At 42.0% G+C, this 144,179-nt stretch overlaps 3 protein-coding genes and 2 pseudogenes across 8 annotated transcripts; 2 read left to right on the forward strand and 3 right to left on the reverse strand.

Moving 5' to 3' along the window:
• The first annotated feature begins 8,930 nt into the window (after positions 1–8,930).
• Positions 8,931–60,226, forward strand: TXLNG (taxilin gamma). 2 transcript variants are annotated; one of them, XM_080653005.1, is made up of 10 exons: positions 8,931–9,120; positions 33,420–33,723; positions 35,712–35,803; positions 38,781–38,951; positions 40,549–40,743; positions 43,436–43,555; positions 45,042–45,116; positions 53,655–53,747; positions 55,779–55,874; positions 57,286–60,226. In XM_080653005.1, exons 1-10 carry the CDS (start codon positions 9,019–9,021, stop codon positions 57,616–57,618), a joined length of 1,581 nt encoding a protein of 526 aa, XP_080509131.1. In that variant the 5' UTR covers positions 8,931–9,018; the 3' UTR covers positions 57,619–60,226. The 2 variants fall into 2 exon arrangements, with proteins under 2 accessions (XP_080509131.1, XP_080509132.1); XM_080653006.1 differs by lacking the exon at positions 45,042–45,116 and having other exon boundaries at positions 8,951–9,120.
• Positions 60,227–60,970: 744 nt separating this feature from the next.
• Positions 60,971–80,680, reverse strand: RBBP7 (RB binding protein 7, chromatin remodeling factor; the record flags this gene model as incomplete). Of its 3 annotated transcripts, none has more annotated exons than XM_080653007.1 (12): positions 60,971–61,454; positions 62,438–62,548; positions 63,403–63,460; positions 65,128–65,204; positions 65,726–65,803; positions 65,915–66,041; positions 66,655–66,815; positions 70,514–70,629; positions 71,623–71,796; positions 75,606–75,751; positions 78,987–79,131; positions 79,967–80,680. In XM_080653007.1, 12 exons carry the CDS (start codon positions 79,980–79,982, stop codon positions 61,386–61,388), a joined length of 1,278 nt encoding a protein of 425 aa, XP_080509133.1. In that variant the 3' UTR covers positions 60,971–61,385. The 3 variants fall into 3 exon arrangements, with proteins under 3 accessions (XP_080509133.1, XP_080509134.1, XP_080509135.1); XM_080653008.1 differs by having other exon boundaries at positions 71,623–71,769; positions 79,967–80,281; XM_080653009.1 differs by lacking the exon at positions 79,967–80,680 and adding an exon at positions 79,410–79,557.
• A 19,169-nt stretch (positions 80,681–99,849) lies between these two features.
• LOC308239369 (reactive oxygen species modulator 1-like) lies at positions 99,850–100,089 on the reverse strand (the record flags this gene model as incomplete). The annotated part of the gene is made up of 1 exon (XM_080652188.1): positions 99,850–100,089. One exon carries the CDS (start codon positions 100,087–100,089, stop codon positions 99,850–99,852), a length of 240 nt encoding a protein of 79 aa, XP_080508314.1.
• A 10,605-nt stretch (positions 100,090–110,694) lies between these two features.
• LOC308239604 (small ribosomal subunit protein eS12-like) lies at positions 110,695–111,081 on the forward strand (annotated as a pseudogene). Its single transcript has one exon. The product of its transcript is annotated as a small ribosomal subunit protein eS12-like (transcript).
• Positions 111,082–115,229: 4,148 nt separating this feature from the next.
• Positions 115,230–115,673, reverse strand: LOC308239696 (small ribosomal subunit protein uS9-like; annotated as a pseudogene). The gene has a single exon. The product of its transcript is annotated as a small ribosomal subunit protein uS9-like (transcript).
• Positions 115,674–144,179: the final 28,506 nt, after the last annotated feature.

The following is a 144,179-nucleotide window of genomic DNA, read 5'->3' on the forward strand; positions in this document are numbered from 1 at the left end:
GATTCTTTTTTCTTTTTGTTTTTCTGTTTGGGTGTTTTTTGTTTCCTCATGTTTCACATCTTTGGTTTGATTCTTGGGGTACATTGATCTACAGTTGAGTTTCTGTATATTCTTTATTTCAGACAGTGTATGCTTAATTTCTGACTGGTCCTTTTCCAATTTTTTGGCATTCTCATTAAGATCCTTAAAGGTCTCACTAAGTTCCTCAGCAGTTTTTAGAAGATTCTTGAGTAACCTTATAAATGTGGTTCTGAACTCTATGTCATCCAGTAGTTTGCTTTCCTCCATTTCTTTCATTCGTGACATGTTTCTTTGCCTCCGCATTTTGCTGCTTCCCTGTGGTGATGGAGTGGCTTTGCGTGGTAGGTGACCTATAGGGGCCAGTAGCTCAGCCTCCCCAATCACCTGAGGTGGACGCCTTTGGTACACCCCTTTGTGGGCTGAGTGCAAAGTCTTGGTGTAGTTAAGCCTTGATTGCTGTTGGTACACTGGGAGGAATTGACCTCCAGGCCAATTGGCTGTGAGGACCCGATGTGTCTATAATGGAAGAACTGCTGCGCTGGAGACACGCTTATGGTGCAGGACTTGTTTCAGTGGGGCTTTGGTGCTCACTGAGTCTGCCTCTTGAATGTGTCACTTATGGATGTGAGGTGTTGAAATCTGGTGTCTCACACTGACCACTAGGTACATTGGCTTCTGGATCTCCAATGGGGTGCAGGTCAGCTACTGTCTGAGGCCACCCAGCAGGAGCTACAGCGCGAACTACCGTTTTGTCCTCTTTGCTTGGGGTTTGGAGGTTTTGGAGCTGTCTGACCAGGGCTGCAAGGTTGCTAGGTTAAGCTGTGATAAGGCAGGTCATTCATATGCTAAAGCCGCTGCTTGGAGCTTGGGTGGGTTTGTAGGTTGTGCAGGGTGGGGTCTCAGGGCGTGACTAGGCTAGGGCGTGGCAAACAGCAATGGCTGCCAGTTAGCCGGCTCTGCATCTAGGGCCGAGTCCCAGCGTCCCGGGCCCCAGTGCAATAAACAGTTATTCCTGCGCGCAGCCCTGCAAGCAAGCCTCCCTCACTTTCCGACCCCACGGCAAACAGTCCAGCTTCTCCCTGTAGGAGTTTGGGTCCCCCGCGTCTCCCCAGATACTGGAGTTCGGAGTAATTGGGAGCTTATCTCCCTTCGGGCTGAAAAAGCAGCGCTCCCAGTCGCCCATCCTTAGCCCGATTCGCGCGCCTGCGTACCTCAGCTTTTCAGCGCTTGTGCACCTCTCAATGCTGTTTGCTCTTTCCTTCTAGTTGTAGAACTTCCACTCAGCCAGCTTTCCCGTGGTTCTGGTGATAGACGTTTTGTCTTTTAGTTGTAGTTTTGAAATTGTTGTTCGAGGCAGCAGTTTAGGTGTTTACCTACGCCGCCATCTTGGATTCTTCACCTTAGTAGTTTTAGATAGCTTCATTACTTTGTGGCACGCACACACACACACACACACACAATACACATTTTCTGCCCCAGACCTGGAATCAGGTATTTCTCCAAGGAGCCCAGGTTCCTTTTAATGGGAAAAGGTATTTATTTTTCAAGAATTGTCTTGACCCTTCTTAGCTCTTTGCTTACTATATTCAAGATATAAAGGGACGGACCCCGTGTGCAAAAAAAAAAAATAAATAAAAATAAAAGGAGTTTTGAAGTGTTGATGACACAGAGTTCTTATAAATGAAGTCCAGCTAATCAATACAAAATGTCGCTCCACAACTAAATACAAAGCATAATCATTTTCTAAACCTTTCCGTGTCTGCCAGAAATGTGGAAGTGTATAGTAAAGGCTGAAATTGGCCCAATTCCTATAAGGACTAAAGTCAGGGTTAGCTCAGAAGAATGGTATTGGGTAATCGAATTAAACAATAAGCTCTTTGTTCTATGAAAAGGCAAATACTCCTTTTCACTACCTACAACCCCAATAGTATGCAACAAACATGAAATTCACCTCTTTTGATGAAATAATACTCTTGGCTACTTTAAAGGTTAATAGGAGCTTTTCTTTCTCTGAAAATACTGAGTTGGACAAGTCAAACTAGCGTGGTTAATTTTTTTTTAAATATATATTTTATTGATTTTTTATAGAGAGGAAGGGAGAGGGATAGAGAGTTAGAAACATCGATGAGAGAGAAACATCGATCAGCTGCCTCCTGCACACCCCCTATTGGGGATGTGCCCGCAACCAAGGTACATGCCCTTGACTGGAATCGAACCTGGGACCCTTCAGTCTGCAGGCCGACGCTCTGTCCACTGAGCCAAACCAGTTAGGGCTAGCGTGGTTAATTTAACTCCTGTTGACCCTTCAAGATTCGGCTCAGATATCACCTTAAACCTTCCTTAAACCCCATCACCACCAGTAGAAAATAATCCTCGAGGTTACTTTGCAAGACCTCTGATTTATGAATTATATTATTGTTTGTTGTGCACGTCACCCTTATTTTAAATCATGGTACACTCAGTGTCTAATAAAGTGCTCCGAAGGTAGTAGGTGTTCAGTAAATATTTAATCAGTGAATGAAAACTTTCTATTGCTACCAAGTTTATCCTGGGATGATCTCGGCGCTGTGGCTGCCTGAGGTCTCAGTGTTGTAGAGGGACATTTTCACCAGGAGACCCTCTAAGAGGTCACATGAAGAGATATTACCTTGGGGAATTGAGGGTTTGGCCCTCATCTGTACAGACACAGGAAACTGAGTGATCAGTGCATTTTATCTACTCAGAGGTTCTTTTTCTTAATAAGTATGTATTGAGAGCTTCCTCTGAGCCTGGCATTCTGCTGGGCACTGGGAATCAAGGAGTTTCATAGGCACAGTTGCTGCCCTCATTTCCTTTACCATCTGGCTCAGGGAAAGAGTCAATTAAGCTCTTACCCTGAGGAGTGGGACTGGCCTGGTATGAGGAGTATGGCGTGATAGGGATGCATAATAGGCACACCTAAAATACGCTGGGTGCCAGTGGACTTCTGAACATACTTCCAGAATACACTCTCTCCAGAATACAGCTCTCAGATATGATCTACAAAGTCAGAATGGCCCTTTATTAACAATGAGCAATGGAAGTGTTGTTGGCGGCAGGAATAGCACTGAGTGTTAGACTGGTGGGGTCGGACTGGGCCTGGGTTCAGCAACCTCGGTATTTGCGTTTTGGGTAGGAAAGAATTCAGAGCCCAAACCCAAACTATAAGAGAACATTTATTTATAAAATCACAGAGGTAGAAGAAGTCATTCCTAGAAGAAATGGGCTTAGGAAACTAGTTATAGAGGTAAAGGAAGGGTCCTAGGAGCTTGGGACTGAGGAAGGCAATGGTAATACGCCTGGGGGGATAGGAAGGGAGAGGGGAAAGGGAAAGATGCGGGCATGTTCCTAGGAGGGAGAGGCCAATGCGTCCTCTGTCCTAAGGGTTTTTTTTTTTGTTTGTTTGTTTGTTTTTTTTGTTTTGTTTTGTTTTAAGGATCAAGGGAGTCACCTTTTCCCTTTTTTTTTTTTAAAAAATATATTCTGCCGAAACCGGTTTGGCTCAGTGGATAGAGCGTCGGCCTGCGGACTGAAAGGTCCCGGGTTCGATTCCGGTCAAGGGCATGTACCTTGGTTGCGGGCACATCCTCAGTGGGAGGTGTGCAGGAGGCAGCTGATCGATGTTTCTCTCTCATCGATGTTTCTAGCTCTCTATCCCTCTCCCTTCCTCTCTGTGAAATATCAATAAAATATATAAAAAAATAAATAAAAAAATAAAAAATATATATATTCTATTGATTCCCTACAGAGAGGAAGGGAGAGGGACAGAGAGTTAGAAACATCGATGAGAGAGAAATATCAATCAGCTGCCTCCTGCACACCTCCCACTGGGGATGTGCCCGCAACCAAGGCACATGCCCCCAACGGGAATCGAACCCGGGACCCTTCAGTCCGCAGGCCGACGCTCTATCCACTGAGCCAAACCGGCCAGGGCTGTCCTAAGGGTTTTAAGGATGGAGATTTTAGGGGAGGTTCCGGGGGAAGATCTCAGAAGAATATTTAGCAGTTTTCCAGGTGTGTCCTTTTAAGGCAGGGGTGGGCAAACTTTTTGACTCGAGGGCCACAATGGGTTCTTAAACTGGACCGGAGGGCTGGAACAAAAGCATGGATGGAGTGTTTGTGTGAACTAATATAAATTCAAAGTAAAGGAGTGGAGGGGAGAGCAAGAGAACCGGATAGAACAGCCGGATCTGGCCCTCGGGCCATAGTTTGCCCAAGGCTGTTTTAGGGTCTGGGTCTCCATTGATTGATTGGTTAGTGCCAGGGCAGGGGGTCATTATCCAATGCAGCTGATCCTGAGGTCAGCCATGAGGTCACTGGTCTGGTTTTGATGCTTTTGGGGGCCTGGAGCTGAAATACAATGGAGACCTAGAGGTTATCTCTAGGGAGGAAAGGTTAGGGGAGTCCAAACTGCATGACCAGTGATATGCTAGGGGAGGAAAGGTCACCCTGGGGATGAAGTCACACCCTACAATTGTCCTTTTCTAGACACCAGGAGCCCCTGGTGAACTTCTGTGCCTGGCCCGTCGTCCTTGCTCTGCTCATGTCTAACTGCCTACCACAAGTGTCTCAACAAATGGAAACGTATATATATCTACATCCTCTACGCTGCCCTCCTACCCCCCTCCATAGTCAGACCCACCTGGGAGACAGATGATAATGGCAAGGTTGTTTGGTGAGTAAGAAATTAAAACAGCCTGGCCAGCGTGGCTCAGTGGTTGAGCATCAACCTATGAACTAGGAGGTCATAGTTCAATTCCTGGTCAGGGCATGTGCCTGGGTTGCAGGCTCAATCCCCAGTGTGGAGTCTGCAGGAGGCAGCCCATCAATGATTCTCCTCATTGATGTTTCTCACTCTCTCCCTCTCCCTTCCTCTCTGAAATCAATAAAAATATATTTAGAAAAAGAAATTAAAACAATTCTCCCTGTTCAAAGGCATTAGGTTAGATAAGGACAAGGCCTCCACCTCCACATTAGGGATAGCCTTGTGAATTGGGCCATCATATTTGAATTTCTGTTTTTTGACCACGATCCTCTCTCCACCAAACATTGCTTGGATGGGCTCTGCCAGCCTCGCCTCCTTGACTTTCCCTTTTCTAGAGTTCTACTCTTCTGATAAGATACATTACTTCTTTGATTTATCAATGAATACCTGTGATCATATTATAGAGTATGACAAGGTCTGTCAGCAGTCAGTGTAGTAGCTTCTGTGTGTGTGTGTGTGTTAAGTTAAGGGCTGGCAATGACCCTGCTCAGAACTTCACATGCCAGGGGTGGTCAGCTGTATTAATCAGAGAGTCCATATTCCAGCTACTATAAATGCTTCTGTTAGCCATAGCTCAATCAACACCAGACACTTGGCTAAGTAGCAAAATGAAGTTTAGAAATGAGTTTTCATTGGTGAAATGAGGAGCTTGTTAGAAATGGGCTCATATTGGTGAAATCGGTGATATTCATCATATGTGTATTGTTTAAAATCTGTGAGACTCTCCTCACTCTTGTACTGACAGGGTATAAGAACCTAAAACCAAACCAAAACAAAACAGAAGAACCTAGCGGGTCTGAAGCCTCTTCCTTAAGGAATAACATTATAGGCTAAACTTCTAAACGGTCCTGTGTCCAGCTATGAACTCTGAGGTTCCAAGTTTCCTGATATGGGCTATAAGGCCAACAGAATCTTGCTTCTGTAATAGTGGTGAGTCCACCTGCCAAAATGATAGAGTTGGGGACATCACTGAGTTTACTGTTCAGAACTGTTTTGTGCAGAAACCGGTTTGGCTCAGTGGATAGAGCGTCGGCCTGCGGACTGAAGGGTCCCGGGTTCGATTCCGGTCAAGGGCATATACCTTGGTTGCGGGCACATCCCCAGTGGGAGGTGTGCAGGAGGCAGCTGATCGATGTTTCTAACTCTCTATCCCTCTCCCTTCCTCTCTGTAAAAAATATTTAAAAAAAAAGAACTGTTTTGTGCCTCAGGCTCATGGCTGTTTAATAAACATCTGAATAAATGGGCCCATATTCAGGCTCTATTCATAGCCCTCAGGGAGCCTGGGGAGACTACTTCTACCCAAAGTGGAGCTGCTTTCTCTGTGACCTTCACTTTCCTTTCAGGCACAGTTGTTAACGGAGTCAATAATTCCTTGAGCAAAAGTGAGAATAATTAATGCAAAGAGAATGTGTCCTCTTAAGACTTGATAGCCCTTGAAAACCTAAAATATTACCCTGACAATGAATTCCAGCAGAGATAAGCGAAGTGCTTTAGGTGTGTGCGTGGGTGTGTGCGTGTGTGTGTGTGTGTGTGTGTGTGTGTGTGTGTGGCGGGGGAGATGTTGGGCAAAGCCTTGACAGTAACCTCTTTGAGGTATTTAAGATAAAAATCTAAACAAAGAATGGGTTTATCAAAAATCAGGTTAGTCTGACCCAAGGAAGAAGAGAGTAACCCAAGACGGAGAGAGCTAGGCAGAATCTATTCTTTCTCTTACCAGTGTTGGAAGCTACACAGCACTTCTGCTATGTATTCCTTAGTAGCCAGTCACTAAGCCCGGCCCACCCACATTCAAGACTCCAGCTTTTGAAGGGAGGTGCATCAAAGAACTTGCGGGCAGAGTTTAAAAGCACCATCCTCTCCATTGAAGATTTTATAAGAAACAAATCTCTAAAATTCGTATTTCTTGCACGAGCAGTAACAGCTATGTTTCTCTTGAGCAACCAGACCAGTTTGTTTTTATTTTGTGATGTTGTGAATCATCTTGAAAATAGTGTTTTCCTCTTTTCTCAGCTGTCGAGAAGCTCAAAATAAAAATTTGGTTCACCTCCAGCTGTGTACAAGACCTCAAGGCATGTGCTTTATACATTCAATTCACCCATGACTTCATCTTATTTTCCCTATTCTACTTTCACTTCCACTTTCTTCTCTCTCTTCCCACGCCCCCTCCCGCTCTCTGAATGAATGACATGCTCTCTATATATCTATATATGTACACACCACACACATAGGTAATGGCATATTGTGTATATATTTAAGAGCCACTCAAACCCCTTTTGAAATAGAAATGTGTATAAATAAATATAATTAAATATTTTTCATTTATCATAAGACTTGAGGTCACTTGCAGAGTTCTTTTGTTTTCTTAATAAAGATAACTATTGGGTTTTTTTTTGTTCCATACATAGTTATACTCAAACAATAGAGAAAATCATGAAGTAAAAATACTCCCAAATTTCACCACCCTGGGGAAAACACTGTTAACATTTTGGTCAATATACTTCTAAACATCTCTTTATACCCACACAGGCAATTCTATATAAAAGGGATTTTTTTAAAGCTCATTACGCTATACATATTTTCTAGGTCAATTTAAAATGTATTTATCATTTTTAGTAGCTGTATAGTGTTCTATTGTATCACAATTTAACTACAGTGCATTTTGACACTCAAGACACGTTAGAAGCTGCATTGCTGATAGATTCTGCATCTTACTGGGACTTTTGCCTTTAAGATGAAGCATGGTGCCCTAACCGGTTTGGCTCAGTGGATAGAGCGTCGGCCTGCGGAATGAAGGGTCCCGGGTTTGATTCCGGTCAAGGGCATGTACCTTGGTTGCGGGCACATCCCCAGTGGGAGGTGTGCAGGAGGCAGCTGATCGATGTCTCTCTCATCGATGTTTCTAACTCTCTATCCCTCTCCCTTCCTCTCTGTAAAAAAATCAATAAAAATATATATTAAAAAAAAAAAAAAGATGAAGCATGGTGCCCGAAGCCATCAGCTTTAGAGTCAGGTATGGGTTCATTATCTATTGCTTTAGTCTTGACATCCAAAACTGGATTGAGGTATTCTGCCCATTAAATAAAATAATGCTACTTCCCTCAGATTAACAGAAATAATTAAAATTAATAGCTGGAGTTTCCCCAATATTGAAATTTATTCTAATGCATGTTATTAAATTTTTGGCGTCTGCTACCACTGTTTTGTATTCAACTCTAATAAAAAATGGTATGGTATTTACACAAATTTTAATGAATTATTTGACACTGTCAGGATTTTATGACGGTCCGTGACTTTCAGAAGCTCCGTTATTGAAGATCTGGTTCCATCAGATGGAAATACGTAGTATTCCTGAAGAAAACTCCACTCCGCCCCAATCGTGTAAAAAAAAAAAAAAATCGATTCAGCAACCCGAGTTTGTTTAAAAAATTCAGTAACAGAAAAAGGATACATTCAACATGTACTAAATGCCAACTAAGTGCGGAGAACAATGCTAAAAGCCAGGGCTGGTTAGCCAAGGTGACTAGGACGCAGTCCCCACCCCGCAGGAGCTCAGGACAGGTACTCGGTTCTGAGAGCTCTGGTGGAGCAGCCAGACTTGGGCAGGTGTCCCAGCCAGAAACCTCATTACATCTCTCCTGCCTTGAAAGTCACGAAGTATTTCCCCTTAACCTAACATCAGTCGGGCTCAATTCCGAAGAAGAGCAACAAAAACAAAAACACAACATTTCGTCCCCGCTCCCGCTCCCTCCCAAACCCTAGGATATTTCTAAACTTTTCCTGCAGGATAATAAAAGACAACTTTCCGGTACGGGTACATCGCCCCCCAGAAAACTACAATTCCCAGTAGGCTGCACGCGCAGCACGGTGGCTACTTCCTTGTCTTAGGACGCCGCATTACGACCCAATCCCGATCCGGGCTTGCGAACTGTAGCTGCGTAGCCTGCTGGGTCTTGTAGTCCGCTTCAGAGTCCTTTACTGCGTCCGCGCAGACTCACAAGGCCTGCGTTCGCCCTTCGGCCCTGCAGAAGCCCAGCCCCTGCCTCAATGCTCCCCACCCCCATCCCGCTCCGTCCCCTCGGGGGCCAACCCCCTCCGGTCACGTGGGGAGCACAACACACGGCGATTGGCCCTGGAGGTTCAGGGGCGGAGTGCGAGGCCCTACGAGGTTCCGTGTCCCTTGTCGAGCCGCTAGTTTCGCTGCTGCCGTCACCTCATGGCGACGCGGGTAGAAGAGGCAGCGCGGGGAAGAGGCGGCGGCGCTGAGGAGGCGACTGAGGCCGGTCGGGGCGGACGGCGACGCAGCCCGAGGCAGAAGGTCAGTCTGGGGGCGCCCGCGTTGTTCTGGGCTGGGGGAATGCTCGGGCTAGCTTTTTCGGGTTCCACCTCTTCACGCTCCCCAGTTACGTTTAGCCACGGGACGGACATCCGGCTCTCTTCCCTCGCGGGGGTGACGACTGTGGAAGCAGGTGTGTGTGGGGGCAATGCCACCGAGATGGATGGGATGGGAGGGGGCGAAGATTGAAATTTGGGGGCACACGGCGGAGGTGACGAGGGAGGGCAGGGGGTGCAGCCTGGTGGGAAGGGTCCGGGATAGGAGGCGGGGGCGCGCCAGGTGTGACAGCCACGTGCGGTCGGCGCCTCTGGGCCGCGGGCGCCAGGTGTGCTCTCTCGCAGTCCCCTCCGCGTGTTCCCCTCGCTCCCTGCACTGGGTGCCGCCCTCAGGGGGGCTGCTTGGGGCCACAGTTCGCTCCCCTCTTGCGAGGCAGGTGCGCAGGGAGCGCTGCGGGGTGCGTCGGGGAGGCGCGGACGAGGCTGTTGCGCAGTAAGATAACCGCGCGGGAGCCGGGTCTGCGCTGCGCCCCCAATCCCCGCCCCTCTGCGCTCCCCGACACAACGCGGGCGGGCGTTGCGGGTACAGAGGGGGCTGTTCGGTGGTCTCGGGACCCAGGTTCCGGGGTCGTCTCTGGGCACCACGGGCATGGGTGCACGTGGGCCCGGCGATAGGGAGGCGATGCTGGAGAACCTGGGTCCCGCAGAGTTGGGAGCATCATTGCGTGATAGCTGGTCTTCCTAATCCAGCCCCCCCCCTTTGCTATATTTTTTCTTTTGCCCTCTTTCCTTTATTTTTAAAATGTATTTTCTTTTTGGTGAACGTAAACTTGAGTGCCTTCTGGCCCCTGTCCTTTGGTCTCTTAATCTGGGAAACAGGCTGGATCGTTCCTCTTGCCTTACTTAACTCACGTCAAGGAGTTTTCAGTGTCTCCCTGGATACAGGAAAATTGAGACCTTCGGAGTGGGAGAATTCCACTTGTTCTGGAGTCAGTGGGTGGAGTTCGAAAATGATTGCACAACGAATGGCAAACAGAGCTTTCAGGGCCCAGGAATGGAGAACTGCAGGGAAAGGGGCTGGAAAGGTGGAAACCCCCTCTCTATTTTCTTGCAGTTAAAAACATCTTGACATTGGAAGTCCGGCTTGGTCACTCAGGACTATTTAATACTACAGTTGAACCTTAAACAATGTGGGGGTGGGGTTAGGGGCACCTTCCTCTGCATAACTTTTGACTACCCCAACACTTAACTACACAGTTGTCCCTCGGTATCGAGGGGGCTTGATTCCAGGACCCCGCAGATACCAAAATCCTGCGGATGCTCAAGTCCCCTATATAAAATGGCGAAGATCAATGCATACAGTCGGCCCTCCGCATCCATGGACTCCCAACCCGGGATGGAAAACAGTACAGGTATTTATTGAAAAAAATCCGTGTATAAGTGGACCTGCACAGTTGAAACCCGTGTTGTTCAAGAGTTAGCTGTGCTTAATTATACATTTGAGTATTCTTAAAAATCCCTCCTGTGTGAAATTATGAAACAATGTTTTTCTAGTGTGATTCATGAACTTGAAGAAGGAGAAAAAAAGGTTTGGTGTGTCAAGAATTAGCTTTTGGAGACCTTTTTCTAAAGTCAGGTATTTTCACGTCTCTGCATGAGGGTTTTACTACTTCTCAATTACCTCTCTTTCTCTCCCTCTCTTTGTACTCTAAAAGAAAGATCCAGTACTTGCAGGACTGAAAAAGAAGCTGTGAACCGAATGTACTCCAGGGATTGAACACTGTCACTTTGGACACTTCACTTTTTCCCTGAGGGTGGAGAGCCAATCTCAGTGTTTGATTTCATAGGTCTCCCAGGGGAGGACTCTGATAAAAAGCCACTGCAATTGAGTACATAAGTTCCCTTTTATGCCACTGGGGTAAGGACAGAAAGTCTGGATTAGGAACTGAGGTTTAATCAACTAGCATTTTAAGCCACCAGGGTAAGAGGTAATGACTCTTTGAGACAGCCCTCAGGTTAACAGCTGGATATGAGTAGTCATTTGTGTCTGTACTGTCTCATTTTTGTTTACTTATTTCATGTACCTTTCTTCTTTGCTCCTGCTTTTCTTTTTTCTTTTTTTTTTAATACTTTTTTTTGATTTCAGAAAGGAAGAGAGAGAATCATTGATCAGCTGCCTCCTGTAAGCCTCTTACTGGGGATCGAGCCTGCAACCCAGGCATGTGCCCTTGGTCGGAATTGAACCTGGGACCCTTCAGTCTGCAGGCCAACGCTCTATCCACTGAGCCAAACCGGCTAGGGCTACTCATGTTTTTCTGGGCATCTTTTTTCCTTTTTATTTCTAATTGACTATGAAATGAAATTGAAATACATGGTTAAATATTAGTTTTTGAATTTTAATTAAAAAAATCAGTGACTATCTTAGGTCTTCAAAAGTCACTCTTAAGTTAATTCCTTATGACCCTTAATTTTTTATTTTCTCAGGTTACTGACTTGAAAAATATTTGTAATTCTAACTTGACCTCTGCCCTATTTTTCAAGAAGCAGAAGTGATATGTAACTAATTGGGTTATTTTGAAAATATTGAAGGAATTAAAAGAAAGGTGACCCATATATACCATTTTAATTTTTTGGGCCATTATCCTATACCCCTTATTGCTGCCAAAACCACATAGGCTAGGGGCCAGGGCTGGATGGAAGACACTTCCCCCTACTCATACCCCTCCTGTGTGTGGTTGGGGAAAAAATTTTTTTTCTGAATTAAAAAAAAAAAATTATTAACAAACCAAAATAGAAAAGTGACCTGCTTTGATTACATTATGGGACTTAAAGTGAGAAAGAATTGGAGATGGGCTTTATTGGTTCCTGGTGTTTTAACCACCTATGTAGTGACTCTTGATCTGCTAGGTTAATTGTGGCTTTTCAAAACTACATCCATTTGATGAATGGTCTCTTGCAGTAACTATTTTCTTCTAAAGTTAATATTATAGTACATTTCAAGTTCTACTGGACAACATTGGTCTGAAAAGATGGGATGTACATTGTCAAGTGTTTCAGGCATGTTTCAGAACACCAAGCTCATTCATATTACTTCCTAAATCCTTAGGTAGAATTTTTTTGTATGTTTTTATTAATTTTGGAGAGGAAGGGAGAGGGAGAGAGATAGAAACATCAGTGATGAGAGGGAATCATCTATCGGCTGCCTCCAGCACACCGCCCACTGGAGATCGTGCCCACAACTTGGGCATGTGCCCTTGACTGGAATAGAACCTGTGACCCCCCAGTCCACAGGCTGAAGCTCTATCCACTGAGCCAAACCAGGTAGGGCAGAATTTTTTTTATAAGGATGAATTCCTAAAAAATTAATTTTTTTTAACAATTTTAGGTTTACAGAAAAATTGAGCATTAGTTGGTGGTGTACATCCTGAGTTTTGACACATGTATCCACCATTACAGTATCATACAGAATAGTTTCATTGTCCTCTGTTTGTCCCCCCTCTCTTCTTCCAAATCACTGGCAACCACTAATATTTCTACTGTCTATAGTTTGGCCTTTCCAGAATGTCTAAGGTTGATTTTTTTTTTTTTTACTAGATTTTTGCTTGGGAATATTAAAAATGATTTAACTATCGTTAAACTTACTTTTCAATCAGTAAACCACTTGGAACGATAAAGATAATGTGGAACCGAGGCTCAAATTAACAAAATCTTTTACATAGTGCCCTACAGTTTTTAAGGCATATTTGCACACACATTAACTCTTTCAGCATCACTTCGATGCTTTAGAGAAGGCTGGGCATCTGTCATTGTTCTCATTTGCAGATGACAAACTGCTCAGCAAGGTTAAGTGATTTGCCCAAGGGGTGAAGCTGAGTCTGGAACCCAATAAATACCCTTTCATCTATACTGCAGTAATAAGTAGTGTAGTGGTGGGTAAATAGTATGGATTTTGGAATCAGGACTCTTGGCTCTCTGCCACTTACTAGCTGTGTAACCTTGGGGAAGTTTCTCAATCTTTCCAAGCCTTAGTTGCATCATCTGTGAAGGGGGGGTGATGCCAATACCTACCACATTGGATTGTTGTGAAGAATAAGAGTTGATGTGATGCATTCAGCACAGAGCCAGACAGGTAGAGTTTTACTTGGTTTGAAAGGGAGAACATATGAAAGATTCATTTCTCTTGCTGTTATTCATTTCTCATCTCTTGCTGTTATTCATTTCTCATCTTCCAACCTTTGTATTCTTCCTTCCCAGACTCTCTGTGATAGATTCGAGGAGAAATCAGTTCAGGGTGGGGCAAGAGTATGGGTGGGGTAGGAAGCAACCATTTTATTATTATGTTTTTCTTCCCATTTGTGGTCTTGATGAATTTCCACTCTTTTGGCAGGAGAGGAAATAATAAGATTCAAAGTGATCTTTTATTTACAGCATTGTTGTCTAATTCTGTCATCCAGCTGTGGTAAATTTCATTTTCACGTGAATCTAATAGGCAAAGCAGTAATGAGAACAGACCAGCTACAGCACACTCCTGTATCACCATGGTTTTAGACAAGAATATGCCACTTTTACTTACCATGTGACTTGAAGGTGTTTTATATGTTATTCTGTGTGTCATTTATATTGATTTTGACTGGAGAAGTCTCATTTAGGGATGCATAAATCAAATCTAGATGCCATAACACAGGGTGGTGCGTGTGATTGTTTAAGGAAGGATCCATTATAATACATTTCTTTTCAATAGATATGCTGTTCAGATTTTACACTTTCAGAGATTTGTGTTTCAAAGGGAAGAAATTCGAGACCTCACTGTTTTCCTGCACTGTGCTAGGCACTTTAAAAGTGTGTGCATTCTAATATCTCCTCACTGCTGCAGAGTAGGTGTTTTCCCCAGGTATTTAGATAAGCTCAGGGGTGGGGGACCCACAAAAAATTTGCTTAAATAACATAGCTCAGAGTTGGTGATGTTGGCCTAGAGGTGGTATGTATGATGTAATTGATAGTGTGACTCATGCATTGTACTGTATGGACAGTTGCTGCTTTCCTAGTAAGTTTTCTTTCTTTTGTTTTTTTAAATTTTTTTATTGATTTCAGAGAGGAAGGGAGAGGGAGAGGGATAGAAATATCATTGATGAGAGAGAATCATGGATCAGCCGCCTCCTGCATGCCCCCTAGTGGGGATCGAACCTGTGACCCAGGCATGTGTCCTTGACCGGAATCAAACCCGGGACCCTTCAGTCCGCAGGCCGGCACTCTATCCACTGAGCCAAACCGGTCAGGGCTTTCCTAGTAAGTTTTTTGTTTTTTTTTAAAAATATATTTTATTGATTTTTTTTACAGAGAGGAAGGGAGAGGGATAGAGAGTTAGAAACATCGATGGAAGAGAAACATCAATCAGCTGCCTCCTGCACACCTCCTACTGGGGATGTGCCCACAACCAAGGTACATGCCCTTGACCAGAATCGAACCCGGGACCCTTCAGTCCGCAGGCCGACGCTCTATCCACTGAGCCAAACCAGTCAGGGCTTTCCTAGTAAGTTTTAACCTCATATTCCAAAGAAATCCCTTTGCCTCTTCCTGCCCCTGTTCCCGCCCCCTCCCCATTCCTTCTTATTTGGTTCTAACGTGATTATTAGTAACTTCTTAGTACGTGACAGTACTTAAAATGTGTAAAGTAGTATACGAATTTAATATAGTATTCATCAGCATTGAGAATTAGCGATGTTTAATTTTTTCCCAAGCATTTTCAGAGAAACATAAAAATAGGTCAGGTGATCCTTTAAGGGTTTGAACCCTGAGAGAGAGAGAGAGAGAGAGAGAGAGAATTTTTTTGTTTAAATCTCTATTGTTGAAAGGATTATGTATGTCCGTTCCCCCCCCCCCCCCGCCCCCCATTGACCTCTTCTAGCCTCCTGCACGCCCTACACTGCTCCAGGCCTTCACCCTATTGAGAGTATATTTTTATGATTGAGTTTATTTCTTAGTTGAAATTCTCTTGGTACTATAACTACTTAAATTTATTACTTGAGTGAAAAAGATACATAAAATGATGAGTGTTGTCCTCCTGTGCTATCATTAGCATTTATTGCTTGGGGTGTTGATTTGCACTCTATGTTACATTTCTAAAATGTCCCCAAAATGACCCCCATTATCTCCCACTTTCCACTGTGTAGTCTGCCATGAGTAATCATCATCATATATAATAATCATCATATATAATAAAAGGCTAATATGTAAATCGACCGAACGGTGGAACGACTGGTTACTATGACGCGCACTGACCCCTGGGGGGGCAGATGCTCAACGCAGGAGCTGCCCTCTGGTGGTCAGTTCACTCCCACAGGGGGAGGGCCGCTCACGGCTGGTGAGGGCAACCGCGGTGGTGGGAGCCTCTCCCGCCTTTGTGGCAGCGATAAGGATGTCCGACTGCAGCGCTAAGGATGTCCAACTGCCGTGGGGAGTGGGCCTAAGCTGTCAGTTGGACATTGCCCAAGGGGTCCTGGACTGCGAGAGGTCGCAGGCTGGGTTCAGGGGACCCTCCCCCCGCCCAGTGCAGGAATTTTGTGCACCGTGCCTAGTGTATATACACTGGCCAGATTATTATGATCTCTGAATGCATAATAATCTGGCCACTCAGTGTTTAACCTCCTATATAATAAAAGGCTAATGTGCAAATTGTCCCCTCGACCAGGAGTTCGACCAGCAGGCAGGCTGGCCAACCGCCCATGTCCCCTCCCCCTGGCCAAACCCCATCCATGCATGAATTCATGCACTGGGCCTCTAAAAAATGTGTGTGTGTGTGTGTGTGTGTGTGTGTGTGTGTGTGTGTGTGTGTACACACACACACACTCTTGAGTGGCCAGATTATATGTGTTCAGAGATCATAATAATCTGGCCACTCAGTGTATATACACATATATATATATTTTTCATTGATTTCAGAGAGGAAGGGAGAGGGAGAGAGATAGAAACATCAATGATGAGAGAATCATCGATCCGCTGCCTTCTGCACGCCCCCTACTGGGGATGGAGCTCACAACCCAGGCATGTGCCCTTGACCGGAATCGAACCCAGTACCCTTCAGTCCGAAGGCTGATGCTCTGTCCACTGAACCAAACCAGCTAGGGTTATGAGTAATATTTTTAAACCACCACTTTTTCGTTTTTCTTTTTTTTTAAAATATATTTTTATTGATTTCAGAGAGGAAGGGGGAGAGAGAGAGAGAGAGAGAGAGAGAGAGAGAGAGAAACACTAAGAGAATTATTGATCGGCTGCTTCTTGCAAGCCCCATACTGGGGATCAAGCCCACAACCCGGGCATGTGCCCTTGACCAGAATCGAACTTGGGACCATTCAGTCCTTAGGCTGAAGCTCTATCCACTGAGCCAAACCAGCTAGGGCTCGTTTTTCTTCTTTCCCTACTCTCAGAAAGGTCAAGGTAGAATGGTTTGGCAAGGAAGATGTGCCAGTAGCTTAGAAGCATTTTCTTGAAGGATTTTTTGGATTGACATATTTGCCATAATAAAAGTGAGAATGTAGGCATTTTGCATAGTTTGCAAATGCATCCTTATTCAGATGTTATTATAACAGTTCTGCTGCACTCTAGCAGTTTATATTAATTATGTCTAATCTTACAACTCTAGAAAGTAGATACTGTATACCCCTAGTTTAGAGATAAGGAAATTGAGAGGTTGATCTCCCCGTGGCCACACAGGAGGTAGTGAGTGATATATTCAGTGGCAGCTTTTACCCATATTGCATGTGGCCTGTGCTCTCATAACACATTTCTTTTTTTAAAAACAGATTCCTGCCCTGGCCTGCTTGGCTCAGTGGATAGAACATTGGCCTGAGGACTGAAGGGTCCCAGGTTCGATTCCGGCACATGCCTGAGTTGAGGGCTTAATCCCCAGTGGGGGGTGTGCAGGAGGCAGCCCATCAATGATTCTCTCTCATCATTGATGTTTCTATCTCTCTCCTCCTCCCTTCCTCTCTGAAATCAATAAAGAAATATATAAAAATAAAATAAAAACAGATTCCTCTATTTGATTATGATTTATTTTTATTTATTTTTTTAGAGTGAGTGGAAAGGAGAGGGAGAGAGAAATATCAATGAGAAAGAACCATTCATCGGCTGCCTCCTGCATGCCCCCTACTGGGGATCAAGCCTGCAACCTGGGCATGTGTCCTGACTGGGAATGGAATCTGCAACTTCTCTGTGCACTGGACATTGCCCAACCAACTGAGCCACAACAGCCAGGGCTTAACACATTTCTTGAGGATAGCAAATAAAAATGTGTTCCTTGTTGAATGGGAGCAAAAATTGATGGTAGGTAAAAGGAGTACTAATTTTTGTTAAATGAAAACAAATTATTGATGTATACCAATTCTCCCTCACTACCCAAGGTGAATTATACTGGTTGGTACACTAATCACTTAACCAAAAGGGGGAAAGATGCCAAATTGTTAGGTATAGTTGAGCAAGAAGGAAATGGCACTCTTTTTTAAAAAATTTTTTTTAAAGATATATTTTTATTGATTTCATAGAGGGAGAGGGGGAGAGAGAGGAAACATCAATGATGGGAATCATTGCTTGGTTGCCTCCTGCACACCCCACACTGGGGATCGAGCCCACAACCTGGGCATGTCCCTTGACCGGGGATCGAACCATGATTTCCTGGATCATAGGTCGACACTCAACCACTGAGCCATGCCGGCGGCACTCTTCTTGTTCTCTCACTTGGTCCCAGGGCATATTCCATAAAGATGGATCTGCTTGGTTATGGACCCCTTAACTTTTGACTGAGCTGATCTCATCTCTTTTTATCCCTGTTCCACCGCAACCAGGGCAGCAATTTTGTTTGTTTGTATTTTAAATGGATTTCAGAGAGAAAGGGAGAGGGAGAGAGATAGAAACATTAATGATGAGAGAGAATCATTGATCAACTGCCTCCTGCACACCTCACACTGGGGATTGAGCCAACAACCTGGGCATGTGCCCTGACCAGGAGGGAGTTGAACTGTGACCTCCTGGTTCAGAGGTTGACGCTCAACCACTGAGCCATGCCTGCCAGGCAGGGCAGCAGTTCTTAAACTTTTTGGTTTCAAGATCTTTTTGCATACTTAAAAATGATTGAGAACCCCAAGAAGCTTTTGTTTATGTGGGTTATATCTAATAATATTTTCCATATTAGAAATTAAAACAATTTTAGTGATTTTTAAAAAACTGATGTAATAATCTATTGTTGTATAACACATCACCCCAAGACGTAGTGCTTGAAACATTATGACCTCATAGTTTCTGTAGGTTAGGAATCTGGGTGTGGCCTAGTTGGGTCTTCTGCTTCAGGGTCTAATGGGCTGCAGTGATCTGAACGCTTCCCTGGGAAGGCCTAGCTCACTCATGTAGTAGTTGGCAGCATTCAATTCTTCATGAACTGTTGGCTGGAGGCCCCTTGATTCTTGGCCACATGGGCTTTTCCATAGGCATCTCACAACATGGCTGCTGGCTTTATCAGAACGAGTAAGAGAATGTCAGTACAAGAGAGAAGAATCAGTCTTCATTACTTAATCATAGAAGTGACATCCCTCATTTTTGCCAATTTTTTTTTTTTTTTTTAGTTAAATTGATTGGGGGTGACATTGGTCAACATGAACATACAGGTTTCAGGTGTGGGTTTCTATGTTACACGATCTGTATATTGCACTGTGTGCCCACCACCCAAAGTCAGATTTTCTCCTGTCACCTCATATTAGGAACCCTTTTCTCCCCCCACCCCCTCCCTCTGGCCACCACCACACTGGTTTGTGTTCATAAGTTTCACTTTTATATCCTACATGTGAGTGAAATCATATGTTTTTTAGCTGTTTCTGACTGACTTAATTCACTTAGCATAATGTTCTCAAGGTCCATCCATGTTGCAAATGGCAGTATTTCATTCTTTCTTACGGCTGAGTAGTATTCCATTGTGTATATGTACCATATCTTTATCCAGTCCTCTATTGCGGCACACTGTGGTTGTTTCCATGTCTTGGCCACTGTGAATAATGCAATAAACATAGGAGTGCATGTATCTTTGAGAATACATGATTTTGAGTTTTCTGGGTATATACCCAGGAGTGGGATTGCTGGGTCGTATGGTAGCTCTATTCTTAATTTTTTGAAGACTCACCAGACTGCTTTCCATAGTGGTTGTACCAGTCTACATTCCCACCATCAGTGAATGAGGGTTCCCTTTTTGCCACAATCTCTCCCAACACTTACTATTGCTTGTCTTGTTGTAATGGCCACTCTAACAGGTCAAATTCTCTCTTTTTAAAAAAAAAAAAAAATTTTTTTTTTATTTCAGAGAAGAAGGGAAAGGGAGAGAGAGATAGAAACATCAGTGATGAGAAAGAATCATTGATTGGCTGCCTCCCCCATGCCCCACACTGGGGATCGAGCCTGCAACCTGGGTAGGTGCCCTTGGCTGGAATTGAACCTGGGACCCTTCTGTCAGCAGGCTGACACTCTATCCACTGAGCCAAACAGGCTAGGGCAGTGGTCGGCAAACTGTGGCTTGTGAGCCACATGCGGCTCTTTGGCCCCTTGAGTGTGGCTCTTCCACAAAATACCACGGCCTGGGCGAGTCTATTTTGAAGAAGTGGCGTTAGAAGAAGTTTAAGTTTAAAAAATTTGGCTCTGAAAATAAATTTCAATTGTCATACTGTTGATATTTGGCTCTGTTGACTAATGAGTTTGCCGACCACTGGCTAGGGCAAGTTCTTCTTTAAAAGCCAGTTATGCCGAAACTGGTTTGGCTCAGTGGATAGAGCATTGGCCTGCGGACTGGAGGGTCCCGGGTTCGATTCCGGTCAAAGGCATGTACCTTGGTTGCGGGCACATTCCCAGTGGGGGGTGTGCAGGAGGCAGCTGGTCGATGTTTCTAGCTCTCTGTCCCTCTCCCTTCCTCTCTGTAAAATATCAATAAAATATATTTAAAAAAAAAAGCCAGTTATTAGGTCCAGCCCACAGGCAAGGGAGGGGATCATGCAATGCCGTGAACCCGAGGAGGATCAGTGGAATCTTTTAGGAGCTATGTCAGAGCTGCCTTCCACACATTAACGTAAGAAATGGCTTTTTAAAATTGAAAGTAACTGATTTTCTGAAATAAAAGTTGGTGAGAAGAGTGGCATTGTTTTAAGTTTTTACAGATTTCTTTAATGAATGATTTAATAGGAGACAGCTGAATTATCACATCTACTTCTGCATTCAATTTATGGCAATATGCCATTTTAGTTGAAGTACATCAAGACAGTCTGGCCTCACACATATTTGTAGTTGGAACAGGGAAGAGTATTTTTAATAGTCTTTTTAGGTAATTGTGGAAATTCTTTGATACTACCCTGTAACTCAGCAAGTAGTAGTTTTTTTTTCTTTTTCTAAGTAGTAGTTCTTGAAGGTTAGTTGCCAGTGTTGGATCTGAAACCGTATGGAACTTTTTGTACTGTTATATTGAAATCTATTGGTCTGTTTTGCATTTTGATTGGGTGTTTTTTCTCATGCACCATTTTGTAACATCATCCTGTAGTCATTTGGGAAATACTGGTTTATGGAATTGTGTTGATCTTCCAAATATTGGCACACTTTGTTCTAAATAACAAAATCACATTAGTTACTATCAACATGATCTCATCAGAAAAGTGTTTTGAAGTATTGGAAAGGGTGGTGGCAGATAGTTTTTTTTTTTTTAATATATTTTTATTGTTTTCAGAGATGAAGGAAGAGGGAGAAAGAGATGGAAACATCCATGATGAGAGGGAACCATGGATCAGCTGCCTCCTGCACGCCCCCCACTGGGGGTGGAGTCCGAAACCTGGGCATGTGCCCTTGGCTGGAATCAAACCCGGGACCCTTCAGTCCACAGGCTGATGCTCTATCCACTAAGCCAAACCAGCTAGGGCATGGCAGATAGTTTTTGGAGGAAATTAGGGCCAAATGGGCAAGTATGAATAAACAACCACAGTTTGTCCAAAAAAAAAAAAAGACACAGAAGGTAATCCATGTAAAAAGCTGCCAGTTGGGCTCATAATTCAGAAGCTGCATTAGTGCTTTTCCTTGAGATTTCCTCATTCTTTGGTGTGTGGTACAAGTGCCTTCTGTGTACTTTCTGTATCTTGACACATAATTAGAAAGATGTGTATGCAAGGGCTGAGATTTAATACAAACTGATAATTTTTATTTTATTTTTTATTATTTATTTTTTAAAAATATATTTTATTGATTTTTACAGAGAGGAAGGGAGAAGGATAGAGAATCAGAAACACTGATCAGCTGCCTCCTGCACACCCCCAACTGGGGATGTGCCTGCAACCAAGGTACATGCCCCTGACCGGAATCGAACCTGCGACCCTTCAGTCCGCAGGCTGACACTCTATCCACTGAGCCAAACCGGCCAGGGCCTGACAATTTTTATTGCTTCCTCGGTGGCATTTTAAATTAAAACTTGCTTTTTCCACATGACTTTTAGTATAGATTGGTGCCACTGCTTTGATTTGTGCCAAGGAGCCAACAATGTTACTTCTGCTTTTGCATCACCAGTGCAATTGTCAACACCAAAAAGACAGATAACATCTCAGTACTGTTAGGAACATAATTTTTGAGCTTGCAGACCACCTGGAAGGGTCCACAGACCATAGCTTGAGAATCAGTGCCTCCAGGTTTTATCAGTAGTGGGGTTTGCTTTTCCTTGTTTCATCTTTCCCAAGACCATGCTGTCAGAAGAGAATAGGCTTATTTTTTCCTGTTCCTAAGACTTGTTCTTAGCAATGTGGCATCCCAATTATTATTGACTCAACTGCTTTATCTTGCTTATGGAATAATTCAGTAATCCTAGCAATCAAAATATTTTCGTCGCTCAGGGTCTGCTGGTCAGCCCCGGCAGATGACCAGAATAAAGGTAGGCTTTATTTGCTAAAGGGTTGAAGAACATTCTAAACCAAAATATATTCATCATTATTCTTTTATTATGTGTGGTAAAATACACATACCATAAAATTTACCATTTTAGGCATACAGTTGAGTAGCATTAAGCACATTAACAGTGTTGTGCAACCATCAGAACCATCCATCTCCAGAACTTTTTCAACTTTCCAAACTGAAACTCCATTCACCCTGCCCCAGCCCCTGGCAACCACCATTCTATTTTTTCTCTGTATGAATTTCACTACTCTAGGTATTTCATGGAACTGGAATCATACAGTGTTGGTTCTTTTTTTGTGTCTGGCTTTTTTCACTTAACACCATGGTTTCCAGGTTAATATATGTTGCAGCATGTGACAGCATTTTTTCTGTTTAAGACTGAATAATCTAACGTATGTATATACCACATTTTGTTTATCCATTCATCCGTTGATATTTTGGCATTGATCATGATTCTTTTTAACTTTTTTTTTTTTTAAACTTTTTTTTTTTAAATATATTTTATTGATTTTTTACAGCGAGGAAGGGAGAGGGATAGAGAGTGAGAAACATCGATGAGAGAGAAACATCCATCAGCTGCCTCCTGCGCACCTCCCACTGGGGATGCGCCCGCAACCAACGTACATGCCCTTGACCGGAATCGAACCTGGGACCCTTTATCCGCAGGCCGACGCTCTATCCAGTGAGCCAAACCGGTTTCGGCTTAACTTTTTTTTTTTTTTAAATACATTTTTATTATTGATTTCAGAGAGGAAGGGAGAGGGAGAGAGGGATAGAAACATAAATGATGAGAGAGAATCATTGATTGGCTGCCTCCTGCACGCCCCCCACTGGGGATTGAGCCCACAACCTGGACATGTGCCCTGATCAGGAATCGAACCAATGACTTCTTGGTGCATGGGGCAGTGCTCAACCAACTGAGCCACACCAGCCAGGGCATGAATGAATTTTTTATTTTATTTATTTTTTAATATATTTTATTGATTTTTTAGAGAGGAAGGGAGAGAGAGAGAGAGAGTTAGAAACATTGATGAGAGAGAAACGTCGATCAGCTGTGTCCTGCACACCCCCTACTGGGGATGTGCCCACAACCAAGGTACATGCCCTTGACCGGAATCGAACCTGGGACCCTTCAGTCCTCAGGCCGATGCTCTATCCACTGAGCCAAACCGGTTTTGGCATGAATGAATTTTTTATAAAACTCATAGTGGTTTGGCAGATATCCTAGCCATAATTATAAATTGAGGCCAAGTTTAAGTGAGATATTTCAGTTTTCAGAATTTTTCTAAGAAGGAAATAAATGAGAAGTGCTACAAAACTTCACTGTGAATAGATCCCACTTCTGTAATCCAGTAGAAGACGTGAATGTAAAGATTTGGGGGTGCCCTAGCTGGTTTGGCTCACTGGACTAAAAGGTCCCAGGTTAGATTCCGCCTAGGGGCACATGCCTGGGTTGCGGGCTCAATCCCCCCGTAGTAGGGGGCGTGCAGGAGGCAGCCAGTCGATGATTCGATGATTCTCTCTCATCATTGATGTTTCTATCTCTCTCCCTTCCTCTCTGAAATCAGTTAAAAAAAATAAAAAGGATTTTGGGTGGGAGAAGACCCAGAGGTCTGCGGAGCAGGGTGAATGGAAAAGATGACATGAAATGAGACAAACTCCTGCTGTCTTCTGACTCTGAACTTGGGGTAGTGGTGGGAAAATGAACAAGTTAATACTGTGATATCAACCCTAAATTAACTTCATTAAAGTTTAATCAATATATAAAGGTCTTTTTTAATAAATGAAAGTCATACATTCACATGACAACAAAACATAGAACCAAAAAGTACAAAATGAAAAAGATAAGTCTTCATTTCTCCAGATGTAATCATGGCGAGCAGTTTTGGGGATATCCTTATAGAAAAGTTTTATCCATGTACTGGCTTACATATGAATATATTTATTTTTTAAAATATATTTTTTATTGATTTCAGAGGGGAAGGGGGAGAGAGAAACATCAATGATGAGAGAAAATCATTGATTGGCTGCCTCCTGTACTCGCCACACTGGGGATCGAGCCTGCAACCCGGGCATGTGACCTCCTGGTTTATGAGCCAACACCCAACCATTGAGCCACACTGGCTGGACGACACCATTTTAAATATAGTAAATTCTTTAATTTTATTTAATTCCTTTGTTCTAACACAGTAAAACAGGCTACTATTGCCCTAGCAGGTTTGGCTCAGTGGATAGAGCGTGGGCCTGTGGACTGAAGGGTCCTGCGTTTGATCCCGGTCAAGGGCACATGCCTGGGTTGCGGGTTCGAACACCAGTAGGGGGCATGCAGGAGGCAGCTGATCAATGATTCTCTCTCATCATTGATGTTTCTATCTCTCGTTCCCTCTCCCTCTCTAAAATCAATAAAGATAGATTTAAAAACAACAACAAAAAGCCAGGCTACTATTTAAAGAGGCATTGAGTTATATAATATATATTTGAACGACTTTGGTCCAAAATGGTTAAAACAGAATTTTGAAATGAATGATTGATAAAGTGTTAGCGGTGTGGAAAACTTTGCTATCCAGACTAATTCTTTAGTATATAAACTCTTAGATGACTCATAAAACTAGTCACTTTTCTAATTTAAAAAGCACATGAACCCAACTCCCTCCACCTATTTAAAAAATAAAAAAGCCCATGAAAATGTAATTTTTATAACAGGTTTGTTTGTAAAATTTATATTTGGAAATGTAAAAGCCCCTTAAAATACTGGAAATGTTTAAGAGGGAGGTTCATATTTATAAAACTAAATAAGGCTGGTGTCCTAAAGAGGTATCGTGTGTCTTTGGTATCATCAGTATTTCCCTGTGCCTTCTGCTCACATTAGGCCAGCAAGCATGCATGCACTCTTGTCCTCACATTCCTGTTTGGTAGTTGACAACTCTTAGGGTAAATTATTAGAGAGATTTTTAGAGATAATTTAGGGCACAAATAAGTTGTTATTTTTTCTTTTTTTAAAAAAAAAACAACAATACCACCTCAGTGCCTTAAATGATCACTTAAACTTATTTAAAGGTATCTGTACCCCCGAATTAATTCTGCTTCACCTAACCTCTAAATCTGAGTTAATCACTGCTAAAAATTATAGAGCTTTTTCCCATTGTTTTCCTAAGTTCATACTGGTATATCATGCTATGTATTTTTAGATGTTCTGTAACTGCATGAGAGATCTTTTTTACTTAGACCTTTCATTTTCCAAGGCTGATGTATGAAGTGAGGAGAGCAGTGCAATGTAGAGAACATAGGCTCTTGAGTTTGACAGCCCTGGCTTTGAATTTTATTGGCTCCTTTTACTGACTTTAATATGATCTTGGGCAAGTTACCTCACCTTACTACGTCTCATTTTCCTTATCTGGAAACAATAAGATCTCCCTCTCAGCGGGCTGGGAAAGGTTAAATGGGGTAACAGGGCCCTAGCCAGTTTGGCTCAGTGGATAGAGCATCGGCCTGCAGACAAGCGTTTCGGGTTCAATTCCGATCAAGGGCACAAACCTCAGTTGCAGGCTAGATCCCTGGCTCTGGTCTGGGCGCGTGCAGAGGCAACCAATTAATGTGTCTCTCACATTGATGTTTCTCTCACTCTGTGTCTCCCCCTCCCACTCTCTAAAAATCAATGGAAAAATACCCTCAGGTGAGGATTAACAACAACAAAAGATGGGGTAACAGGGCTAGCAAGTTCTGAAGAATCTGGGAACCTTATCTGCTTGATAGGTTTCTTTGGGAACCCAAGGCAAACTAAGGATCTCTCCCCAGGAAAATGCATAAATGTATACAAGCTTCCCACCAGCTCCCTCCGAAGAACCACCCCAGCCCTCAGCGGCAAGGATTGAGTGATTTCTGCTCTCAGTGTGCCTGGCACTGGTTGAAGGCATTCTAGCTCATTTAAGCAGATGGTAGTTGAAATAATTAGGAAGTGAATGTGGGTGTTAGCTTTTGTTTTTTATTTACACAAGTCTTAGAAAAGAACAATCATTACTAATATTTAAGCTCTTTAAGCAAAATTACCCAAAGAAATATGGTTCTTTAGCTTTAACACTTACTTGAAAGAGCATAACTGAAAGTTTTTTTAAAAATATATTTTATTGATTTTTTACTGAGAGGAAGGGAGAGGGATAGAGAGAAACATCGATGAGAGAAACATCCATCAGCTACCTCCTGCACACCCCCTACTGGGGATATGTCTGCAACCAAGGTACATGCCCTTGACTGGAATCAACCTGGGACCCTTCAGTGCACAGGCCAGCGCTCTATCCAATGAGCCAAACCGGTTAGGGCATAACTGAAAGTTTTAAACTTTAGAATTATTCATCTTTCTCTTTATTCACAGAGTAGACGGGAAAGAAACTTAGTTAAATTTTTTCTTTTAAGCTTTTAAATCCCATGCAGGCTCAGTTTCAAACGTGTTGATCCAAAAAGCTATTACAGGTAGTAGATGAATACAGAGTATTCATGTTCATTTGTTAAAATTTCTGTAATACTTATTCTTTGCTTCTACAGTTAATTGTAGATAAACGGGTGACTGTCCATTTTGAAAGACTCTCTTCTTCAGGTAAGGAGACATCTTAGGCCCAGCCTGCGTGGCTCAGTTGTTGAGCATCGACTTATGAACCAGGAGGCCATGGTTCGATTCCCGGTCAGGGCACATGCCCAGGTTGCGGGCTGGATCCCCAGTAGGGGGTATGCAGGGGGCAGCTGATCAATGATTCTCTCCCATCATTGATGTTTCTATCTCTCCCTCTCCCTTCTTCTCTGAAATAAATAAAAAATACTATTTTTTTTAAAAGGAGACATCTTAGCTCCAAGTATTGAGACAGAGGAAGGAAGATGGAGAAATGCATCCTTTGACACGTGGGTAGTGTCTGGGGTGGGGAGTTTGTTGGGGTTTAGGGTTCTAGTAAACTTGGTTGGGGCTGAATGGTGTGCTCTCTATCTTTTAAGCTATAAGAGCTAAATACGCTGCTTATTACTGGACTGATCAACATAGTGAAAGTGTTTTATACTTTTGTTTCATGATTTTGCTTAGGAAAAGATTCACATAGAAATTTAATCTTGAAAGTACTTATTGTTGGTTTCATTTTTATTTTAGATTGGGATTTAAATAAACATTTTCTCCTTGTTTTTCCTGATAATAGGTACTATATTAGAGAACTCTGTTCATCTTGGTATAGTATTTAAAAAACAAGAACAAACTGTTATGAAGGTAACTTCTGGTCCCTAACTTGAAAGGTAAAAGCAGGCATGCCGTGAAGCCCAGTGGACTTCTGCTCTGGCTCCACTCACCCAGTTCCTCTCCATTAATATATTTCTTTCTTTTTTAAAAATACATTTTTATTAATTTTTTTACAGAGAGGAAGGGAGAGGGATAGAGAGTTAGAAACATCGATGAGAGAGAAACACCGATCATTGCCTCCTCCATGCCCCCTACTGGGGATCACGCCTGCAACCAAGGTACGTGCCTTTGACTGGAATTGAACCTGAGACCCTCTAGTCCGAGGGTTGATGCTCTAGCCACTGAGCCAAACCGGCTAGGGCAGGATTAGGGTTTTATAGCATAAGTACTGAGTTCCTTTTTGAGGTGACAAAGGTGATTTAAAATCGATTGTGGTGATAGTTCACAGCTCTAAACACTAAAAGCCAGTGAATTGTACACTTTCAGTAGGGTGTACAATTATATCTCAGTAAAAGTGTTATGAAAAATCACTAAGAGAACTGAAAAACTACAAATTGCCCTAGCTCCGTGGTCAGCAAACTGCGGCTCGCGAGCTACATGTGGCTCTTTGGCCCCTTGAGTGTGGCTCTTCCACAAAATACCACGGCCTGGGCGAGTCTATTTTGAAGAAGTGGCGTTAGAAGAAGTTTAAGTTTAAAAAATTTGGCTCTCAAAAGAAATTTCAATTGTTGTACTGTTGATATTTGGCTCTGTTGACTAATGAGTTTGCCGACCACTGCCCTAGCTGGTTTGGCTCAGTGGATAGAGCGTCGGCCTGTGGACTGAGGGGTCCCGGGTTCGATTCCGGTCAAGGGCACATGCCTGGGTTGTGGGCTCAATCCCCAGTAAGGGGTGTGCAGGAGGCAGCCGAACAGTGATTCTCTCTCATCATTGATGTTGAGAGAATTCTGTCTCTCCTGCTCCCTTCCTCTCTCAAATCAATAAAACAGAAACTATAAATTAAAAAGTTTCATTCCTCAGGTAGCTGTCTTATTAAAATTGATCTTAGGATAGGCCTCAGGTTTTCCTTGGTGAAAATTATTTATGCTCCTCATCTTCCACATTGCTTGCTCATTATATTTGGATATGGCTTTACACCATGCTTTTTGCTATTATGTGGGATTTATTATGATTATGCTTCTGAGAAATTCTATTATGTGTTACAGTTAAAATAATCATTTTAATTATCTTTGAATAGACTTTCATCAATATTTAAAGCCAATATTGTTGTTTTGTAGCCCTATTCTTTTTTTAAAAAAATATATTTTATTGATTTTTTACATAGAGGAAGGGAAAGGAATAGAGAGTTAGAAACATCGATCAGCTGCCTCCTGCACACCTCCCACCGGAGATGTGCCCACAACCAAGGTACATGCCCTTGACTGGAATCGAACCTGGGACCCCTCAGTCCGCAGGCCAACGCTCTGTCCACTGAGCCAAACCGGTTAGGGCGCCCTATTCTTAATATTAATGGTTTTTAAGGAATAGGTTTGAAAATTATTTTTTTTAAATTGAGGAAGATGATATTAATAGTACTCATTTTTTCACTCTCTGTATTACTTTTGTGTAAAGGGTCTGTGTTAATATTATGTGCCCACCTAGTATATGACAGTTTATTATCTCATATAAAGTAGAGGTAGGAACTAGTAGTTAAATGTATAATGTAGTGTTAAAATGATCACTTTGCATTTGGTTTGAGATCACTACTTCTGAAGTATGTTATTGGGGCATATTAATGGCTTTAAGAAGTTTCTGCTGCCGAAACCGGTTTAGCTCAGTGGATGGAGCGTCGGCCTGTGGACTGAGGGGTCCCGGGTTCGATTCCGGTCAAGGGCATGTGCCTTGGTTGCGGGCACATCCCCAGTGGGAGGTGTGCGGGAGGCAGCTGATCGATGTTTCTCTCTCATCGAAACATCGATGTTTCTAGCTCTCTATCCCTCTCCCTTCCTCTCTGTAAAATATCAATAAAATATATTTTTTTAAAAAAAGTTTCTGCAGTAATGAAATTTAACAAAGGACATTTCTTAAAACTTCATCATTAATTAAGTTTAAATAAACTTAATACCTATGGATTACACTTGAGAAACAATGCTCTAAAGAATGCATTACATGTGGAAGTGAAATTTAAAAAAAAATCCTCACGGAGGACATGCTTAGAGGAAGTGGGTGTGGGAGAGAGAGAGAAACATCGAAGAGAGAAAGATACATTGGTTTGCCTTCCCATATGTACCCCAAACCCAAAATTCTGTCTGGGAATTGAACCCATAATCTTTTGGCGCACAAGATGATGCTCAACCAACTGAGCCACTCTGGCTAGGCTAAAAGTGAAATTAAAAAATTATTTTTGGCCAAAACTGGTTTGGCTCAGTGGATAGAGCGTCGGCCTGCGGACTGAAAGGTCCCAGGTTCGATTCCGGTCAAGGGCATGTAACTTGGTTGCGGGCACATCCCCAGTAGGAGGTGTGCAAGAGGCAGCTGATCGATGTTTCTCTCTCATCGATGTTTCTGACTATCACTCTTCCTTCCTCTCTGTAAAAAATCAACAAAATATATTTAAAAAAAATTTTTTTGGACGAATTAAAGAGTCTTCAATATTACTTTGTAAATTCTGAATTAGGCTTAGAGTGTGGCATCAAACTATAACTCAAAATAGCCCATTTCCCCTTAATGCATTATTTTTGTAAGAAATGAATGTATTACATGTATAGTATTTTTAAAGTATCATGAAAAGCAACACACCTTTCATCTTCCTAGAGGAAAATATTTCTGTTTTGGTTCTTCATCAATTTTGAATAATACTAGTATATAAATTACAAATTTTAAAATAAACCTTATTGAAGTAACACATACATTCAGAAAAGTATACAAAGCACAAATGTTAAGGCTTAATGAATTTTCACAAAGTTAGCATCCATGTTGCCCCATCTAGATCAAGACAGAATATTACCAAGCCCTGCAGAAGGCCCTGCCCTCAACAGTAACCACTATCCTGATTTCCAGCACCATTGATTAGCTTTGCCAGTTTTTGAACTTTATTAAATGGTTTCCTAGAGCAGCGGTTGTCAGCCGGTGGTCCGTGAGGTCTGAAAGGTTGGCAACTGCTGTCCTAGAGTATATATTCTTATGACACCTTCCTTGCAACAGTCTGTCTTTGAGACTCATCTGAGTTGCTGTATCTTGTAGTAGTTCATTGTCCTTGCTGGATGGTCTGAACATGTTAGAATGATCCATTCTTCTGCTGATAGAAATTTGAGTTGATTTCATTTTGGGATAATTTCAAATAGTGTTGCTCTAGACATTTCTTGGCCTTGGGCTGCACATATGTACTCACTTGGGTAAAATCCTAGGACTAGAATTAACTATATTGGCAGGTATCCATATTGCTAAAGAATTTTTCAAAGTAGCTGTACCAACTTGTTCTTTCAAAAGCACAGTACTTGATTTGTCAACATCTGTATATATATAAGGCTAATATGCTAAGTGTCTGACTGTCCGACAGGTCACTGTGACACGCACTGACCACCAGGGGGCAGACAATCAATGCAGGAGCTGCCGAGATGCAGTGACTTGGTGTAGCGGTGGTGGTTCTTGGGTGACGCACCCTGAAACCAGAGAGGAGGGAGCCTGATTCCTCGTGGGGCTGCGCAATTCCACCTTTGGCCGTGGGTTATGTTGTTGCTGGGGCACTGTCGGCCCCGAATCTGGTTTGTTCCACACCCTGTAGGACAGCAGCTTTGCAGAGTGCCCTCTGGCACTCCGGGACCCCTCGGGATGTTGGAGAGCCAGTTTTGGCCCAATCCCCACAGGCCAGGCTGAGGGATCCTATCTACCGGAGGGACCCTGCTCACTCTGCAGATGCCCTTCAAGCCACGGTGCCACCCCAGGTGCGGTCAGCCAGGCAGGGACCATGGGAGGTTGGCTCCAGGGCGTGTCTGGCTCGACTCACCCAGTCCTGCCCCACCAGTCACCTTCTAATTAATTTCCTTTCAATGTGCATGGATCTGTGCACCGGGTCACTAGTCCTGTATAATAAAGAGGTAATTGACCCTCACGCCCTTGCACAAGATGGCCGTCCCCATGTGGTCAAAGATGGCTGCCCCCATGTGGTCAAAGATGGCCACAGGGGAGGGCAGTTGGGGGCGACCAGGCCTGCAGGGGAGGGCAGTTGGGGGCGACCCGACTGGCAGGGAAGCAGTTAGGCATGGATCAGGCCGGCAGGGGAGTGGTTAGGGGGTGATCAGGCTGGCAGGCAGAAGTGGTTAGGGGCAATCAGGAAGGCAGGCAGGTGAGTGGTTGGGAGCTAGCAGTCCCAGATTGTGAGAGGGGTGTCCAACTGCTGGTTTAGGCCCACAGGGATCGGGCCTAAACGGGCTGAGGGACAACCTACTCCCCGTTCACGAAATCTCATGCACCAGGCCTCTAGTTAGACTATTTTCTCTATATATAAACAGGGAATATGCTAATTAGCCAGCGTCATGACAGCTCAGGAGGAGCTGTGTGCGCATATGGGTGGGAGGAGGCTGGGGGCGGGCCAGCGCGGAGACACAACACACAGGAGTGCCTGCCCCCACCCCAGCGGACACAATACGGTGGTCGGCGCTATGCAGGTCAGGCGCGGGTCCTGGCCCCCTGGGGGGGGCGCCTCCTCGCGTGATTTCAATCGCGCGCTGGGCCTCTAGTAAAAGATATGGATTTAGTTCCCTTAACCTCTCTATTCCCTGCTTTGATACTTTAAATTATTTTTAGTTCTTCAGTTGGCTATTATTATAACTTGACATAATCTGTTGTAGTAACTTTGGAAATAGCTTTTGTTCATTTGTGATAAAAAGAAAGATATTAGATATCCCCTGATTGTATTATTTAAAAAAACAAAAAAAGCTCTCTCTCACACAGAGAGGAAATTGTACAGAATTTAAGTTTGTGCCACATCATATGAACAAGCAATGTTAACAGGAAACCCATGAATAAATGGTAAAATTACTGATTTGAGAATAAAATACTAGAATAAAGCCATCTCTCCATTGCCTGCCATCTATATTGAGGTAGGCATACCTGCTTAAAACATTATATTCAAAATTTTGTGGCGTAACATGGGAGAACTTTATTTTCTTTCTCCTGTAATAGTAGTTTTGGCGTGGACAATTTGTGGTTTTTGTGTCTGGCTTCTTTTACACAGTGTAATTATTTCAAGCTTCATCCATGCAAACTGTAATAACAGTGGTGTGGGTGTTCTTTGTAAGAAGGTCGACTTTCCTTATATGTACATGGGATTTAGGGGCCTAGGCTGGTTTCATCCTGTGGCTCTGCCATCTCATAGGATCTTGGAGACCTCTGAATCTAGCCACAATGGGGAAGAGGTAATGGAGAAATAACATGTGCTTCTAAGAATAAAAATCTTGTTGCATAAGGGATAGTCATCACTTGGGCTCCATTCCATTGGTGGGAACTTCACATGGGAGTCCCACCTAGATGTAAGGGGCTGGGAGACGTAGTATTTAGCTGAGCACTGGTCCAGCAGTGCCAGCTCCGCAGGATACTGTGGAGGAGCATGGGGTTTTTGCTGGACACCTAGTGAGCCATCTCTTCTGTACCATTTCCTTGAGGATAAGACCAGAATAATTTTTTTGAGGTAAAATTGGACTATAACCTAAGTTTCAGGTGTGCAACATTGTAATTTGTCATCTGTGTACACTACAAAACAAAGTGATCCTCACCAAAAATCTACCATCAAGACCAGAATAACTTGTGTTCATTAACTTGGTATAATTTCACATTTGTTAAGGTGCTAATTAAGTAGTGGAGGTTTTATAGGAAAATAAGTTTAGACTTACAACTGAATGGCATGTCTTGCTTTCTTTGGTACCACTTAGGTGTGTGATTTGTTTTAACTTTATTTTCTTACACTTTACAGTTAGGTCACCTCTCAGTGAAACTTACAAACTACCTACAATATTTACATCAATTTTACAAACCACTAAGAAAGAAAGAAAGCTGTCAACTTACGGTGTGCTATTGGTAGTAAACATTGATTACATTTGATTTAACCTCCTTTTCATCTTTTTTTCCTCCCTTCCCTCTAGTTTGTGATTGGTGCAATGGAAGAAGCTGGAATGTGTGGGTTAGGGGTGAAAGCGGACGTGTTGCGTACTTCTCAATCAAACGATATTCTTCAACATCAAGACTCAAATTGTGGTGGAACAAGTAACAAGCATTCACTGGAAGAGGCTGAAGGCAGTGACTTTATAACAAAAAACAGAAGTTTGGTGAACCCAGCCTACTGCACACAAGAGCCAAGAGAGGAAATTCCTGGGCGAGAAGCTAGAACAGATCCCCCTGATGGTCAGCAAGATTCAGAGTGCAACAGGAACAAAGAAAAAACCTTAGGTAATAATCTCTGCTTAGTGGTTGGATGTTGTCACACGCAGCTCATTTATTTTACATTTCCTGCTACACAGGTGATTATGAACATGGCCTGTAGTGGCCAGTATTGCGGTGGGTGTTTAGCATCTGTTGTCTTCAGTTTGGTCCATCTGCCTGTCTGCTGCAGTTCTGTGCAGGAGGCAAAGATAGCAGAGTACGAAATTCTCTCTAAATAATTAATAATTGGCTTTTGTGAAAAAATTTGGGGCCAACTTGAGGGAATTAATATTCGACTTGCCTTGTTTGCATCTTTAATGTGGTCTGACCAAAATTCACTCTGAAAACTATATATTTATCTGATCACTTTATTTAAAAACTAGTCACAACAATTTAGTGATGACATAATCTTATCTGCAATTCCGAAAGTGGGTTAAGACTGGCTTTCAAGAGTATGTTTTGTTTGCTTTAAATATATTTTATTGATTTTTTTATAGAGAGGAAGAGAGAGAGGGATAGAGAGTTAGAAACATCGATCAGCTGCCTCCTGCACACCCCCTACTGGGGATGTGCCCGCAACCAAGGTACATGTCCTTGGCCGGAATCGAACCTGGGACCTTTGAGTCCTCAGGCCGACGCTCTATCCACTGAGCCAAACCGGTTAGGGCTATCTCTATTAAATCCATTTTTTTGCTAAATTGGAAACCTTAAAAATTTATAGAAATTTAATAAAAAATAATTTTAATTCCTTGCAAGCAAGACAGATTTCTTAAAAAAGTCAGCAGCCCCAATTATATGTGTAACAGCAGATGGAGTCTTAAAAGTTACACATAACATTACCATGTGATTATTCATAATAGCCCAAAAGTCGAAACACCTGTTACCCATCAGCTCATACAGTGGAATATTATTCAGCAATAAAAAGGAATGGCCCAGTTGGCATGGCTCAGTGGTTGAGCATCTACCTATGAACCAGGAGGTCAGAGTTCAATTCCTGGTCAGGGCACATGCCTGGATTGTGGGCTTGATCCCTAGTGTGGGACGTGCAGGAGGCAGCTGATCAGTGATTCTCTCTCATCATTGATGTTTCTATCTCTCTTCCTCTCGCTTTCTGAAATCAATAAAAATATATTAAAAAAAAATAAAACATTATCACTTATTTGTAAATGCCACTTGTCCCCTTGTATCTCAGCCACCTGCTTCTCCCTGCCAAAGTCTTTAAATAGTATTAAGCTCTTTTTCCCAAGGGAAAAGCTATCTTGACATCTTTTTATTTGCATTGAACTTGGTTAACACACAAAATATGCTTCCTAAATCATTCAGAAATTATTTAAATTGTGCATAGGAAAAGACATGTGTCACAAATGTGTACCTTAGGCAGAGAGTACCAACTGAATTTCCCTTTGAACTTGCTTCTATATTTGTACTTGGTTAGGAGAAAGTTTTTAAAAATATTCTGCCCTTTGTAACTTGCTCTTTGTCTTAAGTTAGACATCAGTGGGTAAGCAGGGGAATTTTTAAACCTTCAGCAAGAGTTCTTACAAATAGCTGTGTTAAAGAGTGAAGAAATTAGGGGTCAGGGTGCCGAAGAAGTGCCTGTCAATCCCGAATTTAAAAATAGCTTTTTTTTTTTTTTTAATATATTTTATTGATATTTTACAGAGAGGAAGGGAGAGGGATAGAGAGCTAGAAACATCGATGAGAGAGAAACATCGATCAGCCGCCTCCTGCACACCTCCCACTGGGGATGTGCCAGCAACCAAGGTACATGCCCTTGACCGGAATCGAACCCGGGACCCCTCAGTCCGCAGGCCGACGCTCCATCCACTGAGCCAAACCGGTTTCCGCTAAAAATAGCTTTCTTAATTTAGTTGGTAAATCTCTTATTTCTAGTTTTAGGCATACATTATTTTACTCTGGGTGTCAGAACATAGGAAGTGCTGTGTAGAATTTACAGGTTAGATTAGATCTCATTTCTTCTTCCAGGACTTATTTCTTATCTTGTTAATCATCAGGTAAAGAAGTTTTATTATTGATGCAAGCCCTAAACACCCTTTCAACTCCAGAAGAGAAGCTGGCAGCTCTCTGTAAGAAGTATGCTGATCTTGTGAGTATTAAATGAAGGAGTTGAGGGCCATATAAAATATAGCAAAATGGATATGTGCTTGATAAGTTTTTTTAAAATATATTTTTATTGATTTCAGAGAGGAAGGGAGAGGGAGATAGAGATAGAAACATCAATGATGAGAGAGAATCATTGATCAGCTTGCCTCCTGCACGCTCCACAATGGGATCTAGCCTGCAACCCAGGCATATGCCCTGACCAGGAATCGAACCATCACCTGGTTCATAGGTCAACGCTCACCCACTGAGCCATGCTGGCTGGGCTGATAAGTTTTTTTAAATGTGATTTTGGTGTAGCTTTAAATGTTAAATTATGTTTTATTCTAAAATTGAAGAGGAAAATCTGATTTTTTGGGTTTTTGTTGTTGCTTGTATGAATGACAGTTTTATAATGTGATACATGTAGTACATTAGAATGCTAAGATATGGTATACATTTTGTAAAACGCAGTTTGGAGTATGTCTGAGTCAGTATTTTCATTCCTGTGTCATGCTTTTAGTCATTGGGGGTATAATGGTTCCTATATTTAACTTTTTCCAAGGGAAATTTAGAGTTAAAGGTTTTAGCCATTGTGATTGAGATTGTGAGTTGGATGGAATAGTCTACTAAAACAATACTGTATCTGGGGAAATTTTTATTTACCATATACTATGTGCCAGGCATTCCTTTTCCCCAGTTTCCTCCAAAGAAATTAACCTTATTTGTTCTGGGCCTATGTTATTTCAAGTAGCATTAATTCTCTTTTTAAAATTAAGAAAGCAGTCTCAATATGGAAATACTGCCATCCTTTTTGAACTAAAGCATGGAAAAGTCATAGAACCCTTTGAAGTAAGGGTTTTGGAAGGCTTTTAGAATTCTAATATAAATGTTAAAATTAGCGCCTTTTGTGAAATAATTAACGTGACTCATCATTGACAATTTATATGTATTTTCATCTGTTGGTTTTTAAAAAAATAAGTTTTTATTGATTTTTAGAGAAAGAGGAAAGGAGAGGGTTAGAGAGAGAGAAACATCAATGAGAGAGGAACATCATTCATTGGCTGCCTCCTGCATGCACCCCTACTGGGGATCGAGCCCACAACCTCAGCATATGCCCTGACCAGGAATCGAACTGCCGACCTCTTGGTTCCTAGATCAACGCTCTACTGATGAACCACACCGGTGGGGCTTCATCTATTGTAAAGCAGTTATTCTATATCATTAATATTACTTTTTATCAATGACCAGATCATAGGAAGTTTTGGAGAGGATGTGTATCTACTTGATCTCTTATAAATTATTGATGGGCAAAGAAATTTGCCAGCCACTCTGGCAAACAGTATGGCATAGTAATGTGAAATAGAACATTAGAAACCACTGTCTAGCAACCCCACTTCTAGGTTTGCACCCAAGAGAAATTGTTGCATGTGTGTACGAGGAAGCACATCAGAATGTTCATATCATTGTGAGTAATAAAACCTGGAAGCAACCCAAATGCTCAGTGATAAATGAATGGGTCAATACAGTGTGTTGTGTGCTTTGTATTTTTTAAAAAGTGTAATATTATGCAACCTGTTGCCTAAATCTGTTGAGGCCTGTTTTTGTACTAAGCTAAGAATGGTTTTTACATTTTATTTTTTAAAAAATATATTTTATTGATTTTCTACAGAGAGGAAGGGAGAGAGATAGAGAGTCAGAAACATCGATGGGAGAGAAACATCGATCAGCTGCCTCCTACACACCCCTACTGGGGATGTGCCCGCAACCAAGGTACATGCCCTTGACCGGAATCGAACCTGGGACCCCTCAGTCCGCAGGCTGACGCATTATCTACTGAGCCAAACCGGTTAGGGTGGTTTTTACATTTTTAAAGTGTTGTTTAGAAAAAGAGGATGACACAACAGATATCCTATGTGACCTGCAAAGCCTGAAATATTTACCTTCTGGATATATACAAAGTTTGCTGTTCCCTGATCTGTAGGTACATGTGAATAATCTGGATGACTCCTAGCAATATAATCTATAGCTGTGCTGTCCAAAACAGCCAACAATCACATGTGGCTATTTAAGCATATATTAATTTAAATGAAAGAGAATAAAAAATTTTGTTCCTCAGTTGCAGTAGCCACAATAAAGTCAAAACAACTAAAACCAAAATGATTTCTTTTAGGACCACACACAGATGACATAAAAGAAAGAGAAGAGCAAAGGAGTAGTGAACCCAACATTCAGAATTGTGGTTACCTTGAGGCTGGGAAGGCTGGGGGACTTCCAGTCCTCACTGGAGTTACAGATGTTGTCTGCAGAACTTGCAGCCTCTTGGAACTGTGCCACAGAGAGATTACTTTAATAAAGTATTACTTTCCCAGCAGGAATTTCCATAAAGGTCTTTTTAATAGCTGTAGGCGCACATTGCCAGTAAGGATGCTTGGTATGTTTTGATAGGCCACAAGGTGTCACTCTTGTTTCTGAAATCATGACAGCATCATTTGCTTTAGTGAAAGGTAGTAAGGCTGCCATCTTATCCATTAGTGTTGATTTAACCTTGAAATAGAATCATTTGCTCCAAATGGCAAATTGCAGTGATCCCCCCTCACTCACCAAGAACCCTGAGCACAGCTTATTAAGTTCTAATTCAGAGAGCCGTTTCATTAAAGTAGCCTATGTGTGCTTTCAGAAAAGTAAAACTCGATGGTATTGATTCCTGAAAAGTTTTCCTCAAACATCATATTTTTGTTTTTAGTAAGAAAGTAAAGAGGTTAAGATTTTTTCCCTGCCCTAGATTGTTTGCTTACTTTCCTGTCACTAATGGAAAAGAGAAGGTTGGCAGAGTAGAGTGGCATGAACTAATTGAAAATTGAAATATTCCATTACAATATTTGGATATTGAAAATGTGTTCATAGCTCTTACTGTAATTCTTCCATCCATAACTCAAAGGTTTTCAGTGTACTTCCTAAATGTACAGTGCTTATTATTTTAGCTGGAGGAGAGCAGGAATGTTCAGAAGCAAATGAAAATTCTGCAGAAGAAGCAAGCCCAGATTGTGAAAGAGAAAGTTCACTTGCAGAGTGAGCACAGTAAGGCTATCTTAGCAAGAAGCAAACTAGAGTCTCTCTGCAGGGAACTTCAGCGTCACAATAAGACGTTAAAGGTTAGTTGGTTCTTTGTTCTGTTTTTCAGGTGGGACTAACTCAGTTTTTTATAATCACCGTGTACCTATCCTATATAATAATCCTATATAATAAAAGGGTAATATGCAAATCAACTGAACAGCGGAATGACCTCAATACAGGAGCTGCCCCCTGGTGGTCAGTGCACTCCCACAGGGGGAGCGCCACTTAGCCACAAGCCAGGCTGATGGCTGGTGAGCGCAGCGGCCTGCCTCCCTGGCAGGGCTAAGGATGTCCAACTGGGCCTAAGCTGTCAGTCGGACATCCCTCAAGGGTTCCCAGACTGCGAAAGGGGACTGTGAAAGGGCGCAGGCCGGGCTGAGGTGACCCCCCCCTGCCCCCAGTGTACGAATGTTGTGCACTGGGCCTCTAGTTTAAAATAATAAGTCCTTGTGTCTTAATAATAAGTACTTGGAGACAGAGCTACCATCTTGCTTTCTATTTCACTTGATCTGATGCTTAGGGTCCCTCATGGGTGCTCATGGGGTTCTAGATGAGATTGGTATTTAGAGCAAGCTCTCCTGCTTGGAGCTATGGCTTAGGAAGTGCAAAATTGCCAGTTTTCTGCTGAGCACTGATGTAGTTTATTACCACGTATGAGAATCTGACATGAGATGAGAAGCAAGTGGGAACAGACTAGAGGCAAAATGAGCCTGGGAAGGGAAAGCACGTGCTGAGCCCTTCCCCCCCCCGGGGCTGTTACTCAGCTGCCTTGCCAAGCTGCCCTTGCCCATGCCAGCTACCCAGTTCCTGAGTACTTTTAGAAGAGCACTCGGCTGATTATAAAGGAAGAGGGAGCAGGCACCCAAAGATTAATTGGCATCAACAGTGGAAGAAGGAAAAAGACATAGGGCAGGCCCTCCTCTTACAGAGTTTGGTTTGATTTTCACTGAGTAGGATCTCCTCAGGCTTCCCTACCACAGCACACCCCCAAGGCCTAGAATATAGGAGCACTCAGGAGATGGATCTGCACCTGATGTGGGAGCCTGTGTTTTTTTCTTTGCTTTCGAACCTTTGGATTTAGATGTTAATTAAAATAGGTGGTCTTTCCCCCTGTATAGCAAATCAATATTTTGTTTGGACTGTTAATTGTTTAGACATATAAAAGTCTTTTAATACGTGTATCCTAGCAAGAGTTGGAAATAGGCTTTTTAAAGTACAGATTCCATCTGTCCTCTTGCCCCTAGGAAGTAGAAGGTATGTCCTAAGAAGGGATCTGTCTCTTGAGGCTGCTTTGAGATGCTGCCTTGTGGAACCAGTGAGGAGGGTACTTGGGAACATAGCTGGAGGGAGCTGGCTGGGTGGACACGCTCCTTACTTATCTAGCAGTATAGTGAATTTCAGATGGTCACATGGTTCTTACTTACAGCAGGGCAATTCGCATCTCTCCCATTGTTCCATCTACTTAGGAAAAGCTTCTTGCTTTTAAATTATAGCCTTTAGTTCATAAATAAGGGAAGGAATTAGAGTTCAGAAGCATCACTTCAGAGCAGCAGTAAATGAACCCACGTAGCAGCAGCTTTTGTGAGCATGTTATCCATAGGTCTGTACCATTAACAAATTATTTTCCATAATCAGGAAGAAAATGTGCAGCAGGCCCGAGAGGAGGAAGAAAGACGTAAAGAAGCAACCGCACACTTCCAAATTACTTTAAATGAAATCCAAGCACAGCTGGAACAGCATGACATACACAATGCCAGACTCCGCCAGGAGAACATTGAATTGGGAGAGAAGCTGAAGAAGCTCATCGAACAGTACTCAATGAGGGAGGAGGTAAAGCGTTTTGTTTGTTTCAACAGCTTCTCATTAGCAATTCCTTTTCACCATTCAGTACTAAACATGTAAAACTTGTCACATGGTGTGGTACAACTTTTGTGTATGCATAGTAGAAGGCGAGCTGGTTTTTTAAAAATTATGTTTATTGATTTCAGAGAGGAAAGGGGAGTGATAGATAGAAACATCGATGAGAGAGAGAAACAGTGATTGGCTGCCTCCTACATGCCACCCTACTGGGGATCAGAGCCCGCAACTTGGGCATGTGCCCTGACCAGGAATCGAACCATGACCTGTTGGTTCATGGGTTGACGCTCAACTACTGAGCCACATCGACTGGGCGTGTTTTTTTTGTTGTTGTTTTTTGTGTGTGTATTTGTTTTTTTAAAATATATTTTTATTGATTTCAGAGAGAAGAAGGGAGAGAGAGAGAGAAACATCAATGATGAGAGAGAATCATTGATTGGCTGCTTCTTGCATGCCCATCCTGGGGATCAAGCCCACAACCCTGGCATGTGCCCTGACTGGGAATCAAACCAGCAACCTCTTGGTGCATGGGTCCACATTCAACCACTGAGGCACACAGGCCTGGCAGAGGTGTTAGGGTTTTTATTTATTTAATTTATTTTTAAAATATGTTTTTATTGATTTCAGAGAGGAAGGGAGAGGGATAGAAACATTAATGATGAGAGAGAATCATTGATTGGCTGCCTCCTGCACGCCCCCTACTGGGGATCAGAGCCCTCAACCTGTGCATGTGCCCTGACCGGGAATCGAACCATGACCTCCTGGTTCATGGGTCAACGCTCAACCACTGAGCCACGCCAGCCAGGCCATTGGTTGATTCTTGCATGTGCCCTGACTGAGGATCGAACCCACAACCTTAGTGTATTGGGACGACCCTCTAACCAACTGAGCTACTAGGCCAGGGCCTCCCCTGCCTTTTAAGTTAATAAAATGTTATGCTTTTATCTGTGTCGTATTCTTACACAAAAAGATTTAAATGATTAAAATTAAAAAAAAGATTGTGGCATCTGCTCTGGGTTACTTTATCCAGTTTTCAAGACAAACCTTAGATTATATTAATTTAGAATTTTACATATAGCCCTTCAAAAACTTAGTTTTTAGCTGTGGCCGGTTTGGCTCTGGATAGAGCGTCGGCCTGCGGACTGAGGGTTCCCAGGTTCGATTCCGGTCAAGAGCATGTGCCTTGGTTGTGGGCACATCCCCAGTAGGGAGTGTGCAGGAGCAGCTGATCGATGTTTCTCTCTCATCGATGTTTCTAACTCCCTGTCCCTCTCCCTTCCTCTCTGTAAAAAATCAGTAAAATATATTAAAAAACAAAAACTTAGTTTTTAAAATGATTTTATTTTAATCACTCATCATTTTTTACTTATGGACAATTGCAGACTTAAAAGTAGAGAGAAAATATGTCACCTGGATTCAGTAGATGAAACCATAGTTTCAGCTATATTCCTGTCACCTTCCCCTGGGTTATTTTGTTCTTTTATGTTTGTTTACTTTTTTTTTGTCCCCTGGGTTATTTTGAAGCAAATCCAAGGTGCCATATTATTCCATTCATATATATTTGAAAAGATATTTAAAAAAAGGATTATTTTTTAAGTTTATCCACAATACCATTTTCACACCTAAAAATTAACGATAATTACTTAATGTTAAATGTCTAGTCATTGTCCACATTTTTCCGATTCTCTCCCCTTTTATAAATTTTTTGTGTCTTATTAATTTGAACATTATCGGATATTCTTTCCTTGGTCAGGAAGAGTTACCCTTTCTGCAACTGAGGAGGGATAATCTGACTATTTTATTATACATAAATAACCACATCACAGTTTTCCTTGGAAATAATAACAGCCTTTTACCAAATGGCTACTATGTGCAGGGCCCCATACACCTTACAAAATGTAACCATTGGATTGGCTTTTATAACTCTGCAGTGTGGGCATGGCTGTCCCCACATAGGTAGGGGACTGGGATTCAGCAGGGATGAGGGGCATCTGCTTGAGGCCATGCCTGCCTTCACAGCATGCTTCTTTCAACTAAGAAATTGGAAAAATTTAACAGGAAGAAAAAGTCTCCAGAAATTCTGTATATGATACATGGGTTAACAGTTTGAGCCCCTTATCCATTCACTGAGCCACACTGGCCAGGCTGTACCTCCTATTTCTGATCTACTTACTATGATGATGAGGCTCAGACTGTATCAAGAAAAAGATGGCCCAGCCAGTGTGGCTCGTTAGTTGAGCATTGACCTGTGAACCAGGAGGTCACGGTTCAATTCCCTGTCAGGGGACATGCCCAGGTTGCGGGCTCAATCCCCTATAGGAGGTGTGCAGAAGTCAGCTGATAGATGATTCTCTCTCATCATTAATATTTCTATCTCTCACCTCTCCTCTCTAAAATCACTAGAAATATTTTAAAAACAATTTTAGAAATAGGAAGTACTGGCATGTGGCTGCCAAAGTGCTTGATTGCCCACCTCCGAAAGAGAGGGAATGGGGTGTTAATAGAGGGCCCATTTTTGAGGTGCCAGTCAGAAAAACACAGTTATTAGCTCTGGTGGCATTAGCAGGGAAAGCAGAGTAAGAAGCAAGGCATTGTAACTCGTGTTATGTTTCCTTGTTGTGTTCCATTTTCATTAAGTGATGGGAGAATTTGACTTTCCCTGCAGCATATTGATAAAGTGTTCAAACATAAGGAAGTACAACAACAGCTTGTGGATGTCAAGCTTCACCAGACCTCACAGCTGATAAAGGAAGCTGATGAAAAACATCAGAGAGAGAGAGAGTTTGTAAGTTCTGTTTCTTAAAAAGAAATTATTGCCTAATTGTAACCAAAGCCATTTAAAATATGTTAACTTATTCTACATATATTGTAGCACCTGGGTCATGCTAATTGTTGTTGTTTTTTTGCTCTAGATTGAGAAGGGTATGTTTGTGTTAGAAAGCATTTGGCTTTTTATTTCTATTAATTTGTTGTATAGAAGATTTACTAGAGAGATTAGACCACATTATGGGAAAGACCTGCACTTGTTTGACTTTTCTGTGCTTAGAATGTTTATTTCACTTTTAGGTAATGGTCACCAAGTTCAAGAATAATACCAGTATTTAGTACATTAAATTTGGCAATTCAGTTTAATATCAAGCTTACGAAACATGGGTCTCATAATACTGTTACATTTTGTTTTCAATAAAGTACCTTGAAACTAGGGAAACTATTTGTTTACATAATTGTATAATTTTCTGATAAAAATTTTAACAAAATTCTCTATGCCCTAATCACTCAGCATTGTTCTCAGAGTATATGCTTAGATTATATTGCCTTCTATAATTGTGAATACAGTGGAATTTCATTGGGTGGGTATGTATATTTAATACCTGGCAATTCAACTATATGTGCTTAACCAAAAAATAAAATAAAAATGAGAAATGGTTATGATAATGAAGACTGTTCCATCCAGCTTTCCCTCAAAGTAGCCTGGCATGAAGACTCGTTCCTGAGTGGCCCTCATGATGTGAACAGGTCACGTTGAGTGTGAATGTAGTGTTGAGAGATGCATTGTTCACACAACGTGATCCTGCCGCCTGAACTGACAGTGCTATCCCAGGTGTAACTAAAGACGTGGGTGTTATTTTTAGAGTTGGAATGTAATTTCATTTATGCACCCACACGCACATTACACATATATGTTTTCTGGTTGGTTTAAGGACTTTTTGAGGCTTATTTGGCCTATGTATGACATTTTACTTCAGGGACTGAATTTCATAGATGCCTACTATGCAACTTCATTATATAATTTTCTTGAAGCCCAAGTAAATTAAGCACCCCCCAACCCTGCTTTTTAAAAAGTGATCAGAAACCAGGTCTCTGATTTCATTGCTTAGCTCCATACCCTTTCATCTTGCCTCTGTGGAGTAGAGGGGCTTTCTAATGCACCCATATGTCAAGATTCCTAGCCATGTTTTCTGCTAATACTAGACTTCTAATTATTTTTTACCTAGAACACAATAATTTATTCCTGAATTTTATAAACCTATTATTAGTCCTCCACAGTACATTTTCTAAGCAGTAAGATTATTCCTACATCCCTATGTGTTAATAAGTGGTACAGATCAAAGATATAGGTAACTGGCACTTGGTGTAACAACATTTCACCTATAGACTTGGGGTTCTTAATAAAATAATTATTGGAAGGATTACGCATATCAGGTCATTTCACATTGTAGTCATATTTATAATTACGATTAGTATTTTGCCAGAATGTTTCTGTTTTCTAGTTGTTAAAGGAAGCAACAGAATCGAGGCACAAATATGAACAAATGAGACAGCAAGAAGTACAACTAAAACAGCAGGTAACTTGACAGCAGGGGATAGTAGAATTCGTAAGAAAAATCTGTGGTTCATTTGATATATACCTTGAATCTCTTAAGATGCTTCTGCTTCTTCCCAGCCAGAACTGAGAGTAGATCACGTGTCCCTCTTAGAGTTTTCCTCTTCATTTAGGGTGACCACCTCGTCCCCATTTGCCTAGGACCGTGGTCGGCAAACCGCGGCTCGCGAGCCACATGCGGCTCTTTGGCCCCTTGAGTGTGGCTCTTCCACAAAATACCATGGCCTGGGCGAGTCTCTTTTGAAGAAGTGGCGTTAGAAGAAGTTTAAGTTTAAAAAATGTGGCTCTCAAAAGAAATTTCAATCGTTATACTGTTGATATTTGGCTCTGTGGACTAATGAGTTTGCCGACCACTGGCCTAGGACTTTCCTGGTTTTAGTACTCGAAGTGCTGCATCCCAGCAAACACTTAGGTCTCAGGCAGACTGGGATGATTGGTCACACCATCTGCAGTGTCCCCTTTCCAATATCCCAGGTATTTCCTCCCTTGGTCAGTCTGTTCCCATGTGTGTCAGCTAATTTCCAATTAAAGAAAAACGGGTAAATCTTCAGATTTTAGTTCGTTAGTATTAAGTAGAACTGCATGAAATTGCTGAAACTTGACTTCTTTGACCTACAAAATGTCAATCTCATAGTAGAATCTAAAGTCTTAGAAAGTTTGTGCTCTGAGAATATTACCTATTTTAAAAACTTCCCATTGGGACCATACAGTGCCACTCCCAGGTAGAGCTATGGGGTGGTGTTTTTAATGGGGACCCTCCCTACTTTTCCCATTCTTTTTTTCTTTTTGTATATGGTACAGTATTGTTGACTATAGTCACCATGCTGTATATTAGATCCCTGGAACTTATTCATCTTATAACAAAGTTTGTACCCTTTGACAACATGTCCTCGTTTTCCCCACCCCTCATCTCTGGCAAGTAGCATTTTACTCTGTTTCTATGAGTTTATCTTTTTAGATAGCGCATACATATAAGTGAGATCATACAGTATTTGTCTTGCTCTGTCTGAATTATATCACTTAGCATATGCCCTAAAGGTACATCCATGTTATCACAAATGGCAAGATTTCCTTTTTTTATGGCTGAATAATATTCCATTGTGTGTATACACCACATTTTCTTTATTCATTCATCTGTTGATGGACACTTAGATCGTTTCCATATCTTGGCTATTGTGAATATGCTGCAGTGCACGTGTGAGTGCAGATACCTCTTTGAGGTAGTGATTTCATCTCTTTCAGATATATGCCCAGAAATGAGATTGCTGGATTATATGGTAACACTATTTTTTACTTTTTGAGAAACTTCCATACTGTACTGGTTTACATTCCCACCAACACTGCACAGGGTTATCTTTTCTCCACATTCTTATCAACATTTGTTCTTTTACTATCCTATCTAATAATGAGGGAATATGCTAATTGACCATCATGCCCTCACAAAGATGGCAGCAATAAGGAGGGAATATGCTAATTGACTGCCATGCCCTCAAAGATGGTGGCGCCCCCAGCCACAAGATCGTGGCCCTCAGCCCACCAGCCACCCAGGGCCTCCCGAGGCTCAGGTAACCAGGGCCAGCAAGGCTTGCACTGCTGGCAGTGGCAGCAGCAGAGGTGTGATGGGGGGTCGCCTTCCCCTGATTGCTGGGTCGCCTCCCGCTCCTGAGGGCTCCCGGACTGTGAGAGGGGGCAGGCCGGGCTAAGGGACCACCCCCTCCAATGCATGAATTTTCATGCACCGGGCCTCTAGTTTTGTTTTTTTATAATAGCCATTCTAATGAGGTATCTCATTGTGGTTTTGGTTTGCATTACCCTGATGCAGTCATTTTCAACATTTTTCATCTCATGGCATACATAAACTAATTAGTAAAATTCTCCTGCACCCCCAAAAATATATTTTTTGCTGATCTGACCAAAAAGAAAAGGTATGATTTTGACTCATTCACACCAGGCTGCTATTGTTATATTGGCTATTAATCATTTTTTTAAAAAAATATTTTATTGATTTTTTACAGAGAGGAAGGGAGAGGGATAGAGAGTTAGAAACATTGATGAGAGAGAAACATCAATCAGCTGCCTCCTGCACACCTCCCACTGGGGACGTGCCCGCAACCAAGGTACGTGCCCTTGACCGGAATCGAACCTGAGACCTTTCAGTCCGCAGGCCGATGCTCTATCCACTGAGCCAAACCGGTTTCGGTGGCTGTTATCATTTTTATTTGACATTCTAAGGGAAAAGAGGTCAATGCCCATGACTAAATAGGTATTGCATGTTTTAAAAATTCTTGTAGCACACCAGTTGAAAATCGCTGCCCTGATGATTAGTGATACAGAATACCTTTTCATGTACCTCTTGGCCATTTGGATGTCTTTGGAAAAACGTCTGTTCACGACTTCTGCCCATTTTTAAATTGGATTGTTTTTTTTATTGCTATTGAGTTGTATGAGTTCCTTATGTAATTGGATAGTAACTGCTTATATATATGGTTTGCAGATATTTTCTCCCATTCCATAGGTTGCCTTTTCATTTTGTTGTTTCTTCTGTACAGAAGCTTCTTATTTTTGATGGTTAGCAGGTTTTAGCTAAATGTTTTTTAATTAAGGCATACACATTTTTTTAAAGTAGCATTTTACTCTGTTTCTATGAGTTTATCTTTTTAGATTGCACATACACAATTTTTTATTGATTAAAAATATTTTTTTATTGATTTCAGAGAGGAAGGGAGAGGGAGAGAAAGAAACATCGATGATGAGAGAGAATCATTGGTTGGCTGCCTCTTGCACGTTCCACACTAGGGATGGAGCCCACTACCCAGGCATGTGTCCTGATCGGGGAATAGAACCAGGGACCTCTTGGTTCATAGATCAACACTCAACCACTGAGCCAAACTGGCCAGGCTGTACATTATTTTATTAGACTTGATGCTATTGCACACTTAATAGACTACAGTATAGCATAACCATAACGTGATATGCACTAAGAAACCAAAACGTTTGTGACTCTTTATTGCAATATTCACTTTATTGTGGTGGTCTGGAACTGAACCCACAATATCTCTGAGTAGTACAATATGGCCATAGTACTCATTGCAAGTTTGTACCATTCATCAGTATCTGTTCTATTTCCCCTCCTGTCATCCTCTGGTAACCACCATTTTACTCTGTTTTTAAGAGCTTTTTTAGTATCCACATTTAAGTGATATATCATACAGTACTTATCTTTCTCTGCCTGACTTTCCTCACTTAGCCTAATGTTCTCAGGGTGATCCATATTGTCATATAATTAAGTTTTAGAAATCCTGATTTCTTATTGTACACTTATTGCTGCATTAGAATCTTGGAACATACACTTTTTGCAGTTTCCAAGCATGTGGCTCTCAGCAGAGAAAGCACCGGTCTTCGTTGGTAGGTAGAGATTAAACTGGGCTGTGCAGAAGCTTTTCAATGTAGTTGTGGTTTTTTGCTTTTGTTGTTTGTGCTTTTGGTGTCATATCCAAAAAAATCATTGCCAAGACCACTATCAGGAGCTGTTTACCTTTGTTTTGTTCTAGGAGTTTTATGGTTTCAGGTCTTAATGTTTCTGTTCTTAATCCATTTCAAGTTAATTTTTGTGAGTGGTGTTTAAGATAGCGGTCTGATTTCATTTTTTCACATGTGGATATCCAGTTTTCCCAGCACCATTTATTGAAGAGACAGTCCTTTCCTCATTGAGTACGTATTCTTGGCCTCCCTGTCACATATTAGTTCATATTTGTGTAGGCTTATTTCTTGGATCTCAGTTCTGTTCCATTGGTCAATGTCTCTTGTTTTTTTGTTTTTTAAAAAAATATATTGATTTTTTTTACAGAGAGGAAGGGAGAGGGAGTTAGAAACATCGATGAGAGAGAAACATCAACCAGCTGCCTCCTGCACACCCCCCTCTGGGGATGTGCCCGCAACCAAGGTACATGTCCTTGACTGGAATTGAACCTGGGACCCTCGAGTTCGCAGGCCGACGTTCTATCCACTGAGCCAAACTGGTTAGGGCCAATGTCTCTGTTTTTATGCCAGTCCCATACTCTTTTATTACTTTAGCTTTATAGTATGGTTTGAAATCAGGAAGCATAGCACCTCCAGTTTTGTTCTTTCTACAGATTTCTTTGTTCAGGTTCTTTGTGGTTCCATACAAATATTAAGATTGCTTTTTTCTATTTCCGTGAAAAAAAAAAATGCCATTGGAATTTTTTATAGGGATTGCATTGACTATAAATGGCTTTAGGTAGTATGGACGTTTTAATAGTACTAATTACTCTTCTGATACATGAATATATCTTTCCACTTATTTCTGTCTTCCTCAATTTCATCAGTGTCTTATAGTTTTCAGTGTATAGATCTTTCTTTTTTTTCTTCAAACTTATTCCTAAGTATTTTATCGTTTTTTATGCTATTGTAAACAGGATTATGTTCTTTATTTCTGTTTTTCAAATATTTTGTTGTTAGTATGTAGAAACGGAACTGATTTCTATATGTTGATTTTTGTATTTTTGTATCTTTACTGAATTTGTTCTAACAGTGTTTTGGCGGAGTCTTTGGATTTTCTATATATGAAATCAGATCATCAGCAATACAGAGATAATTTCACTTGTTCCTTTCTGATTTGGATAGCTTCTATTTCTTGCCCAATTGATCTAGCTAGGCATTCCAGTAGTGTTGAGTAGAAGTAGTACGAGTGGTCTCCCTTGTCTTGTTCTTGACCTTAAAGGGAAAGCTTTCAGCCTTTTACTGTCAAGTATGATATTAGCTGTGGATCTTTCATATATGGCCTTTATTATGTTGAAGTTTGTTCCTTCTGTGCCAAATTTGTTGAGCATTTATATCACGAATGGATGTTGAATTTTGTCAAATGCCTTTTCTGTATCTATCGAGGCAATCATGATTTTTATCTTTGGTGTATGACATGTATTGATTTACATATATTGAACCATTCTTGCATCCTGGGGTAAATCCCATTTGATCATTGACGATTGAATTCAGTTTGCTTGGCCCTGGCCAGGTAGCTCAGTTGGTTAGAGCATCATCCTGCTACTCCAAGGTTGGGGGTTCCATCCCTGGTTAGGGCACATACAAGAAGCAACCAATGAATGCATAAAGAAGTGGAACAGCAAATCAATGTTTCTCTCTATCTCCCCACCCCCTTTCTTTCTCTAAAAATCAATAAAATAAAAATTAAATTCAGTTTGGTAGTACTTTGTTAAGAATTTTTGTATCTATGTTCATTAGGGTGTTGGTCTGTAATTTTCTTTTCTTGTAGTATCCTTATCTGGCTTTGGTATCAGGGTAATTCTGGCTTTGTAAAATAAGTTTGGGAGTGTCCCCTCCTGTTTAATTTTTTGGAAGAATTTGAGAATAATCGGTATTCTCATTTAAATGTTTTGTAGAATTCACCTATGAAGCCATCTGGGCTGGCCTGGGCTTTTCTTCGTTGCCTCCCTATTTTTCAGTCCAGACCCCTTAGGTTTTTCCTAATGCAATCTTTTATGGTTGCCTTGTGTGGAGTAAGGGAGAGAGAGAGAGAAGTAGAAACATCAACGATGAGAGAGAATCATTGATCGGCTGCCTCCTACATGGCCCACACTGGGAATTGAGCCTGTAACCCAGGCATGAGCCCTGACCAGGAATTGAATCATGACTTCCAGGTTCATAGGTCAATGCTCAACCACTGAACTACGCTGGCCGGGCTGCGGTTGTTGTTTTTTACAAGTCATTTTTCCCCCCATTGACCTCTCCCTGACCGCCCCCATCCCCCAGCACATGCCCTCCTCCCATGCCCACCCCCCCCCCAAATATATATTTTTATTGATTTCAGAAAGGAAGGGAGAGGGAGAGATAGAAGCATCAATGATGAGAATCATTGTCTGCTGCCTCCTACATGCTGGGGCATTAATCCTGCAACCCGGGCATGTGTCCTGACTAGGAATCAAACCATGACCTCTTGGTTCACAGGTCAACACTCAACCACTGAGCTATGCTGGCTGGGCTCAGTGCAACTTTTGTCTGATCTGTGTCACCTTGTGTCATGTTATCTGAGCATTAGTTTGTTTCCTTTGCTGTCACCTCTTGCTTTTCCCACTCCCTAAATGTGGCTGTCCTTCCCAAAAGTCGGTCTCATTCTGTGCTCTTACCATGCCAGTTTCCAGAACTCTAGTTGATGATCTCATAGACTTGGGGTATCTTGACCCACTGTTTTGTAAATCCAGCCACATAAGTCCAGGTGTCATGGTAGTTCCCACTGACTGACTACCAGAGTGGGCCAACATTGACCTCTCAGATGGGGCAGTCTACCTGGGTGTGCCATCTTCAATAAAAATGGAGCATGCTAAAACTGCCGTAACTTCTTATCTCCCTAAAATGCCAGAACTCCCTATTCTGCCTGAGCACTGCTGCTGTTCCCTCCTCCAGGTCAGCAGCCTCAGAGGCACTGTCATTGTGTCCCCCTTTACAGACTGCTCACAAATCCTCTGCACGCTTCTGCAATATTCCCTTAAATGTCTTCATCCTTGCCCTAGTCCTCACCTTTCTGCAGGCATGCTTTGGCTATCTAGGTTGTCACTGGTAACACTGCTTTTAGTCTGCTTCTCCCTCCCACATACAGCAGAGCTTGCTTCTAAGTGCTCTCTGTATGCCCATCCCACCTGATAACTGGTGGGCTGGTTCTGTCAATTTCACATCCTACTCCCTCCCCAGCCTGTTCACATGGTGGTTTAATTTTCCTCATGCAGCACTGCTAAAAGTGAAAAGGCATCACTTACGCTGTTTTTTGGCCTCTGATGATCTTTTTGTTGTTAATCCTCACACGAGGTCATTTTCCCATTGATTTTTAGAGAGTGGAGGGGAAGGGGAAAGACACAGAGAGAGAAACATCGATGTGAGAGAGACATCAATTGGTTGCCTCTCCCACATGTCCCCGGAGCGCCCTGAGGGATCGAACCTACAAGAGGTACATGCCCTTGACTGGAATTGAACTCCCTATTCCTGAGACCCTTCAGTTTGAGGGCAAATGCTCCACTGAGCCAAACCAGCTAGGACTCTGACGATCTTTGCTTTGCTTTGCTTACATGTATTGTGTGATCTTGAGCAAAACATTGTATTTCTTTGGGCCTGTTTTCTCATCCTGAAAATAATCATATTAGATGGACTCTAAAGGTTCCCTTCTGGTTAAAAATAATTCAGCCTACCCTTGAGGCCTAGGTCAGGCCTCACCCACTTGAAACTTTACCTGATTATTCTGTTTTGACCCCTATCGTGTGCCCCCTTCTCTGAATTCCTGTTCTAGGAGGAGAGGAAGGTGACTCCATGTTTTGTATTCTGCTTGGCCTTTTGGTTAGCATTATTTTACGAGTTAGTATAAAAATTCTCTGAGAGTATACGTTAAAGAGAAAAATCAGTATTTCTACCTTTTAGCTTTTTTCTTTTTAACTGTACTCCCACTGAATTCTTTTCCCCCCAACCAAACCAGTTCTTTGGCTTTTATTTCATTTTCCTGCCTACGTCAAGGAAAAAGATATCTTCGATGTCAAGCTAAGAATTGTGCAGGTAGTATTCTAAAAGAATGATCCTTTTCCTAGTACAGTTTTTTCCTTTTAAAAATCTATTTTTATTGATTTCAGAGAGGAAGGGAAAGGGGGAGAGAGAAACATCAATGATGAGAAAGAATCATTGATCGGCCATCTCCTGCATGCCTGCCACTGGGGATCAAGCCCATCACCCAGGCATGTGCCCTGACCGGGAATGAAACCATGAACTCCTGGTTCATAGGTCGATGCTCAACCACTGAGTCACACCGGCTGGGCCCCTGGGCCCAAGGACAGTTTTTTCAAATGTAAGGAGCAGGGGCTGGTAGTTCATAAAGGATCAGTTGTATGAAATTTATAACTATACAACATCCTTCAGTTTTTTTGTTTCTTTTTAAAATACATTTTTAGAAAATGTTTTTATTGATTTCAGAGAGAGAGAGTGAGAGAAACATCAATGATGAGAGAGAATTATTGATCGGCTGCCTCCTGCACGGCCCCCATTGGGGATAAAGCCCACAACCTGGGCATGTGCTCTGACCGGGAGTCAAACTGGCCTCCTGGTTCATGGGTTGACGTTCAACCACTGAGCCACGCTGCCCGGGCAGTTCTTCAGTTTTTAATATAATTGGCAGAATGAAGTTAGTAAATATTTTTACATTTTTAACATTATATCTGAAAAGATGGTTAAATGAACAGATTTCCTAAGTTTTGATGCATTTCTGTTGATTATTAGGACTTTAGCCATCTATGCCTAGTGTCCAAGGATTGGATGCACATTTGTTCTTGTTTGTTTAAAATAGTTTATTCACATCTATTTTTGGCATTTGTTCTTATTTCTGTCAGTTGTGTAACAATTAATGTTTAACCATAATGTGTTCATTATGAAAGTCATTGGGATTTTAAATTGTTTACCTGGAACTCAGAATATTTTATACTTTTTTCTGTAGCTTTCTCTTTATATGGATAAGTTTGAAGAATTCCAGACTACCATGGCAAAAAGCAACGAACTGTTTACAACCTTCCGGCAGGAAATGGAAAAGGTACTTGCATATTTTTAGTAGAATATTACTTAAAAGGGAATTTGAATAATAAGCATGATCACTACTTGGATGAGTTTGTTGTTACGGTACTATCGTCCATCTTTTCTGATCCTCCAGTGACATCATATTTGGTCATTTTGCCCTCTGTACCCCACAAAGCTGGTGATCTTTATGCTCTTAAATTGTCTTTATTAAAGCGAATTCCTCTATTAAATACCATTTGTTAGAAATAAAGTGGTTTCTTTTGTGTGTGTGTGTGTGTCATGTTTTATTCATTTCAGGTGACTCCTCTCCACCACTCCCCCTTCACATAGTTCTCTGTCCTTGGAGATTAAATTACTTAAAGACATACAAGCAATTGCCTATTTTGGTTAGTTGATATGTATATATTGGTGTTCCTACCTTTTTAGCTTTTCTTTTGTGTTAACTATACTCCCATTGACTTTTTTCCCGCTCAACCAAACCAATTGTTTGGCTTTTGTTTCATTTTCCTGCCTACATTAAGGAAAGAGATTTCCTTGACATCAACTAAGAACCAAACTACATCCATATCCATCTATCCACCCATCCTTAGTTTATTTGGCATATTCCCCTTCAAATGGGGGCTTTTAAAAAATGGTGGTGGGTTGGGGAGCAGTACAGCAGTGTCTTGCACTTTGTAAGCGTTTTGTAGGTATTAGCCGTGACTATTACTAGATCTTAGGTTTGGTTCTGGGTTAATGTCCCTACTGCATCATATAATGTATGACCATATACAAGTTATTTAACGTTTCTGCGCCTTTCTATTCCTTCCTTGTTAATAACAAAAATACCTTCCCTTCATAAAGTAGAGTATTTTAGACAGTGCTTAGCCATGTTAAGTGCTCAAATTACTACCTTCAGATATTTTTAGACCCAGTAATCTGTAGAATTCAGTGAGCTGCAGATTAGTTCTGCCTGCCAGTCCCTTCAGCTGAGGCTGTAGTCGAGGGAGAACTCTTACACACAGCGAACACTGTAGCTGTGGGCTCCATCCAACGAGTGGGCACTGTTGAGGTGAAAGAGTTTAAGATGGGGGCTCCCCAATTCAGGATCCTTCTGGAGAATCCTCTGGACTGGAACACATTTCCTCTCTGCTAGTGGCTAAAGATCACTTTTGGTTAGCACTCAACCCAGATCTCTCATGCTATCTTCCACAGCCTTTGTCCCACTCGGCCTTGTGGTAGTTTCATGGGTGATAACCCATGCACTGAGCAGTGCTGGCTCTCTCTTATCCTTGTTCCTTGCTACCAGCACCTGGCTTGGTGCCTCCACTGGGATCAGAGCTGGGGGACAATCAATGCTGCATAAAGGAATCCTGGATATGGGGCTCATTGATGGGCATAGGTATATCTCATTCTGAACCTCTGAAAACTGGGGTCATGTAGCATAGGTTTAAAAACATTTTTTATTTCTGGACCCAGTTTATTATTAGCAAAACCTGAAGTTGTGAGGTTGATCAAAGCTAAGGATTAACTACTTTTATCTTTTCCTTGGTTGTTGGAGTCATCACTAAATTATGCTGCCTCTAGTTCTGAAACTGTATCAGCCTCAGAGGTTGTGGAAGAGCACCCAAGTTTTAATCTTTTGGGGGTTCTTCCTTCCAAGGATCAGATGAATTATCCAATTCAGACAGAAAACTCACAAACATGGCCATATTTTTGTACAACTTGGGGAGAAAGGGGTTCTCACCTCTTGCTACCCCCAGCTGGAATGAAAGATGCACTCCAACTTACCTGAGTTCAGTGTGGTGTGACAGCTTCCTCCATGTGCTGCTGCCTCAAAAACCGAGATTAGATATCTTTTTCTCATAATATGAAACCCCTGCTTTGGTTCCTAGAAGCTTCTGAGATAAGCTCTGCTACCAGCATTCAGGCACAGCTGTCAGCTGGGCCAGGCATGTGCAGTGATGGGGGTGGGGAGGAATATTCAACAGTTTTTGTTGTGGGACAAGAACTTTGAGCTAAGACATGGTACTTTTGAGTTTAAATTTGCAATTGTGTTGATTCACAGATGACAAAGAAAATAAAAAAACTGGAAAAAGAAACAATATTATGGCGTACCAAGTGGGAAAACAATAACAAAGCGCTTCTGCAGATGGCTGAAGAGGTGAGGTGGTTTCCCGTGACTAAGGTGTGTTCTTAGTCATGGGGACTCATACAGTTCAGGTATATATTAGGGCAGGGGGTGTGTGTTGTGACACTAGTGCTATAGTTCAGGACTCTGGCCAGAGCCAGGTGGATTGCTGAGTGGGAACCTGTGCTGGCTTTCCTGGCAGAAAGCTCATTTGTAGGTGTAGGGCCCGCATGAAGCATTAACTTCCCTACTCCACAGTGCATTAGCCCAGGCTTGTGTTGGAGAAGCTGTAAAGCATCTAGATTTTGGTTTTGTGTAGAGTTTCTCAAACTTGAGCTTGCATCGACTCCAGCTTGTTTAGACAGACCCAGACTGCTAGGCTCACGCTGAGTTTGATTCACTATGCCTGCTGTGGGTACAGGGCCCCCACCTCAAGCAGCATTGGTCAGCTTTCCCAGTGAGAGAACAGGTGAACAGCTCCGGTCCCTTTCTGTTTTTTTGTTTAATTTTTTAAAAAATATATTTTATTGATTTTACAGAGGAAGGGAGAGGGAGAGATAGAAACATCAACGATAAGAGAGAATCATTGATCGGCTGCCTCTTGCACGCCCCCCACTGGGGATCGAGCCCGCAACCCAGGCATGTGCCCTTGGCCGGAATCTCGAACCTGGGACCCTTCAGTCCGCAGGCTGATGCTCTATCCATTGAGCCAAACCAGCTAGGGCCAGTCCCTTTCTGTTTTAACTTGGTCTTTTCAAAAAGGCAGTCTTCTAAAGCTGAAATGTATTGTTTACGCACACTTGATTTCAAACCTCTATCTCACCTGAAAATTAGTAGAAAAGAAATCTATGCAAAAAATGAGTCCTTTTCTGTTTTTAATCAGGCCCTTAATATTCATCTACTAGTATTCATCTACTAGTTTGTGATGAATTAGTCTCCTGAATATTTCATCAATACAAATGGTTTTTTTTTAATGATTTAAAAATTTTTTTTATTGATTTCAGAGAGGAAGGTATAGGGAGGGAGAGAAATATCAATGGTGAGAATCATTGATCACCATGCCCCTCACTGGGGATCAAGCCCACAACTCTGGCATATGGCCTGACTGGGAATTGAACTGTGACCTTAGTTCATAAATCAATGCTCAACCATACCAGCCGGGCCTACAAAATGTTAAAGTGTATTTTGGTTTTAAGAAACATGACAAAGGGAATTGAATTTTGTCACCTTAAAACAATATTATATTACAAATAGCCTGTGGTATTCATAGATGTATCTGCAGTGAAGCTAGCTAGAATGTTAGATGCTTGAAGAATTGAACATGTTCATGAGGTGATTAAACAAGTACTTTCCAATGTGGCTCAGATTAATTTTTTTGGTATCCAGTAACCCAATTCTTCTTCAGTGGGGTTATATACATCTTGTCTTTTTTTTTCCCCTACAGAAAACCGCCCGCGATAAAGAGTACAAGGCCTTTCAAATAAAACTGGAACGGTTAGAGAAGCTGTGCAGGGCTCTTCAGACGGAGAGGAATGAGCTCAACGAGAAGGTGGAAGTCCTAAAGGAGCAGGTCTCGGGGAAAGTGGCAGGTGCAAAACTAGCACCGCGTGTAACACAGCCCTGTGCAGCCCTGGCTTCTCCTAAGGAGCTGAACACTGCCTGGAACAGCGGTGCTAGAGTCCCCATGGTGGCTGTGCCCAAGGCAGCCAAGGAGAAGCCAGCCACACACAAGGCCGCGTCCCTAGGCACCGGGCCAACCATCGAGTCAGTAGACTGAGATGAAGTATGATCACTGTATTGAGAGCTCTATTTTGTGTATAACTTTCTCTGTTAGTAGTAACTATTGGTTTTGTGGTGAAAATTTTCTTACTTTTTCTACCATATCTGTATTTTCTTAGAACTACTGGACTTAGGTGGTACAGGAGGCTGCTTAGCAGTTTTGAATAGTTTTCCTCAGCTGTGTGGCACATCTGCTTCATTTCCCTTCATTGGAATGCATGTGGTCATTTGCCTTGTCCTTTCTTCACTGCTCCTTGCACAAAATCATACTAATTAAAATTTCACTCAAGACAGGGCCGACCATTCATTACAAGAGAACTTTGTTCTGATAATGGTTCCTTGATGTGAAAACAATAATTCATTTAAACGTCCTGGCCCCCCATCAATATTAATTAAAAAAAGAAAACATCAAGATGATTAGTTTTGTTTAATAACCCATTTAAATGCCAAGTAAAAAACCCCTCTAGGATTGGGACAGAAACAGCATATTTAATTCAAAATAGTTTTTTGATAATATATTACTCGACAAATTGAGGTGGTCATAGCCTCAAATTCCTCCAAGTTTTGGCAGACTATTGCATCATGTAAACAATGCGCAGTATATGCAGGTAAATAATTCGACAAACACGCTTAATGTTTATGTAACGGTCATACTGCTTCAGTTTCAGGTTAGTTAGAACCAGTGGTGAATTTGGACCACACAGAAGCTTATGGGGTAGGTGGTTTGTTTTCCATTTGGGTACACATCCTCCACTTCCCACAGAAAGCAGCTACTGATAGCCCTTTTAAGACAATGAGGGTAAATTAATGTGTAGCTTTCACCAAGCAGAAGTCCCTCCACTACCTTCTGGCTATTTGAAATTGGTGTTCAACTTTTAAAACAGTCTTATCAGCCAAGTTCTCCATTCAACTGAAACTGATTTCATTTCATTTCCAAAACAGAAAGACTGGAACCAACATTTTTAACTTTGGGAAAACTTAGCACAGTTTAGTCAGGATGTATTATGAATGCTTTCCATTTGTTTCTCACCTTTTTCTTACTGTTTTTATTTTAAAAGAAACAGTATTATCAATGTCTCTACACTTGGAATGGGGGACTTCTGAAATTAAGCACATCATCTTTGTTCTTTACAGTGTCAAATGTAGTAAATGATTACTTAGCTGCAGTTATTAAAGTTTTGATTTTTGTCCCTAGTATTATTTGCATTGAAATATTTTATGATAAAAAGGCTCCAGTAAAACTAATGTTAGCACATTCCACTGAGCAAAGCTACCAAACTGACACTTCTTAAATTGCTTACTGGACTGAATAAACTCTTTGTTAACATTTTATTTGTAAAATCCTGTCACATTCATGGTCTAAACTGTATTGAAAGAATTGAAAATTGTCCAGTAGATAGGAAACAGCACCTGGAGTGGAGGATTATATCTAAGCTTCCACCATCGGTTATATTAATCAAGGGGCCAGATGGTGGAGGAAAAGAAATCCATAAAGTAGGTTATCTAATCACTCTGTCAAAATGAGTTGAAAACAGAAACAATCATACCCTCCCTCAAACAGCCTCCTATAAATACCCCTCCCCGCCCCCTGCTTCTAAATGAAATATTGGACTCATTTCCCAGAGAGGAAATGAAGGTATGTATATCAGAAATATCTACTTTAAAATTAGTACTAATCACATTTCACAAGAATTCTGCTGGATGTACAGCTCTTAATGTTTTAAGCCATTTGTGTAGCCCACCACGTCTCATTGTGGTGTTTGTGTGGAAGATTGTAAATCTTTGGACCTGTTGCCTATTTTCAAGGGCTTTATAAAGCAATGTGATTAACAGTACTTGGCCTGCTGCTTTTGGCTTACTATGTATTTAGCTAGATGCTACCATGGTGTTTAAAGGATATTGATTCTGTCTTGGATGCATTTGATGTCCTTTCAGAATCTCTCCTCCCATTATCCTGTGAATAAAAACATATGGGACCCTGAGGACACTCTCCTAAAGCAGTCACCTCACCAGCCCAGTGTTGTGGCTTTGTAGCACGCTGTTGTACCTAATATATTCTAGAACACTGTACTGCTACTAGGCTGGCCCAGAAAAGGGTTAAATAATGTCAAATTCACTTCAGTTGCATTTGTTGCACCACCATGGAATCTTATGTGTATTTATAGTGGCAGTAGAGAAAACGGACCATTTCATCCTGACTTGTAGGAGTATATTTCTTGGTCTTAAGACCAGTATTTTTAGTTATGTATGCAACTGCCTTTCTTATAAACACCTGGTTATCACAATTCAATTCTCAGGTGTTTGCAGAAAAATCTACCTCTTTCAGACTGTAGATGGAAATAACTGTGAAAAAATGCAGATATCTTCTAGTTTGTGCTAAACACACTGCTTTATTTTTACAGCCCACGTCTTTCATGAGGATACGAATTGTTGAGGCAGTCTTGTTTTGCTTTTCAAAGACATTTTGTAGAGATTTTTCACTAATGTGAATCTGATTTTATCTACTCAATTCTGTATAGATTAAGTAAATATGTATGATAATTTAACAGCTTCTGTGTATTCTTTTGTTATCCACATGGCCTTAATTATATATAACAGTAAAGTCCAAAGAAAGTTGTAGGTAGTTGATTTCTTGGATTTTAAAAGTACTTTCATTATTGTACAATTTAAGCAATAAGGGATGGGGCACCGTTTATCCTCTGGGTGGCAGAAGACCCATTTCATGTAGCCAAACGACTGTCAGTACATTTTCCGTCTTGGCTACTCTTAGCACATTCCAGGGTGTACCTATTTAAATAACAGGGGACTAAATATATATAGGTACTTGTTATACACAGAGAGACATACAGGAAAGATCTTATGAGCAAAAAGTAACATTAAATTTTCTCTTAAGTCACGGGTATAGTATTTTAGGTTTTTGTCACATATTTCTGTCTAAACATTTAAAAAGTAAACGTGAAAACCATTCCTAGCTGGCAGGCCTTACAATATAGGTTGAGGGGTCAACTTGTAAGCTGGTTTTGTCCCCTCTGTAGATCCCTGGCATGTAAGCAAACAAGCTTTCTTTCCTTCTTTTGGGGGAAAAATCTAGTGTTTCTTTACAACTGCCAAAGTTAAAGCATAAACAGGATGCAGGTCAAATGACAGGAGTTTAGGTAGTTCTCTAGGTTTACAAATCTACCAACCACAAATAGACACCTAACTTCTCCCACCTTTGGATTTAGGATACTGTCATGCACTGTAGAAAGAAATTCAGGAAATGCTCACAAGAGAGACAGACACAGACACACACACACACATACACACACACTCTCTCTTCTACTCAATAAAGGGGACAGACAAACACACATCCCTACCCAGGTTCTAAAAGAATAAAACAAATTTTATTTTCAAACTTTATTTTCTGCAAAGCCAATCAACAAGTGTTGGAGGGGAAAAGTGTAAAAGTTATTCTTGCATATTCGGGAACAGCAAGCACTTAGTTTCAGAAAACAAGAACTTAAAATATTTGAATCAAAGGCAGTACCCTGCTACTTGTATTTTAAAACTTTCATGTTCTTAGCAACATTTCTTTCTTCCCTAAAAGCTACGATATGATACAGAACGCAATAGCTCACTTGAAAGTGCTAGAATCAGAAGGTAAAGAATGCCATATGCCATCCCACTTAACATTTCCTACTATACAATGCTTTTTTTTTGGCGCTTGATAAACCAAGCATTCATGTTAGCATTACATTCAACAGAAACATTTCTTATACTTTGAGTTTAAGATCCTTGCCCCTCCAGTTCCGATGTTGTGACATCTGACTCTTCATCATTGTAAATATTTTCAGCCTGGAGATAACAACCAAATAAATTCATAGGTATAACTCCCCATGGTTTTTACAAGACTATAAAAATAGCACTTAAAAATTCCAGATTTTTGGATTCATGCGGCAATGTGTTTCAGTGTTGGAAGTGGACACATTTTTAGAGTAGTTTATTTAGTAGTTTTCCTTGTGTTTTTTTCACCCCCCAAACACTCTAATAAATTTAATGAGGAAAGGCAGGCCAGTGTATAATTCCACATATACCCTTAGATGCTCAAGCACTATTTATTTAAATAGGTGTTTCCCAAAAGCACTGCAAGCATCATTTAGAGGGAATGATATCCCTGAGGTTTATGAGGGTTGGTTAACACCTCAGTGCCTTAGAGATGTCGGTCATGTACTTAGTGCTAATCTTCAGAGTGCTCAGTATCATGTGCACTCGTTGACACTTTCCTCCTTTCTTCTTTTTTTTATTAAATTATTTTTATTGATTTCAGAGAGGAAGGGGGAGAGAGAGAACATCAATGATGAGAGGGAATCATTGATTGGCTGCCTCCTGAACACCCCCTACTGGGGATCGAGCCTGCAACCCGGGAATGTGCCCTTGGCCGGAATTGAACCCGGGACCCTTCAGTCCACAGGCCGACGCTCTATCCACTGAGCCAAATGGGTTAGGGCTCCTCCTTTATTCTCCATGTCTATGACACAACAGACATTGGACATAGAGCAGTGACGTTAAGAGCCCAGTTGAAAAGTAATCATGAAAATCAGAGCACATGCTGTGTCTACATCTGTTTATATACAGATACGTACAGAGATTTCTCCTGACTGGACAGATGGATATTTAACTAAAAATTGTCATTAAAATGGAAAAGGGTTTTTTAAGATTATTCTCTTTCTATAAATATTTGGTACAATATACATCTAGATTTTTGAAATATTTCTATTATATCAGTAAATCTCTCCTTTACAAGATAGTCATTTAAGAGAAAAAATATTTTAGCTCACCATTTGCCATATCTGCATGATGTTATCCTCAGACACTGAGCAAATGACCCATGGCTCATTGGGGTTCCAGCTAAAGTCTGATATCTTGGCGGTGTGTCCTCCATGAATAAACTGTTAATAGGAACAAAACAAAAAAGTCTTGGTTTCTTATCTTTTGTTAAAGCATCAGTCTTGCAACAGCAGGGGTGGGTGTCACTGTCCTGCAGTTTGGAGGGAGGGCACAGGCTTATTTAGTACACCACCACATAAACCTTAACCTTCAAGGGGCCGCCAAGATAATTTGATTAGGAATAGGAGGGAGATGGGCACTAATGGCATCAAGATCAAAAAAGTTTAGTTTCTGGGCAGGGAACTTAAAAAAATCCAGTCATTAAAAATTTTCCCCACTGTTAGTGTTGAGTGTTTCTAATTGATTATCTGCCCCCTCTACTCCCCAAAATCCCTCAGAAATATTACAATTGAAATCAATCAGGAGTTACTATACACTGTTTCCCAGGAGCTCGAATTATTCTTTTTTTTTTTTTTTTTTTTTTTTTTAATATATTTTATTGGTATTTTACAGAGAGGAAGGGAGAGGGATAGAGAGCTAGAAACATCGATGAGAGAGAAACATCGATCAGCTGCCTCCTGCACACTTCCCACTGGGATGTGCCCGCAACCAAGGTACATGCCCTTGACCGGAATCGAACCCGGGACCCTTGAGTCCGCAGGCCGACGCTCTATCCACTGAGCCAAACCGGCCTCGGCTCGAATTATTCTTAATGAAACATTGGCCAAAACCTACTGGGCTCTATTTCCTATTTTCAATAAATGTCAAACCCCAATTACAACAACCTCCAAGACTTCCAATTGAAAATTAAGAACTAGAATTTGAAGTTTTGACTCATTTTCTATATACATGGAATCAATGATAGAATCCAATCTGCATGTGACATTTCATCTTGCGTAAGAAAGCCAACACATACCAGGAGTTCAGGAGGCCCATCTTCTGCATCTTCTGCTGATTGTTCTTCTCCAATTTTGCTATTAAGAAAGAGCATGATGCTTTTGTTATTGAAATTCTTGCAGCATGAATGTTTGCAAAACCAGTGTCAGCCCAGAAAGTGCATCTTAAAACACACACTGGAAAAATATTTCTATGCTGCTATCAATTAGAGTTTTTATATTACTTGGTGGGAGAGTGGATTGTTTATTTTCTGGAAATGGGTAAGAGCTGTTCATAATTGAAACTGCAGAATATAATTTGTTAATATTAAAATTCACTCAAGGTTTTCATTGTAGTGTTTACTACATTAGAATTAAAAGGTGAAAAGCATGTAAGAATCTACACTTCACTCTTAAAAGCCTTTTTCATTCCAGAAGTGAGAAATAATAACACATCAGTACCACATATCTGAAGATATGACAACAAAGCAACTTTATGGCATGTATAAGCCAAGGAAAGGTTAAGTTCCCCCTCCCTCTCTTAAAACTTTAAATTTGTAGAAAATGCCAACAGCCCCAATAGTGAAATCACTCTTAAGTGACACACCACTTATCAGCCCTGTATCACATCTAGCCCAAAGGTGGACTTTGCTAATAATAACTGCTGGAAAAAACATCAAAAACATAAAACCTAAGTGATATTTTTTTCCTTCCCATAAAACCAAGCAAACAAACCAAACGTGGGACTGCTAGACAATGTTTCTCCTCTCCCTATCAAGAGTATAATTGCTAAAACTGACCACTTTAATCCGTAATTTTATCTAATGTAATTTTAGCAGTAAGCAAGTCATAAATGAATTTTAAGAAGAAATTATACAATGTGTGCAAATTTATTCTTGGCACTTTTAGGGATAATCCAGTTGCCAGGGTACCAGACTTCTAAACCTTGCTGTAGCACCTCATACAACCAGTATATATTTTTGCTTTATGTTTCTAATTTTACTACTAAAATTGTTTTCAAACATACTCAAATAACAATAACAGCATTTTATGCTGCACTTGCACTGTCCCGTACACTGAAGGATGGGTCTACTGCCTAGTATTAAGGCAGGTTTGGTTTTAATACACTAAAAACTCAGTCCACTTCAACACAACACATTTACTACAGGTAGGAATAAAGCTATTCTTTGGTAATTGAATGGCCACTCTGACGTCAAGAACTTTAAAAAAATGAAAACTATACAATGAGCTGAGCCCTAAGAACATAAACTCTCTGACAGCATGGGCTATGCTTATCCCTATCCCTAAGTATATCCCCAGCAGTTACACAACCCATAGTAGAAGCTCATCTGCCTATTGAATCAATGAAAGCATAGAAGAGCAAATGGTAGAAAGTCTCTGAGAAAGACTAGTCCTGCAGATGTATGTGAGATCCCATGAGACCTGAAGAGCTAACATCTTTACCGCTTTTTATAGCAAGAGTGTCTTCTATACAATCATTTTGATGTTACAACACAAATGCACACCTCCCTCAACTTTAATCCTGAACATCAATAGAAAAATAAAACATTGCATAAATTTATTTTACAACTCATTTGCTGATTTACTTATGTCTTATAGAACAAAGATTCTTCAGGAAGGTACTTAAAAGTTAACATTAGACTCATTAAACTGGGGTTAGCAAATTGCTCTTCTAAATTTATGAATTACATAATCTTAGATTAGCATATTTATATGCAGTTTCTCACCACCAGATTCTGAGTTACCTTAAATCCCACACATTCAGGCGGCGATCAGTACCACTTGAAGCCAGAATAGTTTCGTTATGTGGAGACCAGTGGACCTAGCAATACATATTTGAAAATGTAAAAAATCATCCATTCTAAGGTTTGTGGATAATGTCCTAATCCTCACTATTTCCCCATGATGTGTTCTGTATCCTCTCCTTGGCCTACAGTACTCACCCTTCTTGTCCAATCCTTTCAAGTGCTCTTTAACCATCCCAAACTTTTAAAATGTTCAGTGAAGTGTATTTTGACCTACACAAATCTCTATTTTAAACATCCTACAAGAAATTGTTTCACTAGAGGAGCCACCATGCTGACATACCTTAACTAAAGAATCCTTGGATTTCACTTTTTAAGCTGATCTGTTTTGCAAGACTTTTTCTCCTACTTCTGAACTAATAGTCTTTCAAAAAGCTCCAAGTTATTTATTTCCCACTGGTTAACTTATACAGAAGAGGAGCTTTTTTTAAAAAGCAACATTCCATGCCCATGATATAAAAGAAGAAAACATTTTAATTCCCCCCTGCCAAAAAGTTACTAAAACCTGACATAAAGACACCAGAAAACTGTAACGTACCTGGAAAATTTCATCTTTATGAGATTCAAAGGTATGGAGCTTTAGTTTTAAGTTACGCAGATCCCATAAAGCTACAGTCTGAAGAAAAATAACAAGTGAAAAGGAATTCATTTTTGCATTTTCCATAAGCGTTTTAAAATGTCTGATTACCATACAAAACAACTGGGTTATATGCAAAAACGTAAAAACCTTATCCGCAGAGCCAGTTGCAAGAATGAACTCGCTGTAGGGATTGAATGACAGGCAATTGACTTCAGCGGTGTGTGCATCCACCAGGTGGCTTGGCTTGGAGGTGGTATTGGATCTGGTGTCCCATCTAAAACACAAAGTTACAAGACACACAAGAAGGCCACTCCCCAACTTCTCAGACCCTTAAGCTCATTTCCTCATCAACTCCACTCTACACTTGCCCCTTCAGACACCAACCACACCTAGAGTTGGCAATTTAGACTTCCAACCGCTAAATGATATGTTCTAAACCTATGGAGAATAAACTAGGGCCATTTATTTTTGGTTTCTCATTTATTACATTCCTGTCTTAATTTACCAACTATTTCAAGCACACACAAAATATTGACAAAGCAGACAACATAACAATTTGATACCTAAAACTCAGACTTGTCTAATTTCAGTATTTTGCCTTATTTACCTCCTGTATTGGTTCCTTTGAGATAAAAAGCATTCTAGATTGTTGAATGCAGCCCTGTGGCCATGCCCTGATATAATCATTCTCCTCCCTCATCTTCAAAAGTCACCCTGATCTCAATTTTGATATTTACCTCCATACCAAGCATGTTTAAGCTATTTTTTTCTTTCTTAAAAGCTAGTACATATTTTTTTAAAAAAGGAATTAAACCACAGGCCACCACAATCACTGATGGTCATTCAGGACACCCTATAACACCATCCCACTGAGCTTTCAACCTTACATCATAAGCTTCTGATCATCAGCAACAGATCCAAACAGTGATTCGTGCAGCAGGTGCCAGGCCACATCCTCAACAACAGCCGAGTGGCCAGTAAAGATGGCTTTAGCATCCACAATTTTGCCTTCCTTTGGTCCTGCATTTATATCCCACAGACAGACAGTCTAAAGAAGGAAAAAAAATACACACAGAAGCCATAAAAGATTGAATTTAAATGCTAACATCTTATTTAAAATAACTTCATTAGAAACAAAACTATCTATATATAAAAGCCTAAGCGACTGTTAGAACTGAACAACCAGAATGACCAGTCAACCAGTCGCTATGATGCACACTGACCACTGGGGGCAGACAATCAATGCAGGACCTGCCCTCTGGTGGTCAGTGTGCTCCCAGAGCCAACCTCTCACGGCCAGCCAACCTCCCCTGGTCCCTCCCCCCCGGCAAACCTCTCAACGTCCCTCTCCCCACCGCCGGCAGGCCCCGCCTGGCAGCTGGCCAGCCCCATCTGGCAGCCAGCAGGCCCCAGCTGGCCCAGCCCCTATCGCCAGCCAGGCCTAGGGACCCCACCCACGCACGAATTTTGGGCACTAGGTCTCTAGATTAACTATATGAACGTTAGAAAAAAACACAAAGGAGTGTAATATAAACCAAAGTGAAGCTTCATGAACAATAGAGTGTATAGGTGTAGATTCTATGATCCGAGAAGCAAAGGGCAAATAAAGTACACTGTAACAGAGGCATGCATGGGGAGACCAGCACATTGGCAGGCAAGGAACACTCAGATTAGAATTTCTACCAATATACAGTCAAGTATCTAAAATTCATCTAGGCTAGATTACATAACACCGAGAACCCAGCATTTGGTATCCACTGAACAGATGTGCACGTCCTAAATATTCACGCTAAGTTGGGAGACTGGTAACTGAAATGAAAACATGCCTCAATAAAAGGCAAAAGTCTTTGAACAAGCCTCTCATGGGAGAAACCAGTGCAGACATCGGAAGTACGACAAGTGAATGACCCCGAAAGCCCTACTAGGCTATGAGAGGCCAGAGCTTGGGGCCTGCAGACAGACCCCATGGCATGCTCCTCAAACCCAAGGAGAGGCCATGGGGCCAGTAGGCTCTTGGAGATTAGTCTTCTTTTGACATACCATCACACACAAAATTAACAGGGAAGTCTTAAGCTTTATGACAAAAAAAATACTACAAGCTATAGGACCATGATTCTCATCCAATTGTGTAAAATATGAGGTAATTCCATTAAGGTATGTTCATACTAGTTCCACTGACACTGGTAATGGTTTCATCTGTTTTTAAATCACTTTCTTATCTGAAAGGGTTTCTATAACTAAGCTATTTCCCAGGAGTAATAGCTATTTTCCAAGTAACAAAAAATTAATACACGTGCCCTTAATCTGTTGATACACACTCAGACTCACAATTCACATGCACTGAAGAGAAAGGAATGGGTGGAACTCTTGCCACCACCCCCTCCTCACCTCAGGACAGATCCTGGTAAGATTAGCAAGATGCCTGGCACATGCAGAGTCCTCAGGAAAAGTTAGCTATTATTGTCACTGGCAACTCGCTGTCTGGTGTCTTCAAAAAGTACTAGTAATTAAGTAGAACCCATCATCCCTATTTGAGAGACTTTCCGGTCTACTGTGAGGAAAGCAGGAATGTGACACAGGCTCCATCAGTCCAACCAGGACTTTGAATTGTGAACCGAAAAAGGGGAGACTCTGTTCTGATGGGTGCGGGGGGGGGGGGGGGACATAACATACACTTTTTAAAAAATATATTTTATTGATTTCAGAGAGGAAGGGAGGAGAGGGAGAGATAGAAACATCAATGAGATGTTAGAGAATCATTGATTGGCTGCCTCCTGCATGCCCCCCACTGGGGATCAAGCCCGCAACTCTGGCATGTGCCCTTGACCAGAATTTAACCCAGGACCATTCAGTCCGAAGGCCGACGCTCTATCCACTGAGCCAAACTGGCTAGGGTCATAACATACACTTTCCAAGATGGCAAGAGTGACGTCCTCACTGGCCTGATTTGCTGGCCTACCCTCTCTTTTCCCGGCCATTTTCTAGCCATCATAGCAATTCTGTGTACCTTACCCAATGCCCTCCTGATAAATTCCTTTTCTGTTTAAATCAGCCAGAGTCAGTTTTGATTGCTTTAACTAAAGAATCTTCACTGGGCCAATTAACTACTTTCAATATTTTAAAAAGCCTAACAGAAACTACAATCAACAGAAATATAAAGATCTGGGATGTGACAGACCCTGTTCTAGGCATCGGGATATACTAAGGAAGACAAGAAACCTACTCTCAAAAAGCTGACATAAAGTGCGGCCAAATTACATGAGCTCCAGAAGTCTACCTTTGGCTTTTGGTTGGAGTCATACCAAACACTTTCTGCTTATAGTATGGAATCCATAAAGATATGTAGCCATTAAGTGGCATGCATTCTACAAACATTGATCTACAATACATTAATGAGATCTCTTTGCAATTGTATGGTACTTTTAATTGTTAAAACAATTTATAATAAGAATGCTGAACTAACTCAACAGGGAAAGATTTCTCTTTTCAACAAATGGTGGTGGGAAAACTGGATATCCATATGCAGAGAATGAAGTTGGACTCCTACTTCACACTATATATAAAAATTAACTCAAAATGGATCAAAGAACTAAATGTAAGAGTTAAAATAAGTCTTAGAAAACATTGGTGTAAATTTTTTTTGATGCTGGGTTATATATGGTTTCTTAGATACAATGCCAAAAGCATGAGTGACAAAATAAAATACATAAACTGGACTAAAAATTAAATACTTTTGTTTCAGAGGACATCATCAAAAAAGTGAAAAGACAACCCACAGAATGGGAGAAAAATTTCTGAAATCATATATCTGATAAATCATGTATCTAGCTAGAGTATACAAAGAACCCTTACAATTCAACAATTAAAAACCCCCACAAAATTTAGCAATGGACAAAAGACTTAAATACACATTTTTCCCAAGATATACAAGTGGCCAATAAGCACATGAAAAGATATTCATCATTAGTCGTCAGGGAAATGTAAATCAAAACCGCAATGAGATACCACTTCACAACCACTAGGATGGCTATAATAAAAAAGACAGACAATAACAAGTGTTGGTGAGGGCATGGAGAAACTAGAACCCTGGTACATTGCTGGTGGGAATGTGAAGTGGTGCAGCTGCTTTGGAAAACAATTTGGCAGTTCTTCAATAAGTTAAACATAGAGTTACCATATGATCCAGTAATTCCACTCCTAGGTAATTAGCCAAGAGAAATGAAAACACATGTCCACACAAAACTTGTACAAAAATGTTCACAGCAACAGGATTCAAAATAGCTCCAAAGTGGAAGAAAGCCAAATGTCTAACTGATAAGTGAATAAAACTATAGTATATCAATATGATGAAATATTACTCAGCTATAAAAATGGGGTACTGACATATGCTTCAACACAGATGACATTATGCTAAGTGAAGGAAGCCAAAGATAAATCGCCACATATATTACAATTGCATTTGTATGAAATATTAAGGAGAGACAAATCTATAGAGATAGAAAATAAATTAATGGTTTCCAGGAGCTGTGGGAAGGAGGGATTGAGGAAAGACTGCTTAATAGGTATGAAGTTTCTTTTTGTGACATTTTATGAAAATGTTTTAGAATTATATAGTGATGATTTCACAGTTATTAAACAAAACAAAATAAAATGTTATTTATATTACTCAGGCCTCACAAATACTTCATAGTTTCCATTACAGAGGTTAACACTACACAAGTAGATTAGAAAGAATAGGTTTCTTACATGGTCGTCAGATGCACTTAGCAGATGTCCACTCAAATTAGAATTCCAGGAAAGACCATAGCCTTCCTTCTGGTGGCCTCTTAACCTAAGGTCAGGATTACATTCTCCACTTGGGTCTAAAGAAAAAAAGAAATGCATTAACTATCAATTATCGGTTTACTGGAATTGGTTAAGTGCAAAGCCTCACCTGAGCCATAACATTTGTTTATGCTTGGAATCGCACTGCATACACACAAGGACTTGGTCTGACCCAAAGTTGCCTTGGAAAGCTATTCTCTGTGCTTCATTCCAAACACTCAATGCAAACCAGGTCTCACAACCATAAAACCGGTTCCTTTGCAAAGCCTAGTACTAGTTCGAACACAAAATACTGAAAACTATAGCTATTCTACAAATTTGCGCAATGACAAACCGCCTCACCTCTGAGTCAATTTTTAAGAACATTTTTGTAAGGAAAGAGATAACACAACAGGTCTGGTTGCTCAGTCCTTGCATATATCTGGGATAGCCTGTAACCCTTAGCCAGCTCCTGGGAATGTGACCCTCACAAAATTATTCATGTCACTAAGAACGAAGTTTTATAAGTCCAGAGCAGCAGGGCATGTTGTGGCAGCTTGTTAAGACTTGTAGGATTGTTTAGCAAGATTCATGATATTACCACTGCCGGGGTCCTGACTTTCCCTTACCGTGACTGGTCATAGAGCGAGATGTGCCTATGTAACCAGATCTCCATAAAAACTCCAGACCCTGAGACTCAAAGGGGCTTCCCTGGGCAGAGACATTAGCACGTGCCCCTGTGGTTTGCTGCTACAGAGAATGCATGCTCTCTGTGGCCACAGCAGGGCAGGACTCAGAAGCCTATATGCCTGACCTCTCTGGACTATGCCTGATCTGTATCTTTTTCCTTCTGCTTTTGCTCTATATAGTTTGCTGCCAGGAGTATAATCTGCTATGAGGTCCTTCTGTTAAATCACTGAAATCAAGCGTGGTTATTGGACCCACAAAACAATTTTAAACCTTGAAAAATTATAGCGTAAACTAGTTTGAATGACTTCAAAGCAGTTATTTGGAATCAAGCAAAAATGGTCAAGCAATGGCTTGACTTTTACCTGGTTTCGCAGGGTGCTTTGTATAGTCAAAAACCAGCACGTCAGAAGATGGTGTCTTTGTAGCAATGATGTGAGGATTCTGCGGCATGTAACGAGCACGGTTTACTTCTCCTTCGTGATTAATTTTAATTTCACATTCAATTTTTCCTGTTACAGAACCAAAGCCACCAAATTCTAATGTGAGAAGAAAGAAATAAACACATACACTTACAGTTAAAGTCCACAAATCAATTTAATCAACCCAGTAGATTTTAATATGACAGAATACAACACAAATTGATGAGAGAGAACACCAAAGTATTGGTTCACTTGCCACTTGGAATTAATTTCTTCCCAAAGTCCATTTGCATTAGAAAATATTGAGAGCTATTTTATGCAAGTTAATTCAGCTCCACCTTGGATTCAAAACAATTAAAAATTGCCCTCTTTCACTCCTGAAGATGATATACTTATTCACTAAAATTTAAATAACCACATAATAAACACACTTCAGCTTTTTAGTGCAAGTACAACTAATTTAGAAGTGCTGCAGTGAATTAGCATTTTAGGTTTCATCAAGACAGGGCAAGTTTCACCCTGAGGAGTATAAACACTCCGGAGTCTAAAGTAAAAAAAAAATCCTTGCCGAAACCGGTTTGGCTCAGTGGATAGAGCGTCGGCCTGCGGACTGAGGGGTCCCGGGTTCGATTCCGGTCAGGGGCATGTACCTTGGTTACGGGCACATCCCCAGTGGGAGGTGTGCAGGAGGCAGCTGATCGATGTTTCTCTATCATTGATGTTTCTAGCTCTCTATCCCTCTCCCTTCCTCTCTGTAAAATATCAATAAAATATATAAAAAAACATCCTCAAATAGGATATCCATGCCTACTAACCGTCACCCAAACCTAAGGAACATATACATGCTAGTTCCACCAGCATAGTTGGTTCAATTGCTGGCGGAGTGCCAACACTAAAACGAGGGGGCTTAACCTTTCTATCTGGTGTGGGGATAAGACTATAGTGTAAAAGAGTTATATAAAGGCCCTAGAAAAGTAACAAAGCCACATAAAAAGTAATGTAATGTTTGGGAAACAGCAAGATGATAGCAGAAAGAATACAAGTAGAGAACATTTAAGCAGATAATCGCAAACAAGAACATTTTCTTTTTTGTGTTCATAGATAAAAACTTGAATTAGTTGCTGACACAAAAAGTTCGGGGAGGCTTCACATTGTAATTGTTATTTTTTCCTGACCTATCTTGCTGCGTTCTTTGCACATTCCTTTTTAGCTCACCCTGTGTCTCTGGTCAAGAGAATACTCACTCAAATGCCCAATGGAGCCAGGCAGGTAACAAGTCAAACAGACTGGATGGGACCTGGTGAAAACACGCTGAAAGCAGTAAACCATTTCTCAGTTTCAGCCAGCTTTTTTGATGTGGGAATGTTTCATGAACATTAGCTCCCATGGCTTCATACCAGAATTTAGCCACTCTTCTCCATGGCAAACATTAGCTTACTATTTCTGTGTAGCTGAAAATCATCTCCCATTCCACAACTCCTCCTCTCACACAACCACATGAAATCCCCTATTTCACTCTCAGCATTTCCCTGCCCATCATGTCAATAGAAGAAATGTGCCAAAGAACTCTTACCATTTGCAACAGCATGGATGGGCCTGGAGAGCATTATGCTAAGCAAAATAAACCAAAGAAAGATCACACAATCTCACTCATAGGTGGAATCTAATGAACAACATAAACTGATGAACATAAATAGATACAGAGACATAGCATCGAACAGACTGTCAAACCTCAGAGGGAAGGCAGGGGAGGGTGGGTGGAAAGAGATCAACCAATGAACTTTAATGCATATATGCATAACCCATGGACACAGACAATAATGTGGTGAAGGCCTGGGGTGGGGGGCAGGGGCAGGCTGGGAGAGGTCAACAGAGGAAAAAGGGGACATATGTAATAACTTTCAATAAAGATTTAAAAAAGAGAAATGTGCCTCCCCCTTCCTAAGACTACCCTTCCAGATTATTTCACCTCTTATCTCCTGAGAGCCTACTCTAAACCTGCCCCTTCCGCCATGGACTCCAAGGGTTCCTTCTAACCTTTCTTCTATCAAGATATTCAAGTTTTCCAGCTCCTTTAGATACAATCCAACTACCTCTTAGAAGAATGAATAAACTGATGTTTAATCACAATGGAATACTATACAGCAATTAAAATAATAAGATAGACATCAACATGATACACACACACATTAAAAAAAATAATATTGAATGGCCTGGCCGGGTGGCGCAGTTGGTTGGAGCATTGTCCAGTACATAAAAAAGGTTGTGGGTTTGATCACCAGTCAGGGCACACACTGGAGGCAACTGATTGATATTTCTCTTTCTCCCCCTTCCTCTCTAAGTAAAATTAATAAACATATCTTCAGGTGAGAATTAAAAAGTGCATCTATTCTTAAAAAATAATATTAAATGAAAAAAGCAAGCTGCAAAAAAACATTATGTGTATTTACTACTGCATAAGTAATAAAAATATAAACAGTTGAAAATGGCACCCTAATTTCAGGACAGTGAATTCTGGAGAGGGAGGAATGGAATACGGGTGATGGGACTTGAGCTGTGATGCACTATTTTCACTAAGACAAAAACCTAAAGCAAGTACTAGAAAATGGTAAAAACTATTAAATCATTTGAGGTTGTGCAATAAGCAACAGGTCTGGTTGCTTAACCCTCAAAGCTCTGAGGGACACTGGGACCATGACTGACCCTTCACTGAGTCCTGGGAACATGGATCTAAGAATGTTCTTTGTGTCACTGATGGATTGATGATTTTTCTGGTGTACACCTGGTTCAATGGACTGTGCTGTACCAGTTTGTCAGGGTTGCTGCGCACAAATATCAACATTGACGATACGCTTCTGGTTTCATTACTGGGGTCCTGAGTTTCAGTGTCATGGCTGGCTGCCTGCAGGACAGGATGTGCCTATGAAACCAGCCCCCCATGAAAGCCTCAGACCTTGACATTAGAATGGGTTTTCCTGGGCAGAGACACTGCTTGTATCCCTGTCATTTGCTGCCAGAGAGAAAGCACATCCTGTGCAGCCCTAAAGGAGACTTGTAACAGACCTCCCTGGACTCCCTGATGCATATCTTGTTCCTGTCCTGCTGCTTCTGTTCTGTACTGTTTATTGTTAACAAACTTTAGCCATAAGTATAATTTGTTCTCAAGTCTTGTGAGTCTTCCCAGCAAAAGCACCAGAACTTGGTTGGAACTTGGGTGGTCAGGGGAATATCAAAGCAGGGGAATGTATGTTTGGAAGGAAAAAAACCACCAATGAAGTCAATAGTTTCCATAAAAATCCTCACTATTAACTGATTTAACTGGTATATATGCCTCCTGACTTTTTTCTATGAGTACACCAGTTACCCGATTTATCTTGGACACTTTTCCATACCGGTGCAGACAGATTTATCTCATTTTTAGAACTGCTGCACAATATTTCAAACATACACCCTAATGCAGGGGTCCTCAAACTTTTTAAACAGGGGGCCAGTTCACTGTCCCTCAGACCGTTGGAGGGCCAGACTATAGTTTAAAAAAAAAACTATGAACAAATTCCTATGCGCACTGCGGGTCGGGACGAGTCGGCTGCTAAGCAGGACAGGCAGTGGCACCCGGCGGGCCGGATAAATGTCCTCGGCGGGCCGCATGTGGCCCGCGGGCCGTAGTTTGAGGACCCCTGCTAATGTGTTTAACTAATTTCCTATGAACTACTATCTGGGTTGTTTTGCTTGGTTGATCCTAATTTTTCTGTCAATCCCACAAATAATGCTACTGTAAAATCTTTGTGCACCTGTGGCAAGTAGTTCCGTAGAATAGAGTCCTAGTAGTTAAACTGCTGGGCCAAAAGAGATTAGTACGAAGTTTTACTAACATGTAATTGGAAAAAAGCTTAAGACAGCAATACTGGATTATATGGTATACCTACCACCCTTTTCGCTGTCACAGTGGGAAGCATCAAACTGTGCATCATCATTCGGAATATGGACTCGAGCAACCACGAGATGATTCTGCTCATCAGACGTGTGAGTCCCCAGCACTAGCCAATGAAGGGCATAATCCTTTCCTTCTGGTCTGTTTGGAAAAGAAAATAAGTCACACTAATCCTGCAAGAAATCAGTTGTCTCAACAATAAAGATAAAATTGAAAAAATAATTTAATTCAGTTAATCACTGATCCCTGTACTTCTAAATAATGACTTCTCACCTAAAAAATATCTCCCACTTTTACACACTACATGTTTCTGATTTCCCAACAAGAGGCAACAAGGTAAGAATGGAAAGAATAAGGTGTTGGGTCAGAAAAACTGGGTTTAAATCCTGGCTCAAACTAAAATTAGCTATACGCAGTTTCTTAAATCACAACTTCCCTGTGTACCTCAGTTTCTTCACTTAAACAGGTTATAAGTGCAAATGGCATGATGTGAAAACCCCGGATTTACATTTATGGTGCTAAAGTTTATGAAATGGGCCTTCTCAATTTTACAGGGTGTGTGTGGGGGGGTGTCTTTATTACCTAGTTCTATGGAAACCAATTTGAGGCTAAAGAGCCTGCCGATACCCCTTGGCACTTCGGTCCAAACAGTGATTTTTGCATCTGCATCTATTAACAATGGCTTTCCCCTTTGTATTATCTGAATAGCAATTGTCACCTGTGTCCCATGGTTCCACTTCAGTGAGGAGGGCCGAGAAGTAGGGCTCTGGACCCCAACACTAGACATGTTAAGCTATTTATCTGTTTCTCAACTTCAGTTGTACAAAGGATTCAGTAGTTTATATTAAAAAAAAAAAAAAAAGGTTTGCCCGGCCGGCATGGCTCAGTGGTTGCCCGCTGACCTATGAACCAGGAGGTCACAGTTCGAGTCCTAGTGTGGGGGCATGCGGGAGGCAGCCCACTGATGATTCTCTCTTATCATTAATGTTTCTATCTCTCTCTCCCTTCCTCTCTGAAATCAATAAAAAAATATATAAAAAAAGGTTTGAGAGTTACTTTTAGGCATGTAATTTAGTAATAACTAAAAAATACAAAATGAAATTTTACCAAAATTTGGTTTAAAGTTAAAAAAAGAACAATAAATACACACACAACTCCAAGAACAGAATAAGGTGGCCACAGCCAAGTAATAGCAGCTTGCTGGAAAAAAGACATGGATCTTAGTTGATGTATGCTCAGTGGCCAAAAATATGAAGCAGTCATCAAGGGGGAAAAATGGGGGAGTGGTGGGCGTTTGTACTACTCTCAACAAGAAAGATTTAAAAAAGGGAAATTAATTCCACTTTAGAGGAACTTATATGGGGAGGGGGGAGGCAATGCGCATGACCACTCACCCACTTATTTTTTGCTGGAAAACCACACTTAGAAAATTAGGCTCTAGGCAATGTACTTTAGGAGGACTTAGATAAAATGAAGCCTTTACAGGGAATAGTGGCTCAACATGAAAAGCAAAATGTTAACGCTGACATAAAAAAAAAAAAAAGGAAGTGATTTTTTTATGGGGTTAAGCAGAAAAACTAAGATCAACAGGTAAAAGTTACATCACAGGACCTTTCTAAGGAGCACAGCTCCAAGATGGACTGGAGGACCTGAAAAATTTCTCTGGACTCTAAAGCTCAACGATTCTGGTTTCCCAACTCAATCATTATACTGGGATTTTTCTTTTTACTGCAAATCTTTTCATCTCCCTTAAAATACAAGCCTATTTTCCCGAACCAATTATTATTACACTATTTCCCTCCAATACTGGATACATCTAAGGCTGCAGAAGACTAATGAGTAGCCAACATTTCTACTGCTTTGTATAGGGACAAAATACAAACACAATCCCTTCATACCCCAAACAGAACCCTGCAAAGCACACACAGCCATCCTCAACATCCAAGAATGCAGGCTGGCTGGCATTTTCTTGCATTCCCAGAGCCACTGCAGGTCCCACAACCAGATTCTACTTCTTCGTATGCAAAGACCACCAGGGAACATACAATTTCAAGTCTTTTCCTGCTAAGTTCTTACTTACATAAAAGCAATATCTGGGATAAGAACATATGCATCTATTATCTTTACAAAATATTTACACAAAACACATTATAGGTAACATTTTAAAAAGACTTCAGTAAGCAGATTTCACTGAAATCCAAATGGAGCAACAATTATTCTATCCTCCCTAACAAATTATTTCTGAATAGGAAGGGGTGGAAAAACCAGCATCAGTCACCACTTACTGTGTACTAACATGCAAAATTTTATTTAATTCTCTCAAATGTAGGCAGTCAGCATGATCAACACCTCCATTAACAGACCAGACAACGGGAATAGACTGACCAACTTGCACTAATTCACAAAACTACTAAGAAGCAGGGGGCAGGATTCAAACTTAGGTTTGAATCGTTAAAACCCCAGCTTTTCTAGAGTTTGATTAATCCTCATTAAATTATATGCCCATAATACCGAAGTTTAATGCACTTCTAAGTACATGTCCAAGTTCCTACTAGAAAAAAGTCCAAATATGTAAGAAAGGTAGTCTCGTGCAGGGATTGCCTCAACTCTGGGGCTATATGTTTTGGTTTTGAAAGTCCCCTCCACCACAACTTGCCCCTTGCGTGATCTCGGGCATGTTATTTAACCTATCAGCCCCCAATTCCACATCAGTAAAACAAGGATGGTAAGTAATCAAAGTACTTGTTTTTAATAGTAAGCCAAAAAATAAGACATAAAACTCTATGGATGTGTCAGGCTCTGCTCTAAGAGCTTAGTAAATGTCAGCAATTACTACCAGAGAAATTTTAGAAATAGCTGAAAAGAACACTCTCATGAAGACCAACAGTGACCTCAAAGTGTATTTCATACTATAAGCCAATAACACTTTTTCAGTGAACTGCTGCTCAATTCTTTTTCCTTTTGCCAATTAAAATATATTCACTTTGGGGGCTGGTTACTTTGTAAAAATTCATCAAGCCATATGCTTATGATTTGTGCATTTTTCTGTACATATTTTTCAATAAAGTTGAAAAGAAACCCATTCCTCTGGGCTCAAAGAGATGCTATTCTATATTTAAGCCCAAGAAATGTCAAGTATATCTGCTGCTTCCTATAAACATTAATCTCAAAACAGATTCTCCTATTTTAATATCATACTTATACCTCAGAAATTATCCCATAAAATCACTTAAGTTAATTTTGACAATAAGTCACCTGTCACCTCATCCAAGGGCTAAATCGATTACATGCTTACGTTCTATGTATAACATTCCAAAAGAAGGAAATTCAGGACAACAGTTAAATTTGTGCAAAATAAGTTGCCAGGAACCCTTACTTAGTCACTTCAGGAAGCCACTGAACCGTAAGACTCGGCCACTGAAGAGCATGGGTCATAACCAGGTCATACAGAAACGGTGTATTCTTCTTCCAGATTTTATATTCTTCATTGATGACACGCTCCTCCACAGTATCTTCAAACACTGAAATTTGGAGAAATTAAGTGGCTAAGAGGGATCGAAGTCAGAATCTGTACACAGATACTGGAGGTCACCTCGAGATGGCCACACCTTATCTACTCTTTCTCTTTACCTCTAATTTGAACACGAACAACTAACCGCCCTTCCAGAGCGTGCGGAGAATATTAACACCAGGAAGCTGATTTTTTTGCACTTTGAGATCAATACCGCCTGCGTATACAAAACTGGGTAATTAATTACACAAACACCGAAAGTGTTTTGCTGGTTACAGCTGTTCGCACCTGTTCTAAGATGACGACCCCTATGTAGAGGGGCTCTACGACCCACCCGGGGAGACAAATCCACGTGTAGCAGAAAGCCATCGACCCGCTCCCCCCATCCCCCACCGAGTGAGGCCTCTACTGCCACGAAGCCGCCGCAGGCAGCCATAGGCCGGCGGGTTCCAGAATCCCCCCCGACAAGGGCCGCGACCCCGAGGCGATTGGCGCGCGCGCGTGAAAGCAGCCGCTGTGCTCGCTTTCAGGCTGCGAAGGCCGCCTCCGCTCGGGGGCCCGGGGCTGAGGGCTCCAGAGGGAGCGCCGCAGCCGGAGGGAGGTGGGGGTTGGGAGAAGGGAAGGGGCTCAACTGGAGGCCCCGCACCCGGCTCCGGAAGTGCTTAGAGCCCTGAGCGCTTCAGCCGCGTCCCGCGTAGGCCCCTGAAGGCGCGCGCCCAGCCTCGCGCCCGGCCCCGCCCCCTGCCCCGCACGCCAATTCGCGCCTTTCTCCGGCGCGTGCCGCGGCCTCGCGCGCCCGCCGCCCCCCGCGGCCCTGGCGCGCGCCGCCCCGCAGGGCCTCTTACTCTCTTTACTCGCCATCTTGCGTCGGGTCGTTCGCCCCTTGCCGCCGCCTCAGACTCCCCTCTCTAGTAAAGAGCAGCCCAACCGCAGGCGCTCCTGCCTTTCCCAGGCGCGCCACACGCTTGTAGCTTTCGAAGCCTGAGCTCTGTCTCAAGGCCTGGGTGCTCCCCAGACGCTGCGTCCTTCTCTCCTGCCTCCTCCCCGCTCGCGGGTACCGAGGACTGAGGCGCTCTTCTCTCTCTCCAAACTTGGAACGAGACTTTTCAACCCGCGCCTTCCAGCCCGCCCAGGCAGCTGAGCGCAGGCGCATCCGCTCTGGGAAAAGTAAGAGGCGGTGGAGGGGCGGGCCTGGGAGCCGATGGCTTCTTTGTCTCCACCAATGACGTGCGGCAGGCAGGTTTCACGCGGCGTTCGGAGGCGGGCTTCTGGAGGATGGGCGGGGCGTTCCGCGGCAGGAAGTTGGCGAGGCGCAGGCGCGAGGACTCGCCCGACGCTCCCAGGGCTGGGCGCGGGGGCGGAAGGGGGTGCGCGGGGGTGGGGCAAATGGTGGCTCAGCTTGCAAGCTGCGCGGGGGCTGGGAGCCCCCGGAGGCGAGCCCTGGAGCCGCGGGGCGTGGTTGCTCGCCGCAGCTCTAGCGGTGGAGGGTGGGGGTAGGGGTTGGGGATGGGGGCAGGGAGGCTGCCGCCACTTAGCTAAGCAAAATCTCGAAGAGAAGAAAATGGTTTCTAGTCTCGAGAGATTATTGTGCCCTCAAAGTCTACACGATAATCACGGGCATGCAATTCTGTGCACCCCGAAAGGTTTCCCTCCCGCCGATTCGCCTTTCCTGGAACCCAGTTGAACTGAGGTGGGCTTTATCAGAGGCAAAGGGGACCTTTTACAGAGAGGCCGTGGGCGTTTTCAGACTGCAGAAGACGCTGGGCCTCTAGCCTAAACCTGCGGCCTGTGCTAGTATAGGCCGCCAACTGGCCCGAAGCTGACTTGAATTACATTTTTGTTTGTTCACACGTTTGGGTCCTTCAGACCATGATTTGCGGCGTTTTTCTGGTCTTCAGGAGATTTTCGTCCCTAAACACTGGCTTTCTTATCTCAATCCCAGCCCAGGCCCCGGCCCCTGCTGAGTCATTCTTATCACCTGCGGGGCGGAGGGGGGGGGGGGCAGGGCGAACCCACCCCAAGCTGTCCAAACTGGGTAGAGCTGCTTTAAGCTAACCCGGGCTGGCCTGAGCCCCGCTTTGCCCGGGAACTTGGTAGCCCCTGAGGAGTGCGTTGGGGTGAGGAGAAAGCGGGCTGCAAGGCCAAAAGGGCCAGAAGCAGAGGGGGCACGGGGTCGAGGGACGTGGTCGAGGTGCTACGTGCAAAGGGGACCTCGATCTACATCTAGACTCTGACTGAGGCTCTCCCTGCAAAAGCACCTCCCAGAAAATTTGCTGCTTTAATATTTTCCAAGTGTCTTCATGCAAGTGACCGTGGTGATTCTCAAACGAGATCGTGCAGTTGCCGCTGTGATGTCCACTTTTCTAATCGGGAAACAAACCCAGATGTCATCCTAGTTGGTGTCAGAGCCACTCATGTTACTTTATATAGAAATTTACCGTATGGTGTCTCTGTTTTTGTATACCATACAATTCATATTAAAGCTCTCTCTGCCTTCCCGTAGGGCCCTGGAATGTTAGAGACCAAAGCTGGGGAGGGGAGGAGCTGGAGAGGGAAGAGAGTTGGAAGGGTGTTTAAACAAGACAGCCCTCATATTCTAGGACACTGGTTAACAACGTTTTTCTAAAAGGAGCCAGATCGGAAACATTTCAGACTTTGGGGGCAACTACTCAAAGAGAGCAGCCCTAGAAAATATGGGTGAGCCTGGCTATGTTGCAGTAAAACTTTATAGACACTGAAATTTGAGCTTCATATAATTTAAACGTGTCACAAACATTCTTTTGAATTTTTTCAACCACTTGAAAATGGAAAAAATCGTTCTTGGCTCATGGGTCATACAAAAACAGGTGGAGGGGTAGATTTAGCTGGAGGACTGTAGTTTGCCCACCCTGTTCTGGAATAATGGGAACCTCCTCACGTGCACAGCAATAGAAGGCTTGGCAGACTATATCCAGTCTCGTTTGAATATATTTTACTTATTTCTGATAGGTAGGCATGATTTCCGAAATCTGTTAAATGTTTGAAGGATTGAAAGAAATCTTCCCAGACGATATGGCTTTAAAAATCTTTGTCCACCTCACTGAGGGTAAGAGAAGGGAGGATGGAGCAGATATTTGGGAATTTCTGAAAATATTCAGGCACTATCATATACTTAATCTGAAAGTATCATATACAGCATATTTTATTAGCTTTGGGTTTTGTTTTCTTTGTTGCTAAATTTAATCTGTAAATTCTGGGGTTTTTTTGGTCTTTTTGGGGGGTCATTTTTTTAAAATATAAAAAAAGTAATACCAATTTTCTCTTTTGAATTGCTTAACTTCAGTTTTGTTTTTGCCTTTCCCTCCAACCTCTTAGCTCTGATCTTAAGCTTTTCTCCTATTTTCTCTGTGTCTTTTTGTCTCTTTTGTACTCAGCTCATTCTACTAGTCAAATAAGGCATCGACATATTCACGCACAGGGTGTGGGCTGTCAACTGAGAGAAACCCTGTTTAGGCATCTTTCTCTGCTTACCTCAACGTTGCTATAGCATTAACCACCATTTTCTCCATACTGATGTTTTACAGACTAGTATAGTACACTTGTATGTAAACCAAAACAAGTTACGACAAAACAGTGCTGACCTTTAATATGCACTCTGGTATTTTATTTTTTAAAATATTCAGATTAACCTCTACATTGATTTTGTGATCACACTTAGTCACAACTTGAAGTTTGAGAAACAAGGGTACACTAGGATATTTTTGAAACCTCTAGCCCAGGGGTGGGCAAACTTTTTGACTCGAGGGCCACCATGGGTTCTTAAACTGGACCGGAGGGCCGGAACAAAAGCATGGATGGAGTGTTTGTGTGAACTAATATAAATTCAAAGTAAAGGAGCGGAGGGGAGAGCAAGAGAACTGGATAGAACAGCTGGATCCGGCCTGCGGGCCGTAGTTTGCCCAAGGCTGCTCTAGCCAGTCTCTGTCAACCCTTATAAAATAGCAACACAGGTAATCATTTTCTGCCTATATTTTCTTTTTCCTCATAGCACTTATCACCACCTGACATGTTTGTTCATAGGCTTTTCCCTCCAAGCCAGAATGTGAACTGATATCAGGATCTTTTGTTGTATCCTCAGCACATGGGCCAGTATTTACCAGATGAGGAAATTCAGGCAAAGAGTAGTGAAGTTTCTTGCCAAGGTCAGATAGCTAGTGTGTTGGAGCTGGAATTTTAAATCAGTTGGTCTTATATGAAGACAGCAAAGGGGATTCTATGTGATAGAACTGTTTACCGAAACGAATGAGAGAGGGAACGAATCCCGTAAGTGGCTGCCTGGTGATTCTGTGTTCCATTAGCAATGCTGTCTCACTAGTTTTTGGTGAAAATCTTAGCCATTCAACAAAAGTTTTGGAGCTAGATGGTTTGACTCAGTGGATAGAGCTTCGGCCCATGGACTGAAGAGTCCCAGGTTCAATTCCGGTCACGGGTACCTTGGTCGCTGGCTCAATCCCTGGCCTTGCCCTGGTCCAGGCGTGCTTGGAAGGTAACCAAGGCAACAAATCAATGTGAGAAACACATCGATGTTTCTCTCTTTGTGTCTCCCCCTCCCTTCCACTCTCTCTAAAAATCAGTGGGAAAATATTCTCAGATGAGGATTAACAACAACAACAAAACGTTTTTGAACACCTATTGTGTGCCAAGCTGTGTTCTGGGAACCGGAGATACCTGGAATGAACAAAACATAGAGAATGCCTGCTCTTTAATACATCCCTTTCTTGTTTGTTTCTCTTATTACAAAGCAAAGCTCATTACAGAAAATCTGAAATTTACACAAGCAAAAAAGGAGCATAAAGAATAACAATTTTGCCCTAGCCGGTTTGGCTCAGTGGATAGAGCGTGGGCCTGCAGACCCAAGGGTTCTGGGTTTGATTCTGATCAAGGGCACATATCTCAGTTGCAGGCTCCTCCCCAGCCCTGGACCTGGTCAGGGCGCCTGCAGGAGGCAACCAGTTGATGTGTTTCTCTCAGGTCAATGTTTCTGTCTTTTCCTCACTCTTTCACTTTCTCTAAGATCAATGGAAAAATATCCTCGGGTGAGGATTAAAAAGAATACCAATTTTGCCTGGCTGTTGTGGCTCAACCCATGAACCAGGAGATCGCTACTGGATTCCCAGTCAGGGCACATGCCTGGTTGCAGGTTGCGGGGCTCCCAGACTTGCAGGAGGCAGCCGATCAATGATTCTCATCATTGATGTTTCTGTCTGTCTCTCTCTCCCTCTTCCTTCCTCTCTCTGAAATCAATAAAAACACATTAAAAATACCAATTTTGCCCTAACCGGTTTGGATCCGTGGATAGAGCGTCGGCCTGCGGACTGAAGGGTCCCAGGTTCGATTCTGGTCAAGGGCATGTACCTTGGTTGTGGGCACATTCCCAGTGGGAGGTGTGCAGGAGGCAGCTGATCGATGTTTCTCTCTCATCGATGTTTCTAACTCTCTCTCCCTCTCCCTTCCTCTCTGTAAAAAATCAGTAAAATATATATATTTTAAAAAATACCAATTTTGTTTCTGCTATATCATTTTCATCCAAATCATTAGAAGCGGAAGAAAATACACAAAAATATGAGTAGCCACTATATCTTGGTTGCTGGTATTACGGATGATGGTTTTTTATTCTTCATATATTGCTCTATTTAGAATTTTTCTCCAATGGACAGGCATTACTCATAAACAGAAAAAAAAAGCCCCACACATTTTAGAAAAATATATAGAGAGGAAGGGTAGAAGAGTAATGCAGACAAATGAAAAGAGTTATCTTAGTGTGATAGGATTCTAAGTAATTTCTTTAAAAATATTGTTTAATGCAATTATATGAGAGTGGGCTGAAGGGAAATTATTATAAAATAGGTAACACTGTGCTTGTTTGAACTTGTACTTTGTTTTCATTTACTATTGTGATATTTTATTAGGTAAAGTGAAGTAATTGTTTTATACTTTATGAATGTGTTAATATTTAAACCTTTGTGGGGTGTCCCTCTGGATTTCTGAAAGGCCAACTTACCCCATTGTGCTAGCTATTAATGTTAAGCAACTTAAGCTACTCATTGGTGACAGTGAATAAAGGAAATGACCTAGACCAGAATCTCGGGCTTAGACTTAGAATCACTGGGGCGTAGTAAATAAATATTTGTCAAATGAAAAATAGTGAATAGGACACTCCTCCTGTCCTCGTCTCAATCCATAAGCAGTGATGAGAAGGCTTCAAATGTAGAACTTTCTTCTAGAAAAATTGCTCTGAGCTTTCCACCTCAACCACATTGTTCTTTTGTTTGTTTTGTTATTAAAGTTGTCTTTTAATATGGATACAGTAGGAATATAATGGAAAATAATCTAGTTCATGGAAACTTCGCTGAAAGTCCCTGGTTCCCAACTTAGTTAGAAAGATTCTAGCCTTCATATTATTTATATTTATTTGAACACATATTTTGATCTAAATATAACTTTGAAATACAAATGCATACCTCTTAGCACTTGGTTATCAGAATAGCCATAGATTCAAGCAGGATACTAAATTCCCTAGAAGTCAGTTAAGAAACGGTTTGGCTCAGGGGATAGAGTGTCGGCCTGTGGACTAAAGGCCCCAAGTTCAATTCCGCTCAAGGGCACGTACCTCGGTTGTAGGGCGGTTGCAGGGCCTTGGTCGGGGCTCATGCAGGAGGCAACCAATCGATGTGTTTTTCTCACATCAATGTTTCTCTCTGTCTTTCCCTCTCTCTTCCACTCTCTCTAAAAGATTAATGGAAAAATATCCTCGGGTGAGGATTAAAAAAAAAAAAAAAGCCATGGTGTACTCAGTATAGATGAAAAAAAAAGGTGGACACCTAAGACATAGTTATATTATTTTTATTAAACAGGTGAATATTTTGGAAAACAATTTTTAAATTTAAATTCTTTATTGTTTAAAGTATTACATACACATTGTTCTTTTATTCAAAGTTTTAATATACAATGCATTGTAATTTACAACTGAAGTGAAGACCTCTTCTGCAGTTCACTGCAGTGAAAATTTGTTGTAATTGCTGGTCTTCATCCATTCTTTCTTCTCTGGGAAATAGCACGCTAAATTTCTTTTGGGTGAGCTCATTCTTCCTTCTTCAAACTTCTTACAGTTTGGTAGGTCTGTCCATCAGGATACCCCGCTCTCCTCTGGCCAGAGGTTAGGCACCTAACCCCAGTGGGCCATTTAGCCATGCCCTTTGTGGAATGTGGATTCCATAGATTCCTGCTGGTAAAGCACCACAAGGTACCTCCATTGGTTCCTACTTCCTAGAACTCTGGAATGGCTTTGATTTCTGCCCTTTCCAAATCTGCTCCTTTGATTCTGTGAGCAGATCATTATCCTTCTACATATTCCCTTTTTGCTTATGTTAGCCTGAGTCCATTTGTTGTTTATTACCAAAGAATCTCTGATGTTCACCTAACCCTTCTCCTTCCCCCTGGAAGCCCCAAATTTAACCACAGATTGTCCTGTAAGGACCATGACCTAGTAGTTGGAGAGGAAATAGATAAGATACTAAAAAAGTTGCAAATTTTTGTTTGCAATTGAATAAAAGTTACAGGAAAGCAGAAAAAGCATGCCAAGTATTTCCAGTAGAGTGTATTCACTAGATAAAGTTGGGTACATGGATGCTAGAAGGCTAAAAGGGAGGACAACGAAGTAACCCAGATATTTGTCACTGCTTCCTGTACCCCTAGTGCCGATATTAGTAACTGTGAGAAGCAGCTACCATGTTAGAGCTGGGGGAACAAAAGGAAAGAAGTGAGATTACCAGAACCTGGAAACTTGGGAGGAGAGTTCCTATGCTGGCTGATAGATGAACCTCTGGTGGAGGTACTCCACACAGCCCCTGCTCTGACCACCGAGGAAGGAGTGGCTGGTGGGAAGTGGTTCCTCTGTGGGGACCTGGTGTAGTAATGCTAGTTAGCCTGAAAGAAGCTGGAGGCTGAAGTTATTGGGTGGGGGTGAAGGTGGGGTGGGTAAGGCTGTTGATGGAAGCTGACAGCCAGAGGTCCCTTCTCCATCCTAATCTCCCATTAGAACCTCCCTTTGACAGACCCTACCAGGAAGGCAACTGACTTGGTAGATTGGAAAAAGCAGTTTGCAGAATCTCAGCCCTGGCATCACAGAACAGAGCAAAAAAGGGTTACCTTAGAGCTAAGAGATGGCAGGTAAATAACTACAACAAAAGCATGCTTTGCTTTTAAAAGGATCAGTAATGGGTTTTGAAAATAGAATTTCCTAGTAAATTGGAAAATTTCAATATATCTATGGCTGAATGTAAATTACATCATTATTGTACTTTATGCTGGAAGACCTGAGGGCACAGACTTCAAACCTGTAACATTTTCTCTGGCCCTTAGTGATGGCATATGGATGTATCAATTGGAAATTTTGTCTCCTAATACATATTTATGAGGTGTAGGAGGTATAGCAAGATTGTTTTGTTTGATTATAACCAAGAGGAAACCAGCATTGATGTTAAACTATCTTAGTCATCAGAAGGTCTGTAATTGTAAGGTCATTTACAATTTCCTGTTGAAAATTGTTTTCAGTATATGTTAGAAGAACAGCCAGAGAAATTAATTATATTATTAAAGAAATACTTCATAACTCACTTAAGGGAGGTTACACATGCTTCAAATGTATAGATTTATTTGTAAAGTTTGCAGAATTACCAATCTTCTAAGATTAGTGGATAATGGCGAAATTATTATACCAGTAGCAAAAACAAAATAGATGAAAAATGCATCTATGAATTTGTAATAGCCAAAACTGGAATCGGTGCAGATGTCTTTCAACTGGTGAATAATTAAACTGTGCTACAGCCATACCATGGAATACTACTCAACAATAAACAGGAAGAAAGTATTTATACACAGAACTTGGATGAATCTGTAGGGAATTATGTTGAGCGAAAAAAGGCCAATTCCAAATGCCTACACACTTTATGATTCCATTCATATAGCATTTTGAAATGACAAAATTTTAGAAATCAAGGCAAGTTTAGTAGTTGCCAGTAGTTAGGGATTAGGGGGTGAGGGCGAGGAGGAAATGTGTGGTTATAAAGGGGCAAAATGAGGAATCTTTGTGCATGTGACATTGGAATTGTTTAGTATCTTGACAGTGGTGGTGGATACATGAACCTACACAGGCAATAAAACTGTATAGCACTTAACACATACATACACACAAATGAGTACAAGTAAAACGGGAGAAATCTGAATGAGATCAGTGGATTGTATCAATATCAATATCCTGGTTGTGCTATTATACTATAGTTTTGCAATATGGAGAAACTGGGCAAAGTGTACACAGGATGTCTCTATGGTATTTCTTACAACTGATGTGAATCTACAATTATCTCAAAATGTTTAATTAAAAATAAAAATGGTGTTCAGGAACAATGAGAAAACCTTAGTGATGCTTTTAGTATTGTTACATTTATTAACTGAAGTAAAGACAGTTCCTGCATGTGTGGATTTTAAAAAAACGTTTAAATTATGACAATTTTCAAACATACACAAAAGAAAAGAGACTAGTGGAACAAACGCCCGTGTACACACCACCTGGCTTCAATCATTATCAACTCATGGTCAAATGTGTTTTATTTATCCACCCATCCACTCCTGCCATCCCTCATTATTTTTTTTAAATATATTTTTATTGCCCTGACCGGTTTGGCTCAGTGGATAGAGCGTCAAACCTGCGGACTGAAGGCTCCCGGGTTCGATTCCAGTCAAGGGCATGTACCTTGGTTGCAGGCACATCCCAAGTGGGGGGTGTGCAGGAGGCAACTGATCGATGTTTCTTTTTTTTTTTTTTAATATATTTTATTGATTTTTTACAGAGAGGAAGGGAGAGGGATAGAGAGCTAGAAACATCAATGAGAGAGAAACATCGATCAGCTGCCTCCTGCACAGCCCCCACTGGGGATGTACCCGCAACCAAGGTACATGCCCTTGACTGGAATCGAACCCGGGACCCTTGAGTCCGCAGGCCGACACTCTATCCACTGAGCCAAACCGGTTAGGGCTGATCGATGTTTCTAACTCTCTATCCCTTTCCCTTCCTCTCTGTAAGAAATCAATAAAATACATTTAAAAAATATATTTTTATTAATTTCAGAGAGGAAGGAAGAGGAAGAGAGGGAACATCAATTATGAGAAAGAATCATTGATAGGCTGCCTCCTGCACACCCCCAACTGGGGATGGAGCCCACAACCCAGGCACATGCCCTGACTGGGAATCAAACCATGACCTCCTGGTTCTTAGGTCAATACTCAACCACTGAGCCATGCTGGCCAGGCAATTCCTCCTTATTTTGATGCAAACATCACATATTATTTAAGTAATATATATCTCGCGAAAAAGATACACCCATAGCAAATAAGCACATGAAAAAATGCTCAATATCATGTCACTACAGAATTGCAAACTAAACCAACAGCAAGATACTATTACAAACCTATTAGAATGGCTATAAACTATGGAGACAGTAAAAAAGATGTCAGGATTTCAGGAGGAGGAAGGAAGGGATAAATAGTTGGGACGCAGGGAATTTTTAAGGTAGTGAAACTATTTTGTATAATTCCATAATGGTATATACACGTGTCTGTCAAAAGCCACAGAATTTATAACCCAAAAGAGTGAACCCGAATGTAAACTATGGACTTTAGTTAATGACAATAATGCATCTATATTGGCTCATCAATTATAAGGACTGTACCACAGGAATGTAAGATAAACATGTGTGGGGAATTAGATTAATAAAGGTTAACATGAGAAAATGGATTGGTGGGATGGGAACTCTGTACTTTCTACTCAATTGTTCTGTGAACCTAAAACTGCTAGGAGGGGGAGGGGGAGGGGAGGGGGAGGAGGAGGAGGAGGGGAAGGAGCACTATTAATTAAAGAAAATCATATGTATATATATACATATCTTGCTATCTTTCTTTTTTAAAATATATTTTTATGGATTTCAGAGAGGAAGGGAGAGGGAGAGAGAGATAGAAACATCCATGATGAGAGAGAATCATGGATCAGCTGCCTCCTGCAAGTCCCCCAATGGGGATTGAGCCCACAACCTGGGCATGTGCCCTTGACCGGAATTGAACCTGGGACCTTTCAGTTCACAGGCCGACGCTCTATCCACTGAGCCAAACCGGCTAGAGCTCTTGCTATCTTTCTATGTTACTGAAACACATTTCTCACAGAGTATACCTATTCTTTTATGTGTAGTACACTCTGATCTGATCTATTCTATTTCATTAAAATAATGTTGATCATGATCCTCTAATTTTATTTCACTAACAGACAAAACCCACAGTTTAAAAAACATGGTTTAGAGAGCTCTGGATGAAATGTGGAGTGAATACACCACACTATCACATGTAATAATATATTAAAAGAAGGCTTTTACCACTTCACTTCTGAATCAATATAAAATTGTACAATTGACATGCCACAGACTATATTTCTGGGGAGTGGGATTTTGAGATAGAGCCTTTTTATTTGATCTTCCAAACTGATTGAAAAAAATAATTTTAACATGTATAACTTTTATAGTAAAAAAAAAAACTAGCATGACGTAGCTATTTACCCTAAGTAGCTGATGTCATCTATATATATAAAAGCCTAAGCCACCATTATGACTGGTTGACCGAACAACCAGTCGATCAGTCGCTATGATGCACACTGACCACCAGGGGGCAGATGCTCAATGCAGGAGCTGCCCCCTGGTGGTCAGTGCACTCCCACGGCCAACCTCCCGCGGTCCCTCCCCCGGTCAGCCGGCCTTGATCAGCCCCAATTGGGGATGGGTGAGATGGCCCCAATTGGCCCTGATTGCCAACGAGGCCAAGGGACCCCACCCATGCATGAATTTGTGCACCAGACCTCTAGTACATTTATAAAAATAGTGGATAACTGGACACAACAGGAAGGTGCAATTATAGGGTATTAGTTGCATAAATTGTTGATTATCCTTGGGATGTACTACACAGCCATTAAAAATGATGTCAGGTCTAACTCAGCTGTTCTCAACCAGGGGGGATTTTGCTTCTCAGGGCACATCTGACAATGTCTGGAGAAATTTTGGGTTGTTGCAACTGGGGGAGAGGAATGTTATTGGCATCCAGTGAGTAGAGGTCAAGCATGCTGCTAAGAATCCTACAGTGCATAGGACAGCACCCACCACAAAGAGTAGGCCCCAAATATCAATAGTGCTAAGGTTGAGAAATTCTAGTCTAGCTAAATGACTATATTTGTGTGGAAGCTTTACCTCCTTTCTCATATCTGTAATATTTTTTGGGGGGTAGCATTCTCTCTCTCTCTCTCTCTCTCTCTCTCTCTCTCTCTCTCTCTCTCCTGGAATACAGTTATGTTCATGCCTTATTTCTCTTCCTAGGGGGAAAGCTCCTTTTTACAAATAGGATACATGGCCCTAACTGGTTTGGCTCAATGGATAGAGCGTCGGCCTTCAGACTCAAGGGTCCCAGGTTCGATTCCAGTCAAGGGCATGTACCTTGGTTGTGGGCACATATCCAGTAGGGAGAGTGTAGGAGGGAGCTGGTCAATGTTTCTCTCTCATCAATGTTTCTAACTCTCTATCCCTCTCCCTTCCTCTCTGTAAAAAAAAATCAATAAAATATATTAAAAAAAAAAACAAATAAGATACATGTCTGATTCATCTTGGTACGACCAGTATGTTTTCTAATTATTTAATCAACTAGAGGCCCAGTGCACGAATTCGTGCATGGGTACAGTCCCTCGGTGTGGCCTGCAGGGATTGGGTCGAAACCAGCAGTCCAATGCCACCGGCTGCTCCTGCCTGCCACTCCTGCTCATCCTGGCCCTGCTGCGCCTGCTGCGGGCTCACGCCCAGTCAGTCCTGATCAGGAGAGGCTCATGTTGCCATAGCAGTGCTTGCCAGCCATGAGCCCTGCATCTGGCGCCCGTCCCGAGGGGAGGAGGGCAGGACACAATCGGCCCTCCGGGCAGGCAGTGGGACACCCTTGCCTGCATGGAATCCGGATCCATCCAGCTGACATTCTCGCAGGTTGTTGGGAGCCACCTGGGGGCTGCTTTTATATCGTTCTTCCTTGCAGAGTGTCTACGGAGGGGAAGTGGCCATGGTGCCTGAGGCCAACTTCCAGGAGGCCAGCGGTGCTGGTCTGTCAATGCCTGGCCTATTCTCCAGAGATTGGACCTGCGGGACTACTGAGGGAGTGAGTGGCTGCTGCCAGGCTGAAGGGCTGCCAGGACTTGTCAGTCAACTGAGCGGCACTCTCACTGTAGGAGCTCACTGACCACCAAGGGGAAGTTCCTGTGTTGAGCGTCTGCCCCCTGGTGGTCAGTGTGCTCCCACAGCCAACCTCCTGCGGCTGGCCAACCTCCTGCAGTCCCTCCTCCTGGCTGGCCAATCAATCGGGACTGGGCGAGACAGCCCTGATTGGCCCCGAATGCCAGCCAGGCTGAGGGACCCCACCTGTGCACGAATTCGTGCACTGGGCCTCTAGTACATTTATTTATTAATTTTTAAAATATATTTTTATTGATTTCAGAGAGGAAGGGAGAGGGAGAGAGAGACAGAAACATCAATGATGAGACAGAATCATTGATTGGCCGCCTCCCGCACGCCCCCTACTGGGGATTGAGTCCGAAACCCAGGTATGTGCCCTTGACCGGAATCAAACCTGGGACCCTTCAGTCCACAGGCCGATGCTCTATCCACTGAACCAAACAAGCTAGGGCCCTCTAGTACATTTACAAAAACAGTGGATAATTGTGGAAGGTCAAGGGACCCAGAAAAGCCAAAATAATCTTGAATAAAGTTGCAGGATTCACACTGTAGGACTCTCAGAATAAAGTATAGGAATAAATCTTCATGACCTTGGGTTAGGCAATGATTTCTAAATATGATACCAAAAACATAAGTGACAAAGAAAGATAAACTGAACTTCATCAAAATAAAAAACTTCTGTGCTGCTAATAATACCATCAAGAAAGTGAAATAATAACCCACAGAAGAGGAGAAAAATTTTGGAAATTGTATGTTTGATAAGGGACTTGTATTTAGAATATATAAAGAAGTCTTACAACAATAATAAATGACAAATGACCCAATTTGAAAATGGGCAAAAGGTCTGAATAGAAATTTCTTCAATGAAAATGTAAAAATGACCAATGTAGAGGAGGGAAAAAAAATTCCCTGTACCCTTTTAAATTCTTGGGTGAGGGCCCTGTAACAAAAGGCAAATTAACAAGAGGAAAGCATACAAATTTATTTAATATAAGTTTTGCATTACACAGGAGCTTTTATAAGGAAATGAAGACCTGAAGAAGCAGTTAAATCTGAGTGCTTTCATGCTAGGTTTGATGAAGAGTAGAGTCATGGAAAAACGTGATAAGACAAAAAGGGTATGAGCTAAGAATAGTAAACTGGGGTAGTGTGTCCTGAACCCTGTCACCAACAAGCACATGAAGAGGGAAGTGCAAATAAAAAACACAAGATGATACTTCATACCCACAATATGGGCTAAAATAAAAAAGGACAAAAACAGGGCAGGATGAGATTAAGCAAATAACTTATTTTTAAAAAATATGTTTTTATTGACTTTTTTAGAGAGAGAGAGAGAGAGGGAGAGGGATAGAGAGATAGAAACATTGATGAGAGAGCAACATCATCAATTGGCTTCCTCCTGCACACCTCCCACAGAAGACTGAGCCCACAACCCAGGCATGTGCCCTATCCTGACCAGGAATCGAACCAGTGGCCTCTTGGTTCCTGGGTCAATGCTCAATTGCTGAGCTACACCGGCAGGCTGGGTAAACAAATAACTTATATACATACTAGAGGCCTGGTGCACGAATTTGTGCACCAGTGGGGACCCTCAGCCTGGCCTGTAGGATCAGGCCGAAACCAGCTCTCTAACATTCCTGGAGAGGTCCTGGATTGTGAGAGGGCACAGGCCAGGCCAAGGGACCCCACCGGTGCATGATTGGGGCTGGGGAGGGACGTGGGAGGTTGGCCAGCCGGGGAGGGACCGCAGGAGGGCTCCAGGGTGTGTCCCACCCATCTCCCTCAGTCCCAATGTGCCAGATCCCAGCAGCAAGCTAACCTACCAGTTGGAGCATCTGCCCCCTGGTGGTCAGTGCACGTCCTAGTGAGCAGTTGAGCGGCCTTAGCATATCATTAGCATATTATGCTTTGATTGGTTGAATGGCCTACCGGTCTACCTGACACTTAGCATATTAGGCTTTTATTATATAGAATATGCATAACTCATGGACACAGACAATAGTGTGGTGAATGCCTGAGGAAGGGGTTGGAGGGGAGGCAATGGGGGAAAAGGGGAACATCTGGAATGCTTTCAAAAATAAAGATAGATTTTAAAAAAGACAAAAACAGTAAAAAGTGTTGGCAAGGACATGGAGAAACTCGTCACCTTAAACATTGCTTGTAGGTATGTATAATGGTGCAGCCACTTTGGAAAACAGTTTGACAGCTCCTCGAAAAACTTAAACACAGAACTATCCACTCCTAGGTATGTGCACAAGAGAAATGAAAACACTTATTCACTCAGAAAGGTGTACAAGAATGGTCATAGCAACATTATTCATAAAGCCAAAAAGTGGAAATGACCAAGGGTTCACCAAGTGATGAATGGATAAGTAAATTGTGCTCTATGCTACAGTGCAATATTATTTGGCAATAAAAAGAAATGAAGTGTGATTCACCCCACAACATGGATGAACCTTAAAAATATTATGGTAAGTGAAAGAAGCCAAACATAAAAAAATACATTGTATGATTTGATTTGTTTATGTGAAATGTCCAGAACAGGAAAATCCATTAGGGATACAAAGTAGGTTAGTGATTGTTGGGAGGTTTGGGAGGAAATGGGGAGTGACTGCTAATGGGACCAGGTTTCTTTTAGGGAGACTGAAACGTTGTAAAATTAGATTGTGGTGATAGTTGCACAAGCCTGTGAATATACTAAAACCCAGTCAATAGTATATTTTAATGGATAAATTGTGCAGCATGTGAACTGTATCTCAAAGCTATTTTGAAAAAGCAAAGAAAAAGCAACACTAAGTGTATTTGCTCCCTAGAATGTGGCAAGCTAAGATAAGTGTGGACTGTTTGCTGGACAGCTTGTACCTGGTTTTCAAAAACATTCTTTGTGAAACCCCTGATTGATGAGTTGCAGCTGCAGTAGGGGGATGTGACTTGGCACTTACTCCCAGAGACGATGCACCAAACATAGTTGCATTTAGGTGCTGAATCCAAGGGGTGGTTGCCCTGAGCTGAAGTACTCTGCAGGAGGTTCAACCCAACTGTTGCAACTGAGCTTGCTTCCTGTGGTGGAGGGACGCTGAAGCTCTCTCGACCTCCTGGCCAGACCCCAGGAGGCAGCTGCTTTTTGGCCACGTGCATTGCTTAGTGCATATTTTTTTAAAGTTAAGTAAATGATTGTGTGTGTGGTGAGGAAGGGAATACTACAATGTGTAGTGTGGCCTTATATTTAGCTGTATTAGTAAGTGATTCTCTTTGGGTGATAGGATTCCGGATGATCTTTTCTTCCTTTTTTAAATTAAAATTTTTTTCAATTACAGTCGACATTCAATATTATTTTATATGGTTAAGGTATACAGCATAGTGGTCAGACAATCATATACTTTACAAAGTGTTCCCCCTGATATTTCCAGTACACATCTGGCACTGTACATAGTTATTACAACATTATTGACTATATTTCCTATGCGGTACTTTACATCCCCATGACTATTTAGTAACTACCAATCTGTACTTCTCAATCCCTTCACCTTTTTAACCCAGACCCCCACCCCCTCCCTTCTGGCAACTATCAGTCTGTTCTCTGTGTCTATGAGCCTGTTTCTCTTTTGTTTGTTCATTTATATTGTTCTTTAGAGTCTACATATAAGTGAAATCATATGGCATTTGTCTTTCGCTGACTGATTTATTCCACTTAACATAATACTCTCTAGGTGAACTGGATGATGTGTTTTAAAATACTTCTCTGTGTTTTCTGATTTTTTTTAATCTATAAGATTTTATTTCTTTTTAAATAAAATGATCTGAAAAACAAAACTCTTTGCATTCCTGGGCTAAATCCTACTTGGTCATGGTGAATGATTCTATTCATGTATTGAGTTCTGTTTGCTATTATCTATTATTTTATTTATAGTTTTTCATCTAGCACCTTGGTTTTTCTGGTTTCTCTTTTCTTCCACTATAGTCTTTAAGATTGGATTTCAGGGTTGCATTGTCCTCATAAAATGAATTAGAGAGTTTTCCATGCTTTCGTATAATTTGAAACTGCTAGCTGAGTTTAGGAATAATCTGTTATAGATTGCTATTTTATTATAAAAAGATAAACTCAGGAACAGTCAGATGGAAGAGATGTGGAGGGCAAGGTGTGGGGAAAGGGGCCTTGGAGCTTCCCTGACCTCTCCCAGAGGGAAACCCTCCCAGCATCTCACCAACCTAGAAACCCTGTCACTTTTTGGGGGGGCGAGGGGGTGGAAGTGCAATATTAATGTTGTCTTCAGGAAAAGTAAGTCTTTACAAAGAGTTGATTTTTTTTTCTTTTCCACACTGTGCAGAAACCCTGTGAAGCTGAAACCCTGCGCAGAGGAGTCAGTGGCTGCGCCGGCTCCCCATGCTCTGTGCATCCAGTGGCGAGGGTGCTTGGGCAAGGCTGCTGAACTCTGGCGTCAACTGCTCCAGGGGAGGCCCCACCTGTCGCCACTGGTCTCGGGTTTTATTGAGCAAGCGTGAGAACTGCCTGGCATGCTGAGTGGAGAGATGGGGAATACACTTTTGGGATCCGAAACCAAACAGGCTGAGCTTGGGTGCCAGCTGGGAAGGACCACATGCCTGGCACCCAGAAACTGGCGCCCCTTGTGGGAAGTTGAGTCTCAGTTTGGTAGGCAAGCTCACTCCCCCCCACCCCCCATCTGCACTGGGGGAGCCATACGTTCCAGCTTGTTTATTACCAGCTGTCACTGAGAGCGCCTGGGATCATTCATCCAATAATCCTGCTTGTCTCTCCTCACTGAAACAGTTATACAGTATTGTCCTTTGTTTAAACAGGGAGTGTCCGCAAATGTGGGTAGTTCAAAAAATACTGAGATTTAGGATGATTACGCTATCAGACCTTCTCAAAGAGATTTTCCTTAGTAGTCTCTAGAGAATTCATAATGCACATACGTGTGTTTTATGTTACTTTTCCTAGCCGTCAGATTACTAAAGATTTCTGAACTATCCTGGTTATAAAATGTGCCGCTTCACCACAGACACAGGACTCGTTTTCATCTCTAGCCACAGGAGGGCGCACAAATACATTTATCAAGTGAAGTTTTGTATAAAATGTTTAGGATGATCCTTACTTGGGTTTGAGAAGAAAAACCATGAGCACTGTTGTACTCTAGTTAGTGAAGAGCAGCACTGTCTGATAGAAGTTTCTGCGATCGTGGAAGTGTTTTGTGTCTATGCTATCCAATTGGATAACCACATGTGGATGTTGAACCCTTGAAATGTGGCTAATGCGATCAAGGAAATTAATTTGAAATTTTAATTTGATGATACATTTCAATAGCCACATGGGGCTGGTGGCTGCCATATTGGACTGTGTAGAGTACTAGAATATAGGAATATAGGTTTTTCTGAATGGCTTCATGATATTGGCATTTAAATAACTTTGAATCTAACAATAACTGAAGAGGTAAAGGAAACTAACATTGATGTTCCTATTATTGACCAGCTACTGTGCTGGGCATACTTATAGATCCATCTCACTTGACCCTTACTGGCACCTGAGAGATGGATATTAGTGTGTCCGTTTTGTGAATGAAGAAGCAGACTCCAGAGTGATGAAGTAACTGGCCCAAAGTCATGGAGATAGTAGTTGAGCCAGATATGCCCATCTAATATATATATATATTTAATATATTTTATTGATATTTTACAGAGAGGAAGGGAGAGGGACAGAGAGCTAGAAACGTCGATGAGAGAGAAACATCGATCAGCTGCCTCCTGCACACCTCCCACTGGGGATATGCCCACAACCAAGGCACGTGCCCCTGACCGGAATCGAACCCGGGACCCTTCAGTCCACAGGCCGACGCTCATCCACTGAGCCAAACCGGTTTTGGCTCCATCTAATATTTTTGAGAACCTACAATGTGCCAATAAATGTACCATCTAGGCACTATTATAGACACTGGAAATCTGTAATAGGAACCGATACTTGATATGGGGACCTTTTTAAGTAAATGTTATCATTCTGTCCGATGTAGCATTTTCTGATTTATCTGAGGATGATTCGTACATTTGTTCACGTCATGTTCTTAGAGTTGAAAGGAACCTCCAGGTTAACTCTGAACATTATCTCTGATGCATGACATTCTCTATCACGGTAAACTCTGATCTAGGTAGGGGGATAACTGGGTTCCAATTCTGTCACTAACTAGGCCTATGACCTTAAGATAGTTTGTCTTTCCAGAGCTAGAATTTCCTCATTTCTCAAACCATGCTTTTAGCCTAGGATATCTCCAAGGGCTATCTCATATTTTACTGATTCTGAGACCCACATTTTTCACATTAAAAAAAATTTAAAATCCTTACCCGAGGATATTTTTCAATTGATTTTCAGAGAGAGAGAGAGAGAGAGAGAGAGAGAGAGAGAGAGAGAGAGAGAGGAAGAGAGGGAAAGACAGAGAGAAATATTGATGTGAGAAAAACACATTGATGGTTGCCCCCTGCATGTGCCCCACCAGGGCCTCACCAGGGAGAAGTCTGCACTGAGGTATGTGCCCTTGATGGGAATCAAACCCAGGATCCTTTGGCTCTGCAGGCTGACACTCTATCTACTGAGCTAAACTGGGTAGGGCCATTTTTCCCATTTTAACATCAGGTTTCTTCTTGACAGTCAGTGACGCTTCAGAGTAAAGTTGGCAGCATTTTTTCTTAGATATTTTTTTTTACTAGTATATATAAGATAATGGTGTATCTTATAATCATGCCCCTTAGACTAAATGAAATATGGTCTGCGTAATTTTGTTTTTTAAAATTTATTATTATTATTATTATTTAAAAAATATATTCTATTGATTTTTTACAGACAGGAAGGAAGAGGGATAGAGAGTTAGAAACATAGATGAGAAACATCGATGAGCTGCCTCCTGCACACCCCCTACTGGGTATGTGCCTGTAACCAAGGTACATGCCCTTGACTGGAATTGAACCTGGGACCCTTCAGTCCGCAGGCCGACGCTCTAGCCACTGAGTAAACTGGTTAGGGCTAAATTTATTATTATTACTAGAGGCCTGGTGCATGAAATTCGTGCATGGGGGGTGGTGTCCCTCAGCCCGGCCTGTACCCTCTGGCAATCCAGGACTGCTGGCTCCTAACCCCTCTGCCTGCCTGCCTGATCACCCCTAACCACTCACCTGCCTGCCTGATTGCCCCTAACTGCCTCTGCCTCGACCCCTGCCGCCACGGCTTTGTCTGGAAGAACATCCAGAAGGTCGTTCAGCTGTCCAGTCTAATTAGCATATTATGCTTTTATTATTATAGATTATTTTTACTCAAAGTTTTTTTTATTATAGTACATGGGTTGGAACTGATGGGATGGGGTAGATGTGGGCAACAATTGCCCTGATTAGCATCGGATGCCCATCTCGATAGCCATGAATATGCCAAAGGTGCTGCTACTTTGCATCATGGCTTTCCCAATGCCGCCAATCAGCTCCTGAACCCACATTTCAATCCTGAAACAGGAAAATGTGCCAAAGAGTGCCCCAGCCGCCATGCCCACGGCGCAACCCATCACAAAGCTCATCATCACGCTGTCGAAGCAGCTTGGCTGAAACTGTCCATAGGGACCCATGGCCACTGGCATTTTGCTTGTGGCCTCAGTCGCTCAGCGCTACGTTTCACATGGAATGTGAGGGGGAGCATACTGGTGGTCTGTGTAATTTTAGAATATTAGTGAAAATATTTATATTAATATACACTTTGAAACCCCCCAGAGGCAAAGACAATGACCTTTTATTGTGATTCTAAATCCAGTTTAGAATATTAAATTGCATATGTCAGAATCGGTTCTTAAGTGGCCAAGTCATGGCATGCAACACACAAACTCAGAAATCTCTGCTACATCAAATTGAAATCAGCCAGATTAATCTTAGGCCAAGTTGGAGGGTGGATGCAGTTTTGTTTGTCTTGAGAGTTTCCCATCCTTTTTAAAAAATGTATCTTCTCCAGGTACTCAAAGCTCTTAAGCATCATTTCCTCTGTGATGCCCTCCATACTCCCCCCGCCACTAACCCTATCTCTATCAGCTACACTTGAGAGTGAATTAATTCTGGGCATATTTTCTCATGAAGATTTATGACCAAGGAAATCACTTGGTACCAGTGGTGTATTGGTTTTTACTTTACAACTGCCTCTCTGGGAATGGGGGTGGAGGAAGGCCTGATTTGTAGCGGTTGTCAATTTCTGTGGTATAAATACTCCCACAGTGGCTGATTTTAAGCTACCAATATGACGTCTACCACTTTGTAAAATTCCTGAAAATTTGACAGCTCTCTCAAGCCAATGTAACCCTGCTCCAGTATACAGGTCTGCCACAATCCTGGGACGGTTTCTGATTGCCTCCAGGATAAAAGCCAACTTCTCATGGCTTGATATTTAAGGGCAGGGGACAATCCAAATCTCATGGATTCCAATCCTTATGCAGTTTGGGGGCCCTCTTTAAGAACAGTCATACCCACTTAATAATACAACATTGGGTACTAAAAGAAATAATTATTTGGAGTGAGAAAAGAAAGCATAACAAATTGCAAATGTTAAAAAAGCTGACAAATAACGGGAACATCACAAAATTTGAAAAAAATCACATAATACATTTGAAAGAGCTTTCCATAGACTTGCTTCGGCTCTGTACATTTTAAACCTTGTTTCTTGTCCACTACCCACACTTGTGGTGCCAGGTGCCCTAAGACATGATCATATTGCCATATGCCCGCTGGCAGTGGGCCATAGGCACATTCTTGGGAGCCCTTCCTACTTGGGATGGCTGGCAGTGACCTAACCATTTGTGGAAGTGATTGCAAACCATGTAAGGATATCTGAAACCCAGTGAAACGAATCTCCAACTCAACTTCCCCTTAGCTGGGCCCCCCAAATGCCTGTGGCCACTCCAGTGCCACTGAGCACGAGGGGAAGTATGTCACTCAGGGACATATCTTTGGCAGCTGTGGGAGCTGGTGGACGAGTCTGCCGGCTGCTGCCAGTGTCTGTTGTTGAGCGGAAGTCGTTACAGTCAGCAGTTGGGGAGGAGAGCTGGACGTGGGAGATCTGGTGGCAGCCCAGTGCCATCCAAGTGGGGGATCTGATCAGTGACACTACTGCGTGCGAGCTGCCATGGTGCCTGGCACCCTGGACTAGCTTCAGAACTTCAAAAATAGGACTGCTGGTTCGCATCTGCCTCCCACAACACATCTTTAGTGGCCAGTGCTAACCTGGAACCATACAGGGAAGATAAAAAAGAAAGCATAACAAATTGCAAATGTTAAAAAAGCTGACAAATACCAGGAACATCACAAAATACTCCAGTTTAGCTAAGTTGATGCAGAACTAAGCTACTACAGGAAGTGTGAGGGAGGGGACACTGGAATGGAAAGAGATGGTGTTTTTCACTGATTGCAGCTTAAGCATTTTACTTTTGCAAATGTAAACATGTGGCTATGCAAACACGTTGCTAGGACCTTTCCTTAAGCTTCATTAACTTCATGATAAATCCATCCTGGTAGAGTCGTAGAGTCAGTAGCATCGAGTTCCAACCTACCTCTCAACCTCACACACACACACACACACACACACACACACACACACACACACACACACACACTTACTGAGCTCTATGTACCAGGCATGTTCTAGGCACTGGGGGTACAGAAGTAAACAAAACTGACAAAAATCCTTCCCCTGGTGGTAAGGGTGGAGTAGATGAAACAAAGAAACACTTTTGTAATGGTGATAAGCGCTCTGGAGAAAATTAAAGCAGAGAAAGGGAGCTAGGGAGTGGGAGTGTGCTGGGAGGGATTTTTTTGGTGGTCAGAGAAGACCTTACCGAGGCCACTGAGCACAAATCTGAAGGAGGGGAGGGAAGGAGCAACAGGGCTATCTGGGACATAATGTCCCAGGCCAGGGAATTGGCCCAAAGTCCCCCAGCCAAGTGGGTTGAGCTTGCTTTGTTCTAGCAGAGCAGCTCAGTGATCTATGGCAAATGGTGGGAGAAGAAGGCAGACATGTGGGTGAGGGTGGTTCCTGCAGGGTCTGGTGAGCGATTAGCCTTTCACTTGGAGATCAAGAGGAGTGACAGGATGGAGGACAGAAATGGCCTTAGGGCGTCCAATTAGGAGGCCTGCACAGTAATCCTGACCTGAACCCTCTGCTCCCAGCACCAGTGACATTTTGCCCAACACACCCTTTCCCATTTGCTTTGCTTTTGTTGTTTTTATTCTCATCCACCTGGATTGTGCTTCCTGCTTCCTCTTCTCATTTAGATCAACTTTGATTTCAATTTTGTTTTTCAAATTTGATAATATAATTTTAAATTTGCAAGATTGCCTCCTGAACCTGATAAAGATGGCAGATGGCCCGGCTGGCGTGGTTCAGTGGTTGAGCTTTGATCTATGAACCAGATCATGGTTTGATTCCCAGTCGGTCAGGGCACAACCCCAGGTTGAGGGCTCAATCCCTGTGTGGGGCGTGCAGGAGGCAGCCAATCAATGATTCTCTCTCATCATTGATGTTTCTATTCTATCTCTTTCTCCCTTCCTCTCTGAAACCAATAAAAATATATCTTAAGCCAAAACTGGTTTGGCTCAGTGGATAGAGCGTCAGCCTGTGGACTGAAAGGTCCCAGGTTCGATTCCGGTCAAGGGCACGTACCTGGGTTGCGGGCACATCCCCAGTAGGGGGTGTGCAGGAGGCAGCTAATCGATGCTTCTCTCTCATCGATGTTTCTAACTCTCTATCCCTCTCCCTTCCTCTCTGTAAAAATATCAATAAAATATATTAAAAAAATATATCTTAAAAAAAGATGGCAGATGAATTGCTTATGTTGTTGTATCGTAAATCAGTGAATGAGATACAAGATGCCTTAATGAGCCAATTAATTAGGAGTTGTTTATTGCGCGAGGCCCAGAGGGAGGTTTCTTCCAAATCTCTGAGCATCCCATACAGGAAGTCTTCCGTATTTATACTTTTCGAGTCTCTTTGTTTGCAGATATTACAAAGGGCTCTGTGTGAGTTATTGTTACAGACAGTTGTAAACTTGAATACATCATGAGTTTGTACTTGGCATAATTATTATCAGTATTAGTCTATTACATTGGATGGCTAGCTTGCAAGGTCAGACAGTTAAGTTTATCTTTTTCTATTATTCGAACTAAAAACAAAGTCATTTTATAGAATAGAGACTGTCTTAAAGTGACAGAGTTTACAATGGCAGAGTTCACAGTGACAGAGTTTACAGGACTAGGGACTATCTAACAATAGCAGAGAGTTTCAAACAGCAGTTTTTTAAATACAAGATGGAGGTTACTATGCTTCAATGTGACAAGGTGTTTTTAAAAAGGAAGACTAGTATCTCCTTATCAGGGGCTGGACTAATACTTGCCTGCCCCACCTTGCTCACCACATTTTAGTCCTGGTCATGCAAGCCCCCAAGGATATTACAAAGGGGTAATTAGTAACTTTACAGTGGAGAAACCTGGTAGATAGCAGACTCCACCTTAACCACTTTTCACAGTTAACCTCACCAGGAATGGGAGAAGCTGACTTCATGATCCTCCTAATGTGCTACCCCGAGAAGCACACAAGATCTCATGTGGTATCCCCATCCAAAAATGCCAAACTCAATCTAATCATTGGAAAACATCAGACAAAACCAGCCCGGCCAGAGTTGTGCAGTGGTTGAGCATGGACCCACGAAACCAAGAACTCATTGGTTCAATTACCCATGAGGGCACATGCCCAGGTTGTGGGCTCTATCCAGTAGGGGGCATGCGGGAGGCAGCTGATCAATGTTTCTATCTTTGCAAGATTGCCTAAAAATCAATAAAAACATACTTAAAAAACAAACAAACAAACAGACAAACCCAGATTGAGGGACCTCCCATAACATAACTGGCCTGTACTCTTCACAGCTGTCAATGTCAAGAAAGGCAAAGAAGGCCGAGGAACTGTTTCAGATGAAAGGAGACTGGAGAGACATGGCAACTAAATGCCTTGTGTAGTACTCTTGGTTTGAGTCCTGGACTGGAAAAAGTGCTAGAAAGGACACTATTGGGACAATGGGCAAATTTGACTATGAATTGTAGATTGAATAATAGTATTATATCAACATTAAATGTCCTGATTCTTGTGATTGAACTGTGGTTATGTAAGAGAATGTTTTTATTCTTGGGAAATACACTCTGAAGTATTCAGGGGTCCTCAAACTACGGCCCGCGGGCCACATGCAGCCTGCCAAGGACATTTATCCGGCCCTCCGGGTGCTGCTGCCTGTCCTGCTTAGCAGCCGACTCGTCCGGGCCCGCAGTGCGCATAGGAATTTGTTCATAGTTTTTTTTTAAACTATAGTCCGGCCCTCCAACGGTTTGAGGGACAGTGAACTGGCCCCCTGTTTAAAAAGTTTGAGGACCCCTGAGGGATAGAGATGTATGATAAACTTACTCTCATAAGGATCAAAACTATGTTTACCTGCATTTACCTACTTCTATCTAGCTACCTATTGAGAGAATGATAAAGTAAATGTGGAAAAATGTTAACAATTGAATTTGGGTGAAGGGGATATGTGGAATTATTTGTACTATTTTTACAACTTTTCTATAAATTTGAAATTATTTCACAATAAAACATTATTTTGTATTGACATTATTTTTTAAAAGGTAGTTACAATTTTAAACTTGTAGATTAGAAGAATGGAGACTGGAACATTATTTATAGCAGGCATCTCTTTTGCTTTCAAAATAAGCACAAGTGTTATCAAATAGTCATCTTTCTGCAACAACAGGGAGGGTAAATCATTAATCTGTGATAGCTTTGAACTTGCAGTTTCCATTTGCATCTTAACTCCACTAGCTCTGTTAGAGTAGGCAATAAATAAGGTACAAATAGTTATAAGTTAAAATGACCAACCTGTTTATCTTTCATTGCTTGAACAGACAGAAATGCACAAGAAAATTACTTTATGTAAGAATAGCTTGCTATTAAAAAGCGAAATGCTGTGCCAGGTGGGTAATGAAAATATTAGGGGGAACACTTTGTAAAGTATATGATTGTCTAACCACTATGCTGTACACCTGAAACTAATACAAAATAATGTTGAAAGTAAACTGTAATTGAAAAAAGTAAAAAAAAAAAAAAACCCCACAAAAATAAAAAATTTAAAAAAGCGAGTGCCTCCATATATAGGCACTATATATACCTGGTACTCCAAATACAGTACTGCATAGAATTTAGCATAGGGTTTTGGATACAATAAAAGCCAATTCCCAACCTTGGTTGCACATTGGAATAAAAATTCTGGGGAATTTTTAAAATGCTGATCTCACCCCCAATTTTTTTTCCAGGAAGGCACTTTGCTTGCCAGTTTATTATAAAAGATACAAATCAATAGCCAGATGAAGAGGTACATAGGGAGAGGTCAGGAAGGGCCCCCAGCACAGGAACTTCTGTGTCCATGAAGCCACACTGACATATGTGTGAAAGGGACTCTCACTCACTTCCCAAACAATGGCAACCCTTGTGGACAACTTCTGCTTCACCTAATAGCTATATGTATTATATAACTAGGCTGGGTAAATCAAAATCATGAACTAGCAGATAAGCAGCTGTATAATAATATGAAGTCACAATCAGTGCTCCATGTAAAATCCTGTATGATTACATGATGTTTTCTGGAATTGGGCTAGAGTGGAAGGGTAAGAAAGCGGAGTTACCTTTTCCAATTTACCACAAGAGTCTCAGCCAGGAAGTCTCATCAGTAAGCATTGCCCTTTCTCTCCACAAAATCCATCTTGGTCTGCCATTTACTGATTGATTCACTCATTCATTCAACCATTATGTAGTAAACACCTATTCTGCTTTGATATGAAGATAAACCAATGAACAGAACTGACCAGGCCCATGTCCTTATGGAGAATGTTAATTCTCATGAGAGATCTAGCAATCAACTATTATAGTAACACTAGAGGCCCAGTGCACAACATTTGTGCACGGCGAGGGGGTGGTCCCTTAGCCCAGCCTGCGCCCTCTGCAGTCCAGGACCCCGCAGGGGAGTGGGTCTAAGCCGGCAGGCGGACATTCCTTGAGGGGACCTTAGCGCTGCCTTGGAGGCAGGAGAGGCTCCCATCACCATGAGCCCGGCTTCTGGCTGAGTGGCGCTCCCCCTGTGGGAGCGCACTGACCACCAGAGGGCAGCTCCTGCGTTGAGCGTCTGCCCCCCTGGTGGTCAGTGTGCGTCATAGTGATGGTCATTCTGCCATTTAGTCTATTTGCATATTAGGGTTTTTATTATATAGGATCTTAAGAGATGCTATAGAGCAGAGGTGACTCAGCCAGGGAAGGCAGTGTCCTAGGGACATGATCAGTAGAAATCATCTTTTCTTCCTCTCAACTCCCATAGAATTTTCCTTTCAGGTCACTTAATATTTTTACTTTGAATTATAGCTATTTATATTCATATTTTCTTCCCTGCTAGAATTCAGACTTCTGGAGCACAGGATTCATGGGAAAATGACTGTGTATTATTGTCAATTTGAGATAATAGGACCACTGTGCTGTGTGTGCACTTGGAAGGCTAAAGACTGGCCTTTCACCCTTGCCCTAGTGCTTACTAGCAAATGGTATTGTTTACATTTGTGTTAAAGAAATGCTAAAATATTTGGAATCTGGTACAGTCTCACCCAATAAAACTATGTGTGTAGAAAAAAGACAGGAAGGAAACAAAACAAAATGTTAACAGTGGTTGCCTCTGGTGCATATGATTATAGGTGACTTTTTAAATTTTTGTCTGTATTTTACATACACAGGTATTAATTTGAAAGCTATTAAGAATAGAAACTAAACACATCGAATGTTCATTAATCAATGAATCCATCATGATTACTTGAAAAAAATAACACTAAAAATTAATTGGTCAGCTTTGGTGAATATTAGAAAATCAAATGACTATTTTTAAAGCTGGCAAATTAATGAAAAATAATTTATCCAGCTTTCCTCAATGAACTATACCTCAGAATACTGCATATTGTCTATCCATTCATTGGTTGGTGGATATTTGTTATTTCCAATTTTTGGCTATTATAGGTAAAGCTGCTATGAACTTTTGAATACAAGTCCTAGTATAGACATGTTTTTAATTTCTCTTGAGTACACACCTAGGAGTAGAATTTCTGGGTCACATGGCAAGTTTATGTTTAACTTTTAAATAAACTGCCAAACTGTTTTCCAAAGCTGTACCATTTTACATTTCCACCAGCAATCTATGGGGGGTTCCAATTTCTCCACATTCTGGCCAACATGATATTGTCTGTCTTTTTAAAAAAATATATTTTTATTGATTTCAGAGAGGAAGGGAGAGGGAGCAAGAGAGAAACATCAATTATGAGAGAGAATCATTGATCAGCTACCTCTTGCACACTCCACACTGGGGATCGATCCTGCAACCCCGGCATGTGCCCCCGACCGGAATCGAACCCGGGACCCTTCAGTCTACAGGCCAGTGCTCTATCCACTGAGGCAAACCAGCTAAGACTGTCTTTTTTATTATAGCCATTTTTTTAAAAAAATATATTTTATTGATTTCTTACAGAGAGGAAAGGGAGAGGATAGATAGTTAGAAACATTGATGAGAGAGAAACATCGATCAGCTGCCTCCTGCACACCTCCCACTGGGGATGTGCCTGCAACCCAGGTACATGCCCTTGACTGGAATCGAACCCGGGACCCTTCAGTCCGCAGGCCGACGCTCTATCCATTGAGCCAAACCGGTCAGGGCTATTATAGCCATTCTTATGGGTGTGAAGTGATATGTCCTTGTGGTTTTAGTTTGCATTTCCTTAATGATGTTGAGCATCTTTTCATGTACTTATTGGCCATTCATTTATCTCCTTTGGTGAAATGTCTGTTCAGATCTCCTGCCCATTTTTAAATTGGGTTATTTGACTAATTATTGAGCTGTAAGAATTATTTATATACTAGGGGCCCAGTGCACGAATTCGTGCACCTTGAAAGGAACTGATGGCATGGAGTGATTGGGGCTGGCGCCAGCAGCAGGTGTGAGGGGCAGCTGCTGCCTTGCTTGCCCCTCAGGAGCAGAGGGAGGTGGAGAAGCTCTGAGGGGTGATTGGGGCCGGCAGCCGCCACTCGCACCCACTGATGGCGCCGATAGCTTGGCACCAGCAGTGGGTGCGAGTGCCAGGTGGGACCATGGTGCATGGGAGCAAAGAATTTTCAGTAACCACTGGAGGCTCACCCTATGACAGCGACTGGCACCCCGCCTTGGTCTGGCACCCCTGCTCACCTTCTCCACCATCCTGCTGTGGCCCACGCCCACCATGTTCCACATGTGCCCCCTGGTGGTCAGCGCATGTCATAGCAATTGGTTGTTCGGTTGTTCCACCATTTGGTCTATTTGCATATTAACCTTTTATTATATAGGATTCTAGATACAAAATTCTTTATCTGATACATTATTTACTAGCATTTTCTCCCAATCTTGTGGCCTCTTCCTGATTGTGTCTTGAATATAGGCAGTGCTCAATAAGAATATATTAAGTGAATAGTTTAGCTAATGATTCATGCCCTACTGGGATGATCTATTTCATGGCCTCAGACTGTACCTTAGCTGTTTTGCTTCCGACTTTACTAAAATTTTATTTAGGATTTAGCATGTGTAGTCATAACTGGCATTGGCTGGTAATTTTCATTTTTCAGGCTTGTATCAACCAGGGTTAGTTAGGAGACAGAAACCACATCAAATATTTAGGCAAAAGACAAATACTGCATGATCTAACATGTGGAATCTAAAATAGTCAAACACATAGAAGCAGAGAATAGAATGGTGGTTGCCAGGGGCTAAGAGGAGGGGGACACGGGGAGGTGTTGGTCAAAGGGTACTAAGTTTCAGTTATGCAAAATAAGTTCTGGAGGAAAATAAAGATCACCTGGAAGAGGGCTCTCTTTATGTATGGAATCCAAATTGAGTTGTATTATATAATTTGGGCAAAAGAAAGTTTTTATACAATAAATTTATTGAGAATAATCCCTTTAGTTTTAAGATAACCTGGGGAAATCACTGTTAAAGGGACATCTTATAACTGAGTTATAAAATAAATAACAGATTATAATATAAAAATAATTTCATTTAGAAAATCATTAACTAGGAAAGGATAAAAAGGACTCCAAGACGTCATGGCTGAGTGAACAAAAGGAAGAGGTTGGAATTACTAAAACTTAGAAACTTAGATGAGGGGACTGGGACCCAGACCTCAGGGGAGTGGTGCAGCCCCCTGGGGCTGCTTTCTCTGGGGTTGAGGTGCAGTGACAATGAAGTGGGCTCAGAAAATGTTGGAAAAGCTGCCATATGGATTCAGATGCTGCTGTGGGAAGGAACTGCTGCTGTCAAGGTGTAGGGATCCAACAGAGAGCAGCAAGCAAGTCTCTTCTTCCCTTTCCAGCCTTTCAGTCTCTCGCTCTAGCTCCCCCTACTGGCCGAGATGTGGTTTGCAGATTCCAAGAGCCGGAATATTAAGACTGATTTTAGAGCTGGAGACAAAAGCGGCTGACATAGGTCATAGAGAAATGAGGCAATCGTTTCCTACATTTACCAGAAATTATTACCATTTATATAATCCTAACTCCTCCCCTTATTTTCTGAGTAGTTGGATGAGTTTTTAAAGCTTCTATTCCTTTCTTTTACTCACCTATATGAGAGTAGTAATCCTGTACCTACTTCATCATGGTGTTAGTTACAAGTTTGAAATAAATTCTCTAAGAAACACAAAGTTCTGGGTACTTTTATTTTTTGAAAGTTTTACACCAATTTCCATCTTTTTTCTCTCTGTTATTCTCAATTTGTTGTGTAATTTTAGGTCACATTTATTTTCATCAAGAACCATCTTGTGTGAAATCTTACCTTTTGTGATAGCACAGATGGACTTAGTCAGACAGAGAAAGACAAATACCATATGATTTCAGTTATATGTAGAATCTGAAGAACAAACAAACAAAATAGAAACAGAGAACAGACTTTTGTCAAAGGGGAGGAAAGTTAGGGGACTGGGTGAAAAAGATGAAGGGATTAAGTACAGATTGGTAGTTAAAGATAGTCACGGGGCTCTTTCCCTGCTGCCGGGGAGTTGCGCTAAGGCGGAGGTTTGGGTGCGTTCCAGATTCGGCTCTACCCATAACCCACCGCCATGGCGCCATGGCCGAGGAAGGCATTGCTGCTGGAGGGGTGATGGACGTTAACACTGCTTTGCAAGGGCGCTGAAGACCGCCCTCATCCCCGATGGCCTCGCGCGCGGAATTCGCGAAGCTGCCAAAGCCTTAGACAAGCGCCAAGCCCACCTTTGTGTACTGGCATCCAACTGTGATGAGCTTGTACGTCAAGTTGGTGGAGGCTCTTTGTGCTGAACACCAAACCAACCTAATTAAGGCTGACGACAACAAGAAGCTAGGGGAATGGGTAGGCCTCTGTAAAATCGACAGAGAGGGAAAACTGGTTGGCTGCAGTTGCGAGGTGGTTAAGGACTATGGCAAAGAGTCTCAGGCAAAGGATGTCATCGAGGAGTACTTCAAATGCAAGAAATGAACAAATAAACTTGGCTTTTGTTTATATAAAAAAATAGTCACGGGGATGTAGATTAAATCATAGGGAATGTAGTCAATAATATCATAATAACTATGTGTGGGGCCGGGTGGGTACTTGAAACATTGGGGGGTCACTCTGTAAAGTACATGATTTTCTAACTGGTATGCTGTATACCGGAAACTAATACAGAATAATTGTATTTGAAAAATAAAATAAAGTAAATTAAAATTCCAAAGAAAGCAGACTGAGCCCATCTCAAACTTCACATGTCCAGAACTTTATTTATTTATTTATCCTCACTTGACGATATTTTCCCATTGATTATTAAAGAGAGTGGAAGGAAGGGGGAGAGATAGAAACATTGATGTGAGAGAGACACATGGATTAGTTGCCTCCCGCACCTGTCCTGACCAGGTGGGGATTGAACCTGTAGCTGAGGTACCTGCCCTTGACCGAAGTCGAACCTGGAACCCTTCAGTCGGTGGGCCGACGCTCTATCCACTGAGCAAAACCGGCTAGGGCCTGAACTTTAAAAAAAATATTTTTATTGATTTCAGAGAGGAAAGAAGAGGTAGAGAGAGATAGAAACATCAATGATGAGAGAGAATCATTGATTGGCTGCCTCCTGCACGCCCCCTATCAGGGATCAAGCCCCGAGACCCAGGCATGTGCCCTGACTGGGAATTGAACCTTGACCTCCTAGTTCATCCTGGTTCATAGGTCGACACTCAACCACGGAGCCACAATGGCTGGGCTCCAGAACTGAACTTTTATTTTATTTTATTTTATTTATAAACAGTAGCTCCGACAAAGGTTTAATTTCCAAAATATATTTTAAAAAACTTGTAAAACTCAAAACCAAACAAACAATCCAATCAAAAAGTAGGCAGGGGACCTGAAAATACACCTCTTCCAAGAAGACATATGAACAGCCAATAGATATAGAAAATACGTTCAACCTCACCAGAAATTAGGGAAATGCAAATCAAAACTACAATGACATACCACCTCACACCTGTTAGTGGCCATTATCAACAAGACAAGCAATAACAAGTGTTGGAGATCAGAACTGAACTTTTAATCCCTCTGTACAACCTTTACCTCATGCCCTGCTCAGCTGTCCTTATCTCATTAAAAGTCAATACAAACAAGTGACTGCTCAACCAGAAATCTTGGAGCCATTCTTGATTCTACCTTCTCTACATCTAATCCAATCAACAATTTTTCTTTTTCTTTTTTTTTGTTTTTTTCTTTTTTTTTGTTTCTATTTCAGAGAGGAAGGAGAGGGAGAGAGAGAGAAACATCAATGATGAGAATCATTGATCAGCTACCTCTTGCACACCCCACACTGGGGATTGAGCCCGCAGCCTGGGTATGTGCCCTTGGCCGGAATCGAACCTGGGACCCTTCTGTCCTCAGACCGACGCTCTATCCACTGAGCCAAACTGGCTAGGGCTTTTTCTTTTTTTTGTTTGTTAATCCTCACCCTCGGATATTTTTTCCATTGATTTTTGGAGAGAGTGAAAGGGAGGAAGAGAGACACAGAGAGAGAAACATTGATGTAAGAGAGACATACTGATTGGTTGCCTCCCAAATGTGCCCTGACCAGGGCCAGGGATCGAGCTTGCAAGCAAGGTACGTGCCCTTGACTGGAATCAAACCTGGGACCCTTCAGTCCGTGGCCAATGTTCTATCCATTGAGCCAAACCGGCTTAAAAATATTTTAAATGAGCAAACATTTTGTGAGTTATCAGTCATCCAATTATAAGTGCCTGAATATAACTTCCTCTCATTTTAAGTGAATTAGAATGATGTGTTTTCCCAAATCTGATGGCATTTATACAACAGTTCATATAGAGGTTTTTTTATAGCCTACTTTATTTCTTTTTTTTAAATCCTCACCCTAGGATATTTTTTCCATTGAATTTTTTTTAAGAGAGAGTAAAGGGGAGGGAGTTGAACCCATGACCCTTTGGTCTGTGGGCCAATGCTGAGCAAAACTGGCTAGGGGCATATAGAGTTTTAATACCACATTTCATCTAACTCCTTCAGAATAATTTTTTTTAAATTAAACATTACCATAAATTCTTTTTAAAAATACATTTTATTAATTTTTTACAGAGAGGAAGGGAGAGGGATAGAGAGTTAGAAACATCGATGAGAGAGAAACATCTATTCAGCTGCCTCTTGCACACTCCCTACTGGGGATGTGCCCACAACCAAGGTACATGCCCTTGACCGGAATCGAATCTGAGACCCTTCAGTCCGCAGGCTGGCACTCTATCCACTGAGCCAAACCGGTTAGGGCCAGAATAATTTCTTTATATCTAAGTCACAAGTGGCAATATAACTTAACTTTTCTTTCTAGAACACTCTACATTTTTTGCCATCCTATATAATAAAAGCCTTGACCAGGAGTTCGTATGCTTGCTATGAGGTGTGCTGACCACCAGGGGGTGGCACAGAACATGGCAGGCATTGGTGACGCAGTGCGGGCAGTGGGCGGCAGTGGAGGCGCTGCTGGCCCTGATGGACCCTAAAGAGAGCAGGACCATGGTGAGATGGTGGAGCAGGTGAGCGGGCGGCTCCAGGCCAAGGCTGGTGTGAGTGGGGGCCGGATTGCCCCGCAGATGGTGACCAGCGGCAGCAGCGGGGGGGTGGGGTGGGAGTGGGGGGTTGGGGCTGCCGCCTGGCTCCCAGGCACTGAGGAAGCGGGGCAGGGGGCCTGGCCCAATTGATCACCCTGCAGGTGGGATGGTGGAGCAGGTGAGGGGGCAGCACCAGGCCAAGGTGGGGTGCCAGGCAGGGCTGCAGGGCTATGAGGCTGGGGGTGCCAGCTGGGGCCTGATGCCCGCAGGCCACCCTGAGGGACCCCACCAATGCACGAATTCATGCACTGGGCCTCTAGTATTGATATAGGGATATTTCATGTTTTTTATTACTGATGGAACAAATGAGTTTATTACTATTTGGTGAGAGTGGATTTTTTTAAAATTTTATTTTATTGTTTAAAGTATTACACATAGTAGTACATATATCTCCTTTTTTCCCCCATTGACCTTCCCCCAGCCTCCCCTACCCCCTGTCGCATGCCCTCATCCCACCCCCAGTGTCTTGTGTCCATTGGTTGTGCTTATATGCATGCATACAAGTCCTTCGGTTGATCTCTCCCACCGCCCCCCCCCGGATTTTTAAAAAGCAGTTCCTGCCTGGCCAGTGTGGCCCAGCAGTTGAGCATCGACCTATGAACCAGGAGGTCATGGTTTGATTCCTGGTCAGGGCATATGCCCAGGTTGCAGGCTTGATCCCCAGTGTGGGACATGCATGAGGCAGCTGATCAATGATTCTCTCTCATCACTGATGTTTCTATCTCTCCCTCTCCTTTCCTCTCTGAAATCAAGAAAAAAATTATAAAAAAAAAACAGTTTCCTTTGATTCTAACTCCAAAATACATCTTTAGATCCCTCCAGTTCTTTCCATATTCATGGCCAGCAGCCCAGTTCCAACTTCCATTATCCCTCACCTAACCAGAACCACAGTCTCCTCCCTGGTCTTCCCACTGTCACCCTTAACCATCCCAATCCATTTCCAACAAACCATCAAGAGATATTTGATTATTTCTCTTTCCTAATTAACTCTTCAATACCTTCCCATTGTACTTTGAATAAAATCCAAACTCCTTACTGTAGTCTCTAAGGTCATGCGTAATTGGACTCCTGATTACCTCTCAGGCAAATTTTATGCTTGCTGTGCACCAAGAACATTCTGGTTTGCTTTCAGTTTACTGATCTTGCCAATTTTTGTTCCACCTCATGGCTTTTGAACTTAGTCCCTTTCTGCCTCTCCACACCCCAACCCCACCCCTCCTTCTCTTTCTTAGATTCTCAGCTTAAATGTCATTTTCCCAGGAAGACCTTTGCCAACTACCTAAGTCAGCCCCTTCTCTATTGTTTTCTAATAGACTATAACATGCTGCTTTCTTCCTAGTGTTTATTTGTGTGAACTTTTTCTTTATTTACTTGGTGTTTCAGTGTCCTTTGCTAGACTGTAAGCTCCAAAATACTAGGACCATTTGTGTCTTTTTTTTTTTTTTAAACCTTAAATCCCACGACCATTGTTTATTATAAAGGTGAACCCAGATGAGCTCATCAGTAAGATTTCTGGTGGCGAGCACGGGCACCAGGACCACCAAACTTTTTGGATTCATCGCGACGGGGATCAGCTACCAGCAGGGTCCGGTCATACTGGATAAGGATGTCGTTGATCTCCTTCTTGGAAGCTTCATCCACATATTTCTGGTAGTAGGCTACCAAGGCTTTGGAAATGGACTGACGGATTGCATAAATCTGGGCCACATGACCACCACCCTTCACACACACTAGGATGTCCACGCCAGCAAATCGCTCCTTCCCAAGAAGCAGAACAGGTTCCAGCAGCTTGTAGTGAAGCGTGCGCGGCTCGATCATCCCCAGGGGCCGTCCGTCCGTCCGTTCACCTTTACGAGGCCGTTGCCCCGTCTGCAGTGCGCCACGGCTGCGGCCGTCTTCTTGCGTCCCAAGACCTGCAGACCGCAGAGGACCCCTGGATCGCATGACTGCGGGCGGACACCAGAGATGCTCGCCGCGCGGCTCTGACACTGGAAAAGGGAAACGCAAGGCCACACCGGCGGCTTTACAGGGTGTGCGCAGGCGCTTTTGGACCATTTGTGTCGTGTTTACTGTCCTGCCCCTAGCAAATAGCACAGCACCTGTCCCATAGCAGATACTCACGATTTATGGAAAGAAAAATGAAATGGAGATAGGCTTGGCATTGATCAAGGTGGGTGAGGGAGACAATTTAAGGTGGGCTGAGACAATGGGCAGGCTGCCTTTCTCATCCAGGCATGGGCAAGGTCCGAGTCCTGCGGGTAGAGAATGGATCAACTTGTGCTTACACACTTTTAGTTCTTTTTCCCTTTGAGAGGTTGTGAGAGGAGGCTGACCAGAATTATCTATGCAAGTTTACCTGTCTGACAAGTGTATGAAAGGAATATGGCCCAGCTGGCTTGGCTCAGGGGTTGAGCATTGACCTATGAGCCAGGAGGTCATGATTCGATTCCTGGCTGGGGCACATGTCTGGGTTGTGGGCTTGATCCAGTGTGTGTGTGTGTGTATGTGTGTGTGTGTGTGTGTGTGTGTGTGTGTGGCAGCCGATCAGTGATTCTCATCATTGATGTTTCCAGCTCTCTCTCCCTCTTCCTTCCTCTCCGAAATCAGTAAAAATATTTAAAAAATAAAATAAAAGGAAACACGAAGATAGCTAAAATATTCAGGAGATATGTGGAACTATAGAGGAGCATGGGTGGGATCAGGGGATCTAGTTAACCAACTACTTTGGTAATGCTGGTGAGATGATTGTGGTTTGGACTGGAGTGGCAGCAGTAGAGATTTGAGAAGTGGTTGTATCTGAGATATATGAGAAATATCTTATAATGACATATTATTCTTTTTACTACTTCATTTTAGTTTTGTTCTGTGAACTGAGGAATCCCATCCACCCTGCCCTGATATTCTATTTACATTCTATAATGTTTATGTATCCATGGGACTCGAGCAAGTTTCTTAAAATCTCCAAGGCTTAGGGTACTCAGCTGTAAATTACAGCAACATTGTGTGAATTCCCTGGTGATGCTGACAAGGATTCTTTGCTTGATCAAAATTTAATCAGGCTCCTGAACCTTCTTCTAAGCCCATCCGTGCACTTCTTTGTAAAATGCAGTTTTAGCAAGAACCTTGCTAAATCAGATTAACCAGAATCTCCTATCCTCCACATCTGATCCCTCTCAATATCTAATCAGGTCCCACATCCTTCACCATCTCCTAATCAGTGGTCGGCAAACTGCAGCTTGAGAGCCACATGCGGCTCTTTGGCCCCTTGAGTGTGGCTCTTCCACAAAATACCACATGCGGGCGCACACGTACAGTGCAATTGAAACTTCGTGGCCCATGCGCAGAAGTCAGTTTTCGGCTCTCAAAAGAAATTTCAATCATTGTACTGTTGATATTTGGCTCTGTTGACTAATGAGTTTGCCGACCACTGTCCTAAGTGATGTCTGATCACCCTGGCTTTTCTTCAGCAAGGAATCCAGTTAGGTCAGTTTAACCAGAATCTTCCTTACCCCTGATGTTTCCTCTTAGTAATTTCATGTCCACTGCCATCTCCCTCAATCCCATCCTACTCCTTGGCTATAGATTCCCACTTACCCGTGCTGTATACAGAATCAAGCCCCATTCAATATGAGGTCTCCTTTCTCTATTGCAGTAGTTGTTTTAAAAAACTTATTTATATTGATTTCAAAGAGAAAGGGAGAGGTATAGAGAGACAGAAAGATGCTTCCTGCACGCCCCACACTGGGGATCAAACCCACAACCCAGGCATATGCCCCAACTGGGAATTGGGAATCGAACTGTGACCTCCTGGTTCATAGGTCAAAGCTCAATCACTGAGCCACGCTGGCCTGGCCTCTATTGCAGTAGAGTTGAATAAAATCTGTTTTTACCACTTTTACTGCTATTTAGCCCTGTTTTGTCTTTAACAATACCAACAGGTAGCATGGGGGAAGTTTAAGGCTTCCCACTACTAATCCTCATATAGGTAGGCCCATTTTTAGATATGGACAACTGACATGCTCTCAGTATTTGTAAATTGCTGTGCAAACACAGATTCAAACAGATAGCTACTTCTGGATAGTTTCCTTTATAGAAATTTGCAAGCAGCTATTGTGTGGATTATAAGAAAGTTACTTTGAGAAATCTATTAACCCAGTGCTGTGATAGGCACCGAGAAATGTCTTTCCAACTCTTCAATCTTATTAATTATTGAAGAAATAATTAAAGGAAACCAGGCCCTAGCTGGTTTGGCTCAGTGGATAGAGCAATGGCCTGTGGACTGAAGGGTCCTGGGTTCAATTCTAGTCAAGGACACATGCCTGGGTTGTGGGCTCAATCCCCAGTAGGTGGTGTGCAAGAGGCAGCTGATCAATGATTCTCATCATTGATATTTGTAGCTCTCTCTCCCTCTCCCTTCCCCCCTAAAATAAAGAAAATATTAAAAAAACTTTAAAAATGGAATCCAGAATTCATTTCTCACCCAAATAACAAAGATGGAAAACAAAACAAAATGAACAACAAAAACTGCATTGGGCCTTTGAAGCTTTGGTGAAATGGATACTCAGAATATGCTGATGGGTGTGTAAATTAGTATGAAATCCTTTGTAATAGTTGTCAATATGTAATGGCTCTAAAATATATTCATATCCTTTGATCCAATTAGTTAATGTGAATATTCTAAGGAAAGAATCTGAAATAGGAAAAGAGCTTTATGCTTTTGCAGGTTCATTGTGGTATATACCTAATTGCTCAACAACAGTTAAATTGTGGTTCATTCATTAGATGGACTATTATCCAGCTATTAAAGATGGTAGTTTTGAAGAGTAAAAATGAAAAAAATCCTACTTTAAAAATACAATTTAAAAAGCACAGACCCAGCTGGTTTGGTTCAATGGATAGAACTTTGGCCTGCGGGCTTAGTGGTCCCAGGTTCGATTCTGGTCAAGGGCACATGCTGGGATTTCGGGATCCCCAGTAGGGGGCATTCAGGAGGCAGCCAATCAATGATTCTTTCTCATCATTGTTATTTCCATCTCCATCTCTCTCTCCCCTGCCCCTTTCCCTCTTCCCTTCCCCCTCCCCTTCCCCCTCTCTCTTCCTCTCTGAAAGCAATAAAAATATATTTAAGAAAGAAAAGAAAAGAAAAAGCACAGTGCAAAATTGTCCATATAGAATTATTATCACCTTATAGAAAAGAAATCCATTCAGAGAAAAAGATTGGAAATAGAGATCCTTTAAAAAGGTTATAATGGCTATATTTAGGTAGTACAACTATAAGTGACCTGTTTCTTTTTTTCTTCTGATTTCCCTTAATGAGTATGTATTAAGAGAAACTATTGGTCTAGTATGGCATCACTCACATGTCTGGAGTGGGTGCTGGTGTTGGCTAGGGCAATCGGGGTAACTGGTCATGTGTTTCCAACAGGCTAGCCTGGACTCAATCACATAGTGATGGCTGCATGGTTCCTAGGAAGAGCTCCAAAGTGCAAACACTTTTCCTTTTCTTTTTTTTTTAATACTATTTTATTTGTAGGCTGATGCCAGTGTATATAAAATAATTATCCTTGTGAAATAGAAATTCATGAAAATTTCAGAGAGGTAGATGTTAAGGACTGACAAAAGCAGAAGTTTGTATAGTATGGCACATGTTATAGGGTAAGCTTTTTGCACAGGCTTCAAATTGAGCTCTCTGCACCAGCTCAAGAGAAGTGGTTTAGAACGCCTTCAAAGATTCATTTTGTTACAAAAAAGAACAGACTTTCTGGGGTCTGCAGGGATTGGTTCTCTCTGAAGATACTTCAGTAGGCAGGGGGTCATTTTGAGAAGTCTGCAGACAGAATTGTTTCAAATCTGCATCTGCCTAGCTCCAGACAGAGCTGTTGAACCACTTTCTTTCTTTATTGTTTCCTGTTAATCCTCACCAGAGGATATTTTTTTTCCATTGATTTGAGAGAGAGAAGGAGAGAGAAAGACATTTATTGGTTGCCGCCCTCCTGCACATTCCCCACCTGGGGGCTGGGATCTAGCCTGCAACCGTTGTGCCCTTGACCCGGAATGAAACACTTGACCCTTTGGTGCGCGGGCTGACGCTCTAACGGTTGAGCCCCAAAGGCCAGGGCTCATAGCGGTGACGGCGTTGGAGGAACCAGACATGGTGCCCTCAAGAGCGGAGCTGGGCAGATTTGCCGGTAAGTTGTGAGTGGGCAGGTCGTGGGTTGGTGGGGCCAGACGGCTGGGCAGCGAAGTGAGGGGCGAGGCTCGGAACTTTTCCAAAGTGCGAACACTTTTCAAGTTTCATATTTGTAATTGTTCCATTTTCCAAAGCAAGCCACGAGGCCAGGGCCGGAGTCAGAGGGGGAGGGGACTACTCAAGGCGTAGATGCGGAGAAGGGAATAATGGCAAACATTGACCTTAACAGCCAGTCTGAATCTTATGAGTCCCTATGAGGTAAAGTTTAGAGTTATCAGCTCTGACCTATGACTACCTGTTCCAATTATCTCACTCTATTCCTTTCCTCTACCTCAATACCAGGCAAATGAGCTTTTCATAATTATCTGAACACACCTTACTATATCTTACCCTACATCTTTGCTTCTGCTGATTCAACTGGAGTTCAGTTGAATCACCCACTCTGAGTCCCACACACTAATCTAACATTGATTTTTGCACATCTTTGAAGACAGAAAAGGGTGTACGTCCTTAAGAAAGCCCATCCTCGCCCAGCTGGCCTGGCTCAGTGGTTGAGCATGGATCTAGGAACTAGGAGGTCACCGTTCCCTTCCGTTTGATTCCCGGGGTGAGGGGTTGCGGGCTGGATCCACAGTGTGGGGCGCGCAGGAGGCAGCCGATCAATGTGTGGGGCGCGATCAATGTGTGGGGCGCGCAGGAGGCAGCTGATCCATGATTCTCTCTCATCATTGATGTTTCTATCTCTCTCTCCCTCTCCCTTCAAAAAATAAAAATATATTGAAAAAAAATAAATAAAAGAAAGCCCGTCCTGCCCATTGGGTAGATTTGGAACCTTCCCTTCTTTGGAATCTGTAGAACAATATACAGATTTCTAATTTGGTATCCACATAACGTTAGTATTCACTTGTTAACACGCCTGTTTCCCTTTTTGTAGACTCTTAAGATTCTCAAAAGCAGGGACTGTATCTTTCTTGTATTTATCTCTCTAGAATCTCTTAGCTGGCAATTATTAGATGATAAGTGTTTGGATAAATTGTTTTAATGTACTTTTTAAAAAGACATGCAAATGGGCAACAGGTAGATGAAAAGGTGCCCAACATCACTAGTTATCACGGAAATGCACATCAAAACCACAATGAGATATCACCTCACACCTGTAAAAATGGCTTTTGTGAAAAAAGAAAAGCGATTAACAATGTGTGCACTGTTGGTGGGAATGTAAATGGGTGCAGCCACTATGGAAAACACTGTGGAGATTACTCAAAAAGTTAAAAACAGAACTACCACATGATATAGCAATCCCGCGTTCTGGGTATTTAATCCAAAGGAAATAGAAACAGGATATTGAAGAGATATCTGTACCTCCATATTCATTGCAGCATTATTTACAATAGGGAAGGTTTGGAAGCAACCTAAATTTCCACCAGGGAATGAGTGGGTAAAAAAGATGTGGTAAATATATACAATGGAATATTATTTTAGCCCAATAAAGAGGGAAATCCCGTCATTTGTGACAACATGGATAGATCTTGAGAGCATTATACTAAGTGAAGTAAGCCAAATAGAGAGAGACAAATACTGCATGGTATCATATATGTGGAATCTAAAACGAAAAAGTCAAGCCCATAGAAACAGAGAGTAGAAAAGTGGTTGCCAAGGGCTGGGTGGGTGGTGGGGGGGTGGGAAAATAGGAAAAAGTTGGTAAAAGTGTATAAAAAGAAAAAAATGTACATTTAAAGATCATTAGTAAAACCAAGCATTTTTCATATAAATATATATCACTTAAACGTTTTTCTCATGAGATAATTGGTAAAATTAAGCATTTTTCATATACATGTTTATACTTTCATGATTCTCATTGCATAGAAGTTTACTTTTATTTGAGTTATACACAATCGTAGGATTGAATATATTAAAAGACTAACTCAAACATGTTTTCAAATCATATATATTTTGTTTTATTTACTTTGCAAACAACAAGCTTGAAATTCTAACAACTTCATAGCAAATTTTATGGGGAAAAGATCTGCTATTACTTATACTGAAAGCAGAAATATATAATTCTGTTGCCTAACAGAAACAAAACTCAGCTTGACATGACATATTAAATGTAGAAATAATTACTTAGGTGGAAAAATTAAAACTTTGTCAATTTTCTTTAGAGTGGGTACCTTGTAAGAGTTATAACAACACTGACATTTTCTTCCGTGACAGATTTTAAAAAATAATCCAGAAGAATTTGGTCAGTTACTTTACTATTGCACAGCTCATTTAAGGACTTTTTAAAAATTGACTTTAGAGAGAGGAAGGGAGGGGGTGGGGAGAGTAAGAAACATCAACGTGAGAGAGAAAACATATGGCTGTCTCCTATATGCACCCCGACCAAGGATGGAACCCAAAACCTAGGTATGTGCCCTGACAGGAATGGAGTCAGCCACCCTTCAGTGCATGGAGGATAATCCAACCAGCAGCCACACTGGCCAGGGCAGACAAATATTTAAGAACTTAAAAAAAAAAGTCATTTAAATTGCACAGAGAACATAAAGTAATGTGATATTTTGGTAGGAACACATTCTTTGTTTTGTTATATTGTTTCTTTCTTTGTTCTTACCGTCTAGACCCCCACTAATGTTTTCCAGCATCCCCAGAACACCTAGAGGTGTTTACTTTTAAACCATCCTTTTGTTAATTTGTATGCTGTTTTGTATTTTATCCGTTTTTTTTTTTATGCTGTGACTCATCAAAAAGATTAACTGCTAAGACAACCTTCTCCTTGCCTCCATTACAGCCAGCCCGGCCCTGCGTTCTGAGTTCTAGTCTCCAGGCCCCCAAAGGAGGGAGGTAAGAGCTTCTCTTTTCGTTCACATTGCTAGACTCGAGGAACAGGGAGTGGAGGGGAGAATTTTGATGGATTTGGCCAAGCGCAGAGGGATAGCTGGCTTCTTGGAGACTGGGAAGCAGGGTGGCTTCATGAGCGAGTGACCCCTGTAGTTGCACAGAGCTGTGCTTGGTTTAATGCTTTGCTGGTCCTCTCTTGAGGTTCTTCATAATTTTAAATCAAGGGGCCCTGTATTTTCATTTTGCACAGGGTCCCAAAATTATATATCCAGGCCTGCTGGGAAGACCAGGGGTAAGGGACAGTAATGGTAGGGACTTTCTCCTCCTCTGACAGGGAGGCTACAGGGATACTTGAAGACAGACCATGATGTACCTCAGGAGTCACTGTGAGGATCCCTGAAGCTGAGGTTGGCAAGGAATAAGTGGACCTTCCCCCCTTGCTTTCATAGGGATATAGGTATTAGAGGCACCTCTCCCAGACACCAGACAGCCCCCTGAGTTGGAGGAAGAGGGCTATTCCCAACCTGCATTCTTGTTTTCTCATCTAAATGAATTTAGATGAGAAAACTCCAGTTATTGCATTGTGATGAAGCTGATTTTATTAAAGCAATTAAAGCATGCACTTTTATTAAAGAAGCAAGGCAAGCAAATCTATACATCTGGCTTATGAAACGCAGATGGCCTCTCAACTAATTTGAAGAGCGAGTGGGGTGGGGATTTGAGGTGTCTTGTTCTATTCTTAGGGGAAATGATTTTAGTTTTTGCCCATTGAGTATGATGTTCGCTGTGGGTTTATCATATATGGCTTTTATTATGTTTAGGTATGATCCTTCTATCCCCACCTTGCTGAGAGTTTTTATCAAGAAAGGGTGTTGGATTTTGTCAAATGCTTTTTTCTGCGTCAATTGATATGACTATGTGATTTTTATTTCTCAATTTGTTTATGTGATGTATTTAGTCTCTCTTCTGTCTATAAATTTCAAAAATTTCTCTGCTAAATATTTCAGTACAGATTAATTCTCAAGGTCCCTTTTTACTTTGTTGTGGCTTTCCCAGAACTCATGAGAAGCACCTGGCAACTTTACCTTGCCAAGCCTTGAGACTGCTGGCTTCTCTGCTTAGGGAGTAAAATTGCCCTTTTTTTCCTTTACCCTCCCCCCCCCCTCCTTTTCTGCATTCTTTGGGTAGGGAGGCTTTTAACCATTTGCTTTCAAGTGTCCTTGGCTGGGGAAGATAATGGCTTGCTATTTACAAGCTTAGCTGCAAATTGCCCACACTGTTCGGCCTTGTTTTAGTTTTCCTGCCTCAGTTTCCCCATTCTACTTGCCCTGGAATTTTTCTAGCTTTTCACTGCCCTGTAACATAGAAGCTTGGACAGGGACTATGGTAGATTCAAAAGAAGCCCTTTTTCAAATGTCCTGGATTTCATAAGCCTGAGTTCAAGTCTGAGCTAAAGGAGGGTCTCCCTCCAAAAAGAGAGATTAGGCCTTGTGTAGTGGGTTGCATGGAGTCCCCCAAAAGATATGTCTACCTGGACCTTCAGAATGCAACCTTATTTGGAATAAGGGCCTTTGAGATGTAATTAAAGTAAGGATCTCAAGATGAGGTCATCCTGGATGACAGTGGGCTCTAAATCCAATGATAGGCATTCTTATAAAAGACAGAAGGAGAATGTATACAGAGAGACACACAGAAAGCCACATGAAGTTGCAGGTAGAGATTGGAATGAATGCATCTTTTTAAAAAATTTCTTTATTGATTAAGGTGCTACGTATGTGTCCTTATTTCCCCATTACGCCCCATCCACTCCACTCATGCCCTCACGCCCCTGTTGTCTGTGTCCATTGGTTAGGCTTATACATAAGCATGCATACAAGTCCTTTGGTTGATCTCTCCCCCTTACCCCCACCCTCCTCCCCTACCTTCCCTCTGAGGTTTGCTGGTCTGATCGATGTTTCTCTGTCTCTGGATCTGTTTTTGTTCATCTGTTTATGTTGTTCATTATATTCCATAAATGAGTGAGATCATGTAATATTTTTCTTTCTCTGACTGGCTTATTTCACTTAGCATAATGCTCTCCAGATCCATCCATGCTGTTGCAAATGGTAAGAAGTCCTTATTTTTTACCACAGCGTAGTATTCCATTGTGTAGATGTACACAGTATTTTAATCTACTCATCTGCTGATGGGCACTTAGGCTGTTTCCAAATCTTAGCTATGGTGAATTGTGCTGCTATGAACATAGGGGTGCATATATCCTTTCTGATTGGTGTTTCTAGTTTCCTGGGATATATTCCTAGAAGTGGGATCACTGGGTCAAATGGGAGTTCCATTTTCAGTTTTTTTGAGGAAACTCCATACTGTTCTCCACATTGGCTGCACCAGTCTGCATTCCCACCAGCAGTGCACGAGGGTTCCTTTTTCTCCGCATCCTCCCCAGCACTTGTCATTTGTTGATTTGTTGATGATAGCCATTCTGACAGGTGTGAGATGGTACCGCATTGCTGTTTTGATTTGCATCTCTCAGATGATTAGTGACTTTGAGCATATTTTCATATGCCTCTTGGCCTTCCTTCTGTCTTCTTTCGAAAAGTATGTATTGCCCATTTTTTGATTGGGTTGTTTATCTTCTTTTTTTTTTAAAAATATATTTTATTGATATTTTACAGAGAGGAAGGGAGAGGGATAGAGAGCTAGAAACATCGATGAGAGAGAAACATCGATCAGCTGCCTCCTGCACACCTCCCACTGGGGATGTGCCCGCAACCAAGGTACATGCCCTTGACCGGAATCGAACCTGGGACCCTTCAGTCCGCAGGCCGACGCTCTATCCACTGAGCCAAACCGGTTTCGGCTGTTTATCTTCTTTTTGTTAAGGTGCACGAGTTCCCTGTAAATGTGGGAGATTAAACCCTTATCGTTGATATCATTGGCAAATATGTTCTCCTATGTAGTGGGCTTTCTTGTTGTTTTATTGATGGTCTCCTTTGCTGTGCAAAAGCTTTTTATTTTGATGTAGTCCCATTTGTTTATTTTCTCTTTAGTTTCCATTGCCCTAGGAGCAGTATCGGTGAAGAAATTGCTTTGGCATATGTCAGAGATTTTGCTGCCTGTGGATTCCTCTAGTATTTTTATGGTTTCCCGTCTTATGTTTAAGTCCTATATCCATTTTGAGTTTATTTTTGTGTATGGTGTAAGTTGGTGGTCTAGTTTCATTTTTTTGCATGAATCTGTCCAATTTTCCCAGCACCATTTATTGAAGAGACTGTCTTGACTCCATTGTATGTTCATGCCTCCTTTGTCAAATATTAATTGAGCGTAGTGATTTGGGTCGATTACTGGGTTCTCTATTGTATTCCATTGATCTATGTGTTTGTTCTTGTGCCAGTACCAGACTTTTGAGAACGGTGGCTTTGTAATACAGCTTGATATCTGGTATTGAGATCCCACCTACTGTGTTCTTCTTTCTTAGGATTGCTGTGGCTATTCGGGGTCTTTTTTTATTCCAGATGAATTTTTGTAAAGCTCGTTCTAGGTCTGTGAAATATGCCGTTGGTATTTTAATGGGGAGTGCATTGAATCTATAGATTGCTTTGGGTGGTATGGACATTTTAATGATGCTGATTCTCCCAATCCATGAACACGGCATGTTCTTCTCCATCTGTTTATGTCTTCCTCTATCTCTTTTTCCAGTGTCCTGTAGTTTTCCACATATAGATCTCTTACCTCTTTAATTAAGTTTATTCCTAGGTATCTTAATTTTTTTGGTGTGATGGTAAATGGGATTGCTTTTTTAGTCTCTCTTTCTGTAAGTTCACTATTGGTGTATAGAAACGCCATAGATTTCTTGGCGTTAATTTTGTATCCTGCTACATTGCCAAATTCATTTATTGAGTCTATTAATTTTTTGATAGAGTCTTTCGGGTTTTTTATGTACAGTATCATGTCATCTGCAAATAAGGACAGCTTTACTTCTACTTTTCCAATTTGGATGCCTTTTATTTCTTCTTCTTGTCTAATTGCAATGGTTAATACTTCCAGTACTGTGTCGAAGAGGAGTGGTGAGAGTGGGCATCCCTGTCTTGTTCCTGTTCTTAGGGGAAATGGTTTTAGTTTTTGCCCATTGAGTATGATGTTAGCTGTGGGTTTATCATATATAGCTTTTATTATGTTGAGGTATGATCCTTCTATTCCCACCTTGTTGAGAGTTTTTATCAAGAAAGGGTGTCGGATTTTGTCAAATGCTTTTTCTGCATCAATTGATAAGACTGTGTGATTTTTATCTCTCAATTTGTTTATGTGATGTATCACGTTTATTGATTTGCGGATATTGTACCATCCTTGCATCCCTGGGATAAATCGTACTTGGTCATGGTGTATGATCTTTCTGATGTACTGCTGGATTGGATTTGCTAGAATTTTGTTGAGGATTTTGGCATCTATGTTCATGAGGGATATTGGCCTGTAATTCTCTTTCATTGTGTTGTCTTTATCTGGTTTTGGTATTAGGGTGATGCTGGCTTCATAGAAGGAGCTTGGAAGTGTTCCTTCCTCTTAAATTTTTTGGAATAGTCTGAGGAGGATAGGTTTCAGTTCTTCCTTGAATGTTTGGTAAAACTCTCCTGTGAAGCCATCTGGCCCCGGGCTTTTGTTTGCTGGAAGCTTTTTGATGACTGCTTCAATTCCTTCCATAGTTATTGGCTTATTGAGATGTTTAGATTCTTCCTGATTGAGTTTTGGAAGGTTGTATTTTTCTAGGAATATGTCCATTTCCTCCAGGTTGTCCAGTTTGTTAGAACAGTTGTTCAGGAAACTAGCCCAGGCGGCCAGGATCGCAGCCGAAGTGGGTCAGGGCAGCAGGTGGATTTCCACGGACGCCTTGGCCTCCGTGCTGGAGTCCCTGAAGGTGGTGTGGGCCAAGTGCAGCGGCTGCCCCCCTACCCGCCCTGATCATGGACCCTAAGGTGCCGCGCACGCCAGGGCACCACAGGGGGGTCAGCATCCCGGGCCGCCGCTGGACGTGCTGAACATCGGCAAGCACATGCAGACCAAGGCGGCCGAGCGGCTGTTCCTCGTCCTCTGCTTCGACAACAAGCAGAGCTGCCAGTGGCTCCCTAAGTCCAAAAGTCCCCCCTTGGCATTGACTAGACGATAGACAAGCTGAAGATGATGGAGGGGAGGACTCCAGCATCCGGAAGGCTGTGAGGGCCGCCTTCGAGGGCGCCATGAGCCACCTGAGCCGGGTGCACGGGGAGCCGGCCAGCGACCTCAGCGACATCGACTGAGGTCCCCCGCCGTGTCCATACGTTGATAAGCTGTACATGTTTGTGTATTGCTCAAAACCCAGCTTATTCTGATTGTAGCTGTAGTTCTTTCATTCTTTTCCCCGGGGGGACGGGGAGGTTTGTTTCCAAGTTTTCTATGAAACCATCCCGTCTGGGCGCGGCGGGCGCAGCTTCCGAGAGACTCTGCCCGGCACAGGTCACCGGAGGGTGCTGCTTGCATCACTTTCTTTGATCCACAGCTTTTTAAAAAAAGACTTTTGAATGTTTAATAAATTTGTTAATCTTACTCTTTACACAGAGTACCTGTTATTTAATAGGATGGGATGTAAATTTACAGTGACAAATGTGTATTTTAAGAAAGAAAATGACATTATTTGGAGGGGTCCTTTGTGGGAAGAGGCGGAGAGTAAAGTTCTGCGTGTACATCACCTGCGAATCACCAAAACACTCCGCGGCCTGCGGCTGGGCGGGCGCTGCTGTCCGCTGGTCCTCCCCCGCCGCCTCCGGCCGCCCAGGGGGCCCCAGTGGATTATTTACGGTAGAAAGTGTATTCACTTGCTTTATAATGAAAAATAAATTTGTAAGAGTATATTGATAGCATTTTTATGCAGGCACACGGGCGTCCGCCCGCCCCGGCGCGGGCTGCTGGCTGTACAGACTGGCTGTGTCCTTTGGTTTGTAACTTGTACTCCCGTTTACAATGAGGGGCTTTCTCAGATGTACATAGAATTAGTACTGTATTTTTTTGTTTGTTTGTTTTGTTTTTATTTTTTTTTCAAATTTTTATTAAGGTATTATATGCGTAAATATCTTACCATTACGCCCCCCCACCCCACTCCCATACATGCCCTCACCCCCCAATGTTTTGCATCCGTTGGTTACTCTTATATGCATGTATACAAGTCCTTCGGTTGATCTCTTATTTCCCCCACCTCTCCCTAACCTTCCTGCTGTAATTTGACAGTCTGTTTGATGCTTCACTGCCTCTGTAACTATCTTTTTGTTCATCAGTTTATAATGTTTTTCATTATCCCCAAATGAGTGAGATCATGTGGTATTTTTCTTTCATTGACTGGCTTATTTCACTTAGCATAATGTTCTCTAATTCCATCCAGGTGTCTACAAATGGTAGTAATTCCTTCTTTTTTACAGCAGCATAGTATTCCATTGTGTAGATGTACCATAGTTTTCTGATCCAGTCATCTGCTGACGGGCACTTAGGCTGTTTCCAAATCTTAGCTATTGTAAATTGTGCTGCTATGAACATAGGGGTGCATATATCCTTTCTGATTGGTGTTTCTGGTTTCTTAGGATATATTCCTAGGAGTGGGATTACTGGGTCAAATGGGAGTTCCATTTTCAGTTTTTTGAGGAAACTCCATACTGTTCTCCACAGTGGCTGCACCAGTCTGCATTCCCACCAGCAGTGCACGAGGGTTCCTTTTTCTCCGCATCCTCGCCAACACTTGTCGTTTGTTGATTTGTTGATGATAGCCATTCTGACAGGTGTGAGATGGTATCGCATTGTCGTTTTGATTTGCATCTCTCTGATGATTAGTGACTTCGAGCATGTTTCATATGTCTCTTGGTCTTCCTTCTGTCTTCTTTCGAAAAGTGTCTAGATCAGTTGCCCATTTTTTGATTGGGTTGATTGGGTTGTTTATCTTCTTTTTGTTAAGCTGCACGAGTTCCCTGTAAATGTGGGAGATTAAACCCTTATCGTTGATATCATTGGCAAATATGTTCTCCTATGTAGTGGGCTTTCTTGTTGTTTTATTGATGGTCTCCTTTGCTGTGCAAAAGCTTTTTATTTTGATGTAGTCCCATTTGTTTATTTTCTCTTTAGTTTCCATTGCCCTAGGAGCAGTATCGGTGAAGAAATTGCTTTGGCATATGTCAGAGATTTTGCTGCCTGTGGATTCCTCTAGTATTTTTATGGTTTCCCGTCTTATGTTTAAGTCCTATATCCATTTTGAGTTTATTATTGTGTATGGTGTAAGTTGGTGGTCTAGTTTCATTTTTTTGCATGTATCTGTCCAATTTTCCCCGCACCATTTATTGAAGAGACTGTCTTGACTCCATTGTATGTTCATGCCTCCTTTGACAAATATTAATTGAGCATAGTGATTTGGGTCGATTTCTGGGTTCTCTATTCTATTCCATTGATCTATGTGTCTGTTCTTGTGCCAGTACCAGACTTTTGAGAACGGTGGCTTTGTAATACAGCTTGATATCTGGTATTGAGATCCCACCTACTTTGTTCTTCTTTCTTAGGATTGCTGTGGCTATTCGGGGTCTTTTTTTATTCCAGATGAATTTTTGTAAAGTTCGTTCTAGGTCTGTGAAATATGCCGTTGGTATTATAATGGGGAGTGCATTGAATCTATAGATTGCTTTGGGTGGTATGGATATTTTAATGATGCTGATTCTCCCAATCCATGAACACGGCATGTTCTTCCATCTGTTTATGTCTTCCTCTATCTCTTTTTCCAGTGTCCTGTAGTTTTCCACATATAGATCTCTTACCTCTTTAATTAAGTTTATTCCTAGGTATCTTAATTTTTTTGGTGTGATGGTAAATGGGATTGCTTTTTTAGTCTCTCTTTCTGTAAGTTCACTATTGGTGTATAGAAATGCCATACATTTCTTGGTGTTAATTTTGTATCCTGCTACATTGCCAAATTCATTTATTGAGTCTATTAATTTTTTGATAGAGTCTTTCGGGTTTTTATGTACAGTATCATGTCATCTGCAAATAAGGACAGCTTTACTTCTACTTTTCCAATTTGGATGCCTTTTATTTCTTCTTCTTGTCTAATTGCAATGGTTAATACTTCCAGTACTATGTCGAAGAGGAGTGGTGAGAGTGGGCATCCCTGTCTTTTTCCTGTTGTTAGGGGAAATGGTTTTAGTTTTTGCCCATTGAGTATGATGTTAGCTGTGGGTTTATCATATATAGCTTTTATTATGTTGAGGTATGATCCTTCTATTCCCACCTTGTTGAGAGTTTTTATCAAGAAAGGGTGTCGGATTTTGTCAAATGCTTTTTCTGCATCAATTGATAAGACTGTGTGATTTTTATCTCTCAATTTGTTTATGTGATGTATCACGTTTATTGATTTGCGGATATTGTACCATCCTTGCATCCCTGGGATAAATCGTACTTGGTCATGGTGTATGATCTTTCTGATGTACTGCTGGATTGGATTTGCTAGAATTTTGTTGAGGATTTTGGCATCTATGTTCATGAGGGATATTGGCCTGTAATTCTCTTTCATTGTGTTATCTTTATCTGGTTTTGGTATTAGGGTGATGCTGGCTTCATAGAAGGAGCTTGGAAGTGTTCCTTTTTCTTGAATTTTTTGGAATAGTCTGAGGAGGATAGGTTTCAGTTCTTCCTTGAATGTTTGGTAAAACTCTCCTGTGAAGCCATCTGGCCCCGGGCTTTTGTTTGCTGGAAGCTTTTTGATGACTGCTTCAATTTCTTCCATAATTATTGGCCTATTGAGATGTTTAGATTCTTCCTGATTGGAAGGTTGTACTTTTCTAGGGATGTGTCCATTTCCTCCAGGTTGTCCAGTTTGTTAGAACAGTTGTTCAGGAAACTATGCCCAGGCGGACAGGATCGCAGCCGAAGTGGGTCAGAGCACGCCTTGGCCTCCATGCTCGAGCCCCTGAAGGTGGTGTGTGGGCCAAGTGCAGCGGCTGCCCCCCTACCCGCTCTGATCATGGACCCTAAGGTGCCGCGCACGCCAGGGCACCACAGGGGGGTCAGCATCCCGGGCCGCCGCTGGACGTGCTGAACATCGGCGAGCACATGCAGACCAAGGCGGCCGAGCGGCTGTTCCTCGTCCTCTGCTTCGACAACAAGCAGAGCTGCCAGTGGCTCCCTAAGTCCAAAAGTCCCCCCTTGGCATTGACTAGACGATAGACAAGCTGAAGATGATGGAGGGGAGGACTCCAGCATCCGGAAGGCTGTGAGGGCCGCCTTCGAGGGCGCCATGAGCCACCTGAGCCGGGTGCACGGGGAGCCGGCCAGCGACCTCAGCGACATCGACTGAGGGCCCCCGCCGTGTCCATATGTTGATAAGGTGTACATGTTTGTGTATTGCTCAAAACCCAGCTTATTCTGATTGTAGCTGTAGTTCTTTCATTCTTTTCCCCGGGGGGTGGTTTGTTTCCAAGTTTTCTATGAATCCATCCCGTCTGGGCGCGGCGGGCGCAGCTTCGGAGAGACTCTGCCCGGCACAGGTCACCGGAGGGTGCTGCTTGCATCACTTTCTTTGATCCATAGCTTTTTTAAAAAAGACTTTTGAATGTTTAATAAATTTGTAAAACTTAGTCTTTACATAGAGTAAGTTTTACAAATTTAATAAGATGGGATGTAAATTTACAGTGACAAATGTGTATTTTAAGAAAGAAAATGACATTATTTGGAGGGGTCCTTTGTGGGAAGAGGCGGAGAGTAAAGTTCTGCGTGTACATCACCTGCGAATCACCAAAACACTCCGCGGCCTGCGGCTGGGCGGGCTCGGGCCGAGGGTGCTGCCGTCCGCTGGTCCTCCGCCGCCCGCCTCCGGCCACCCAGGGGGCCCCAGCGGATTATTTACGGTAGAAAGTGTATTCACTTGCTTTATAATGAAAAATAAATTTGTAAGAGTATATTGATAGCATTTTTATACAGGCACACGGGCGTCCGCCCGCCCCGGCGCGGGCTGCTGGCTGTACAGACTGGCTGTGTCCTTTGGTTTGTAACTTGTACTCCCATTTACAATGAGGGGCTTTCTCTGATGTACATAGAATTAGCACTGTATTTTTAAGAGGGAAAGCATTATGTTAGGGGAAAAGGCAGGGTGGGTTTCCAAATTCCATATTTTTTGTATTTGAAAAAAAAGTAACAAAGAATAGAGTTGTTCATAGTATTTTTTAAAAAATTTCTTTATTGATTAAGGTATTACATATGTGTCCTATTCCCCCATTACCCCCACCTCCCATTCATGCCCCCACCACCCTGTTGTCTGTGTCCATTGATTATGCTTACATGCATGCATGTAAGTCCTTTGGTTGTTCTCTCCCCCTTACCCCCACCCTCTCCTACCTTCCCTGAGGTTTGACGTTCTGATCGATGTTTCTCTGTCTCTGGATCTATTTTTGTTCATCAGTTTATGTTGTTCATTATATTCCACAAATGAGTGAGATCATGTGATATTTATCTTTCTCTGCCTGGCTTATTTCACTTAGCATAATGCTCTCCATCTCCATCCATGTTGTTTCAAATGGTAAGAACTCCTTTTTTTACCACAGAGTAGTATTCCATTTTGTAGATGTACCACAGTTTTTCAATCCACTCATTGGCTGATGGGCACTTAGGCTGTTTCCAAATCTTAGCTATGGTGAATTGTGCTGCTATGAACATAGGGGTGCATATATCTTTCTGATTGGTGTTTCTAGTTTTTTTGGGATATATTCCTAGAAGTGGGATCACTGGGTCAAATGGGAGTTCCATTTTTAGTTTTTTGAGGAAACTCCATACTGTTCTCCACAGTGGCTGCACCAGTCTGCATTCCCACGAGCAGTGCACGAGGGTTCATTTTTCTCCGCATCCTTGCCAGCACTTGTCATTTGTTGATTTGTTGATCATAGCCATTCTGACAGGTGTGAGATGGTACCGCATTGATGTTTTGATTTGCATCTCTCTGATGATTAGTGACTTTGAGCAGGTTTTCATATGTCTCTTGGCCTTCCTCTGTCTTCTTTCATAAAGTGTCTATTTAGATCAGTTGCCCATTTTTTGATTGGGTTGTTTATCTTCTTTTTGTTAAGCTGCTGAGTTCCCTGTAAATGTTGGAGATTAAACCCTTATCGTTGATATCATTGGCAAATATGGTCTCCCATGCAGTGGGCTTTCTTTTTTTTTTTTTTTTTTTTAATATATTTTATTGATTTTTTACAGAGAGGAAGAGAGAGGGACAGAGAGCTAGAAACATCGATGAGAGAGAGACATCGATCAGCTGCCTCCTGCACGCCCCCCACTGGGGATGTGCCCGCAACCCAGTACATGCCCTTGACCGGAACCGAACCCGGGACCCTTCAGTCCGCAGGCCGACGCTCTATCCACTGAGCCAAACCGGTTAGGGCACAGTGGGCTTTCTTGTTGTTGTTGTTTTAATATATTTTATTTCATTTATTTTTTATTTTTTAAAAATACATTTTATTGATTTTTTACAGAGAGGAAGGGAGAGGGATGGAGAGTTAGAAACATCGGCCTCGACTGGTGTGGCTCAGTGGATAGAGCGTCGGCCTGTGGACTCAAGGGTCCCAGGTTTGATTCCGGTCAAGGGCATGTACCTTGGTTGTGGGCACATCCCCAGAGGGAGGTGTGCAGGAGGCAGCTGATCGATGTTTCTCTCTCATCGATGTTTCTAGCTCTCTATCCCTCTCCCTTCCTCTCTGTAAAATATCAATAAAATATATTTAAAAAATATTAAAAAAAGAGAGAGTTAGAAACATCGATGGGAGAGAAACATCAATCAGCTGCCTCCTGCACACTCCCCACTGGGGATGTGCCCACAACCAAGGTACATGGCCTTGACCGGAATCGAACCCGGGACCCTTCAGTCCACAGGCCGACGCTCTATCCACTGAGACAAACCGGCTAGGGTGGCTTTCTTGTTGTTTTGTTGATGGTCTCCTTTGCTGTGCAAAAGCTTTTTATTTTGATGTAGTCCCATTTGTTTATTTTCTCTTTAGTTTCCATTGCCCTAGGAGCAGTATCAGTGAAGAAATTGCTTCGGCATATGTCAGAGATTTTGCTGCCTCTGGATTCCTCTAGTATTTTTATGGTTTCCCGTCTTATGTTTAAGTCCTGTATCCATTTTGAGTTTATTTTTATGTATGGTGTAAGTTGGTGATCTAGTTTCATTTTTTTGCATGTATCTGTCCAAATTTCCCAACACCATTTATTGAAGAGACTGTCTTGACTCCATTGTATGTTCATGCCTCCTTTGTCAAATATTAATTGAGCATAGTGATTTGGGTCGATTTCTGGGTTCTCTATTCTATTCCATTGATCTACATGTTTGTTCTTGTGCCAGTACCAGGCTGTTTTGAGAACAGTGGCTTTGTAATACAGCTTGATATCTGGTATTGACATCCCACCTACTGTGTTCTTCTTTCTCAGGATTGCTGTGGCTATTCGGGGTCTTTTTTTATTCCAGATGAATTTTTGGAAAGTTCTTTCTAGGTCTGTGAAATAAGCCCTTGGTATTTTAATGGGGAGTGCATTGAATCTATAGATTGCTTTGGGTGGTATGGACATTTTTATGATGTTGATTCTCCCAATCCATGAACACGGCATGTTCTTCCATTTGTTTATGTCTTCCTCTATCTCTTTTTTCAGTGTCCTGTAGTTTTCCGCGTATAGATCTATTACCTCTTTAGTTAAGTTTATTCCTAGGTATCTTAATTTTTTTGGTGTGATGGTGAATGGGATTGCTTTTTTAGTCTCTCTTTCTGTAAGTTCACTATTGGTGTATAGAAATGCCATAGATTTCTTGGCGTTAATTTTGTATCCTGCTACATTGCCAAATTCATTTATTAAGTCTATTAGTTTTTTGATGGGGTCTTTCAGGTTTTTTATGTACAATATCATGTCATCTGCAAATAAGGACAGCTTTACTTCTTCTTTTCCAATTTGGATCCTTTTATTTTTATTTCTCCTTCTTGTCTAATTGCAATGGCTAATACTTCCAGTACTATGTCGAACAGGAGTGGTGAGAGTGGGCATCCCTGTCTTGTTCCTGTTCTTAGGGGAAATGGTTTTAGTTTTTGCCCATTGAGTATGATGTTAGCTGTGGGTTTATCATATATGGCTTTTATTATGTTGAGGTATGATCCTTCTATCCCCACCTTGTTGAGAGTTTTTATCAAGAAAGGGTGTTGGATTTTGTCAAATGCTTTTTTTGCGTCAATTGATATGACTGTGATTTTTATCTCTCAATTTGTTTATGTGATGTATCACTTTTATTGATCTGCGGATATTGTACCATCCTTGTATCGCCGGGATAAATTGTACTTGGTCATGGTGTATGATCTTTCTGATGTACTGCTGGATCTGATTTGCTAGAATTTTGTTGAGGATTTTGGCATCTACGTTCATGAGGGATATTGGCCTGTAATTCTCTTTCATTGTGTTGTCTTTATCTGGTTTTGGTATTAGGGTGATGCTGGCTTTATAGAAGGAGCTTGGAAGTGTTCCTTCCTCTTGAATATTTTCGAATAGTCTGAGGAGGATAGGTTTTAGTTCTTCCTTGAATGTTTGGTAAAACTCTCCTGTGAAGCCATCTGGCCCCGGGCTTTTGTTTGCTGGAAGCTTTTTGATGACTGCTTCAATTTCTTCCCTAGTTATTGGCCTATTGAGATGTTTAGATTCTTCCTGATTGAGTTTTGGAAGGTTGTATTTTTCTAGGAATATGTCCATTTCCTCCAGGTTGTCCAGTTTGTTAGAACAGTTGTTCAGGAAACTATGCCCAGGCGGACAGGATCGCAGCCGAAGTGGGTCAGAGCAGCATGTGGAATTCCACGGACACCTTGGCCTCCGCGCTCGAGCCCCTGAAGGTGGTGTGTGGGCCAAGTGCAGCGTCTGCCCCCCTACTCGCTCTGATCATGGACCCTAAGGTGCCGCGCACGCCAGGGCACCACAGGGGGGTCAGCATCCCGGCCCGCGGCTGGATGTGCTGAACATCGGCGAGCACATGCAGACCAAGGCGGCCGAGCGGCTGTTCCTCGTCCTCTGCTTCGACAACAAGCAGAGCTGCCAGTGGCTCCCTAAGTCCAAAAGTCCCCCCTTGGCATTGACTAGACGATAGACAAGCTGAAGATGATGGAGGGGAGGACTCCAGCATCCGGAAGGCTGTGAGGGCCGCCTTCGAGGGCGCCATGAGCCACCTGAGCCGGGTGCACGGGGAGCCGGCCAGCGGCCTCAGCGACATCGACTGAGGGCCCCCGCCGTGTCCATATGTTGATAAGCTGTACATGTTTGTGTATTGCTCAAAACCCAGGTTATTCTGATTGTAGCTGTAGTTCTTTCATTCTTTTCCCCGGGGGGTCGGGGTGGTTTGTTTCCAAGTTTTCTATGAATCCATCCCGTCTGGGCGCGGCGGGCGCAGCTTCGGTGAGACTCTGCCCGGCACAGGTCACCGGAGGGTGCTGCTTGCATCACTTTCTTTGATCCACAGCTTTTTAAAAAAAGACTTTTGAATGCTTAATAAATTTGTAAATCTTACTCTTTACATAGAGTAAGTTTTACAAATTTAATAAGATGGGATGTAAATTTACAGTGACAAATGTGTATTTTAAGAAAGAAAATGACATTATTTGGAGGGGTCCTTTGTGGGAAGAGGCGGAGAGTAAAGTTCTGCGTGTACATCACCTGCGAATCACCAAAACACTCCGCGGCCTGCGGCTGGGCGGGCTCGGGCCGAGGGTGCTGCTGTCCGCTGGTCCTCCGCCGCCCGCCTCCGGCCGCCCAGGGGGCCCCAGCGGATTATTTACGGTAGAAAGTGTATTCACTTGCTTTATAATGAAAAATAAATTTGCAAAAGTATATTGATAGCATTTTTATACAGGCACACGGACGTCCGCCCGCCCCGGCGCGGGCTGCTGGCTGTACAGACTGGCTGTGTCCTTTGGTTTGTAACTTGTACTCCCATTTACAATGAGGGGCTTTCTCTGATGTACATAGAATTAGTACTGTATTTTTTTGTTTGTTTGTTTGTTTTGTTTTTATTTTTTTTTCAAATTTTTATTAAGGTATTATATGTGTAAATATCTTACCATTACGCCCCCCCAACCCACTCCCATACATGCCCTCACCCCCCAATGTTTTGCATCCGTTGGTTACTCTTATATGCATGTATACAAGTCCTTCGGTTGATCTCTTATTTCCCCCACCTCTCCCTAACCTTACCGCTGTAATTAGACAGTCTGTTTGATGCTTTACTGCCTCTGTAACTATCTTTTGGTTCATCAGTTTATAATGTTTTTCATTATCCCCAAATGAGTGAGATCATGTGGTATTTTTCTTTCATTGACTGGCTTATTTCACTTAGCATAATGTTCTCTAATTCCATCCAGGTGCCTACAAATGGTAGTAATTCCTTCTTTTTTACGGCAGCATAGTATTCCATTGTGTAGATGTACCACAGTTTTTTAATCCACTCATCTGCTGATGGGCACCTAGGCTGTTTCCAAATCTTAGCTATGGTGAATTGTGCTGCTATGAACATAGGGGTGCATATATCCTTTCTGATTGGTGTTTCTGGTTTCTTAGGATATATTCCTAGAAGTGGGATCACTGGGTCAAACGGGAGTTCCATTTTCAGTTTTTTGAGGAAACTCCATACTGTTCTCCACAGTGGCTGCACCAGTCTGCATTCCCACCAGCAGTGCACGAGGGTTCCTTTTTCTCCGCATCCTCGCCAACACTTGTCGTTTGTTGATTTGTTGATGGTAGCCATTCTGACAGGTGTGAGATGGTATCGCATTGTCGTTTTGATTTGCATCTCTCTGATGATTAGTGACTTCGAGCATGTTTTCATATGTCTCTTGGTCTTCCTTCTGTCTTCTTTCGAAAAGTGTCTATTTAGATCAGTTGCCCATTTTTTGATTGGGTTGTTTATCTTCTTTTTGTTAAGCTGCACGAGTTCCCTGTAAATGTGGGAGATTAAACCCTTATCGTTGATATCATTGGCAAATATGTTCTCCCGTGCAGTGGGCTTTCTTGTTGTTTTATTGATGGTCTCCTTTGCTGTGCAAAAGCTTTTTATTTTGATGTAGTCCCATTTGTTTATTTTCTCTTTAGTTTCCATTGCCCTAGGAGCAGTATCGGTGAAGAAATTGCTTTGGCATATGTCAAAGATTTTGCTGCCTCTGGATTCCTCTAGTATTTTTATGGTTTCCCGTCTTATGTTTAAGTCCTATATCCATTTTGATTTTATTATTGTGTATGGTGTAAGTTGGTGGTCTAGTTTCATTTTTTTGCATGTATCTGTCCAATTTTCCCAGCACCATTTATTGAAGAGACTGTCTTGACTCCATTGTATGTTCATGCCTCCTTTGTCAAATATTAATTGAGCATAGTGATTTGGGTCGATTTCTGGGTTCTCTATTCTATTCCATTGATCTATGTGTTTGTTCTTGTGCCAGTACCAGACTTTTGAGAACGGTGGCTTTGTAATACAGCTTGATATCTGGTATTGAGATCCCACCTACTTTGTTCTTCTTTCTTAGGATTGCTGTGGCTATTCGGGGTCTTTTTTTATTCCAGATGAATTTTTGTAAAGCTCGTTCTAGGTCTGTGAAATATGCCGTTGATATTTTAATGGGGAGTGCATTGAATCTATAGATTGCTTTGGGTGGTATGGATATTTTAATGATGCTGATTCTCCCAATCCATGAACACGGCATGTTCTTCCATCTGTTTACGTCTTCCTCTATCTCTTTTTCCAGTGTCCTGTAGTTTTCCACATATAGATCTCTTACCTCTTTAATTAAGTTTATTCCTAGGTATCTTAATTTTTTTGGTGTGATGGTAAATGGGATTGCTTTTTTAGTCTCTCTTTCTGTAAGTTCACTATTGGTGTATAGAAATGCCATAGATTTCTTGGTGTTAATTTTGTATCCTGCTACATTGCCAAATTCATTTATTGAGTCTATTAATTTTTTGATAGAGTCTTTCGGGTTTTTATGTACAGTATCATGTCATCTGCAAATAAGGACAGCTTTACTTCTACTTTTCCAATTTGGATGCCTTTTATTTCTTCTTCTTGTCTAATTGCAATGGTTAATACTTCCAGTACTATGTCGAAGAGGAGTGGTGAGAGTGGGCATCCCTGTCTTGTTCCTGTTCTTAGGGGAAATGATTTTAGTTTTTGCCCATTGAGTATGATGTTAGCTGTGGATTTATCATATATAGCTTTCATTATGTTGAGGTATGATCCTTCTATTCCCACCTTGTTGAGAGTTTTTATCAAGAAAGGGTGTCGGATTTTGTCAAATGCTTTTTCTGCATCAATTGATAAGACTGTGTGATTTTTATCTCTCAATTTGTTTATGTGATGTATCACGTTTATTGATTTGCGGATATTGTACCATCCTTGCATCCCCGGGATAAATCGTACTTGGTCATGGTGTATGATCTTTCTGATGTACTGCTGGATTGGATTTGCTAGAATTTTGTTGAGGATTTTGGCATCTATGTTCATGAGGGATATTGGCCTGTAATTCTCTTTCATTGTGTTATCTTTATCTGGTTTTGGTATTAGGGTGATGCTGGCTTCACAGAATGAGCTTGGAAGTGTTCCTTCCTCTTGAATTTTTTGGAATAGTCTGAGGAGGATAGGTTTCAGTTCTTCCATGAATGTTTGGTAAAACTCTCTTGTGAAGCCATCTGGCCCCGGGCTTTTGTTTGCTGGAAGCTTTTTGATGACTGCTTCAATTTCTTCCATAGTTATTGGCCTATTGAGATGTTTAGATTCTTCCTGATTGTGTTTTGGAAGGTTGTACTTTTCTAGGGATGTTTCCATTTCCTCCAGGTTGTCCAGTTTGTTAGAACAGTTGTTCAGGAAACTATGCCCAGGTGGACAGGATCGCAGCCGAAGTGGGTCAGAGCACGCCTTGGCCTCCGTGCTCGAGCCCCTGAAGGTGGTGTGTGGGCCACGTGCAGGGGCTTCCCCTCCTACCCGCCCTGATCATGGACCCTAAGGTGCTGCGCACGGCAGGGCACCACAAGGGGGTCAGCATCCCGGGCCGCCGCTGGACGTGCTGAGGATCGGCGAGCACATGCAGACCAAGGCGGCCGAGCGGCTGTTCCTCGTCCTCTGCTTCGACAACAAGCAGAGCTGCCAGTGGCTCCCTAAGTCCAAAAGGGCCCCCCTTGGCATTGACAAGACGATAGACAAGCTGAAGATGATGGAGGGGAGGACTCCAGCATCCGGAAGGCTGTGAGGGCCGCCTTCGAGGGCGCCATGAGCCACCTGAGCCGGGTGCACGGGGAGCCGGCCAGCGACCTCAGCGACATCGACTTAGGGCCCCCGCCGTGTCCATATGTTGATAAGCTGTACATGTTTGTGTATTGCTCAAAACCCAGCTTATTCTGATTGTAGCTGTAGTTCTTTCAGGGGGTCGGGGTGGTTTGTTTCCAAGTTTTCTATGAAACCATCCCGTCTGGGCGCGGCGGGCGCAGCTTCGGTGAGACTCTGCCCGGCACAGGTCACCGGAGGGTGCTGCTTGCATCACTTTCTTTGATCCACAGCTTTTTTAAAAAAGACTTTTGAATGTTTAATAAATTTGTAAATCTTACTCTTTACACAGAGTAAGTTTTACAAATTTAATAAGATGGGATGTAAATTTACAGTGACAAATGTGTATTTTAAGAAAGAAAATGACATTATTTGGAGGGGTCCTTTGTGGGAAGAGGCGGAGAGTAAAGTTCTGCGTGTACATCACCTGCGAATCACCAAAACACTCCGCGGCCTGCGGCTGGGCGGGCTCGGGCCGAGGGTGCTGCTGTCCGCTGGTCCTCCGCCGCCCGCCTCCGGCCGCCCAGGGGGCCCCAGCGGATTATTTACGGTAGAAAGTGTATTCACTTGCTTTATAATGAAAAATAAATTTGCAAAAGTATATTGATAGCATTTTTATACAGGCACACGGACGTCCGCCCGCCCCGGCGCGGGCTGCTGGCTGTACAGACTGGCTGTGTCCTTTGGTTTGTAACTTGTACTCCCGTTTACAATGAGGGGCTTTCTCTGATGTACATAGAATTAGTACTGTATTTTTAAGAGGGAAAGCATTATGTTAGGGGAAAAGGCAGGGTGGGTTTCCAAATTCCATATTTTTTGTATTTGAAAAAAAAGTAAAAAAGAATAGAGTTGTTCACAGTATTTTTTTAAATTTCTTTATTGATTAAGTTATTACATATGTGTCCTTATTCCCCCATTACCCCCCACCTCCCATTCATGCCCCCACCCCCCATGTTGTCTGTGTCCATAGATTAGGCTTACATGCATGCATGTAAGTCCTTTGGTTGATCTCTCCCCCTTACCCCCACCCTCTCCTACCTTCCCTGAGGTTTGACTTTCTGATTGATGTTTCTCTGTCTCTGGATCTATTTTTGTTCATCAGTTTACGTTGTTCATTATATTCCACAAATGAGTGAGATGATGTGATATTTATCTTTCTCTGCCTGGCTTATTTCACTTAGCATAATGCTCTCCATCTCCATCCATGTTGTTTCAAATGGTAAGAACTCCTTTTTTACTGCAGCATAGTATTCCATTTTGTAGATGTAGCACAGTTTTTCAATCCACTCATCTGCTGATGGGCACTTAGGCTGTATCCAAATCTTAGCTATGGTGAATTGTGCTGCTATGAACATAGGGGTGCATATATCTTTCTGATTGGTGTTTCTAGTTTTTTGGGATATAGTCCTAGAAGTGGGATTACTGGGTCAAATGGGAGTTCCATTTTCAGTTTTTTGAGGAAACTCCATACTGTTCTCCACAGTGGCTGCACCAGTCTGAATTCCCAACAGCAGTGCACGAGGGTTCCTTTTTCTCCGCATCCTCAACAGCACTTGTCGTTTGTTGATTTGTTGGTGGTTGCCGTTCTGACAGGTGTGGGATGGTACCGCATTGTCGTTTTGATTTGCATCTCTCTGATGATTAGTGACTTCGAACATGTTTTCATATGTCTCTTGGTCTTCCTTCTGTCTTCTTTCGAAAAGTGTCTATTTAGATCAGTTGCCCATTTTTTGATTGGGTTGTTTATCTTCTTTTTTTTTTTAAAATATATTTTATTGATATTTTACAGAGAGGAAGGGAGAGGGATAGAGAGCTAGAAACATCGATGAGAGAGAAACATCGATCAGCTGCCTCCTGCACACCTCCCACTGGGGATGTGCCCGCAACCAAGGTACATGCCCTTGACTGGAATCGAACCCGGGACCCTTCAGTCCGCAGGCCGACCCTCTATCCACTGAGCCAAACCGGTTTCGGCTGTTTATCTTCTTTTTGTTAAGCTGCACGAGTTCCCTGTAAATGTGGGAGATTAAACCCTTATCGTTGATATCATTGGCAAATATGTTCTCCTATGTAGTGGGCTTTCTTGTTGTTTTATTGATGGTCTCCTTTGCTGTGAAAAAGCTTTTTATTTTGATGTAGTCCCATTTGTTTATTTCCTCTTTAGTTTCCTCTGCCCTAGGAGCAGTATCAGTGAAGAAATTGCTTCGGCATATGTCAGAGATTTTTCTGCCTGTGGATTCCTCTAGTATTTTTATGGTTTCCCGTCTTATGTTTAAGTCCTATATCCATTTTGAGTTTATTTTTGTGTATGGTGTAAGTTGGTGGTCTAGTTTCATTTTTTTGCATGTATCTGTCCAATTTTCCCAGCACCATTTATTGAAGAGACTGTCTTGACTCCATTGTATGTTCATGCCTCCTTTGTCAAATATTAATTGAGCATAGTGATTTGGGTCGATTTCTGGGTTCTCTATTCTATTCCATTGATCTATGTGTTTGTTCTTGTGCCAGTACCAGACTTTTGAGAACGGTGGCTTTGTAATACAGCTTGATATCTGGTATTGAGATCCCACCTACTTTGTTCTTCTTTCTTAGGATTGCTGTGGCTATTCGGGGTCTTTTTTTATTCCAGATGAATTTTTGTAAAGTTCGTTCTAGGTCTGTAAAATATGCCGTTGATATTTTAATGGGGAGTGCATTGAATCTATAGATTGCTTTGGGTGGTATGGATATTTTAATGATGCTGATTCTCCCAATCCATGAACACGGCATGTTCTTCCATCTGTTATGTCTTTATCTATCTCTTTTTCCAGTGTCCTGTAGTTTTCCACATATAGATCTCTTACCTCTTTAATTAAGTTTATTCCTAGGTATCTTAATTCTTTTGGTGTGATGGTAAATGGGATTGCTTTTTTAGTCTCTCTTTCTGTAAGTTCACTATTGGTGTATAGAAACGCCATAGATTTCTTGGTGTTAATTTTGTATCCTGCTACATTGCCAAATTCATTTATTGAGTCTATTAATTTTTTGATAGAGTCTTTCGGGTTTTTTATGTACAGTA

This window comes from Plecotus auritus (assembly GCF_963455305.1).
Source record: "Plecotus auritus genome assembly, chromosome: X".
NCBI classification, from domain to species: domain Eukaryota; kingdom Metazoa; phylum Chordata; class Mammalia; order Chiroptera; family Vespertilionidae; genus Plecotus; species Plecotus auritus.

Coding starts and splice junctions, on each gene's coding strand:
- TXLNG (XM_080653005.1), top strand. CDS start 9,019: ATGGCGACGCGGGTAGAAGAGGCAGCGCGGGGAAGAGGCGGCGGCGCT. Junction 9,121..33,419: donor GACGCAGCCCGAGGCAGAAG/GTCAGTCTGGGG, acceptor CCTTCCCTCTAG/TTTGTGATTGGTGCAATGGA. Junction 33,724..35,711: donor GAACAAAGAAAAAACCTTAG/GTAATAATCTCT, acceptor GTTAATCATCAG/GTAAAGAAGTTTTATTATTG.